The sequence below is a fragment of the Chanodichthys erythropterus genome, chromosome 9 (genome assembly GCF_024489055.1).
Source record: "Chanodichthys erythropterus isolate Z2021 chromosome 9, ASM2448905v1, whole genome shotgun sequence".
NCBI classification, from domain to species: Eukaryota; Metazoa; Chordata; class Actinopteri; order Cypriniformes; family Xenocyprididae; genus Chanodichthys; species Chanodichthys erythropterus.
Window position 1 is genome coordinate 7,798,291 of NC_090229.1, and position 123,940 is coordinate 7,922,230.

General features: G+C 36.3%; 4 protein-coding genes across 4 annotated transcripts in view; 3 read left to right on the forward strand and 1 right to left on the reverse strand.

Moving 5' to 3' along the window:
• The first annotated feature begins 21,597 nt into the window (after positions 1–21,597).
• grm6a (glutamate receptor, metabotropic 6a) lies at positions 21,598–83,553 on the forward strand. Its single transcript, XM_067393512.1, has 11 exons — positions 21,598–22,155; positions 46,552–46,768; positions 47,349–47,484; positions 53,399–53,553; positions 54,599–54,739; positions 54,921–55,121; positions 59,988–60,127; positions 60,949–61,572; positions 67,569–67,880; positions 71,940–72,185; positions 82,658–83,553. Exons 1-10 carry the CDS (start codon positions 21,598–21,600, stop codon positions 72,180–72,182), a joined length of 2,727 nt encoding a protein of 908 aa, XP_067249613.1. The 3' UTR covers positions 72,183–72,185; positions 82,658–83,553.
• A 7,948-nt stretch (positions 83,554–91,501) lies between these two features.
• On the forward strand, positions 91,502–116,847 carry usp11 (ubiquitin specific peptidase 11). Its single transcript, XM_067394425.1, has 21 exons — positions 91,502–91,666; positions 92,309–92,418; positions 93,502–93,632; positions 93,738–93,855; positions 95,235–95,380; positions 95,585–95,646; positions 97,579–97,675; positions 97,771–97,944; positions 99,180–99,338; positions 101,032–101,256; positions 101,590–101,673; positions 103,371–103,465; positions 104,108–104,314; positions 104,631–104,728; positions 107,018–107,491; positions 107,709–107,779; positions 109,076–109,188; positions 109,380–109,529; positions 110,108–110,223; positions 110,333–110,421; positions 112,638–116,847. Exons 1-21 carry the CDS (start codon positions 91,557–91,559, stop codon positions 112,800–112,802), a joined length of 2,994 nt encoding a protein of 997 aa, XP_067250526.1. The 5' UTR covers positions 91,502–91,556; the 3' UTR covers positions 112,803–116,847.
• Positions 116,848–117,084: 237 nt separating this feature from the next.
• On the reverse strand, positions 117,085–122,811 carry zgc:86609 (ER membrane protein complex subunit 3-like). Its single transcript, XM_067394426.1, has 8 exons — positions 122,468–122,811; positions 120,767–120,824; positions 120,577–120,670; positions 120,380–120,484; positions 119,614–119,695; positions 119,452–119,531; positions 118,306–118,388; positions 117,085–117,748 (listed from the first exon to the last, which is right to left on the reverse strand). The coding sequence occupies exons 1-8, from the start codon at positions 122,620–122,622 to the stop codon at positions 117,644–117,646; spliced, it is 762 nt and encodes a 253-aa protein (XP_067250527.1). The 5' UTR covers positions 122,623–122,811; the 3' UTR covers positions 117,085–117,643.
• A 487-nt stretch (positions 122,812–123,298) lies between these two features.
• The window catches only part of uxt (ubiquitously-expressed, prefoldin-like chaperone), a 3,208-nt gene continuing 2,566 nt past the window's right edge, over positions 123,299–123,940 (forward strand). The window contains exons 1-2 of the mRNA XM_067393513.1: positions 123,299–123,397; positions 123,492–123,605. Coding sequence (XP_067249614.1) covers positions 123,523–123,605 — 83 coding nt within the window. The 5' untranslated portion in view covers positions 123,299–123,397; positions 123,492–123,522. The remainder of the gene's footprint in view (positions 123,398–123,491; positions 123,606–123,940) is intronic.

The following is a 123,940-nucleotide window of genomic DNA, read 5'->3' on the forward strand; positions in this document are numbered from 1 at the left end:
TAGACACTGCTGAGTGTATTACTGCCCTCCACAGGTCAAAGTTTGAACTGAATTGTCATATACAATATGCTAGTGCAAGTATATAACAATTAGTTCAAACTTTAATCTACACTGCCAGAATTCTAATAGAGAAGAAGAGGAGAGCTAGTTCAAGATGGGCATTTATTGTTAAAACTTATATAATTTTTTTTTTTTTTTTAAGAAAATGAGTGATGGTTTCTCCAGATAAGACCCTTATTCCTCATCTGGGATTGTGTAGAACGTTTTGAAGCTGCACTGAAACTGTAATTTTGACCTTCAACCATTTGGGCTCCATTAAAGTCCACTATATGGAGAAAAATCCTGGAATGTTTTCATCAAAAACATTTCTTTTCGTCTGAAGAAAGAAAGACATGAACATCTTGGATGACATGGGGTGAGTAAATTATAAGGACATTTTAATTTGAAAGTGAACTAATCCTTTAATCTTTTAATACATTGGTTAGCATTTGCTTAGTAGTGCAGCGTGCTTCAGAAACCCTCCACCTTCCCTAGCTCCACCTGTATAGATCTGCTACGGGTTATTCATGTACGCTATATTGTACAGCAGCAGCGTGTCGTGTATGTATTGGCAGTAGCAAGTCCCGTATTTGCTCTGCAGCAACAGCAGCAGCATAGCAGATCTATTAATATATATATATATATATATATATATATATATATATATATATATATATATATATATATATATTATATATATATTATATATATATATTAGTGGTTATTTTTGTAGAAGCCTCAGTTTATGAAAAAAAAAGTACAAAAAATGTCACAAATTCCCCAGGTCCTCTACTAATTTATCTTTCAACCACAGCGGACTTCAAACCAATCATCAAAAATTCATTACTGCATAGCTGGTATAAATAAAGACCTGTTAAATAATGGCACCATGAAAATGGAGGGATGTTAGAAGCGTTCAAAAGAAGTAAAGACGCACTCGTCCACCGTTATATCCCCAGGAGTGTGTTTCTCCCTGCAGGGATGCTCTGCTCTAAGCGTGGCCATGTGCCCGTCACATGTGGGTTCCTGCATTATTGAAGAGGATGGCTTGGATTTACAGAGAGCTCTGCAGCAGTTCTGGCTCTGGCACATCTGTCTATTCACATTTAACCCAAAACACCAGGGCCACAGACTCAAGGGATTCATCAGAAATGGCATCTTCACTAAGCGAAGGAAGGAAGATGCAATCTCCTTCTTAAACAATACACTTCCTGCTTAAACTTTGATTCTGTGCCCACGGAGAGAGCTGTTGTTCCAAATGATGCAATATACACTATGCACTTATATGTACTCATCCATGTAGTGTATGAATTTTACATGTTTATTTTGTCATTAAACAATGGAGTCTGATCCCCCTCACCCTCTGCAATGTAATTAAAGCTGCGACAGTTGAGTGCATGAAGTGTCCAACTGTAACGAATAGTCACACGACGTGGGATCCATCAGCAGGCTTTATTAAACAGATCTCGTGGTCAAACAGGCAAGGGTCAAACAGTGGCAGACAGGTATAGCAGGAGATAGACAGGATCATAGTCGAATAACAGGCAGTAAGTCAGGGCAGGCAGATAACAGTCACAAGTCCAAGACAGAGCAAATAGTCCAAAGGGCAGGCAGTAGAGAATCGTTCATGGGAACAAACAGGGTCAACAACAGGCAGGCAAACACAATGACAAATGCTCAGAAATGCAAACCGTAGTAATGCAAGACCTCACAATGAGTGTGAGGATGTGAGGGGCTTCAATAGTCCAGGTAATGAGCTGCAGCTGGGTGTGGGTGATTGCTGATTGGTGGAGTGAGTGCAGGTGATTGGCAGGGAGGATTATGGGAAATGGAGTCCGGGAATGACTGAAACTGTGACACTAACATTCCACACTTTGTTTTTTCCATTAATTTAGTGCATCATCCAGGTATTTAAAGTGCACTTTTTCTTTTTGGAATTTGTGTGAACACACTACTCGCACCATTTTAAAAATGTTGTAGAATAGTGCACAAGTATGTGAATTGGGACACAACTAGTGTTTATTGTAGCTCATGTAATATGTGAGACCAGGGCTAGCTGTCACACAGGAAAGAATCCGCATTAGCTTTGAAAACTGATGCTGCAGTGTAGTCCGTAACTTTTGAGGCTCTAGCCCTAAAAAGTCTGTTCACTCCTATTAGTTATGAATGGGAGTGCAATGCACAATATTGCGGAATATGTCCCGCCTTCTAAATAAAAGAGCCAATCGCTGATGGATAAAGTCATTGCGTCACAACAGCTGCCGTTGGAAGCTTCGGTTCCCATAGAAACCTGACACTCGCGCTTAGGACTGCACATGCGCATTGGTTCATCTAGCCTGAAAAATAATCTTTTTTAACGCTATTTGAGCATAAGACACAACATGAATGGGACATATCATGTCAGGTTTTGTTGCTGATTTGAAATATGTTATTTAACTGTGAGTTCGCAAAGCAGTTTTTGAGATTTCAGGATTCCCCCATTCAAATAGATAGGACACATTAGTCTTGGATGACCGGAGGCGTTGCAAATATGGCGGCCGAGTGAAAGGACTTGACTACATGCATCTTGCAGAAGGACGTTGTAGCCACCTTGCCGGAGGTACTTCTCTCTGTTTATATCTACGACGAGTCACGCAGGTACCGTACTCCGCAGTGGTACAACCTAAACCAGTCTAAAATAGTCTGAATAGAGGGTATGCACGTGATGTCACCGTCGACCGTTATGACTGCGGTTACGCCCACTGAGTGGCAGCATTGGTTTTCAGCGTGAATGCCGTGAAAAACACACAAAATAAATACAAAGCGGTAAAGAGCTTTGCAACTGACTGTACAAATAGCTTTAACACAAAATCTGAGGTATATTTTTACAGACTGTTGAAAGCTACAGAAAAAAAAGCAAATAGATCAACAATTCACAGAAACAGCTGGACTTCAGGCAAAGAAACATGTTTTGCAGTTATCATTTTGTGTCAATATGTTGGATTGCTGGGGTAAAATCATACCCTATATATTGTATTATTATATATTGTGTCGACAACTCATAAATTATTTACCATCTTATATTCTGTATAATTGGGTGTTTTTAAATAAACACTGACAAAAACTATACAAGTTTTAGGGCTGGACGATATGACGAAATATATAACATTGATAAGTGATCACTCCGATTTAGACCTACCTATATTGTAGTTAAAGCATTCAAAAGCCGATTTGCTTTATGTATTTCCCCGGCGTCGAAATCAGGCACATATAAATGTAAGGAAACACGATTCTTGGCTGCATGTTAATATCCACACTCTAAAAAATGCTGGGTTAAAAAACCCCAAGCTGGGTAAAATATGGACAAACACAGCAGGTTGGGTTAAAAGGCACCTATTATGCCCTCTTTCACAAGATGTAATATAAGTCTCTGGTCTGGTCAAGTTTCAGCTTAAAATACCCCACAAATTTGCCCCTATTTGAGGGTGAGCAAAAACTCGCCTTTTACTATAGTACTATATTGCTGGCTAAAAAAAATAAATCCAAAATTTGTTGAAAAAAATGGCTGGGTGAAAACAACCCAATCCTTGGTTTTGTCCATATTTAACCCGTCAGTTTTAGCATGGATTAGGTTTCTTAGACATGTCATAAGGAACACATTCGAGACCAACCTTTAGTGTAATCGTTAGTTTTACTTGCGTTTTCACAGTTTTCCAGTCATGCAGCGGCTCTTTTGCCACTCAGTCCAGCTGAGGGAGCGCGTTCCGGTGGGAAAGTGACGTCTATGCATACCCTATAGTCTATATAAACACTTAATATTAGGTGTACCAGTGATTCAATATATGACAAAAAATTGGTTTGGAAAATGGATGCATGATGTTCTTACTAAATATATATTTTGTGCTCGCCAAGGCTGCATTTATTTGATCAAAAATACAGTAAAAACAGTAAAATTGTGAAATGTTATTACAATTTAAAATAAATGTATACTAATGGAATATATTGTAAAATGTTATTTATCCCTGTGATCAAAGATGAATTTTCAGCATCATTACTCCAGTCATCATTCTAATAAGCTGATTTGATGCTCAATTATTAATATTGGTTCTTAATATTATCAATGTGGAAACAGTTTTTGTTACTTAATAGTTTTGTGGAAACTGTGATACATTTTTTTTTTTTTTCAAAATTTTCTGATGAATATGAAGTTCAGAAGAATTTATTTGGAATAGAAATCATTTGTAGCATTATAAATGTCTGTTTACAGTCACTTTTGATCAATTTAATGCGTCCTTGATGAATTAAAGTATTAAAAAGCTTTAACACGAAAAATCTTTAACACCTTACTAACTATTAATAAGCCATAATTAGGAGTTTATTAAGGCAAAAGTCGTAGTTAATAGTGAGACTTGGCCAAAAACTTGATAAAAATACAAAGTAATATTCTGTGGAAAAAAAATATAATGTACACAAACATTAGAGTGCTTTGGCCATGCAGTATCTTATCTTACATTATCTTATCGAGCAATTGCACATGGAAATGATCACTGACAGTCTAGAGGAGATACATTAACAGAGGCGATGTGATACACATGGACTAAATAACCTAAACTGACATTTTTAAAACAAGTTTGATTTTATATGAGTCATCTTCATGGTCCATTTGGGTCCTGGCCAGTTGAAACTCAAAGAACAGCTTGACAGATGTGAAATCACTTGAGGACCATATTTGCGTGTGTTTGTTTTATGCAGAGTGTGACTGACAACTGAAGACACGTTTCTGACAGTACACTGTCCACCAAATTTATACGCACAACAAACGGCTCATGGTTCATGATGGTGTGGATAGATTGCGACAGGCAAATGTAACAAGGGTGCATAGCAGCAGAACAAAGAAATCTCCAGCTGATGTTATTTGAAGCTAAATCCCCTGCTGCATTTGTTTGATAAATCTTATATCAGCAAGAACAGACCGATTCTGTTGCATTATCTAGGCATCATGAAAAATATAACAAAAACTCTATTTGTCCAATTTGTCAAAACCATTTCATTTTGTAAATTATCCTCTTCTGATACAGTGTCTTGTTAATGTGCCCAAAGAAAACAAAACAAACCACATAATTTAATGGGAAGACTATGAGAGAGTAATGAAATGGGATTGCAAGATACGACTTTGTTACCGCAAACTTCAAACAGCATCCATAACTGCAGCCAGAACCAGAGAGAATAAAACACAGAGCCATCTGTCTAGACCCCTGTGACAACACTAGTTAGAGTCACACACACAAACACACACACACATACATGCCTGTTTTATGGGGACATTCCATAGACGTATATAGACATTATACTGTACAAACTGTATATTTTATCCCCTTACACTGAACCTACCCATCACAGAAGACTTTCTGCTATTTTAGATTTTCAAAAAAGATCATTCTGTATGATTTAAAAGCTTGTTGTCTCATGGGGACCAAAAAATGTCCCCACAAGGTCAAATTTTACTGGTATTACTAATTTGTGTGGGGACACTTGTGTTGGTCCCCATAACCCAGGGAATACCAGCACCACACACACACACACACACACACACACACACACACACACACAGGTTTGTTTTGCTATCTTAGTGAGGACATTCCATAGGCATAATGGTTTTTATACTGTACAAAATGTATATTCTATCCCCCTACACTAGCTCTACACCTAAACCTTCCCATCACAGAAAACATTCAGCATTTTTACATTTTTAATAAAACATTGTTTAGTATGTTTTTAAAGCTATTTTAAATATGAGGACTCATGAAATGTACTCATATGGGCTACATGTTTACGTCGTAATACCAGTGTAATTCCCATGTCATTATACAAATTTGTGTCCTCATAAATCACAAAAAGTGCATGCAGACACACACACACTAATCAAAGCACCTAGTGCATTTCACCTACCTCAAGGTGCATTGACCTTCTACACACACACTTACTCACACGCAAAGGTGAAGTCACAAATCAATACAAACACAAATGTGGACACTAACAACATCACTAAATGAACTCTCCACTACCTGAGGGGCTTCATACGTTAATGATTTATTTACACATTTTAAATATTTATCAGGTGGGGGGAAAGCAAATGTGCAATTGAACTGCAGGAGGTTCTGTTCACTCTGAGATAAATGCGAAATGTGCCACGACATGAGGTTTTGTCTCAGTGTGAGTCAAACTCACATGCTTTAAAAGGCTGCTGATTGCAGGCCAAACATGCTCTGCATTTGTAATAGGCACACATGATGTATACTAGTTGTAGCTTTATTGAATGCAATGGAAAGAAAATCAACAAATGCAGCATGATCTCATGCAGTGGTCAGTAGCCCGCAGGCTGCAACTGGTCATTCTTGTGGCTTTCATCTATTTCTCAACATTGGTCTGTGTTTTATTTAGTTCTTTACAGTGACTGGCAGGTCCACAGCAAACAAAAATATGTTTTAAGAATGTTTTGCTAAATGTTCTACAAAAGTTGAAAACTGGTTATGTGAACGTTAGAGAAAACATTAAGGAAATGTTTCCCTATTTTCTTATTTTGCAAGTATTATGGCAATGTTACTTTTGAATGTTCTATGAACCATCTGAAAAAAGTAAACAGTAACGTTTAAAAAACATTAGACAAACGTCTGACTAAAATGTTTCAGAAAAACGATCCATGAATGATGTATAAATAACATTTTTGTGCTAATGTTTTGATAACGTTATTAAAGACCAGATAACTGAACTAATGTTCTATTAATGTTACTGAAAGAACGTTTGTTCATAACTTTGAGAGAACCTTGTCAGAATGTTAGGGAAGTACTGAGAACGAGAAAGGGGAAAAAATATTAGTTTAGGTTTACATGAAATCTGAAATCTGTTTTAAAATGCTTACATTTTCAGGCTGCCAGAACGAAGTTGTCATGTACACTGTTAGCCCGGATAAGTTGAATTTACTTTTAAAAAAATTGAGGAAACTGGTTGCCCTAAAAAAATTAAGTAATGATTAAGTAATGTGAACTTAATAATTCGAGTTCATTTAACTTAAAATTTTTGTAATAGTAATTACTTTGTATTTATTACACATAGTATATTTAAGTTCAATGTACTAAGCAAGTTAACTTGCCACCAATCAAAATACATCCATGCCTCCCATCATGCATTGCTGCAGGAATAAATTATGAGCTGAATTGTCTTAGTAATTTTCTTTATCCTCACTATTTAAATTTTGCTGTTTTTCTGTGACTTTTTAGTAGCTTGTTTATCAGAATATGTTGCTTGTCATCGTTGTTGAGATTCATACGCTGATTCTTGATGTCTGTGTGTGCCTAAAATATATATATATTTTTTTTGTGATAAGGACAACTTAAAAAAAAAAAAATTGTATTGTAAAAGTTGATCTTCCGCTGTAGAATCACAGTGCTGCTGTAATCAATAATGTGAATCTAATTCAGAGATTGGGCTCTAAATGAGTTCAGTGATTCAGATCAAATAATGATTATGTGAAAACATAATCAACACCACCTGATCATCTTATAACTTTGCTTATCTGGTTTAATGCAGTTAAAACTGCCCAAACAAAATCTAATATTAAAAAGTCAAGGGTCAAGAGCTCAACTAAAACAAACCCTGACCTCGATGATGGTAACTTAAAAATTGTGATTTTCTCCTTTGGTGAAAAACTATAAAAAGGTAAATGTTTGGAAAAAATGTCTGTAGAACAGCCAAAACAAATGTTCCAACTGCTCATCAACAGCTCCTTGAATTCATACACACCACGACAAAATGGCGTCATTACCTGCCACAAACCAGTGTGTAGGAGGCGTGGTCAGGAGAAAAACTTCATAATTTAAGTGCATTTAACTTACATTTATTGACACATTCAAATACACCCACAAATTAGTAGAATATACTTATATTTTATAAGTAATGCAACCAAACTTAATTATTTTAAGTATATTGTAATTATATTTTTAAGTAAATATAAAATCTGGGCTAAGAGTGTAAATGAACGGCCAAAACCCATAACAATTTCACATTTTAGTTGAAAACAGTGTTGTGTAAATGGTCCCTCAGTAGCATCTCTACAAAAACAAGTCCAATTTTCGACAACACTCACAAACGACGCATTTACTAGAGCGCTTAACAGACTAAGTGCAAAAGAATGAAACAGTTTGAGAACTTAACAGCTTTTAACTTGACATGGCATATTTCAAATGGGACACTGTGTGCTAAACTCTGTTCTAGACAGGCCCTACAAAATTTGGTAATGTGTGTAACAAAAGTAGCCTGGGTAGGCTATCTATGCTGAACTCTAGTGCACACAGACACTCTCAAACATGTTCAACATCCTTATTAGCCTACTGTTTATTAAAAGTATATTCTAGGCAGGGTTGCCAGGTTTTCAGAACAAAACCTGCCCAATTGCTACTCAAAACTAGTGCCAATTCCGGGGGTAAAATTTGTGTTTTTGGAGGGATTCCTCTGGTCAAATTTGCATTCCTAAATATCATGTTATTTGGGGTCGCTTCAACCTGCGGACATAAAAAAAAACCCTGCGGCAACAGTGTTAATAGCCGGAAAACCGCAGACTTGGCAACTCTGATTCTTGGCCAGAAATGTCTCTGTGAAGCTATGATTAGGGTATACTTTCTCAAGAATTATGCTTGCTGGCCTCGTAGCTTTTAGTGGAATGATGCTCGATAGAATAAGCAGCAATTTTTAACATTTCAAGCACTGGTTATAAATGAAAATAAAGAGTGTGAACTGATCTGGATCTTTTCCAGTGCTGGTTTGGTGCTCTAATCAACACTGAATAATTCAGACTCTCTTAGCTGGCCTGTTCAGGGAGATGAAGGTAAAGGTCTTGAGCCCTAGTTTGAACCCATACTCACTGGCTATTTTCTGGAAGAGCCACATTTCAGAGTCAGGACATTTTAAAACATTTAATGTGCTCATTCAGTAGATCAGATGTACAGAAGCCCCTAAAAGTATCTGGACACTCAAGCCACACTTAAAAATGTAAAAATTTAAGTGTCATCTGCAATGCTGCTAGAGCTTTTCTCAGAAGAACTAACTTTCTTTTACTTTTGTATTAACTTTGTGGACGTATGAAGTCAGTTCTCCTCAAGTTCACATACTTTTTCTAGCAGAGGAACCACAGGTGTCATTCATTACTTTATCAAACACTTTATCAGTTGTTTCATTATCCAATTTATTATTATTTAGTTGAAATGTTTTGTTTGAAACATATTTGTGCTATATTATATAATCGTGATCAGCTGCTTTCGTGTTAAGCAGGTGGTTCCAGGTCTTGGAACATCCCCCTTGAGTTTATGCAACTTTAATGTCTTCAGACCCTGCACAGTTTCCCTATTGCACTAAAAATACAACACTGGAATTACTTATGCATGGTCTCACAAAAGAATGCTGATCCCTAAAATGCATTGGCGTTTTGCTATATTTTCCCCATGAAGTAAGTGTTCTTTTCATCATTAAGGTGTCTTTGGTCATGTATGAAATGATTGTTTTAATATTTGGTTTGCTATTTTATATTAAAAGCGATTTTGTATTAATCAGTTTTTGGGAAAGTTACTTTTAAAAGTAATGCATTACAATATTGCATTACTCCCTAAAAAAGTAACTAATTGCATTACTTAGTTATTTTTTATAGAAAGTAATGCATTACGTTATGTTTACATTACTTTTTTTTCAACTGGACTGGGCTTGATTGTTTGTTTTTTAATAACAAAAAAACTTAAAATTAAATTTTTTGCAAATATAAAGGCTCTTTCACACCAGAACTGAAATGAAGAATAAGCCTCAGGCTGAAGGAAATGCAAAGTCAATAAATAAATGGGAAAACAAAGTAATTTGCATTACTTATTCGTAAAGGTATATCAGATATTTTGTTGTAAATTTAAAATGAATGCGTTACTTTACTAGTTAATTGACAAAAAGTAATCTGCTCACATTATTGTAATGCGTTACCCCCAACACTGGTATTATACTCTTTTCCCCCATACTATGTGATTAAATATGTTTTTAATGTAATTCCCCATCTGTTGTCTCTATATGTCGTGTCATGGGCAATATAGGAAAGAAGATGCCATTAAGCATATGTTTTTTTTCTAAAAGATTTTGCAGTGGACTTATTATTGACAAGCTCCATGGAAGAGCCTGAGGTTACACACAATGTTTTTAGCTAAATGAGGGCATGTCATTGACTTAACAATACCTCAAATATATCTCAAAAGAAAACCTTTTGCATTTTTAAAGACTAGAGTAGCCTATTGTTAATAATTAATCATTTTCTGATCACCAAATGTCCCTTATGGAATTATTTGTCCCCAAACTAAGTACATCCAAAATCTCTAAAAGTATCTTAAATACAGTCAAACCAAAAATTATTCAGACATTTTTGATATATTTTTACTAGTTGTTGCAGGACACTATAGTTCATTTATGTAAGTGAGGATAGCAAAATCAAGTAAACTGTGACATAGTATACCCAATATTCTTCATACAGTAAAATTGATAAAAATTGGGAATCAAAAATTATTCAGACACTTTGACCTGACTATGTTTTGCTTAAGTGCTATCTGACATAATTAAAAATGTTTTCTGACACAGTTTGTCTCTGAGATCTTGTCATATTTTATTACCATTTTTTAAACTATAGTGAATAAACTGAATTAATGTATTAAATGTTCAAGGTGTCTGAATACATTTTGGTTTGACTGTATATATTTCATTGACAAACTTTATTATTATTATTATTATTATTTACACACAATATACATCAAATAATATCTCATGTCAGTTTTGTACCTATTCAGTTATGTGTTGATTTGTATCTCTTTATTCAGATTTTCCAGCCATTAGACCTCATATTAGCTTTTGGATGACAAAGTCACACTTTCTTGCTGATGATGCAGTGCAGTTGTTTTAAAGTGATCAATTCAACATTTACACAGAAAACAGATGGTTTTTATTTAGTCTGTGTATTAGCTCAAGCCGAAGCACTAGGTGAGAGATTTTTCGCCTTTTGACAGGATGTCACACCTGCAGCCTAAGGTTGAAGTCAACAGAAGGTGTTGTTAAAGGTACTGAATCACAAAACGAAAATCCCAAGGGAATACTAATGGAATTTTTATCATAATTTGGCAAGTCAAGTCAGTTTTATTAATGCTTTTCACAATACATATTCTTTCAAAGCAGCTTTACAGAGCCTAAATGACCCTAGTGAGCAAGTCAAAGGTGACAGTAGCAAAGAAAAATCTCAATGAGATGTTCAGGTGGAAGAGAGAGAGAAACCTTGAGAGGAACAGAGAGAAGTTTTCACCCCCGACTCTTAATGCATCGTTTTTCCTTCTGGAGCATCAGTGAATGTTTGAACCTTTTTTAATAGTTGAGTTTGAGTCCCTCAATTGTCCTCAGTGTGAAAAGATGAATCTCAAAATCATACAGTCACTGCTGGAAAGGGTTCAAATATGCAAAGATGCTTGAAAACTGATGAATCTGCAGGAGCTGGAGGATTTTTCTGAAGAACAGAGCTCAGTTTAACTGCTCAGGACAAACAAGAGACTCATGAACAACCATCAGTCGTGGATCATCAGGTAACCACACACAGTATTGAGAATCAATGCTTCACATACTTATGAATGGGGTTATTTTAATAAATTCAGCTATTGTTTTGTCTTGTGAACTAAATGCAAACGTCTTTTATGTAAAATATCTTACTCAGGACAGTACTAAACAAAAAATAACATGCATTTTTATTATCCCTCTTATTTTATTAAAACAATTCTCATTTTCACAGATTCTGCAAGGGGTTCACATACTTTTTCTTGCCACTGTATGTCAGATATTATCTACTCACATAACATGTAATAATAGCAGATGTTTACTGAATAAATTAATAAATAATTTAAAGTTATCCTACAGCAAGGTCTTATTTGATTCATAGAGGATTTAAGATTGGTTCCAAATTAAGATATAAATTTGACAGATTTTTGACAGATTTGAATCAAAAAATGTATTTTTTCATATCTGTTTCTTTCAATGAATAAATATTACAAATATGCAGCACTTTACATGCTCTGTTATGTTCTATTGAGATTGACTTTATGTTTTCATGCTTGCAGTCACAGTAATGTAGGCTTATGGATCAATATGATTTTTTTTCTGCATCTATAAATTTATTTAAACATGCATTAAGATGTGTATAGCATAGCCAAGATGCTGTAAGCCATTTTTAAAAGTAAAAATGTTAAAAGTAGTAACCATCAAAATAATAATAATAATAATATCCATGACAAAAAAACTTTTATTCTGTGTGTTTGTTTGTTTTAAATAATTAAGCTGTGTGTATTTTCAGTACCTTTTATTTGGTTACAATTAAAACATAGTCATCAAATCAATTTGTTTTTAAGATTTAAATTATATGTAGGAATGTAAAACTACATTTCTAAGACCTTAGCACGTTTTAAACGAGACTTTTTACCATTAAAATGATTTCAATAGGTTTGTCTGAGCTAATCAAAACCCAATAAACAAATATTAGCCTTTTTTTTTACCACAAAGTAGCTACACATGCATTTTTCAGAATGTGACTCCATTTTAATAACGAATTGTGCTTGAGGTCCCCAGCAAAATATATTGTGTAAAAGTACAACAAAAGAGATTAAAATAAACATCAACACTCCCCAAACTGAACATGAGGCGTAGAGTGACCAGCACAAACAGCATGACAGCGTGGAGTGAAAAGAGAGAGAGAGAAAGAGACACACACATTGAGAGAGCGATAGAGCGAGAGGAAGGGAGGGGAATCGAGCTTTTAAGAGATTTGACAGAGATTAGAAGCGGCACAGTGTTGAGAAATACTGTATGTTCGATATGAATCTCATTTCATGGTGAAAACGCAGCGCGAGGCGAGGACGCGGACAGAACTGAGGAACGCATCACTGAATGAATGAAACAATGGAAAAGAGCTCCGCGCTTTCTTTAAACAGGTCATAGGTGATGCCAATAGGTCATAGGTGAACTAAACAAATGCCAAAATCTGCAAGTGGTTTGTGTGAGGCGTAATGTCTTCGAGGTTTTGATGAGAAGTCGTGGATGTCTCGACAGACTCCTGGAGAAAGTTCAACATCAGGATGAACAGGTAAAAAAATCGGACAATAATGTTTATGTTGAAAATCTCAGTTTTTGTCGTTGTGTAATTTTTTTTTACACATGTCGTTCGCGCCCTCAAAGTTGATTCGGTTTTCAGTCAGTATTTTTAAGTATTCAAAACATAAAACAATGGACAGACAAAACGTACTACGGTATTATCATGTTCTTTTTTCCCTTTTCCTTTTCTTTTTGTGTTCATGTAACACAAGGTACTCCAAAATGGAGTACTAAATGAATTCTATGGTGAATGTCAATCATACAGTACCATGAACAAATCAAGGTACAATGTTATTACCAAGGTTTTGGACACTGCTATGATGATAATACTATAGTATACTATGAAGCGCCTTGGAGTACAATGTAAATTTCATGCTATTTGAATATACTTAGGATTTTATCCATTGTAGCATGGAAAATGTTTTTTTTGGGGGGGCAAAGAACCATGGTAATAACATTTTGGGGGCTATTACTGTGGTTAAATTATAGTATTCTTTGAAGTGCCTTGGAATACAATGTGCATACTGTGCCTTATGGTAAATGCATATGGTAATCTTGCTTTCAGTATCGTTATATATTATTTACCGTTATGTAATAACATCATGTATCATGTTACTTTTTTGTAAAGGTGAATAAGCAATCATAACAGATTAGTTCATAAAGTATAAGAATCAAAGTTTTATATTATTTCAAATGCTGCTGAAATTGCAGATACTTCACAATGTTTGCCTATAGTCCACACAGAGCAATCTCAAGATTTTGTGCAAACATAAAGGGAAGAAATGGACTGAGATTGAATATGTTTTGTTTTTTTCTCTGTTGGAAAATGCCATTCTAATCATTTTATCAATGCATCTTCAATCCTGTATGGCTTTTGTTTACTTGATGTGCCTCTATTATGCAAATTTAGTGTAGTGAGCACATGATGTGTAGCATTTGAAAGGGCATAGGTCTGCGTTAACATTAAAGCATGCATTATTTCATAATGTAGATAAATATATAGGCCTTGACGTGTCCATCATAATTACACTAAAGAGGAGTTAAGTAGCTCTTGACAACCATTGCAATATGGATGACTTTTGTGCTCTTTTGTGCATTTGTCTTGAAGCTCCTTTTATCTGCTTTCCATGTCCTGTAGGATGAATTCCTAGTTTCTTAATCCATGGTATAAAGTCTGTTGAGTCTCTTTGAATTATCAATGCAACAGTGAACCCCCTGTCGGCTGTGTCATGCTTCTGTGCATGAGAGGTCAGCATTTAAAAGTCTTCCATTTGTGTGAACACAATGTCATATGTCGTCAGAGATGTTTGCAAAAAGTGTTGTAGCTGCTCCCTGTGCCCTCTCGCATAATGTCAAGAATTCACAGTGTGTGATCTTTGTTTGATAACGTGTGTGCTCTGTGAGACTGCCCTAGAAAAATCAACAAGAGTTCATGTGAAATCCTTCACAACAGAGTGCACTCGTGGGCACAGTTTAATATGTAGGAGATTTTTTTTGCCAATCACCTGATTATGAAGCCCCTAAAGGTACATGACAAAGGAAAAATGGAGGAGATGGAGGAAAAATTGTGTCAATTTGTCTTTTGTGTTCTCTTGCAAATGTTTTGGGGGTAATGCAAAACGGTTTGCGAGCAAACAAAAAGTTTCTTGACGAAATGCAAACGTTTTACAAGCGAACGCAAAGTTTCTTGGCAAAATGCAAACGTTTTACAAGCGAACACAAAGTTTCTTGGCGAAATGCAAATGTTTTAGAAGCGAACGCAAAGTTTCTTGACGAAATGCAAACGTTTTACAAGCGAACGCAAAGTTTCTTGGCAAAATGCAAATGTTTTACAAGCGAACGCAAAGTTTTTTGGCGAAATGCAAACGTTTTACAAGTGAACGCAAAGTTTCTTGGCGAAATGCAAACATTTTACAAGCGAACACAAAGTTTCTTGGTGGAATGCAAACGTTTTACAAGCGAACGCAAAGTTTCTTGGCGAAATGCAAACGTTTTACAAGCGAACGCAAAGTTTCTTGGTGGAATGCAAACGTTTTACAAGCGAACGCAAAGTTTCTTGGCGAAATGCAAACGTTTTACAAGCGAACGCAAAGTTTCTTGGCAAAATGCAAACGTTTTACAAGCGAACGCAAAGTTTCTTGGTGAAATGCAAACGTTTTACAAGCGAACGCAAAGTTTCTTGGTGGAATGCAAACGTTTTACAAGCGAACACAAAGTTTCTTGGCGGAACGCAAACGTTTTACAAGTGAACGCAAAATGTTTTGTGAGCGAACACAAAGTTTCTCAAAAGAGCGCAAAACATTTTTTGAGAGAACGCAACATTTCTCGGGGGAACACAAAGTTTTTGCGAGCGAACACAAAGCTTCTCGGGGGAACGCAAGATGTTTTGTGAGCAAACGCAAAGTTTCTCAGTGGAACGCAAAAGTTTAGTGAGCAAACGCAAAGTTTCTTGGCGGAATGCCAAACGTTTTGTGAGCAAATGCAAAGTTTCTCCGCAGAACGCAAAAGTTTTGTGAGCAAATGCAAAATTTCTCGGGGGAACACAAAGGTTTTGCGAATGAACACAAAGTCTCTTAGCAGTACGCATAATGTTTTGTGAGCGAATGCAATTTTTTTCGGGGGAACACAAAGGTTTTCTGCAAACAAACTCAGAGTTTCTCAGGAGAACGCAAAATGTTTTGTGAGCGAACGCAAAGTTTCTCAGCGGAACGCAAATGTTTTGCGAACAAACACAAAGTTTCTCAGCGGAACACAAAACGTTTTGTGAGCGAACACCAATTTTTTTCAGGGGAACACAAAGGTTTTTGCAAATAAAAGAGTCTCAGGAGAACGCAAAATGTTTTGTGAGCAAACGCAAAGTTTCTGGGGGGAACACAATGGTTTTGCGAAAGACCACAAAGTTTCTCAGCGGAACGCAAAACATTTTGTGAGCGTACACAAATTTTTTCGGGGGAACACAAAGGTTTTTGCAAACAAAAGAGTCTCAAGAGAACGCAAAATGTTTTGTGAGCGAACGCAAAGTTTCTGGGGGGAACGCAAAGGTTTTGCGAGTGAACGCAAAGTTTCTCGGTGGAACCAAAACATTTGTGAGAGAATATAATAGCAAATAGCAAAATAGAAAAATAATAGCAAAATAAATAAACAAAATAAAACTAGTATTGTTTTGTGCCCAATGGTGTAGTAATGGCGTCTACCAGCAGGGCTAACTTGCTCATTCTAAGCAGTCAAACCTTGGCTGTAATATTTCAGTTTTTCTGACTAGGTAGAAATCAGAAAAGCCCAGATATGACTCGTCCTTACAAGATTATCATGGTTTTGGTAGTTAAAGAATGATGAAATTCAACAGAAAGTTACATTTTTCTGTAACCAAAAAGCTGTGCATGTAGCATTGGTTGCAAGACATAGGCCTTGTCCCAAATCACACACTTGATGTGCATTTCTTGTGATGGGCATCTGTTGTATGTGTCAGTGAATCCAACAAGCATCTCATTTGTCATTTTATGATTCATGAGGGATTTCTTTGAGTCCAAACAGCACCCTCGATTTGCCCTTTTGCCTGATGCGGACTATTACCTGTCATTTTATGCACCATTACATCACCAAAGTATGCACATGTTGGGTGGCATTTGTGACTGGGCCGCATTTTGTAGTGACTCTAGCTTGTTTTCTGCACAATGTAGAATTTGCTGAATTTCTTTTTGCCCATTATATCCTGAATGAACCCTCATATCCAGGTAACAAGAAGATGAATGGGTTTTCAAAATACCCCCAGTATCTGTTACAACTATTATGGACAGTCTATTGCAAAGACCCTCAGCTTATATCCGAACTGCTGACCTCATTATTGAAGAATGGTCCATCTTAATCCAGGTACAGTTCATGTACGTGACACCCTCTTTTGTGCTGGGTCACTTTGACTCCGTCTAGTCTATCATTTCAGAACGAGTTCTCTCAAACTTCTCTCCAACGGCTCCTAATGGATATCAGCTGCAAGATTTAGGTCTAATACGATGGAAAAAAGCCCCCAATGATTTGTTGTATTATCCATTATTCCAGCCCTTCATTTCTGAAGAGTGATCACATTATCTTGAGTAAGTATGTCACGCTGGGAATGACCTCACCATTTGTCAGCAGCCCAGACACCCGAATGGGCATTAATAGTTTCAGCTGATGAATTTTAAAAAGCATTAACAAGGCCTCTGTTCACAGACTACGAAATGAAATTGGGATTTTGGTTGAACATGAAAATATCAGAAATGTTTTTCGGCTGAGGGATTAAAGAAATTGTGATAAGAAATAAATGATTTTTTCTTTTTTCTTTGCAGAGGCCATTCCTAATAATTAGGTTTCTACTTTAATTCAAGTCCTTAGAGTCAAATAATACTTAAGTTAATTGCATATATTGAAGGAAAAGCTAAGAGGTTCACAGTGAAAGAAGAAATCTAGTATAATAGTCTGCTATTATTGACTGTCATACTAGCTGCCTCTGATGTGCAAATGATTTAGAAAGCGTTTTCCTCTCCCTTTGAAATGCCTCATAAACATGCTGCTTTTTATCATTCACTTGGGGCAGTCTTTTTCATGTTGGCTTTTATTGCTTGTTTACAGGTTGATTATTTTCTTTATATGCGATCAGCTTTGGGAGGTGTCCTGTGAAAACCGTTTGCCCTGTCTAAATGCACAAAGCGGTCTTGCGTTTATTTTGATGCCACATTACCGCATGTGTCCGCTGCGCCATGAGCGCCAAACATTCGAGGTCCTTCACAAACAGTGATTACTGTGATTAGATGATGCCACCATGGATTATTGAAACAGCCCATTATGTTTAACAGCTTCAAATGATGTTTTATCACCGTGAAAATGATATTTACCAGAGAGAGTGCAGGGAAAAGCTTGTCTCCTTCGATTACCGCCTGACGTTGTTCCTCTGCCACTTTAGTGCCAGCCTGGAATCAAATTACTTCTCACAAGGAAATGAACCCACTTTCATAACAATTAATTTGCAATATTAAATATGTCTTTTAATTTCCGAAGTAGCAATGGGGTACTCTGGCACTTTACACACACATCTCCAGCTCATATAAGGGCGATAACAGTAAGGGAGACATTTCTTTGCTTTAGATATTCAATCTGATTTGTGTTTGCTGAATGAATTTAAAGGGAAGGCAAGAGGAAAACCCTTTGGCAGTCAAGCCGAGAAGCTGGTGAAAAGAGTATGTGAAGAGTTTATGATTTGGTTAGGCTATTCGAAGCAAATGCAATATCCAGTTCCTACTGTAAATGCAATCAAAGCTCATAAGGATCTGGAACAGCAGCGTTCGATATCTGAAGTTGCTTGCTGAACACCTGTCACTGAGTAGATGTTGCAGTTCTGAGCAAACACAAAGCAACTGCAGCAAAAAGCAGATGCTGTCGCTACAGTGATGTGCTCTGGTGTACGATGTAAAATTTTCATCAAAATGTAATGCCTTTCTACTAAGAGGTTCTGAAAGCTGTCAGATGCAGCCCCAATGATCTATCCTTCCACTCTCGTACATAAACCATGGCTTGTGTTTGGAATGGAATTCTTGTGTACTGTTTACTGTCTACTGCTTTTGGTTGTGGCAGTCTGATTCAATCATTAGTATGGAAGGTGATGCTACAAAATCTTATATCTAGGTCATATTAAAGCTTTTTACCTTCATATTTTTTTTGCTACTTCTCAAATGCCTTTTTAGGGCCCGAGCACCAATGGTGCATTTATTATTATAACTTTTTTTAAATATTATTATTCTCAAAAAGTAGTTTATTTGGTTACCAATGGTTACCAAACAGATTTACTCAGATTTACTCAAATTAGCATGATATCTCAATTCCAAATGGCCAACGCAATCTACCAAGAGCAGCACAAATTAGCGTCTGGTTTACGACATTTTTTAAGACTTTTAAGACATTTTTGGGTGCTAAATTGGCGCAAATGCCAGTAAATTGACTAGCGCAAACCTTAGTAAATCACCTTGCATGATTCATTTAAATAGTCTCCTCCCATAAATTGTGCAGCTAAAAAGGAAACTCCTACTAACGCATATGCAATAAGGCAAAAATAACGGTGTTGCGCTAATTTTTCACCTTGTGTCTTTAGTAAATCCTGACAGTAGTTTTTTAAACGCCAAAAGAGGGTTTGCATTGCCGCACGCTGTTAGTAAATCTGACCCTTAATATTCAGCAATATTACTGATTTGACTGGACTGAGACTATTGGATGAAGAATGAATAATGATAAGCTGCTTTGTAGCAGAATTGAGCTTGTTTCATAATGAATCAACTTTACACAGTTATTGAACTGAACTGAATCAACTGACTTGAGTTGAATAATGACGCTGTTATCTGGTTACAGCATCTTTACAGTAGAATTTGAATTTGTCTCATATTTAATGAAGTTTGCATCATTAATTCGGTTACTTTCCTGTTTATTACTCTGAAGCTGCTTTCAGACAACTTCTATTCTATAAAGTGCTATAAAAATAAAAGTGACTTGACTTGACCAATAATACAACAAAAAAAGAATCAAACTATACCATATGTGTATGTCCAAGAAAAGCAAAGAAAAATTAAAAGTAAATATCACTTGTGAATAGAATATTTTATTGTCATTTCCAAGTCAAGTCAAGCTGTAATTGATATTGTTTTATAAAATATTATTATGTTATGAGAATAGTTTTATTGTGATTATATATATAAAATTGTGTATCTATCTATTTGGGATTTTCCTTAGTTGTCAGTTATAATCATCAAAATGAAAAGAAATAAACATTTGAAATATATCAGTCTGTGTGTAATGATTGAATATAATATACAAGTTTCACTTTTTGAATGGAATTAGTGAAATAAATCAACTTTTTGATGATATTCTAATTATATGACCAGCACCTGCATATGTATTTAGTGTGTATATATATATATATATATATATATATATATATATATATATATATATACACGCAATCCACAATTTTATATATATTATCATAATAAAGAAACTAAGACAGCCAGAAATATTAGTGTAATTTTACAGTTTGTAATGTAAAATAAAAATACTATTATAATTATAATTATTATTAAATACTTGATTTTTCAATAGTAATATTTCTTATTTTATTTTATATGTTTATTCAATAAATAATAATTAATAATAATTATTATTATTATTTAGGATGCATAAAATGCTTAGTATATGAAATTAATCTAAGCAAAGACATTTTTTCCAGTGACAGAAAAATGTAATTTCCATCACTGTAAGAATGCTACAGTATGAAACAAAATCATTAGAGACATGCAGGAGATGACATTTGTTGATTCAGGGAAATGACAAATGTGACAGAATTCTCCCATGATGCATGTATAAATAATCTAGTTATTTTATTTTCTGAATGTCTACAGGGACAAAATAGTCAAAATCATTGAAGAAGCAACATCTTGATTCATCCTCTCTTTTTATTCATATACAGGTCTGTTCCTCTTTCCCTGATGGATTTCTCTTTCTTGCATCTCTGAGTAACCTGTATGATCATCCTTTAGAGAAGAGCATTATTCTACACACTCTTGTCATCAGCAAAGTTAACTTTTCTTGTATTGAAGTTTTAGCTACTGGCTACATTCTCTTTTATTGTTAGCTCAATTACGTCTTTTCTCTCACTGCTTTCTGAACAAATTCAGTCTTTCATTGACCTTTGAACCCTTCGGAGAGGCACTCATTCCACAGCTGGTCTAACAATCAGTACACATCAGAGCAGTTGGGATCCATTCCCTGGAGCTTCACCACACGCCAGCCTATATCACTCTCCATTCACAGTGTTTCAATGCAATGCCGTTCCCAGCGGATGCTTTGAGAATGAAACCTGTCTTCTTTAAAGCATATTGTATCTACTCTTGTTTATGATGTGTTATACACTGTGCATGAATAGTTAGAGAGTGCTAGAAATTCAAATTACTCCTTTTTTCCCCCATAAAACACTATTGTAGAATCATTGTCATAAGAGAATGTTGTGATCTCCAGTGATTTCAATGGGAACTGTGCATTGTAAGAATGTAGAGTTAAAAAGATTTGGAAAAGTGACAGATTTAAAAAAGTTTAAAGTTTTGCTATAGCACGCTGTTTTTTATTTTTTTAGTGTGTTGCTGTTTGGTTGCTAGGGTAGTCTGGATGGTTGCTAGGTGGTTACTTACTGACCCAGGTCAAAAGGGTGTGCAAGACTTGCATGAGTTTAATATGTTAGAGGTATGGCTAAAAGATTAATTAAAAAGAAAATTGTGATATGGAAATATCCCTATTTTTCTTCATATTTTTGTTTTTCTCCAACAGGTTCCTCAGATAGTGGATGAACACTCACGTGTTTGATTCATCATGACGTCACACCCTCCTCCATTTTTACTGAACCATCAGGTCGGGATGTTCCGGGTTTTAAGCTGGAGCAGCTGTCAATCTACCACATGGCCACGCCTCTTGTGGATTCTGTGGGTGTGGCTAAGCCCGTGTTCATCGGTTCACCATCACTCGCACCCACATTCCATCAAAATCCCTGGGGACATCACCTTGGGAGGCCTTTTCCCAGTCCATTCCAGGGGTCCCGCAGGGGTCCCGTGTGGAGAAATAAAGAAAGAGAAAGGAATCCACCGGATGGAGGCCATGCTGTACGCACTGGACCAGATCAACAGTGACCCAGAACTACTGCCCAACATCACACTAGGGGCCCGGATTCTTGATACATGTTCCAGGGACACTTATGCTCTAGAGCAGTCTCTGACATTTGTCCAGGCTCTCATTCAGAAAGACACGTCTGATATTCGATGCTCCAATGGAGAACAACCAATCATACGCAAGCCTGAGCGTGTGGTGGGCGTGATAGGGGCATCAGGCAGCTCCGTGTCCATCATGGTGGCCAATGTCCTGCGGTTGTTTGAGGTGAGAACACATCTACATGTGTGTGAGTGAGAGAGTGAATATATTGTACCTACCAGGGTTATGCAAAATTCTGGATTGAAGTATTGGCTTCCTTTCAAGTCATTATCTATCTATCTATCTATCTATCTATCTATCTATCTATCTATCTATCTATCTATCTATCTATCTATCTATCTATCTATCTATCTATCTATCTATCTATCTATCTATCTATCTATCTATCTATCTATCTATCTGTCTATCTATCTGTCTGTCTGTCTGTCTGTCTGTCTGTCTATCTATCTATCTAATTTGTTCATTCTATCGTTCATTCTTTCTTTGTCATTTGTTCTGTTCGTTCGTTCTGTCCTTCTATCTATCATTCGTTTTATCGTTCGTTCTATCACAAGTTCTATCTATCGCTTGTTCTATCTATCATTTGTTCTAACATTCGTTCTGTCATTCTATCATTCATTCTGTCCTTCATTCTGTCGTTCTATCATTCGTTCTGTCATTCTATCATTCGTTCGTTCTATCAGTCTATCGTTTGTTCTGTCATTCTATAGTTAGTTCTATCATTTGTTTGTTCTATCTTTTGTTGTGTTCTATCGTTCATTCTGTCGTTCTATCGTTTGTTCTGTCATTCTATTGTTCATTTGTTCGCTCTATCGTTGGTTCTGTCATTTATCGTTTTTGATTCATTTTTGTTCTTTCTTTCGTTCTATCTATCATTTGTAAATTCTGTCATTCTGTCTATCATTCGTTCTGTTGTACTGTCTATTATTCATTCATTCTATCTGTCATTCGTTTTGTCGTTCGTTCTTCCTGTCTGTCTGTCTGTCTGTCTAATTTGTTCATTCTATCGTTCATTCTTTCTATCTATCATTTGTTTTATTGTTCGTTCTATCATAAGTTCTATCTATCGCTTGTTCTATCTATCATTTGTTCTAACATTCGTTCTGTCGTTCTATCATTCATTCTGTCCTTCATTCTGTCGTTCTATCATTCGTTCTGTCATTCTATCATTCGTTCGTTCTATCAGTCTATCGTTTGTTCTGTCATTCTATAGTTAGTTCTATCATTTGTTTGTTTTATCTTTTGTTGTGTTCTATCGTTCATTCTGTCGTTCTATTGTTTGTTCTGTCTTTCTATTGTTCATTTGTTCGCTCTATCGTTGGTTCTGTCATTTATCGTTTTTGATTCATTTTCGTTCTTTCTTTCTTTCGTTCTGTCTATCATTTGTAAATTCTGTCATTCTGTCTATCATTCGTTCTGTTGTACTGTCTATTATTCATTCTATCTGTCATTCGTTTTGTCGTTCATTCTTCCTATCTATAATATGCTCTATCTATCTTTTGTTCTATCTGTCATTCTCTCCATCCATAAGGCTTATTAAACCTTTAAACAAATTAAAATAAAAAATATAACTCTGGTATATATGTATATTTCGACATGTTCCTGGATCAGTATCTTTTTTGGTCCTGGAACTACAATCTGGAATTCTTGGAACGACAGCAAATCAGCCATTCTTATTTTACAAATAATTTTAGGTTTACATCAACAGTCATTTCCTTTTGATTTTAGGGGTAGTTTTAGGACTGTGTTTGATAGTATGATTGTCTGGTTTTCATGTTGACCCTATAGTTTTCATTCCTTTGTACAAACATACCTTAGTGTTTGGCCCATCCTGCTTCAAAATGGATGCTTGACAGGATCTTGATTCCTGCAGGCCAGGACCTGGCGTTAATTGACAAGGAGGATTAGAGAGACCAACTAATCATGTTGTCGGCCTCTAGCTTTCTGGTATCCCGCAGGCTTTTAAATATTAGTTCTGCTTTGTCTTAAATCCAGCAAGCATTTAGGCTGTTTTTTATTTTCTACAGCTCTAGATTCTGATTCTATGCAATTGTTTTTACCAAACTTTCAATCCTCAAATGACGTTGCAGTGGTAGTTTGTGCTGTTTGGTGCAGCAGTCATTAATATTGCGTTCTGCGCTCGTGGAATTTTAATGGGAAGGTTTGGAGAATTTGCGCCTGGACCGCATTAACACTGGGCTGACATTACAAAGCTCCTTGTGTTGAGGCGACAAATGTTTCATCTACATCTCAAAATGCCAACCTCCCATGATGCTTGCCATGGTGAGGAAACTATCATTGCATATTATATTCACTTTGAGCAGCAATCATATTTAGTGATCTTCATCCAAACACACAGAGCTTTAAAACCATGTGATATTTTATTTTGCATCATTGAACTAACTTTAATTTTAAACCACACATTGTTTGTGCATCACATTACCTCTTATCATCTCAGCCCAATAATAGTTGATAAAAATGTAAATCTTGCATATGCATGAGTGACCTTGTGACTCAGTGTGTCCAATTTGCTTGTCTGGAAAACTGCTGAGTGCATTGTTGTTGGATCAAGCTCAATTTGGACAAAGATTAGAGAGCACATTTGTGTAATCAGAGTTTTTTGTGTGTTTTCTACAACAAAAGCATGGAGAAACAACTACAGCGAGAACTGAACAGCTTGGCAGGGACTAGGTTGTGATTGGGCATTATTGGCAACCGCAAGCATTTATGATCAGAATTCTACCCACAACAAAGCACAAAACCCGTGCACATTGTTCAGGGGGTGGGGGAGGTTTAAACAAGTGTGAGCAACTCTTCTTTTTTTGTCCTGAAACGGCTCCAACTTCCTCCCAAGAAGGTCATTCTTGGTGGCTCCCTCATAGTGCAATATAAGGCTCGTCTGAGAACACATGGCTTCCTGGCATTGGACACCCTGCCTGAGAATGAGAGAATCTCTGTGACGAATGGTATGATTTGCTCCCCTGGTGTAAGCTTTTTTTGAGAGGGCTATCTCGCTCCCTATATCCTCGGGTTCCACAAGACTCAAATCCCATCCTACATGGTTCTTATGTTTGAAGCAAAATGAGAAGCGGACATATTGTTCTCAGTGCATGTAGAGGGTTTTTTTCTTTTTGTAAGGTGAAATGGGAAATTGATTTTATGAGAGTCGACCGAGTGACAGACTAATAAAGCTTTTTTTTTAGCTTTTCTCTAATGGAACAAGACAACAGAGTCAGAGGGATTCTATATGCCTTCTACGCTTCGGTATACTCTGGTTAAGACCTCAAGAGAAGCTGTTTTGAATGTCATAATACAATTTGAGCTCCCTTAGTCCATCTGTGGTGCATTATTGAGCTATAAAGAGCCTGTACTTCACTTGCGAACAAAGGGTGTGATGATCGCCGATTGATCTGTTTAGTCTTGCTTTGGCAAAACAAAAAAATGTTCAAGAGAGACCACTGGGAAAGAAAACCAAAAATGACATCTCTTTAATATCTCATCTGATTCTTCTAGGCAGCAACTAGAGCAAATTTCTGCTTTGCTTCTGCTTAGTAAGCATATCATTGAACCATTTCTCCAAATGATCTGAGCTGCTTTCTAATTTCATTTTACAACTCTGTACACTTGATATACTTAAAAATGGACTCCTTTGTGTCTATTTTTATCAAAGTCCCTTTAGAGGGGTACTTGATTATGATTTGACTTTTTTTCTTTAGTTAGTGTGTAATGTTGCTGTTTGAGCATAAACAATATCTGCAAAGTTTTGACGCTCAAAGTTCAATGCAAAGGGAGATTATGGACTACAACAAACTGATGGTAGGGACTACAACGAGCTTCTTTCCGGGTTGGTGACATCACAAACCCCAAAACTGACATAAACCCTGTCCCCGGGAACATGCAACAAAGGGAGTGAGGCCATGTTGGGCTGCTTTAGAGAAGAGGAAGAGTTGTTGTAGTAGAGTGTTGTTGTCATGCCGTCATTTTATGTCGGACTGCTTCACAAACGAGGGTCAATTCAACACTGGATTTGCAGAAAAAAGATTAACATGACGGCACATGCTAGTGGATGAGTTGAATCAACTCCACAGCAACTATATAAATTTATCCACTAACCAGTGGATAAACGTCCAGTTTCATTCTAAAAGTTGTAACTTCTTCCTGAGTCTCTCCATCAGTGTCGACTCCGTGTTCTCCAGCTTTGTTGTTGTTGAGCAACTGAAGCGTGAGCTGTTAAAGCCTTCGCCCTCTTCTGAAAAGTGTCCGGGAGCAGCAGCTCATTTGCATTTAAAGGGACACACAAAACAATTGTGTTTTTGCAAATTTGACAAGCTATAATAAATGATCTGTGGGGTATTTTAAGCTGAAACTTCACAGACACATTCTGGCGGCATCTTTAAAACACCTCTCGGGAAGCTATTTCAGTCATGCAAGTACAACTCCTATCTCTTTGTATGGGGAAACATAAATTTCTCCAAAGCGGTTTACCAAGCTTACGATTAAATTTCATATTTGAAATCACCAATGAAATCTGACAACGGTCTCATGAATTTGGTGCAGTTTTTCCAGGCTGGACCAGTCAGTGCGCATGTGTGGTCATATGCTTCCACCAAAATTATCCGGAACAATTTTTTCCCCTGAAACTAGCTGCGTAGAACGCTAGCTGCGTTTCCATTGCAGTCTAAAGTACAGTGAAGATAGTCCGGTGACGTAGGACTGCACATGACTTTCCAGTTCCCGCTGGATTTCGTCCTCTGCATATAAGCTTAATAAAGCCTGAACCTCATCGTCAGTCCATCGGTCATATTTTTTTAAAATTTTCCATTGTTGATTCGAATAGCAAACAACTCTCACTGCACACACTGCAACAGACGATGGTTGAAATAAAATGCTGCGTGGAGTCAACCAATCAAAATGCTGCGTGAACTCAACCAATCAGCATATTCAGTGCCCAAGTCCCACCCCTGAAAGTTCTGTAACTTTGAAAAACTACAACCTATCAAGCAGGTACTTTCAGAGGGGGAATTTTTTACCTTTAGACCCTGGTTCCTGCAGTCGAAATACACTGAGTACCACCCCAAAAGTTTCTAGTTCCTGGGGAAAGTTCCTGCGGTGGAAATGCGGCTATAAACGCGCATCTCAGAACACTGACTGTTTCTATAAGAACCGGAGCTTCTAACAGCAGCTGAAGTGACACAATGACCAATTGGCGATTGGTTCTTTTATTTAGAAGGTGGGACTATTCCGCCATTTCGCGTGTTGCCCTTTTTCCCATTCATAGCAATATGAGTGCACCGTCATTGTATATCTAAAGTCTTAGATTTTATTTCTCCAAATTAATTTTAGGGGAAGCATCTGAGATGAAGTTGAGTGGAGATGAAGTTGAGTGGGCATTTGGAACATGGTAGCAGACACAAATCTGTAATGTTAGATTACAGCAATCGCTTGAACACCAAGGCCTTGCATGTTTTTTTGTAATTGATCAAAGAGAAAATACAGCATTATTGTTCCTAAATCCAGAATTTCCAGTTCACAGTTGTCATGGAAATTCTGTAATCTCATTAACAGGGCCATTGCTAAGCCCCTAAGTTGATTTCTGCCCTTGTCAAATGCATATTTACATGTTTTAGGTGATCCCATAAGCTGGTTATGACAAGATATCAAAGTCATCTTTGTATATTCTCATATTTAACTATGTATGGTATACGAAACATGAACATGAAAGTCAGAAATGCCTTCAAATCAGAAAAAAAAATCACACTTACAGAAAATATAATAAATGAGGCACTGGTGAAACAGCCATAATAATGCTGTAGTTATGACATTGACATTTTTTGGACACAGTACAGTACATTATATGATAAGTATACACTAAAAATGGTTTAGGATTTACTTTAAAACAATTTTCACTCTCTCAAATTTCTCAAGTAATTACAAAGAAACAGCAAGTGAAGTAGAAAGACTTTTCCAATAATCTTTGTTTCATTTACAACTTTGAAAAAATCTTTTTTTACAGTATACAGATCAGGTCACGGTGTTTATATTCACAATGTGTCTCTATTGAATCTTTTCCAAATTGACTGAAATTCAAATTTCATTTAAAATATACAAAAACCATGAAGTGCATTTCAATTTCACAGGAAGTTATCCCATTGTGCTTTAGTGAATGACAGAAAGGTGTCAGACAATGGGCTATGTCTGTGGGGACAGCTGTCGGTAGCCAACCCTCTAATTAAACACATGTGGAATAAAGTCTGAAACGAATGTGGAACAAAAGCAGAGGTACAGTGGATCTTCATTAAACCGACCTTTTTGCGTCTGTATGATGAGGGGCACAGCACCACCGCGAGTGATTATTCCAGTCTACAGATTGCTTGTTGAAGCGTGGACAAAGGCTCGACAGCCACCTCTTTCCATTTATCATGTTTTTGTTGTTTAAATATGCTTGGGACAGTTTCAAACCGCCATTTAGCCCATGTTTTGCATACGAAAAGCCTGTTGTTTTGCTGATATTTTTACACAGTCGATCATTAAAATGTGTTTGATGTGTCAGAACATCATGAAAATATCATGAGACAGATTGTGAGCACAATGCTCGAGTTCTGGAAATTTCTTTGATGTTTGTGATGCCAAACACCTGTCATTTGTGGAGAGTCTTTATGTTTATTCAAGTCTTTATGTCAGGAATGAATGTGTCCCAATTCGCATACTTCTGCTACGCACTGAAAGTATGTACTTTGCTTATGATTGTAAATTGTAAATGTAGTTTAGGGAGATGATGGCTATGATTGCAATAGCATACTTAAATACTACTCTTGCCATTTCTGCAGTATATGCAATAGTATATCTATAATGCACATTATGCACATTTTCTGTATGCATTAAGTACCTGCATGGTCTATTTGTCAAAATGTGCTCAAACTAAAAACATTTTGACTCTTTGCACTGACAAACTTCAATATATTTTTACACAAACTTGTATTAATTATGCAAAACTATTGTTTTCATTTAAGGTCATGTGACAACATGGCGGGATGATTTCTTCCCCATTGAAATGAAATTGAAATGTTGGGACGTTTTTTTAAAATTTGAATAAAATGAAAACTAAAAGACTTTCAAATCTCACGAGCCAATATTTTATTCATAATAGATCATAGATAAACATAACAAATGTTTTAAACTGAGAAATTTTACAATTTTATGCACAAAATGAGCTCATTTCAAATTTGATGCCTGCTATAGGTCTCAAAATAGTTGGGACAGGGGCATGTTTACCATGGTGTAGCATCTCCTCTTCTTTTCAAAACAATGTGAAGATGTCTGGGCATCAAGGTAATGAGTTTCTGGAGTTTTTGTTTTTGAAATTTGGTCCCATTCTTGCCTGATATATGTTTCCAGCTGCTGAAGAGTTTGTGGTCATCTTTGACGTATTTTTCTCTATAGATGAAAGAGCAGGCAGGCCAATTCAGTACCCAGACTATTCTACGATGAAGCCATGCTGTTGTAATAGCTGCAGTATGTGGTTTTGCATTGTCCTGCTGAAATAAACAAGGCCTTCCCTGAAATAGATGTCGTCTGGAGGGGAGCATATGTTGCTCTAAAACCTTTACATACCTTTCAGCATTCATAGTGCCTTCCAAAACATGCAAGCTGCCCATACCGTATGCACCTATGCACCCCCATACCATCAGAGAAGCTGGCTTTTGAACTGAACACTGATAACACGCTGGCAGGTCTCCCTCCTCTTCAACCTGGAGGACACAGCATCTGTGATTTCCAACAAGAATGTCAAATTTGTCTGACCATAGAACACTTTTCCACTTTGAAACAGTCCATTTTAAATGAGTCTTGGCCCACAGGACACGATGGCGCTTCTGGACCATGTTCACATATGGCTTCCTTTTTGCATGATAGAGCTTTACTTGGCATCTGCAGATGGCACTGCGGATTGTGTTTACCAACAGTGGTTTCTGGAAGTATTCCTGGGCCCATTTAGTAATGTCATTGACACAATCATGCCGATGAGTGATGAAGTGTCGTCTGAGGGCCCGAAGACCACGGACATCCAATAAAGGTCTTCGCCCTTGTCCCTTAAATCTCTTCTCCAGTTTTCTGAATCTTGTGATGATTTTATGCACTGTAGATCATGAGATTTGCAAAGCCTTTGCAATTTGACATTGAGGAACATTGTTTTCCACAATCTTTTTACGCGCTCTTTCACAGCTCTGCCCATCTTTACTTCTGAGAGACTCTGCCTCTCTAAGACATCCCTTTTATAGCTAATCATGTTACAGACCTAATATCAGTTAACTTAATTAGCTTATATATGTTCTCCCAGATGAATCTTTTCAAAATTTCTTGTTTTTTCAGCCATTTGTTGCCCCTGTGCCTTTTTCTCATTTAGTGGATAAAAGTGTAAAATTTCTCAATTTATTCTCAAATTTCATTTGTTATTTTATCTATGTTCTATTGTGAAAAAATATTGGCTCATGTGATTTGAAAGTCTTTTAGTTTTCATTTTATTCAAATTTAAAAATTCGGGTTGTATATCTAAGAGTAGAGCAGGACTTGATTTTGTCCACCAGGAATTGATTGGATGGTTGGATGGTTGTAGTTTGCTATTGGTCGATCTTGTGTGAGTAACAGGTTGCCCCGCCCTTGCACCAGTAAACATGTCATCAAAGAAGTGATGTTGATGCAAGAGGGAGGGATATTTATTTTGATTAAAGACTTATGAGGCACATGAATTAAAAAAAGATGTGCATGGATTAAATATTTGTAATAAATATAGCAATATTATATTAAAAAGCAGGAATTGTCAGTTTTGATTTTATGATGACTTTAATAAACACAGTATTTTTAGTATGCATTACATTCCAAACTGTTAATATCTAGGTAAATCTATTACCTTAAAGGATTAGTCGACTTTCAAATGAAAATTAGCGCAAGCTTTACTCACCCTCAAGCCATCCTAGGTGTATATGACTTTCTTCTTTCTGATGAACACAATCAGAGTTATATTAATAAATATCCTGATGCATCCAAGCTTTATAATGGCAGTGAACATGGGTCAAGAGTATGAGCTGAAGAAAGTATGAGCTGCACTCTTCAAAGGCATTGATCTTCTTCTGCAGAGCCGTTCTATCTATGATGTAATAAATAGGCACATTCAACAACCAGTCGTAATCTGGGCTTGGTTTAAATAAAACCTGTTTTTGGACTAACAAAGAAGTTTTCAGTTCTACCAGAAAGACTCGGGAGGCAAGGAAACATTTAAATAAGATTTATTTAACAGTTTGTATGCAAATATCGAATAGATGGAATTATACAGTTCTTTGGCGTTGATCCGTCCATAGTACAATCTGGAGGGTAGCAGACTTCCGCTAAAGGTCCAGTACAGTATATTCTTTTAGTATGATGTCAAAAGCTCAGGGAAAATTTTATTCTTTTAATTATTAGATTTATACTGTACATTTAAAAACTGCTGTGACAGTATCATCTGTGCATTCATCACCATTTTTCTACAGCTGAAAAAATTAAAAATTGCACATTCACAAACTCTTTTTCTCATCCACAAGGGGTTGAGGCTTGTGTTAGCCAAACAAAGCATGCACGAATGCACACTTCGAAATCCATCCTAGCACCTTTGGCACATTGCTCAACAAACTATAATTTGGGATGCACTAATTCTAATCTCACATCCTGTTTAGGACAGATAGTATGTGAATTGGGATGCAGCATGTGTTATCATTTCTGTGTTTTTAGCTCTGTGTCCTGATGCAAGAGTCACAAGAGGGGGCATATCTTGTGCTTTCCACAGTCAGGGCGAACGCGATCACAGCCGAGTTAAATGAGCTTTTACTTCACCCTACGGTAATAACTCTCTCTGTCAGAGGCTCACTTTTAAGACAGCACGTCCTTCTCACTTAACAGACAGATCTATGAGCATGCACAGACCTTCAATGCAATGCAGTGCTTCAGAGAGCATGCTGGGAATCATACATGTACACAAAAATCTCACGTCTTTCTTGGACATCTTTTTCTCAGACGCGCACACACACACACACACACACACTCTCATTTGGATTACAGAGCGGTCACAGACCTTCCAATGAAAGAGCCACATAAGCCCCAACAGACCGCAGTAAAAATCAGCACTTCAACAGTGCAGCAGTTGCATAATTGTGAATGTCGTTTCTGTGGCCATTCTAGCTGGATGGGACACGGTAGCAAACCGCATGTTTTTTTAATGATAAGACTTAGTGCTTTGGCTCATGAAACAGCTCCAGGTACTCAATTTTTAACGGCTCATCTTTATGTGGCATAAAACTCTGCAGAGATCTGCTGCTGACTCTCAATTTTATGGGGCAGAGACCCAGATGCTTGTAGAACAGAGGAGTTTGATTGCCTCTCACCAAAACCAACTGATTATAAAACAATAGAACAGTGAAATTCACGGTATGTGGGATGGGGTACCTTTTTTTAACTCAACATGAGTATGTCGTTTTTTTTTATAGACAACAAATGTGTTTCTTTAAACCTCATGCCTAATTAGGTGAACAAGCAAGAAAATGTAGGAAATTCAAAGCATTAATATTTCAGGGTTTTTTTGGACCCCTGAACTCCCTTGAGATACATTTCTAGTCTGACTAAAACTCATTACAAATTATTTAAAGGGGGCCTATTATGCCCCTTTTTACAAGATGTAATATAAGTCTCTGGAGTCCCCAGAATGTGTCTGTGAAGTTTCAGCTCAAAATATCCCACAGATCATTTATTATACCAAGTTGTAAATGCCCATTTTTGAGTGGAATGAAAAACATGCTGTTTTCGTATATGCATCTTTAAATGCAAATGAGCTTCTGCTCCCTGCCTCACTTTCAGGAAGTGGGTGGATACTGTTCAAATCGTGCCTCGGATTCTCTGCTAAAAACAAAAAAAACAAAACAGGTTTTGATTATCATCTCTATTGTGGCCATGCTCACGAAACTTTACAGTTCTTCGTCATTGTGAAAGTTTTTTATTTGCATGCATTTTAAAGGTGCCGTAGAATGTCTTTTTAAAAGTTGATATAAAAGTCTAATGTGTCCCCTGAATGTGTCTGTGAAGTTTCAGCTCAAAATACCCCATAGATTTTTTTTTATTCATTTTTTTAATTGCCTATTTTGGAGCATCATTAAATATGCGCCGATTTAGGCTGCGCGGCCCCTTTAAATCTCGTGCTTCCCTCCCCCGGAGCTCGCACTTGCCTTAACCAGCATAAACAAAGTTCACACAGCTAATATAACCCTCAAAATGGATCTTTAAAAAAGTGTTCGTCATACATCGTCTAATCGCGAAAAGTATGGTATTTATTTGGATGTTTACATTTGATTCTGAATAAGTTTGATGGTGCTCCGTGGCTAAAGCAAACATTACACACTGTTGTGTTTGTGCATTATACAGACTGAAAGTGTTTAAACATGAAAATAGCGACGGCTCCGTGAATATAGTAATAAACAATGGTAACTTTAACCACATTTAACAGTACATTAGCAACATGCTAACGAAACATTTAGAAAGGCAATTTACAAATATCACTAAAAATATCATGATATCATGGATCATGTCAGTTATTATTGCTCCATCTGCCATTTTTCGCTAATGTTCTTGCTTGCTTACCTAGCCTGATGATTCAGCTGTGCACAGATCCAGACGTTAATACTGGCTGCCCTTGTCTAATGCATTGAACATGGGCTGGCATATGCAAATATTGGGGGTGTACATATCGATGATCCCGACTGTTACGTAACAGTCAGTGTTATATTGAGATTCGCCTGTTCTTCGGAGGTCTTTTAAACAAATGAGATTTATATAAGAAGGAGGAAACAATGGTGTTTGAGACTCACTGTATGTCATTTCCATGTACTGAACTCTTGTTATTTAACTATGCCAAGAAAAATTCAATTTTTAATTTTACAGCACCTTTAAAGCCATATCAGTTTAAACTGATGATAATATATGTTATTTTTTATTGAATAACTTAAAGCGCTTTGGGTTTAAGAAAAGCGCATTACAAATAAAATGTATTATTATTATTATTATTAAAGCTGCAGTCTGTAACTTTTTTTGCTTTAAAATTATCCAAAATCTATTTTTGAGCAAGTACATAACCAGCCAATGTTCAAAACTATCTCTTCACAATGGAAAAGCTTGTAATAATATTTTATAATTCAGGTGGTACTGGTGAGTTTCTGCGGGAAATTTGAGCATGTCACCGTTTGCATCATTACATCACGTCTGTTTACATAAAGAAGGAGTCCCAGCTAGTAGGCTATATCATGTGAGGATGCTGCAGGTGACGGATCATTTATAGTCTTTTCTCACAGCAGCTGGAATAATTAAACATCATTTTGATGGCGGATTGTATAGTATGACAAATTAACGTTAGAGATTAGACTGTACAGAAATTGACATCTACAGGTAACGCTAATACACACTAAATACAAGTAATCACGCAAGGCTGATGTTGTTAACATTAACAGTTTGAGAACAAATTATAACAATAATAATAATTTGTACAGTTTGATGTTATATGAGTTAAGCGATTGGTAAATTTAATCACCATTGGTAGCACAATTCGTTGTAATGTTTTTTCTCAGTTGGTCAGAACAAAATTGGTCATGTTACTTGACATGACATTTTCTGGTGAAAATTCTTATTTTGGTCATACTTCCAAGACTACAATCTGTGATTCCGAAGTACAGTATCCACCGATGTATTTACTGACAGCGACACATTCTCAAAACATTAGATTAATCTGCACTGAGGAGCCGTGCCGAGGCACAACCCACGTAAAGATGATAATTCCGCAAATAAATGCGATTGCAGGTTTCAAACAGAGATGGCGATAAAGAGGCAAAACTTACTGACTGCAGCTTTAAGTATATTTAATAAGAATACATTACTTGAATGCTGCTGTTATATGCTCTGGCGAGGAGATAAACGTGTACAGCTCACTCAGGGGAGGAGCTAAGTTGTGGGCGGGGCCTGTTCCAATGTGAGGTGACATTGGAGCACGTTCCTGAACGGGAAGACACTGTTTCAAATTTTTGGGGAAGATAACAAACAGAGTGGATGGAATTTTACCACAATAGGCTGGCTGTGTGCACACACTGCAGACACATAAATATGTTAAAAAAATATATAAAACTGAATTTTGCATAATAGGTCCCCTTTAAAGTGTTAAAAAAAATCTTTCTGAAATTCAAAAGCAGTCTTCTGAGAGCATGGTTTTGCTTAGACTTGAATGTGAAGATGTTCCACTGGAAACAACATAGGTCTGATATGTACTCTGTGCAGAAGCTCAATTGCATAATGCAATGCAAATACCAGTGTTATTTCAGTAGAGATACTGAAATATCTCCTCTTTGCATGCACTTCCAAAGAATGAAGACTTGCGCTGGAATTGATACGGAAAATACAGATGCCATCGTTTTTGTTCATATCACTTTATCAAGCAATAAGGAAGCCTCTGGAGCTGAAATTCAGATATGGTAATGGGCGCTTCATTTCCTACACGCACTGTAAGTGGTAGACATATCACAACAGACTGGGCCATCTGACCAATCAGAGCAGAGTAGGCTCCGACAAAGGAGGGGTTTAGACTCTTTGAAAAATGAGTGATGTTGCAATGTATATTATGACAAAATTAAAGTGTTTTTTGACCTTTGATGCATGCAAATCTATTGTAGGAGACCTCCAAAACAAAATTACAAACCTTTTAAAATATCATAATAGGGGCACTTTAAGTTTGCATCTGCATTTGCATACTTGCATAAAGTGTATTTAAGGCCTAAGGCACCAAGTCATGTACAACAGCCAAAAACATTCTCTACAAGTGTGCAGATGCATGCTTTTTGTACCTACTTAACTGCATGTTGCTATCAAATCACAAAATTTAAGGGGTGCTATAGCGTTCCCTTCAAATGCATGTGCCACATTTTATTATTTGGGTACACTAGCTGCTATAAACATGTCAAAATTGTATCTTTACAAACTTAATATACACTTTACAAACTTTCTCAGCATGATTTTCTTCAAACTATGACAGTTCAGCTGAAAGAGAAAACTGCAGAAGATGACAATTTAATGCAGTGGTTCTCAGTTGGCTTTGCTCCAGTATCCCATTTTTTATGTAGTCCCTTTCTTATACCTTGCATCACAACCTGTCCATGTTGCCAATATTACTAACTTATAGAAGTGATGAATGAATCTGCAGCAAATACAGCAGAGTTTGAACAACAAAATTTACTGTAAGCATTTCTCCTCTATTTAAAAGTTGATTTGTTTATTTTGCTATCCTAAATATGCACAATGGTTTTTCCTTTTCGGCTATCTGAACCCACCAGTTAAGAACCACTGGTTTGATGCATGTTTTTGCACCCCTTGCAGCACATTGTTCTTGTATTGTGGCATAAATTGTCTTCTGATGTGTAAAATTGAGCTTGCGTATTTAGAAGTGTTTGTGTTAAGTGTGTTTCTGGCCTTAATTACTCTGTCTTTGCTCTGAGCCATTAAACCGAGTCTGTGGGTCTAGAAAACACATCAAGCTCTTAGCTGCAAAATTAGAGGACCTTTTGGTACAATAAGCTGCTGGCTTCCATTCAGAAAACTCAAATTGAGTCTGTAAGAGAAAGTGAAAGCAAATCACAAGGGCAAATGTTTGACAGGAAGAGTTTTGAGGACTGAAATCTATTTGCAAGGTGCATGTGTGAGCATTAGTCATTTAGAAATTGCATGCAATGGGTCAATGGAGAGATTATATTTTGATTTAAGATTGCTACAGGTTTCTTTGTGAAAAAATAATCATCGCATTAGTTGTTCTAAAGAAACTGAAAAGTGTCTACAGGCACCTTGGCTTTCAGAGTTTCCTCTAATTGCCGTTATTGTGAGTTAAATGGTCAGTAATTGCACTGATGCCTGTGGCAGTTAATTCAAGTGAGAAAATTGTGGCTATTTTTTGTTGAACTTAAGGGAATGCTTTTGTGTGAACTTTTTTGTGTGTCAGTTGCTATTATTATGCATCGAGACACTAAATTATCAGGCTGTCAGCAGTACAATTTTCACTTGCCAGTTTAAAGTTCATTGGTTTCTCCTTATTGAATGATGTTTTTGTGTGAAATCACCCTTATATTAGTTGCTTATAGTTGCACAGCATGCACAATACACTATAGCATGCTTAAAGGGGTCATGAACTGAGTTGTTTTATTGTTTTATAATGTTTCCTGGGGTGCACTTATAATGTTAGTATGCTTTTTACATCCAAAATTGTCATCATTTATAAATAAAAGTAATTTTTCATACCCTGATTGTAGCCCTCTGGTTTTAACTCTCTGTTTTAAGGGGCATATCTGCTGTGAGACTTCAGTGTAAACGCCCACTGCTGTGATTGGCTAACGTCTTTTCATATGAAAATATCCAAGTATTACTCTCTCTTTTTGTGCGTTTTTACTATTACAGCTCTCAAGGTTAACTAGTCGTGAAAAGTGTTGCATTACATTTAGATCTATGGCGTTATATTTAGATCGCAGCATGAAAGGTTGCAGTAATGAACACTGTAGCCTGTCACATATGTTGAGCGCGTAAAAGCAGTGATCTCGTCATTGCAACTCAATTTCTGTACACTAACAAATGCTTTCATCTTTACTAACATTGCAAACGAGATATAGCTAAAAGATTTGTTGAATAAAATGGGAGTTTTGTGCGTCAATCACTGATAAACTTGCGCTGTTTGATTGACAGCTTCAGCGTGCGCTCCTCCAGCAATTGGAAAGGGAGCTTTCTTTGATCGCTTTCTTTATATAATTTAATCACCGTTAAATAACAGATTATTTTCATCATACTAAGAGAAACAAGGCAAGTTGACGTTTAGCCACGGGTTTGATTTACTGACACACAAACAAAGAACATCTGACTGTACATGATTCATTAATATCAGATCTGGCATTAGAATTAACACAGTTACTTACATGTTGTTACTGTCGAGTCCAGGCACTGCACAATATTTTGTAATCCTCAACGGCGTGTTTATTGCTTGGTAGCTCGAACCGGTTTAGCACCACGTAGGCCTATGTTACTTAGGCTATCTATTCTATTGCATGCCATGTGCAAATTGGTGGGCGGGGCTAAACAGGCAGGGATGAAGTAGGCGTTGATCTTCTTCTGCGGAGGCGGTGCTTGCTGCCCTTTGACATCATAGATCCCCACTTTGAAAATCCTGTCGTTTGCTGGGTCTGGTGTTAATTAAATCTTTTATTGGACTAAAAAGGAAGTTTTCATCTCTAAAACTTACAGGATATTCTTATAGTCTGATGACCTCTTATATGTCAAAAGCTCAAGGAAAATTTGATTTCTCAGTCCATCACCCCTTTAAAAGTGCTCCATGTAAGAATGACAGCTAGTGGTTGAAATGGGTACTGCAGTCCAAATTCAAAATATTGTTTGCCCAGCCCCCACCTCCTCAGACTCGACACTCTTGCGGGTTGCCAGTTTGAAGACATGCAACAGGAGTGAACTCAATTGACATTGGAAGGCGAGGAGAGTTACACACTGTAAGATAATTAGTTGATTAATTGATTTATGAGTTGATATCGTGTTTCAATCTGCTCCCGTTCATAGAGATTTTTAGATGAATGCTGAGGCTTTTTAGGTCGGGTAGAGTCTGCAATCTCTGACCCAGTTTGTTCGCTGGCTTCCATGGCTGCAATTCGCTGCATGTCCGACTGGCAACCCGGGGTGGTGAAATACTATTGGGTAAATTGACAATGTGTGGTCTTGCACAGACCAAAACAAAAACAGAAATTCTGACACGGACCGCAAATTTCAAAGTAAAATAACTGGCTGTAGCAATGGTTTTCAGAGAAACAAGTAAGTGAACTCAGCATGTTTCATAAATATCTGCAAACATATGGTATTTTTATGCTTAAGTACAGTCAAAAACTTACATAGAGCACCTTTAAAGGACGATTATGGATTCTGTGACATGCTGTTAGTTTTAACTTGTATCCGTTTATTAAAGGGGTCCTTGATTATGATTTAACTTTTTTAACTTTAGTTAGTGTGTAATGTTGCTGTTTGAGCATAAACATCATCTGCAAAGTTACGACACTCAAAGTTCAATATATTTTCTTTTACAGAAATCGCTTTTTAGGGACTACAACAAACGGCTGGTAGGGACTACAACAAGCTCGTAGTTGGTGACATCACAAACCTAAACATTTACATAAACCCCACCCCCGAGAACACGCAACATAGGATGTGAGGCCATGTTGGGTTGCTTTAGAAAAGAGGAAGAGTTGTTGTAGTAGAGTGTTGTTGACATACCGTCATTTTACGCCAGACTGCTTCACAAACGAGGGTCAATTCAATGCTGGATTTGCACAAAAGATGAACATGACGGCACATGCTAGTGGATGAGTTGAATCAACGTCCAGAAACGTCCAGTTTCATTCTAAAAGAAGTTGTAACTTCTTCTCCATCAGTGTCGACTCCGGTTTGAACAATGTAAGGCTGAACACCGTTACTGACAATCCTCATTTTGGCTGCGTGAGATTCTCCAGCTTTGTTGTTGTTGAGCTGTTAAAGCTCCACCCTCTTCTTGAAAGTGAGCTAGGAGCAGCAGCTCATTTGCATTTAAAGGGACACACACAAAAACGGCATGTTTATGCTCACACCCAAATAGGGGCAAATTTGACAAGCTATAATAAATGATCTGTGGGGTATTTTGATCTGAAACTTCACAGACACATTGTGGGTACACCAGAGACTTATATTACATCTTGTAAAAGGAGCATAATAGGTCCCCTTTAAAAGAAAAGAAAACAAAAGAAAAGTAATGCATTTACAGTGGAAGTCCATGTAAAGTAATATTCAGTATTTCAGTGCCTGTTAAGACCATGTGAAGCCATAAACACGTTAACCCTTCTGTTTAGACAGAGGAAAATCCAAACAAGGGCGTTATGTCAGAAAACACACCAGAAGTTCATCCACCTAGAGCAGTCCCACCTCTTAAAGGATTATTACAACTTTGCAGCTCAAAAAACACATTTTTGTATGGAAGAATTAGTATAAGCGCTTCAACAAAAAGCTGTATGTTTGTGCTTTTAAAACTTGAAAAATGCCCTCTTGACTTCCATTGAATGTTTATTTATAATAAATGTGGGTTGGATTATTTTTGCTTGTTTCTTCAAACTGAGGGATGAGTTGAAATTATTTCTGTGGTAAACGACAGCACAGAACAGATGCTGTTGAAAGAGCTGAATTTGTGCTGAACCTGGAACATTCGTTTAAGAAAAAAAGCTAAAAGTTCATCTTATTTCATGCTGGGGGAAAGCATTTGCTCAAATATTTTGGAATACTGTGTCAGATTTGGTAAACCTATATGGTAAATCTGCTTCCCTTCGTCAAGCGAGAGATTGATAACCGTCAGTATTGAGTCACGCTAGAAGAAGAACGTCAAAACATGGTGTATCCAGGGGACAGAAAGACATCACTATGATATCATAATTTGATATCATAAATTATGAAAATACTTTTTTGGTTTTATTTATAACAACTGATTAATTCAAGCAATTACTAACCATGGGACCTATTTTAACAATCTAAACGCAAAGTGTAAAGCGCATTTTTGAAATGGGTTGTCCCTATTCTCTTAATGAATAATGGGCGTAACGTTCAATAAACCAATCAGAGTGTCATCTCCCATTCCCTTTAAGAGCGAGATGCGCTCGCGCCATGGCGGATTGCTATGTACATGGCGGAATTTGTTGGCGGAAAAGCTAAACACTTTTCAAGCGAAGAAACCGATGTGCTCGTGCGCAAAGTTAAAGCGGGCTTGCAAATGCAGGCTTTCAAATAGCTCCGCGCGATGAGTCGGTTAATATATACGTGTGTGTATTGGCAAGATTGTTCAATTAATTAGCCAATTTCGTTCATCATTATAAGTAGTAATAGGCTGAATTGAAAATAGGTAGCCTAATTCTAATACACGCAATGACTATTCATCATTAAATTTTTATATTTATGTAGCCTACACAATAATATTCTTTTACACTGTAATCCATGTTTGTGTGATGCGCATCCCTGTGTGTAATAAGCAAAGTCAACGCGCACTGTGGACGCGCCCAGAGGCGCAGTTTCTACCAACGCGCTCTAACAAAAAAATATTGCGCCATTGACTTTAGACCAGGTTTGAGTTGGTCTATGGCCCAGTCTATTTTCAGCTCCTTAAAATAGCAATGCACCGGCAATGCGCCTGAACACACCTCTTTTTTAGACCAGCACGCCCATGGGCGCACTAACTGGCGCAAATGCATTTACTAATTTAAGGACGTGGCGCTGAACGGAAACGCGAACGGTGCCGGACGCAAACTAGCAAACACACTTGCGCTGCGCCTTGCGTCGCATTGCGCCGGGTGTATTATAGGGCCCCATGAGTTACACCATTTTTAATAAAATCGATAAATGAGTAGCAAGATGATGGCAGTTGCATGTTTATAAAACGATAATTTTTTTAAGATTATTTATAGCAATAAATGTATCAAGGTCTTATTAAACCTGAAACTTTTACATTTTAAATATCTTATGTAGTGTTGGTAAATTTCACAAGCTTGAAAAGTGAAGTTTTTGATAAACATGCTGAGCAGTTTCTTTATCAAATGTTTGTTTGGAGAGCAGAAGTCTTGGCTTAAAGCTTCTAATTAACTGCTGTGTCTAATTAATCAAGAGAATTGCAGCTCTAGGCTATAACCAATAATTCATAAATACGCTTTCAGCAAAGGATATTAAAGAGTCATCTCAAACTTTATATGAACTGTGTTCGGGTCATTTGAGGGAGACAAGTGGCGACATCCTGATGGATTGATTTGTTGTTGTAGAAAAAGACAGACAACAGATCAACTCCCTGAGGACAGTTGTGTTGCTCATAGTTTGCTTTTTCATAGTTCTTAGTTATGTATCCACTTTGTTTCTTTGTCTCCACTTTTTTCTTCTTTTCTGTTTAGCTTGTAATTTAACTAATCTAGCTTATTCTTCAGTTTAAGTGTGGCATTCTGCAGTATTAATGGATATTGGTTGATTTTTATGACAAATAAGTTGTGATGTTCCTCATTTGCATGTCACTTTGGATAAAAGCATTTGCTAAATGAATGCATTTAATGTCTCAGATGTTTCTCTTAAAATTCCTTAGTTAGAAGACAATTGTTGACATACAGTAAGAGTACAGAGGTGTAAAATGAATGTGGATAGCATTTCAGATTATTTGGTGTTGGAAGAATTTGATAGGAAAATGGTTATTTTGATATCTCTGACTTTGCAATTGTAGATTTTGTTGTTTTGGCAAACCTGAGCCAGATTTGTGATACCTTCTAGAGGAGATACATGAGATTATATGCTCTTTTTTTTTCAAAAGAAACATCTAAAAAGCAGAACACTTAATCAGAAGTCTCCATTTGAATGCCATTTGATTTTATAAACATGTTAAAATGTTAAAGATCACATGATATTGCTTTATGAGTGTGGTTTTCTGCCCTGTGCTGATTTATTTCCTATTGAAACAGAAATTAGGGACAGGACATATTGAGGAATTTCTTCTGTGGATTTTCTTGCAAATGGCGAACAGATTGACATGCTCACATAAATAAGCATTCACACATAAATACAAACATACACATATAGATATACTACATGCACATAATAGAAATTAGGGCTTTTGTTCAGTGCGTGGACACAGATCAGGGGCAGACAGCAGCCATTACTGTGATTAAAAGTTGGATTTGGATTGTGACGGCTCTGCTGAGAGGTGGTGAACATTGCTGTTATAGAGTCACTAGTGCAGAATATTAAATATACTTCTGTCTGAGCTAGGGATAGACATGATTAACCGGTAGAAATTTGTCAACCGGTAGAGATTTTGGACTCTTTTGGTCTCTATCACGGTTACGCTCACGTGATGTAGCTGTTCTGCGGTGTCATGAAAGCTTATCATGTGCATCAATTTTTAAAGGGTTTGTTCACCCAAAAATGAAAATTCTGTCATCATTTACTCACCCTCATGTTGTTCCAAAGCTGTAAGACTTTTTGATGAAATTCGAGAGCTTTTTGTTCCTCCATTGACAGCTACGAAACTACCACCATTTACGCTTCAAAAAGGTAACAAAAATAATGATATTATTCAACAATATCTTCTCTTCTGTGTCATTCTCGTACGCTGTTTGCATTCAGCGCTTCTAGGTTCTATGTCAGAATGCCAAGTATTGGCCGACGCTGTTTACGTGAGCAGCACAACGTATGCCTGTGATGCTGACGCAGGAGCGGACCATTGAGTCACTGTTTTGACGTAGAACCTGGAAGTGCTGAACATAAACAGCGTAGGAGAATGTCACAGAAGAGAAGACATTGTTGAATAAAGTCATTATTTTTGTTTTGTTTTTGCACAAAAAAATATTCTCGTCATTTCATAACATTAAGGTTGTACCATTGTAGTCACGTGGACTATTTTAACGATGTCTTTAGTACCTTTCTGGACCTTGAAAGAGTTGATTATATCGGTGTCTATGGATTTCAACAAAAATATCTTAATTTGTGTTCCGAAGATGAACGAGGGTCTTACGGGTGTGGAACAACATGAGGGTGAGTCATTAATGACATAATTTTCATTTTTGGGTGAACTAACCCTTTAAGTTCTACTAACATAATCTTTGAGTTAGTTAACTTAAAAAAATTGAGTTGGTTTACTTAAATGTTGAGGTAATCGGTGTCCACAAAAGTTTTGACTATTCTGAACTTCAGAGTGTGTATATATAATATAATATAATATAATATAATATAATATAATATAATATAATATAATATAATATAATATAATATAATATAATATAATATAATATAATATAATTTTCTTTTCTGTATTGAAATTACATTACTGTATTTGTTGTCAGACCACTGTGAATCCTGTCTAGTCCCTTGCAATCAATATCCCATGCATAGTAATGTGTCATTTTGCACTGTTGAAATTGATATTTGCCATACAGAAAGAAGTGCAGCCTTGTGCTTTTGTTTGGCATCAGAACCGTAATTTAGTTACATTGAGAACATCTCGTTTGTGAACAATAACGCAAGGACTGATGAATACTTACTTTTGAGAGATGAACTAAGGATTTTGAGAAAGTTATAGTCTTTTGCAAGTAATCCATTGTGTGGTGCTGTTTGTTTGAAATGTTTTCATAAATGTACTTAGATTTGCAAATGTTAAGGATGATTCAAGAAATGTTCCAAAGCGACTGAGAAAAACTGTATTAAGAGAGATTTTGACATGCACCTAAAATATTTTCAAAAGAATTGAATATAATTAACCGCTTGTGATTCAGATTGTGAAATCCTTGCCAGTACCCAGTCCACGTAACATGGTACCACCACAATACTTTTTGAAAAGGTCTGTTATCTAACACACCTGATTCATTTCATCGGTTCATCAGTGGAGTGCTCCATGACCTGAATTGGGTGTGTCAGATTTTTTAGACACCTGTAATGTGCAGGATTTTGAAACGCTGGGTTAAAGTCATATTCGCGGGGGCCGCCGCACATAATCAGTGTTAAATGAATTCTTCGCCTTCCCCCTCCTGATTTCTGTATCTCTCCTCCTGTGCTTAACTTAATTTGACTAAAACCCCTCTTATCCTCACAGATAATCTGTCAAATGGATCGTTCATTCATCCATCTACCTGTTGTAAGTCTGCCCCTATGGCTCACCCACATGCCGAGACCTCGCTTAACTTCTGTGCATTAGCTGACGAGACACAATCGTTGCTCCACTTTCACTGCTATAAAAAGCCGGAGTCGATGTAGGTTTATCAGTCACTGGGTGAACCGCGTTTGAGGCCGTGCAACCAATCATGATGAAACCAACAGCAGGCATCTGCGTTTGCTCAGACAAATGATGTAATAGTGCAGATAATTCACTACCACATTTTGTTGTCAAAGCTTGAGTGGTCTATGAAAGTATGCAGTACCATGCTAACACTCATTTGAGCCAAAGCAACAACTTTGTGAGACATTTTACTGGGAATTTCATATATATATATATATATATATATATATATATATGTATATATATATATTTATTTTTCATTTTCAGACTTTCCCAATTGAAAATAGGAGCATGACTAGAACACTGTAAAAATCTTAAAGGGATAGTTCACCCAAAAATGTAAATTACCCCATGGTTTACTCACTCTCAAGCCATCCTAGGTGTATATGATATCTTCAGACTAATACAATCGGAGTTATATTAAAAAATATCCTGGCTCGCTATGGCCATTTGTTGGAAGCTAGTTATTTTAGTTTAGTAGTTTTTAAATATGGATATTTTTCTTACACAAATGCATCACTTTGCTTCATAAGGCCTGGAGACATATGGATTATTTTTATGATGGATGGATATATTTTTTGGGGTTTAAAATCTGGCCACCCATTCACTTCCATTATAAAGCTGGGAAGAGCCAGGATATTTTTAAATATATCTCTGCTTGTATTTGTCTGAAAAAAGATAGTCATATACACCTAGGATGGCTTGAGGGTGAGTAAATCATGGGGTAATTTTCATTTTTGGGTGAACTATCCCTTTAAATCTTGTTTTCCATGCAAAATATCTTATTATATTTACTAGAGAAACTAAATTGTGTAAGATGATAAAATGTTTTTTAGTGAATATGAACTGCTGTTCAAAAGTTTTGGGTCAGTGTGAATTATTGTTATTATTATTTTTAAAGAAATTAATACTTTTATTCAGCAAGGTTGCATTAAATTGATCAAAAGTGACAGTAAAGATTTTGATAATGTTGTAAAATATTTCTATTTCAAATAAACACTGTTATTTTGATCTGTTTATCAAAGAATCAGGAAATAAATGTATCACGGCTTCCACAAAAATATTAAGCACCAAAACTGATTTCATCATTGATAATAAGAAATGTTTCTTGATCCTCAAATCAGTATATTAGATTGATTTCTGAAGGATCATAAGACAGTGAAGTCTGAAATTATGATGCTGAAAATTCAGCTTTGCATCACAGGAATAAATTACATTTTAAAATATATTAAAATAAAAAAGTTATTTTAAATCACAATAATATTTCACAAAAACACAGTTTTTACTTATCTAATCAATGCTTGTTAAGATTTGTTAATGTTTTTGAAAGAAGTCTCTTATGTTCACCAACTTTTGAACAGTTAATTTTTGAATTAAGATTATTTTTTGAGTTTTAAGCATACAATGTTGTGTGAGGCGTGTGCTTAAAACAAGAAATAATTGCCAGTAGGGTAAAAAAAAAAAAAAAACTTAATTCAAGAAATGCTCTTTGAAGTTAAGTCACAATCATCTCATATCTGTTTATCTTGTTTTAAGGATGTTTTGATATTTCTTCTAGAAATCAGGACAAAAACACAGATTAAGAAAATGCCCCCCTCCCCCCAGGGGAGTTAACAAGATGCTTGCTTAATTTAAATCTCCTCTCTTTTTTCTTTAAGATCCCCCAGATCAGTTACGCCTCCACAGCACCAGAGCTGAGCGACAATAACCGCTATGACTTCTTCTCTCGTGTGGTACCACCAGACTCCTACCAGGCCCAAGCTATGGTGGACATCGTGAAGGCCCTGGGCTGGAACTATGTGTCCACTTTAGCATCAGAGGGGAATTATGGTGAAAGTGGTGTAGATGCCTTCGTTCAGATCTCTCGAGAGGCAGGTACAGTATCCATACTGTCATCAAGCTTTGAATTCTGGGTACTTGAGAGTCTGTCGATGCAACATATAGACCTTATGTAGCCCCGCCCCTTTTCAGCGCTGCACTTGTTGTGTTCTGTCTTCCGGTTTGTATTTCCACAGCATGAAAGAAAGATCTTATAGATTTTTGAATGAAACACTCATTATGAAATCTTCCTGGTCTACTGACATTTGTTAAGACATTCGCTTCAAACATTACAATGCTCATAATAACTTTTGTTAACTCACCAGCTTCACCAGCTAATTACTCTTCAACAGAAATATACAGAGCTACCGCAAGTTCAAACACAAAATCCTAAAGATGGCTGCGCGCTTGTTTCTCTGGCGCATAAGGTCTATAGAATGATCCAGATTGGACTTTCCATTAATATGCAATCATTCAAAAAGTTCCAAAGAGGAGCATGACTGAGACAGCTGCATGCATTTGTACCCATCTGCTGCCAGAATTTCATGGCGGTCATTAATATAAATAGAAAGTGAGTCACATTTTAGGAGAGAAAAATTTCAGTATCGGTGTCTATCTCTCTCTCACTTTGACAAAGGAGGTCTGTGCATTGCTCAGTCCATGAAGATCCCACGAGAGCCCAAACCAGGAGAGTTTGACAAGATCATTAAGAGACTAATGGAGACCCCCAATGCTCGAGGAGTCATCATCTTTGCCCATGAGGACGACATCAAGTAAGTGAATCATATGCTTAATGTATGTTTGATCAGCAAGGCCTTAGAGGAATAATCTGGATTAAATACAGCTTGAATTCTATCAGCTGTATCTGTGGTATGCTGTTTATTGAAAATAATTTTTATTTTATTTTATTTTATACTTTTATGTAACTGGTAGAAAATGAAAATTCTGTCATTAATTACTCACCCTCGTGTCGATTAACACCCGTAAGACCTTCAATCATCTTCAGAACACAAATTAAGATATTTTTGATGAAATCCGAGAGGTATATTACTCGTCCATTGACAGCAATTTAACTGACACTTTCAAGGTCCAGAAAGGTACTAAAGATAATAGTTTCCGCAGTAAGCACAGTGAAAGCTTCCGTGTTTACATCCGAATGCCGGCTCAGTATTGGCCAAAGCTGATCATGTGAGCAGCACGACGCATGCATGTGATGCTGACGCAGGAGCCGGACAATAATGAGTCGGCGTTCTAACGTAGAACCTGGAAGCGCTGGACTTAAACAATGTATGAGAGTGACACAGAAGAGAAGAGATTGTTGAATAAAGTCATTATTTTTGTTTTGTACAAAAAGTATTCTCGTCGCTTCATAAAATTAAGGTTGAACCACTGCAGTCATGTCGACTGTTTTAACATTGTCTTTAGTGCCTTTCTGGACCTTGAAAGTGTCGGTTAATTTGCTGTCTATGGATGAATCATATGCCTCTCGGATTTCATCACATATATCTTCATTTGTGTTCTGAAGATGAACGAAGGTCTTACAGGTGTGAAACGACATGAGGGTGAGTACTTAATGACAGAATTTTTTGGGTGAACCAACATTTTTGGGTGAAGTAACACTTTAACTCTTGCCATGACATGACATGCCATTAAAATCTCAACTACCTACCTGTAACAAAAAACGTATGAATTAAATTTGATTTAATTCATTAAAAAAATAATTTTTATGTTTTTTAAAAGGAAAATATCTAATGCCGTTAGAATGGATGTTAGCGGGCACTGTGAATAAATGTTTAAAAACAGCAACTATCAAAAAAGTATTTAAAAGTATTTAAATCAACCATTTAAACTTGTTTAAATAGTGTGACACTGTGATAGACAAAAGGGAATCTGCTGATTTTATTTCTGCATTTTCTTTATTGGTTTTGAGAGAAGATCTGTGGTATGGATGTAAACATTAAATTAAGCTGAGAGTACTAAGAGTCTCTATAGCTAAGAGTACTACACTTTTATTTGTATCTTAAATTAGCCAAAGCATTTTGCAAACAAACATGCATCAATCTCAAAAGGAAGATTTCAACAACTTGAACTTACTGAAAATTTCATGTAAAGTAAGTGCTTTAAGTTTCTGCTTTTAAACTTAAACTTATTTAATTTTTTTACAACAGAGAAACGTCAAAGTGAAGCAACGTTAACAACCCATTGCAGTACTTTATTAAACGTTTTCACTGTTTGACAGGATGTTGGTAGGAAGGCGTGAAGAGATAAGAGAACTTGATGATGTCAGCTGGAAAATAAAAAGTCATTTGAGAAGCAGATTTTTGATTTTTATATATATATATATATATATATATATATATATATATATATATATATATATATATATATATATATACAGTATATATATTATTTTATTTTATTAATTTTTTCTACAATAATGTGCACTGATGACCAGGAAGGAGTGTTAAGAAAGTAAAGAGGGTCAATTCTGATTTCATGTTGTATTTAACCCTGATATTTGCCGTGTTTATGAGTGTTTACAAGCATTGTCGCATATTTATTTAGAATTTCTGGATATTTTGTTTTTAATAGATGCATAAGAGGAGTGTAACAGTGGCTTTTTCCGTAGTTTTTTTTAATGATTCTGTCTGGAACAAACTGTTCGTTCCATCTGTCGAGGTGCAGCAGACTAATGTTGTCACAGATTTGATAATGGTTGACTGGTAACAAGGGCACATGTGGATTATTTGATATGATTGAACTAACTTTTAGTATTTGTGACATTTAGGGGAGATTTGTAAAATAAACCAAATACTAAATGCAGAGTATGTGCAATGAGAGGAAATGTCCTTTGATGTACTGATAAGACAATATGGGTTACTTTGCTTTTGATATGCAATGCATCACACATGCTCCTGTATGCATGTAAATGGAGTTGGCTGCTGACCAACGAATCAGAGAAGCGAACAATGGCCACAGACTTAGGCCAGAAACATGCATGAATAGTCAACACATTACTAGTGCATGATCCTGATACATGGTACTGTACATTAACAAATCTCAATAGGAGGTGATAGAGTTCCCTTCAAATGTCTGGGCCATTAAATGTGTTTTGATTCAGATAGCTAGCTATAAACATGTCAACAGTTTAACTAAACATGCTTGCTCAGCGTGATTCTCTTCAAAGGGTTGAGATCTAAAGACAAGGGCTAATAGAGCTTGTGAAATGGCTGGCCCCACTCTTTGGAACAATCTCCTAATTTTATTAGAATGGCTTCCACTTTATCTGAGTTCAAATCTTGCCTTAAAACTCATCTTTTCTCTTTCGTTTCTTGCTTAATTTATGTGTATTCTTAATTTTTATTGTTGTACAGCACTTTAGTCGGCCTGTGGCCGTTTTTTTTAATGTGCTGTAGAAATAAACATAAAATGTAATGGCAGCAATTGACCTGAAAGAAAACAGTGCAGTAGAAGAAGACAGCTTTGGATGCATTTTAACACTGCGAATGCAAAATATACTTGCATTGTGTTACGAACTGCATCTTTAGACATTTCTGAAATGCATGTAAATGCACACTAATGTGAAATCAAAATTGCATTCAAATAGACCTTATGTAGCTCCGCCCCTTTTCAGTTATTTGTATTTCCACAGCATGAAGGAAAGATCTTATGGATTTATGAATGAAACACTCATTTAAAAAATTTCCCGGTCTATAGACATTTGTTTTGACATCCGCTTCAAACATTACAATGCTCATGATAACTTTCGTTAACTCTACAATAAGAAAATCCACTTGACCAGCTAATTACTCTTCAACAGCGTTGAACACAAAATTCTAAAGATTGCTGCCCGCTTGTTTCTGTGGCGCATAAAGTCTATTCAAATATGTTGAAGTTCTTAAAAATAAAGAATCTAATTAAAACCAGAAAAAGGTTCTATAGAATGATGTCATAATAGAACCTTTTTAATTTCCTCACAGAATGTTTATTCTTTTCTTATTATTCTTTTAACCTCTTAGGCCCCGTTTACACTAGTGCATTTTCATTTTAAAATGCTTAAGTTTTGCTACAGTTATGCCTGTCATTTACACTATGCTGGCTCTTTCGAACCTCAAAAACTAAGATTTTCGAAAACACTGCAGACCCCACGTTTTCTCTGCGTATCCTTGACGACCGTGTAAACAATAACGTGGTGACTGTACTGCAATCTTTGCTGGCTTTGTTGTCATTTTTAGCAGCCATTGTGCAGTTAAACTCTGCAGTTTTTTTAGCACCGCAGCTGCCTATATGCGCAAGGGGCAACTGTTTACACTTGTACGCGCATACCCAATGTGCATGAACAGTCATGTGACATGCGTTTTCGGCCGTGTAGTGTAGATGGAGACCATTTCTGAAATGCTGTGGAAACGGCAGTGTGGACGAGGTCTGTTAAACGCCGTTTTAAAACAAAAACGCACTAGTGTAAATGGGGCCTTATACTTGTTTTTTTTCTTTAATTCTTTAGAAAGTAATCTATTTATTGGTTATTTAAAGAACCCAGACACCAATACTCTGATCTGAAGAACCGATAATGAAACATCAAGAACATTTTAATTTACAAAGAACAATAATATTAACTTAAAGGTATAGTTTACCCAAAAAATTACACTGTCATCATTTATTCACCCTCATGTCATTCCAAACCTGTATGACTTTCTTTTTTCTCTGGAACGTAAAAGAAGATATTTTGATGAATGTTTCAGTTCCCATTGACTTCCATTGTATGGACAAAAAAATACAATGGAAGTCAATGGGAACCAGAACAGTTAAGTTACCAACATTCTTCAAAATATTTTTGTGATGTGTATCTGCTGTGATTTTATGTTGCTCTTTGGGCATCTCAGGAGTGTCAACCTTCAACCATGAAGTGCTAAAGCTGCCTGGCAAATATCATCTTAGAAGGTGCAATAGTGTCAAATCCAAAATAAGCTGTCTGTATCGTTTTATCTCTGAGCTTAGACAACCTTTTCATATATGATAATATGCAGTATTCAAGACATTGCATTCCTCCTTTTAGCTTTTTCCCATGTTTGACCGTGCAAATTCAGAAGTACCAAACAAACTTACCCAGTGAAATAAATACTTTGCTATCATTGTCAGCACTCACAAGTGACAGTTTGCCACTGTGTGTTTGGGTATCTCAGTCTCTAATCCATATGGCTCATTATTGATGCTTTTTGACAGGATTATGAGGTACAGAACATCAATGTAGATGAAGTTTCCCCCTCATTAAAGCACTCCCGTGAACACGAGCTGTCGCTCACTCTGCGTGAATTGTCAACCACGTTTTCAAATGCATAACCGAATAGCTTAATTCATAATAACTTAAATGGTTAAATGCCACTCTAACTAACAATTTGAGATATTTGAATTTCATGGTCTTTTCATTTAGAGACTTTTATACATTTATACGTTCTATTAAAGGGGACCTATAATGCTCCTTTTACAAGATGTAATATAAGTCTCTGGTGTCCCCAGAATGTGTCTGTGAAGTTTCAGCTCAAAATACCCCACAGATCATTTATTAAAGCTTGTTAAATTTGCCCCTACTTGGGTGTGAGCAAAAACACACCGTTTGTGTGTGTCCTTTAATTTGCAAATGAGCTGCTGCTCCCGCCCCCTTTCCAGAAGAGGGCGGAGCTTTAACAGCTCAACAACAACAGAGCTGGAGAATCTCACGCAGCCAAAATGAGGATTGTCAGTAACGGTGTTCAGCCTTACATTGTTCAAACCGGAGTCAGATACTGATGAAGAGACTCAGGAAGAAGTTACAACTTTTACAATGAAACTGGATGTTTCTGAATGGTTAGTGGATAAATGTATGTAGTTGATGCGGAGTTGATTCAACTCATCCACTAGCAGGTGCCGTCATGTTCATCTTTTGCTGCCCTTTAACATTTGTGTATGTATGCATGTAAGTTTGCTTTGAAATTTAAACAATACAATACATAAGCTCCCTAAATTTATTCCACATTTATGGACAAATTACATTTTGTGTGAAAATGTAATAATTTAAGAATTGGTCATTGGCAGTGGAGATGTTTAAGAGTTGCAGTCATCTCTTTGACAATTATTAATTTTATTGCATCAGTTCCAGTTTGGTTCTGGCCTTTGTAAAGATTTCAGATGACGCCAACACTTGCAAAGACTCCAAATGATGCAAACTTTGGATCAACATAAAATGCAAAATATTATCCTTATGTTGTAATCATTACAATCACAAGTTGCTGCCCAACATGTGCGTTGTGTCTGCTTAACTGAATACTTGATGTTAACTAACCACATAACATGTTATTTTTAAAAGCTGTGTATTACTGACATATGAACATTGCTTTGACACACTCATCTGAGGCTGATAACAGAATACTTCCTAATTGTAACATTAATACAAGCATTTTCTGTAAAGCTGCTTTGAAACCATATGTATTGTGAAAAGCGCTATACAAAGGCAATTCTGAGTAATGTTAGACATAGACAGGTTTTAAAAGTCTAATTTGACAACACACCGAAACACAAAAGAACACTTGTGTACATAACAGAAGTGCAGTGGGTTGTTAACATGTTTCATGTTGATGGTTCCCACATTTGCACTATATTTTGTAAATAATTTTCAGTATGAACAGTGTAGTTGTGCTGTTGCTTGTCCAGGCAGGTCCTGGAAGCCGCGAAGAAGTCCAATTTGACTGGTCATTTTAAGTTTGTGGGATCAGACAGCTGGGGTGCCAAGAGCTCTCCAATCCTGGATCAGGAGGAAGTGGCTGAGGGTGCCGTCACCATTCTGCCCAAGAGAGCATCTATTGAAGGTTTGAAATATAATATGCATCTTTTAAGTTGCCAAAATAATTGAATGTTACTGATTTTATTCTGAACAATTCATTCGTGCAATTTTTTTTATATATATAAGAACATTGCTCTTCCTGTGATATGCTCACTTGATTTCTGTGATGTATTTAAGGCCGAACTGCCTTTAATCCAATATGCAACGCTCACTTTTCACAATCCATTCAACAATTGAAGGATAAAATCAAGTCCCGTCCTACATTTCTTTATTGTTTGATAACTATTTCACCAGAATTATGTGTCACAATATGGTAGTAAAGTTGGTTGCAACTTCTTTTTCTGCCATATATGCTACCGTTCAAAAGTATGGGATCAGTAAGATTTATTCAGCAAGAATGCAGATCAAAGGTGACAGTACAGATATTTTACAAAAGATTTCCATTATAAATAAATGCTTTTAAAGGATTAGTTCACTTCAGAATTCAAATTCCCTGATAATTTACTCCCCCCTATGTCATCTAAGATGTCTTTCTTTCTTCAGTCAAACAGAAATTCGGGTTTTTGAGGAAAACATTCCAGGATTTTTCTCCATATAGTGGACTTCACCTTTCCAACATGATTACGTAATGCGTGGCACATCACAGAGCTAGTGCAAGATGAGCATTTGTTGTTAAAAATATATACATTTTTATTTTTTTAGAAAATTACAGATTGTTTCGCTAGATAGGACACTTATTCCTCGTCTGGGATCATGTAGAGCCCTTTGAAGCTGCACTGAAACTGCAATTTGGACCTCTAACCCATCCACTATATGGAGAAATATCCTGGAATGTTAACCTTAAAAACCTTAATTTTTTTTTTTTGACTGAAGAAAGAAAGACAAACATCTTGGATGACATGGGGGTGAGTAAATTATGAGGACATTTTAATTCTAAAGTGAACTAATCCTTTAATAAGAGAGACTTCTTTCAAAAACATTAAAAAAATCAACCCCTGACTTTTGAAAGGTAGTGTATCTTACAAATGTACTTAATTCTACTCTACTTAATTCTACTCCTTTTCAATCAGGGTTTGACCAGTACTTCGTCACTCGATCCCTGGAGAACAATCGCAGGAATATCTGGTTTGCTGAATTTTGGGAGGACGACTTTAGGTGCAAACTGACACGTCCAGGTATCAAGATCGACCCAGAAAAGAAGAAATGCACAGGTGAGAGCTCCTGATAGCCGTTTGTAAGTTGCAAACTGATGTTTGGAGCAATGAAAGGTGACCTTAAAATGTCTTTAATGTCTTCTGTCTTACTTATTGTTCACCTACTCTAACTCTTTTCATTCATCATGTTGCTGTCTCATTGTGTTCATTTGAATTTGCCTCTCTCTCTGTCTTTCAGGAGAAGAACGGATCAGCCGCGATTCTCATTACGAACAAGAGGGCAAAGTCCAGTTTGTAATCGATGCGGTATATGCCATGGCTCATGCTTTGCACAACATGCACCAGGATCTGTGTCCGGGAGCCACAGGTGTTTGTGATAAAATGGACCCAGTGGAGGGACGTTTGCTGCTTAGCTACATCCGCGCCGTCAACTTCAATGGTGAGTTGACACACTACATCAGAATTACTGAAGACGAGACTTGACTGGCATCAGAAATGCCATTAGGCTGAATGCCAAAAGATGTTCAAAGGTCCAAACTAAACCCCATAAAAAGCTTTAGTTTTTCCTCACAGGCTCATCTGGATTGAGCACAAGTGTTGTGCATATTGACATTGGTCTGCCTTTGGATATTTGAATGTTTTTACCCACAAATTAAAATTCTGTTATCATGTACTCATTGCCATGCTGTTCTAAACCTGTATAACTTTAATTATTGTGGAGAATTTCGTTGTTGTGTGCCTCATTCTGATTCATTTTGGATAAATATCTGCTAAATGGATAATATCTTCTAAATGAATAAATGTAAATGTTTAAATTTTAAAGAATCTTGGCTCTTTTCTACATAATTACAGTGTAGAGTAAGAGCACTTTCATGCTCAAAAAATTTATTGTGATGTATAAGTTTAAATTGCTATTTGCTAAAAATCACTGAAAATTTGTGGTCGCAAACATTCAGATATTTGAAATAAAATACAGTAAAAACAGTAGTATTGCGAAATATTACAATTAAAAATAACTGTTTTCTAGTTTAATATATTTTAAAATTAATTTATTCCTGTGATGTCAGAGCTGAATTTTCAGCATCATTACTCCAGTCTTTAGTGTCACATGAATAAAATATGCTGATTTGCTGCTCAAGAAACATTTTTTTATTATTAATGCTAAAAAAAGTTGCTTAATTTTTTTTGTGGAACCTGTTGCATATTATTCAGTATTTTTAGAGTCCAAAAAAACAACATTTATTTGAAATAGAAATATTTTGTAACATAGTTGCATTATGTTGAATTTACTGTCATTTAATGCTAATTAAAAGTATTTCTTTCTTTCAAAAAAACAAAGAAAAAAACTTACTGACCCCAGACTTTTGAACGGTAGTCTATATCGTTACAGACAACATTAAAATATTAACTCTTTTATGTATTTAATTAAGAAATATATTGTCTACAATTCATGAGTGCATGTTATCCTAAAGAAATTATTTTTCTAAATTGATTTTTCCACCCCTAAAATGACATTTATTTTCTATTGATGTAACCAAGGCCATGCAGTTGGGCAAAAAAAAAAAAAATATTAACCAGTAATATAATAGGTATTTCACAATCCAATCAAATCCTGAAAGATAAAATCAAGCCCCACCCTACATTATTATATGCAGAATATTTTATTTAATTTTGAAATATGTCACAATACTGATGTTAAATGTCTTGCGAATGACTTTTCTTGTTCCGATTAAATACAGAATGTGCTTAGTGCTTCACAGTACTGGTGTGGCCTCTTAGTTCAGTATACAAACCCGATTCCAAAAAAGTTGGGACACTGTACAAATTGTGAATAAAAAAGGAATGCAATAATTTACAAATCTCATAAACTTATATTTTATTCACAATAGAATATAGATAACGTATCAAATGTTGAAAGTGAGACATTTTGAAATGTCATGCCAAATATTGGCTCATTTTGGATTTCATGAGAGCTACACATTCCAAAAAACTTGGGACAGGTAGCAATAAAAGTTAAATGTACATATAAGAAACAGCTGGAGGACCAGTTTGCAACTTATTAGGTCAATTGGCAACATGATTGAGTATAAAAAGAGGCTCTCAGAGTGGCAGTGTCTCTCAGAAGTCAAGATGGGCAGAGGATCACCAATTCCCCCAATGCTGCGGCAAAAAATAGTGGAGCAATATCAGAAAGGAGTTTCTTAGAGAAAAATTGCAAAGAGTTTGAAGTTATCATCATCTACAGTGCATAATATCATCCAAAGATTCAGAGAATCAAAAAAGAAGCCATATCTAAACATGATCCAGAAGCGCAGGTGTTTTCTCTCGGCCAAGGCTCATTTAAAATGGACTGTGGCAAAGTGGAAAACTGTTCTGTGGTCAGACGAATCAAAATTTGAAGCTCTTTTTGGAAAACTGGGACGCCATGTCATCCGGACTAAAGAGGACAAGGACAAGTTGTTATCAGCGCTCAGTTCAGAAGCCTGCATCTCTGATGGTATGGGGTTGCATGAGTGCGTGTGGCATGGGCAGCTTACACATCTGGAAAGGCACCATCAATGCTGAAAGGTATATTCAAGTTCTAGAACAACATATGCTCCCATCCAGACGTCGTCTCTTTCAGGGAAGACCTTGCATTTTCCAACATGACAATGCCAGACCACATACTGCATCAATTACAACATCATGGCTGAGTAGAAGAAGGATCCAGGTACTGAAATGGCCAGCCTGCAGTCCAGATCTTTCACCCATAGAAAACATTTGGTGCATCACAAAGAGGAAGATACGACAAAAAAGACCTAAGACAGTTGAGCAACTAGAAGCCTGTATTAGACAAGAATGAGACAACATTCCTATTCCTAAACTTGAGCAACTTGTCTCCTCAGTCCCCAGATGTTTGCAGACTGTTATAAAAAGAAGAGTAAACATGGCCTTGTCCCAACTTTTTTGAGATGTGTTGATTCCATGAAATTTGAAATCAACTTATTTTTCCCTTAAAATGATACATTTTCTTAGTTTAAACATTTGATATGTCATCTATGTTGTATTCTGAATAAAATATTGAAATTTGAAACTTCCACATCATTGCATTCTGTTTTTATTCACAATTTGTACAGTGTCCCAACTTTTTTGGAATCGGGTTTGTAGTTTGAAAACAGAAGAAATTCTGCCAAGCAAATCTAACTTTGCTCTGGTGTTGTGAAGGAAGCTGTCCATAAATGAATTCCCATTAAACCACTTCCTCAAGAGTGACTGTCATCTTGCAAACATTTGGTTGAGAGCTTGCCTGGAGGGAACTGGCTGAACAAGCAATATGCATTATTGTGAGGGGAAAAAAATCGGTCCTTTAACACCAGAATTTCAAATTAAGCTGTCTTCCTCCTATACAGGAAAGAACAAACAAGGAAAAGACAAATCCTCATGCATCCAGGGCTAACAGAAACAGGTTATCAGTGGTTGAATGATGTGTTCTTGCTGAGCTGGAGGAAGGGATCTAATGACTGAACTAAAAAACACATATTCAGGTTGACAAAGATAGACTCAAAGCACTCACAATCACATGAAAGCAGCTGAATGTTTGTCCATAGTGCATTCCGAGTTTACCTTTTAAATATAATCATGGACTAAAAACAGATATTGCAGCATGTAATATGCAGCAGGATAAAGCATGCATGAATAGAGCATCTACATGACAGATGGTTGTAGAGCGAAGTGAAGATGTTTAGAGTCTCAGTGGAGAAGGAGTGACAGAAAGAGGAGCTATAGCTGGAACCTGATATCTCATTATGAAATATCTAGCTGTGATCATGCTCATCTTCTCAGCTATAATTTACTATCACCTCTGTAATGTATTTCTTTAAAGACCCAATGAAATCAGAATTGTTTTGTGGTGTTTAGTCGATGTCTATTAGCTTTGAGATCATCTTCTTCAAGGCTGACAAAAAAAATTACAATATGCATTTAAAATTTGCAATCTTTCTCTTTCAGGAATATCAGATTGCACAATAAAATGTTACAAAAAAAGGTCAAATAATGAGCACATTGATATGTCCTTCCCTAACTTCCTATATTTAAAGCTGCTGTCCATAACTTTTCTTGGTTAAAAATTATCCAAAATCAATTTTTGAGCAAGTACATAATCAGCCAGTGTTTGAAACTATCTCCTTACCTTAGCCCGATTCACAACGGTAAGCTTGTAATAATGTTTTATAATTCAGATGGTACTGGTGAGTTTCCGCTGGAAATTCGAGCATGTCACCGTTTGCATCATTACATCACGTCTGTTTACATAAAGGAGTCCCAGCTAGTAGGCTATATCATGTGAGGATGCTGCAGGTGACGGATCATTTATAGTCTTTTCTCACAGCAGCTGGAATAATTAAACTTATCAATTTCATAGCGGATTCTATGGTATGACAAATTAACATTAGAGATTAGACTGTACAGAAATTGAAATCTACAGGTAACGCTAATACACACTAAATACACAGTCATGCAATGCTGATGTTGTTAACATTAACAATTTGAGAACAAATTGTAACAATAATAATAATTTGTACGGTTTGATGTTATATGAGCTAAGCAATTCTCCTTAAAACATTAGATTCATCCGCGCTGAGGAGCCGTGCCGATGCACAACCCACATAAAGATGATAATTCTTCTTCTTGTCATTTCTGACTTATAACAAAAACAGGACAATGTCTAAAAGCTGCTATGTGACAAGGTGTACAGCAAACCAGCTAAAAAAAAACAGAACCGAAAACCCAGAAGTTTTTATAAGCTGTCAACCCAAAAAATGAGCGTTTAAGGTCTAAAAAGTGGATCCAGGCAATTGAGACAGAGCGCGACATATTATATTACTATGAGAACTACGCCCACTGGAGGGGAACGTAATCAGCGACAGGAAATATAATATATAAAAATAACATTTGGATATTTGACTTAACAGTGAAAAAATGTTTACTGCACACGTAGGCTTACTGAGGCATACTGAGTGTCAGGATCCCAAAATTCACCCATTCTTCCTGCTGATGCTTCACGTCTTATTGCCTGTATCCACTTTTGTCTCCTTAAAGGCTGGCTTTTATGGTTCGGTAGCTTATAAAAACTTAGTTCTGTTTTTTTTTTAGCTGGTTTGCTGTGCACCTTGTCACATAACAGTGTTTAGACATTGTTGGAAAAAAAGATGAAAGCAAAACAATAAAATAAATCAAGTTGAATTTGAATGTTTTTGGAAAATTTTGATTTTATGTTGTTTCTTGTTGTGTGATAACATTATATGAATGTTTCTTTTGTGATTCTCAGGTAGCGCTGGCACTGCCGTTCTGTTTAATGAAAATGGTGATGCTCCTGGACGCTATGACATCTTTCAGTACCAGATGACCAACACCAGTAGTCCAGGATACAGAGTCATCGGCCAGTGGACCAATAACCTGCGACTCAATGTAAATTGACTCCAAATGCACATTAGCATACAGTTTAATTATATACTGACACCTGAAGGATCCATTTAAGTCTGTACAGTTTTATTATTTTTTTGTTTTACATTTTTTTAATTCTGTCATTAATTACTCACCCTCATGTCGTCTCACACCTGTAAGACTTTCATTCATCTTTGAAACACAAATGAATCTGAGCGATTTCTGTCCCTCCATTGACAGCTACACAACTACCACTTTGACGCTTCAAAAAGAGATCCTAAAACTAATCCATATGAATTAATTGGTTTAGTCCAAATTTTCTGAAGAGACTCGATCACTTTATATGATGAACAGAATTAATTTAGGCTTTTATTCACATATAAACATTGATCAGCGAACATAAACAGAAGCTCAAATGAATCTGCTTGGCACGCGAGAACAAACTTGCTGCTTAACATGAGAATGAACCTCATTGGTTCTCGCAGGCCAAGCAAACATGCATGAGCTTCTGTTTACCACAACTGATGTGTGAGTTGATGAATGTTTATATGTGAATAAAAGTCTAAATTCAGTCTGTTCAGTGTCTAAAGTCAATCAATTCATATGGATTAGTTTTACGATCTCTTTATGAACTTTTGAAAGCCTCAAAGTGGTAGTTGCGTAGCTGTCAGTGGAGGGACAGAAATCACTCAGATTTCATCAAAAAGATCTTCATTACTGTTCTGAAGATGAACGAAAGTCTTATGGGTTTGGAACGACATAATGGTTTTCATTTTTGGGTAAACTAACCCTTTAATTCGTTATTTTTTAACAGTTAGTTGACCTAATTCTCTGCATTTCATCAGGTAGAAGAGATGCAGTGGACTGGTGGATCCCGTCAGATTCCGGACTCTGTTTGCAGTTTTCCGTGCCAATCGGGTGAGAGGAAGAAGATGGTGAAGGGTGTCCCATGCTGCTGGCACTGTGAGCTCTGTGACGGCTATCAGTTCCAAGCTGACGAGTTCAACTGCGAGATGTGCCCTTTCGACATGCGGCCGACCCTCAACCGCACGGCCTGCCGGCCAACTCCCATCATCAAGCTGGAGTGGCATTCTCCTTGGGCCGTTATCCCTCTATTCCTGGCCATTCTTGGCATTCTGGCCACCCTTTTCGTCATCGTCACCTTCATCCGCTTCAACGACACCCCCATCGTGAGGGCTGCGGGCCGCGAGCTCAGCTACGTTCTCCTGACGGGAATCTTCCTCATCTACTTCATCACCTTCCTCATGATCGCCGAGCCGGGAACGGTGGTGTGTGCTTTCCGCAGGCTACTGCTGGGTCTGGGTATGAGCATTACATACTCTGCCATGCTCACAAAGACCAACCGGATCTACCGGATCTTCGAGGAGGGCAAGAAGTCCGTCACACCACCAAAATTTATCAGCCCCACTTCACAACTTATGATAACCTTCGTTCTGATCTCAGTACAGGTGAGCGTGTTAAATCAGAGCTTGAAACCATTTACTGTAGTGATAATTATTTGATTGTTTTGCTCCCTGCAGGGTGCAACCCATGTACTATGTGTCCTAAATCTCATGGAATTGGTTACTGTGTTGGGCTGTTTTTAAATCGCTGTGATGCAAAGCATCATTACTCCAGTCTTCAGTGTCACATGATCCTTCAGAAATCATTCTAATATGAATATTTGCTGCTCAAGAATCATTTCTTATTATTTTGTAACTTTGTAAATGTCTTCACTGTAACTTTTGATTAATTTAAAGGGATAGTTCACCCAAAAAATTATCCCATGATTTGTCTTCTTTCAGACAAACACAATCTGAGTTATATTAAAAAATGGCTCTTCCAAGCTCTATAATGGTAGTGAATGTCGCTCAAGATTTTAAAGCCCAAAAAAGCGCATCCATCCATCCATCATAAAAGTAATCCACATGGCTCCAGGGGGTTAATAAAGGCCTTCTGAAGCAAAGCAATGGGTTTTTGTAAGAAAAATATCCATATTTTAAACTTAATAAACTACAATAACCAGCTTCGCAAACATCCGTATGCAAGTCGACTTAGTATCAAGTCGCAAGTCGACAGAAGCGTAACAAATAGGGCTCGGCAACAAGCTCCTCTTCTCTTATATCGAAATCCTCTGAAATTTCTCTTTAAAAAATCTTGTTTTTAGACTTCCAAATTCTGACCGGTGTATTATTATGCTCAATCCTCTGCGCTTCCGCATTCGCCAATACGTCATTGCGTCTCGTCAGAGGTTACGCTTCCTCCGTAAGTCGACTTGCGTACTGATGTTTGCCGGAAGCTGGTTATTATAGTTTATAAAGTTGTAAATATGGATATTTTTCTTACAAGAACACATCACTTCAGAAGGCCTTTATTAACCGCCTGGAGCCGTATGGATTACTTTTATGATGGATGGATGTGCTTTTTTGACCGCCATTCACTACCATTATAAAGCTTGGAAGAGCCAGGATATTTTTTAATATGACTCCTATTATGTTTGAGAGAATATAGTCATAGGATGGCTTGAGGGTGAGTGAAAGTATTAAAAAAAAAAAACCTTATGGCCACAAACTTTTGAACCTTTTAATAGACCCTGCCTATTAAGTTTGCACAGAAAAAAATATTTAACAAAAAATCACCTTTAACATTTAACTTTATACATTTATTAAAATCTGCAGCTTTGGTGAGGAATGCAAGGACAAATTAATGAATTAAAGAATTATTCATTGAATTAGTAAAGAAAACTGTCCAGTTTATCACACTGTCCAGAATTCGGTTGAGAGGCACTTTAGCGAGTCCTAATCTTACTGAGACATACATGAAGCTTTCTAGCCAAACACAGGTTCATGAGCGATACAGAGCCACTGTTTATGGTAACTAAAGCCCCTATACTGTATTCCATTCTCAATATGTCCCTGTGGATGAATTTTGAGGTTTTGTCAGTAGCAGTTTCGCAGCCAAGCAGATTCTCCTGTGTTTGTATACTCTGCCCAAGCTGATAAGCTGCCTGCAGACCTCATCATGTTGAGTGCTTGGGCTTCATTCTGCTTGTGCCAGCAAACGTGCTAGCCACGCTAATGTGCAAAAGCAACAGATTCAACATCAGTAAAGGCGAAAAAATGCTTTTGCGATTTACAGGTGACAATAAAGCTCTGCCGATGTCGATACACATCGTGTCTGCTGATAAACACCTCTCCGCCGATTAAAAACTGCTGATTGGAACTTTTACAAAAGAATATTTTAAAAGCTTTTGTAGTTCACGCTTAGCCCCAGAATTATGCGCATGACTCACTGGCAACAGCGCGGGGGAGACGAGATTAACAGGACGTTAGTGGGAGAATGATTGACAGCAGGACGTTTCTCAGCACCTCCTCCAGCTCATGTTGGCAGATGTGTCACCGATGCTGAGTGTGGAACGGAACTCCGCCGAGTGATTCTGACAGCAACATCTGTCTCCCCGGCAACACGCCGGCCGCCCGGCTGCTGCACTGTTCTCTTCCCAGCCGTAGAAGTTTCTCTGAAAGTTTTGCACGTTACCTGATGAGCACCTCAATCAGGATGAGTCACTTCCTAGTCGGAATGTTCTTGTTGAGAACAGATGCAAAGGACGCTCTCTAAATCACGCCCCTAACCAGCTGCTTTCATCCGGTGACCCTCCGCACTTTCATGGTGAATGACTTTGCTACATTATGATTTATGGTGATCATACGTCCCCTGTAGCCATTCTTAGAAAAGTCCTTGTTTCATATTTGGTGTTCAAAATGTAAAACTTCCCAGCTAACAGGGAACATTCTCTGAATTTTAGCTAATGTGTGGCATGTTCTTATAGTTATGAACAAACGTGCTTCCAGTAACGTTTAGAAAACATTTGTTCTGTTTTCTGGGGCCCTATCATACATCTGCTGCAATGTGACGCTAAGCACAGCGCAAGTGTTTTTTGCTAGTTTCAGCCCGACACAGTTATCATTTTCATGTCCAGCACCACATTGTTTAAATAGCAAATGCACTCGTGGATATCTGTTCACCCATGTTACCTGGTCTGAAAACGAGGTGTGTTCAGGTGCACTGTTGGCGTGTTGCTATTTTGAGGCAACTGAAAATGACTGTACCTTTGACCTACAAAAACCTGATCTAAAGTCAATGGTGCTGTATTTTTTTATTTTTTTGTTATTTAAACAAAAAACAACACTCTGCTTGTTACACACACAGGGACTCGTAGCAGCACACAAACATGACAAATATTAAAAATAAAAGCATTACATTGTAAAACATTATTATTGTGTACAAGATAAAAATGCCTCCATGTCATAATGGATAGTCATTGGATGTATCAGAATTACCCTTTCTTGCAGTAATGACGTATCTAATTATTTGAACAATCGTGGCAACACACACATGTATTTAAACTGATCAGTCAGGTTGAGGGTGTCTATATTCCACCATGTAAATAGCAATCTGCCATGGTTCAAGCCCACCTGGCTTTTAATGGGAATGGAAGATGACACTCTGATTGGATTATTGCACATTAAGCCCAAAACACACCCATGACTCATTAAGAGACTAGGTACCACTCTTTTTGAACCATGCACCTGGTGCACCAACCATTTTTTCCATTATTAAACTAGCAAAAGTGGATTCGGACACGCCCTAAATGCATCTGCGCCATGGGCTTCAGACCATATACCTAGATCATTAAAATAGGGCCCCTGGTCTTTAATAATGTTCTCAAAAAGTTAGCACAAAAACCATTATTTATACATCATTCATGGAACTTTTTTTTTTTTTTCAGAACATTCAAAAGTAACATTCCCATTATGTTTGAAGAATGATAAAACAGAATGTTCCCTTAAAATTTGTATGACCAATAAAAAAAAACATTTTTAAAACATTAAAAAAAAAAAGTTTTCATAACCCAATGGGAGCGTTATGTTCTTATAACATGTACAGTCAAACCAAAAATTATTCAGACACTAGATTTTTTATATTTTTTTACTAGTGGGTGCAGGACACTATAGTTCATTTATGTAAGTGAGGATAGCAAAATAAAGTAAACTGTGACATATTATACCCAAAAAATGTTCATACAGTGGACTACCAGTAAAATTGATAAACATTTGGAACCAAAAATTATTCAGACACTTTGACCTGACCATGTTTTGCTTAAGTGTTATCTGACATAATTAAGATACATTTTTTCTGACACAGTTTATCTCTGAAATCTTGTCATATTTTATTACCATTTTTTTCACCTACACTGTAAAAAAAATCCCAGTAAAATTTACGGTAAAAAACCGGCAGCTGTGGTTGCCAGAACTTTACCGTAAAAAATACAGTAGCAATGTAAAACAAATCTGTTACATTTACGGTAAAATAACGTATTTCATTAACTGATATAATGTTAATTTACCAACCTAATGAAGTACTAATATCTGTTTTGCACCTTTATAATACACTGACAGTCACCAAACACAGTGGTGATGAGAGTCACATGATGAATCAAAGTTCATCACAAGCAGATTTTCCACAAGCTGAGAAGGACAACACTAAGATATAGAAGTTGCACACAGTGTCATTCACACACACACACTAAACACCATCATGGTAACTGGTAAATTTTAAAAATGCAATAAACATTAATTTAACAACATTTGATGTAACATAAAACCCTAATGTAGATAACTGATTAGAAAAAAATGAGAAAAACTAAGAAGAAACAGAGTTATTGTTATTTTTCACTTTCAAAAACTGTGAATTTAACAGTATTTTACCTCTAAAATTACATTAAATGTACCGTTAGATCTATTACAGTTATTCACCGTATATAGTACGGAAACTTTCTGTAAACCAATTGACAGTTTTTCACCGCAGCATTTTTACAGTCTTTTACTGTTAAAATCACGGTCATTTTTTACAGTGTATAGTGAATAAACTGTATTAATGAATGAAATGTTCAAGGTGTCTGAATACATTTTGGTTTGACTGTATTTTTGTTAGCTGAGTTACAGTATGTGCTAGATATTGCACATTATTATATTTTAAAAAACATGTGATTTCAATTTCAGCTTTTTTTTTCAGTTTTAGCTAAAGGAATAAGAAACTCACATGACAGAAGTAATTTAAGATAATCAATGCTGTTCTTCCATGTCTGAAGTTCATTGAAATTGTCTGCCTGAATATTATGAGAAATATACTATAATATAATATGTTCATAGTGAGATCTCTCATTTTTGATTGCAGACTTCGACAAATTGGTGCACAGTTTTAGACATTGTAAATCTACAGGTGACACATGAGAGTCTTTAAGTCTCCATTTTGCTGTCTATTTTATCTCACTTGAGTCAAGGAAGGAAAAGATAGATTTCAAAGAGATTTTATTGTAATTTTTCTTTCCTATGGGCAGTCCTAACCTGAAATATCAGGGATGTTGTTGACCCAGGAGCATGTTTACTAATATTTATTTATATACTACATTGCATACAACAGGACATGGAAATAAAGTTAATAATTTTTTATAATTTAATAAAGTAATTTACTCAAATTGCATGCATGAATGTATGTACAAAAAGGTCTAAATGTACATTACCATTCAAAATTTTAAGATTTTTTTTTTTAGTTTTTGAAAGAAGACTGCATTTGTTTGATCAATATTACAGTAAAAAATATATGAAATCTTATTACAATTTAAAGCAACTGTTTTCTATTTGAATATATTTAAAGATGTAATTTGTAGTTGAATTTTCAGCATCATTACTCCAGTCTTCAGTGTCACATGATCCTCTAGAAATCATTCTAATATGCTGATTTGCTCAAGAAACATTTCTTTTCATTATCAGTGTTGAAAACAGTTGTGCTGCGTAATATTCTTATAAATAGAATATTAATATTCTTATAAATAGAAAATTAAAAACTGCATTTATTTGAAACTGAAATCTTTTATAATATTAAAAATGTCTTTACATCACTTTAGTGCATCTTTGTTAAATAAAAGTATTCATGTCTTTCAAAACAAAAACTGTAGTGTAATGTAGTTGTCTCTGACAGTCTACATTTATTATGGTCAAAATACACAAAACTTGAATTGTTCCCCTTTTTTATTTCAGAATTAAAATCATTCAGTTTTAAATACTATATTTCAGCTCAACTAGACGTATCCCCTTTTTTTCGTTTCAGAAATCTGGGCACGTTATTATAAAGCGAGGAGAGGATCTTAAAGTTTCTTTTGTGCCTTTAAAAAAGCACTTTAAAACCCATCATTAAGAGCAATCAGGCTGATAGGTGGCCTATTTTAACCAGTAATCTTGTGCAAAGTCGTGTCTGCTGAAGACTGACTAAAACAGCCTTTTTACATTTTATTCTACATCAATCTAACAGCAGCTCTTGACAAATGAGTCTGACCTTCTGGCTGACGCAGTCTCGCCGATAATGATAAGCTTTTGCTTCCTCCCGTCTCTTGCGCTCTCCGCAGGTTGTGGGTGTTTTCATCTGGTTTGGCGTGATGCCGCCACACACCACCGTGGACTACGAGGAGCAGCGGCCGCCCAATCCAGAGTTGGCACGTGGCATCTTGAAGTGTGACATGTCTGATCTGTCGCTCATCTGTTGCCTGAGCTACAGCATCGTGCTGATGGTCACATGCACTGTCTACGCGGTCAAGAGCAGAGGTGTGCCTGAGACTTTCAACGAAGCTAAACCCATCGGCTTCACCATGTATACCACCTGCATTGTCTGGCTGGCGTTTGTGCCTATTTTCTTTGGCACAGCACAGTCCACTGAGAAGGTGAGATGTGCGTTATAATGTGATTGATTATTCATGTTGTTAAACAAATGGTTCTCCCAAAAATGCAAATCATTTACTCACCATCATGTCGTTCCAATCCTGTATGTGGAACACAAAAGGAGATATTTGCAAGACTTTACATCCTACTGTTCCATAGTTTCAGGGTCAGTATTTTTATTTTATTATTATCAATAATTTGATAATCAGATCAATTATTTCATTAAATTGATCAAAAGTAACAGAAAAGACATTTATAATGTTAGAAAGATTTCTATTTCAAGTAAATAAAAAAGCTGTTCTTTTTACTCATCAAACAATCCTGAAAAAAATGTATCACCAATTCCATAAAAATATTAAGAAACACAATTAGAAATGTTTCTTGTGCAACAAATCAGCATATTAGAACGATTTCTGAAGGATCATGTGACACTGAAGACTGGAGTAAGACAGCTTTGTATGTCAGGAATTTGATAATATATTCAAATACAAAACATTTTAAATTTTAATAATATTTCACAATATTACTGTTTTACTGTATTTTTTGCATAAAATTCTTTCAAAAGCATTAAAAAAAATCTTACTGACCCCAAACTTTTAAACGGTAGTGTATAAAGTGACAAAATGCACCATAAAAGTGGTTCAACAGACTCATGCTCAATATTCCACATCTTCTGAAATACTATGAAAGCTTTTTGTGAGAAACAAACTGAAATTGAAGTTCCTCAAATGCTCAAATCATATGCACATATTCAAACTTAGCATGCCAATGCATCTTCCCAGTTTTATGTCACTGCCGTGTAACACCATACGGCAAGTTTGAACATGGAGAAGTGCAAATGAGACCTTTGGGATGGTTTGAGGTTGAATTTGACCTCATTTTCCATGTCCTGATGAAAAAGCCTCCTCAGAAGTGGATTCCAGTGGTGTTTTAGGAGAGGAGTAATCCTCCACTTTCCCATTTAAAGGATTAGTTCACTTCAGAATTAAAATTTCCTGCTAATTTGCTCACCCCCATGTCATCCAAGATGTTCATGTCTTGCTTTCTTCAGTCGAAAAGAAATTAAGGTTTTTGAGGAAAACATTCCAGGATTTTTCTCCATATTGTGGACTTCAACAGTTATGTAATTACGTAATCACGTTGGAAAGGTAACGCGTGACGTAGGCGGAAGTGCTGATCCAGTGTCTACAAAGTGAACGTGCAAAGACTAAGTCAAACCCCCTTTACAAAAAAAAGGTAAAACAACAATGTCGGATGAGTTTGAAGTTGGAGGAGAAAATGAGATGGAGTTTTTCACCCTGCGTCACGCTTGACCTTTCCAACATGATTACGTAATTCAAACCGCATCGCAGAGCAGTGCAATATGAGCATTTGTGGTTAAAATGTATATACATTTTTATTGTTTTTAGAAAATGACCGTTCATTTTGCTAGATATGAACGAATGTGCATCATCTGGGATTGAGTAGAGCCATTTGAAGCTGCACTGAAACTGCAGTTTGGACCTTCAACCTGGTTGGTAACTGTTGACGTCCACTATGAGAAAAATCCTGGAATATTTTCCTCAAAAACTTTAAATTCTTTTCTTTGACTGAAGAAAGAAAGACATGGGGGTGAGTAAATTTTCAGGACATTTTAACTGTGAAGTGAACTAATCCATTAATATACTATTTCATGGAAGAATATGTCATACTATGAAAACAAAATCTGTTGCAAATGCTGTTTTGTATGGAAGTGTTTTTCATCATTACCTGGTGGTGTTGCTAGTTGCTTCTGTGTTAATGTTCTTGTATAAAAAACTGTAATGCTTTTCTCATACATTTACAATGGGACAGAGAGCAATACTACGCATGAAAGATTCAGATGTTGCCTTTTCCATCTTCAAAACACAATTTATAGAAATGCAACACCATCTCTCTGTGAAACAAGTTCCAGTATTTACACCACAGTTCTGCTCCAACCCAGCAACAAAAGAGCGAAGCTTAGTTGCCATTTAAGTCCTTAAGTAGAAAATTATGTGAAATGAAGTCATTTCAATATGAAGGCATTGAAGTAAGCAACAACCTGCCAGGCTCACGATAACAAGTCCAAGTTGTATTGCTCACAGTTTCTCTTTTGAAGAGGCCTTTGATATGGCAGACATGGAAAGGGATGAGATGTGAAAAAAACAACATTTCATTTCTCCCCTTTATCTCCCAAAGACACACCATGACACAGAGACAAAGACTCTTCCACCCACCAATGAGGTTCCGGGGGTTTGACTGTGGGAGGAGGTTGATAACGGGAGTGTTTGGGAGCCTGAAAGACAATGTCGACCCATCTTAATAAAGCCAGAAGCCTCGTCAGCGGGAATTAGGAATTAGAGCATTATTTAATGCTGCATAGATTAAACGACCCAGGTAGCTTCCCACTGACATGCCGTTTAATGCACCGCACTAATACTATATGTGTCATTTCCTGGTGAGCACTCTTGGGTGGGCAGGTGCTCTTTTATTTGGCTTTGGCAGCCACATATGATGAACATTGTGAATGTTTATATTGATGCATTGCCATGGACTGTCCAAAGGAGGATTTTATTACTCAAAGGTTGTGTTTTCATAGCTCAGAAGGCCTTAAGGATGTTTAATTTAAGCATCACATTTGATGTTTCTTCTGTTAATTTTAGGAAACAAGAGCGATTAAAATGAATGTGTATACACCATTAATACACTACCATTCAACAGTTTGGAGTAAGAAAGGTTTTTAAAAACATTAAACATTAATACTTTTATTCAGCAAGGATTCTTAAGTTGATCAAAAGTGACAAAATATTATTCTGTTTATTCAAACTATCAATCTATTTCAAATAAATGCTTTTCTTTTGAACTTTCTATTCATAAAAATGCTGAAAAAAATGTATCACGGTTTCCAAAAAAATATTAGGTAGCAAAACTGTTTCTTGATCACCAAATTCAACTTTGAACAAGGAATAAATTACATTTTAAAGTGTATTCAGATAGAAAACTGTTGTAATAATATTTTACAATATTACTGTTTTAATGCATTTTTGATTAAATAAAATGCAGCCTTGGTAAGCGTAAGAGACTTAAAAAAAAAATTAAGAAAACAGACCCCAAACTTTTGAATGGTATTGAATAATATGTTTATATATATATAATATGTTTCTAATTTTATGTTAATACGAATGAATAATTATCTCTTTGTCTTTAAAAAATTGTACAAAATAAATAAATAAATAAGAAAGAAAGAAAGAAAGAAAGAAAGAAAGAAAGAAAGAAAGAAAGAAAGAAAGAAAGAAAGAAAGAAAGAAAGAAAGAAAGAAAGAAAGAAAGAAAGAAAGAAAATAATTTATATAATTACACATTTTTATAATTTGGTCTTGGAAGAATCTGATGAGAAATATTTGAGTTCATATTGAAATTACTTTGAGTTTTGCAAATTAGTTTAGCAAGTCTTTTTAGCATAGTTGAGATCTCTTCTGAAGCTCTGAGATTACTAGAATCTATCAAGAGAAAATAAAAAATAAACAGAAGACAAAACTCCCCATTTCTTCTCCATTTAGTCTCATGTCTATCTAGGAATAACTGAGATATTAAAGGGAGAGTTCACCCAAAAATTCTCTCATCATTTATTGAACCTCATGCGTTCCCCAATGTGTATGACTTTCTTTCTTTAGATAAAAACAAACAATATTTTTTAGGAAAATAATCAATTTCTGTGAGACCATATAAGGCAAGTGAATGGCTGCTGCTCGGTTGACGCTAGAAAAATCACACACACACCAATCCATATGACCCCAATGGGTGAATCAATGTCTGTGTGATAGAACTGTTTGTGTTTATCTGAAGAAAGAAAGTCATACACATTGGGGATGGCATGAGGGTGAGTAAATGATGAGAGAATTTTCATTTTTGGGTGAACTATCCCTTTAAAATGATCTCAGTTGTGATCTAATAGGGTCTTTCAAAAGATTTTTGCTTTAACGTATTCAGCATTCATCTGATCATTCAGATGACTCTGTCATATTTAACTCTTGACGTTCCGTTTCCTGTGTTTGATCTAGATGTTCATCCAGACAACGACACTGACCGTGTCCATGAGTCTGAGTGCCTCCGTGTCCCTGGGGATGCTCTACATACCGAAAGTCTACGTCATCGTCTTCCACCCGGAGCAGAACGTGCAGAAGCGCAAGCGCAGCTTCAAGGCTGTGGTGCAAGCCGCCACCATGTCCTCACGCCTCTCGCAGAAATCCATCAATGACAAGCAGAACGGAGAGACCAAGATCGAGCCAGACAGGTCACAGTAGCAGGTAACAGCCACGCTCAGATTCTTGGAAAAGTGAAAGGAGTCTGTTCTGAATATCCTGAGATGCCATTGAAGCCTGGAAGAGTGATACAAATAAAGCCGGGTACACACTGTACGATTTATAAAAGTCCTTTACGACTGTTGCTTGTCAGACTGTATGAACATGATCCTCGCTGTAAGCCATGTCACACTGTGGGATCTCAGTTGACGCACGTCCGGAGTTTTACATCATCAATCCGTGACACGTTCAGTGACGTGAGCTGCATTTACATGCGGGATAAAAATGGTGGCTAGCAGACAAAAACAATCTCTAGCATTAATTTTGATCACTGGAAAAAAGTTTTTATTAATATTTTACATTTATTCATTTGGCAGACGCTTTTATCCAAAGGGAGAAATGTTGTCTAAATGTTGTCTAAATGTTACTTTAAGTTTTCATTTTAAATTTAGTTAAATTTTTTAGAATTTTTTGTTATGTGCTTCTGTCATTTTTATTAGTTTTTTTTATATTACTATTTAGGTTTCATTTATTTTAATTTCAGTTTTAGTGTTTCCAGATAGTATTTTAGTGGCATTTAGACAACATTTCTAATTTTCGTTTAGCTTTTCATCTAATATTTACATTTTATTTCAGCTTTATTTCAATTAACAATAAATGTTTTAATAGTTTTAGTTTTAGTTAACAATAATAACCCTGCATATTATTGCTTTAAAAGATTAGTTCACTTTAAAATTAAAAGTACCCCATGATTCACTCGCGCTCAAGCCATCCTAGGTGTATATGACTTTCTTCTTTCTGATAAACACAATCGGAGATATATTAATAATCACCCTGATGCTCCAAAGCTTTATAATGACAGTGCACGCTCAAAAAAGTGCATCAATCATAAACGTACTCCACATGGCTCCGGGGGGTTAATAAAGGCCTCCTGAAGCATTTGTGTAAGAAAAATATCCATATTTAACAAGTTAAGAAGTAAAATATCTAGCTTCTGCCAGACCGCCTTCCATATTCAACTTACAAAGAAAGTGTAAAACTCATGGGGTAATTTTCATTTTAAAGTGAACTAATCCTTTAAGCGATCAGATTTCTCATTTTCATTAGACAATAAAATGGTTAAAAAACCCATAGACTTTAATCAGGGTAGCGCCATATTATATTTTTGACAGAAATGAAAATGAGTCTGTAAGGGATAGAACAGTGTGTTCAATAGATTGCACTGTTGTTTAACAAAATACAGATTGTTCAGCTGACGAAACGTCTTTCTGAGAAAACAACTTCAAAAACAAACAATCCATATAAAAGCAATAAGCCCCAAGAAGCCGTGGTTTACAGTGAATTTGTAACAGCTAAGGGGCGTTGTTAGGCACGATGTGGAGGGGAGTTTCTGTTATAAATTCACTGTAAACCACAGCTTCACTTATTGCTTTTATAAAATGGTTACCACACAATACAAATAATAAAGCCAAAAAATATGTATCAGTGAAACTTTCATGAAGTAAAATCATTTTTCCTTCCGCTGGAAAAAATAGTCCCTGACTGTGAACAGCAACAGAAGTTACATTTATTATGCCATTAGGTGGGAGCAAAGATTGTCTTTATGAGCGAGTCACTCAGTCGAAAAGACTTTTATAGTGAAACTTGTTGTGAACACGGAACAAGACGAAAATGACAAATGCTTTGACTAGCGCTGTCAGTGTCAGCAGGGCACGGAAAACCCATTAAATGTTAAAGGTGCCATTGAATGTTTTTTTACAAGATGTAATATAAGTCTAAGGTGTCCCCTGAATGTGTCTGTGAGGTTTCAGCTCAAAATACCCCATAGATTTTTTTTATTCATTTTTTTAACTGCCTATTTTGGGGCATAATTAGAAATGCGCCGATTCAGGCTGCGGCCCCTTTAATTGCTCGAGCTCTCGACTCTATCATTGCATAAACAAAGTTCACACAGCTAATATAACCCTCAAAATGGATCTTTACAAAGTGTTTGTCATGCATGCTGCATGCATACATCGGATCCTGTGAGTATAGTATTTATTTGTATGTTTACATTTGATTCTGAATGAGTTTGATAGTGCTCCGTGGCTAAAGCTAACATTACACACTGTTGGAGAGATTTATAAAGAATGAAGATGTGTTTATGAATTATACAGACTGCAAGTGTTTAATAATGAAAATAATGACAGTCTTGTCTCCGTGAATACAGTAAGAAACGATGGTAACTTTAAAAACATTTAACAGTACATTAGCAACATGCTAACGAAACAGTTTACAAATATCACTAAAAATATCATATCATGGATCATGTCAGTTATTATCGCTCCAACTGCCATTTTTCGCTATTGTTCTTGCTTGCTTACCTAGTCTGATGATTCAGCTGTGCACAGATCCAGACGTTAATACTGGCTGCCCTCGTCTAATGCCTTGAACATGGGCTGGCATATGCAAATATTGGGGGCGTACATATTAATGATCCCGACTGTTACGTAACAACTTACGTTGAGATTCGCCTGTTCTTCGGAGGTCTTTTAAACAAATGCGATTTATATAAGAAGGAGGAAACAATGGTGTTTGAGACTTACTGTATGTCATTTCCATGTACTGAACTCTTGTTATTTAACTATGCTGAGGTAAATTAAATTTTTAATTCTAGAGCACCTTTAAAAGGACAAGATCGCAGTGGACATTCAGGCTACGTCTACACTAATCCGGATATATTTGAAAACAGAGTTTTCGTCTAAAAACGCTCCGCGTCCACACTATCATTTTCAAATGTTTTCCAAAAGTTGCTCATCCACACTGAAACGTATGAAAACACTTACATCCCCCTACTGCGCATGAGTAAAGCTTCGACTTGCGTCATTCCCGCTAGGCGTTTATTTACTTTCCGGCTCTTTTAAACTTTGAGGCAATGTTGAGGAAAGGCACTGAGTTTTTTAAATGGACCGACAGTGAGGTGGAGTTGTTGCTGCGAGTAACACAGGAGTATAAAGTGGCCAAAGCAAGCGAGAATGTAGACTGGGAGACGTGTCTTGGCTGAATTGGTCATATGACTGCATCACATGACTAAAAATGCGTCATCGTATTCAAAAGCCTCCGTTTTCACAGTCCACACTACGACGCAAAGACGGCGTTTTCAAATTTATCCGCTTTGGAGAGCGTTTTCCAAAAGCTATATTTTCGTTGACTTAAAACGCTGTCTCAGTGTGGACGGAAGGCCAAAACAGAGAGAAAAATATACGTTTTCAAACGAAAACGTATTAGTGTGGACATGGCCTTAAACAGATTTTTTTATTATGAACATAGGACTGACCTGAAAGAAAATGCAAAATCTGAATGCAGGTAAAACACTCGGCCACTCGATATCACTCTCACAATACTCTTCTGCATAATGCAGTAAGCTTCAATGAACAAAATCAATTGAGAACAAACATATGTTTACCATGTTGCTAAGAGTGGTTGCTAAGACAGACTTAGCAACATACACACTCAGTGGTGCATCGATACTTATGTAATGCGGTCAATGCGGCTCAAAACGCGGCTCAACCAATTAGAATCAATCCCTCACAGCCTTGTTTTCATCCGCGTTAAATTCAATATGGCATCTAACCTGACTAAAATACTAAAATTGCTGGTTAATTCTAACCTGGCATCTATTGACAGAGAGAACCGTAATTTCTAGGATATTAAAGCGACTTGTCTGATCACCCTAGCATCCATCTATCAACACCACAACAACTAATCAACTGCGTAGGAATGCACTAAAAACATTCAGAACACCATAAAGCCCTGGCAACTACCCACGTAGCATTTTTATACTGTGTTTAGATTCTGCTGTGAATTCATATTTGCTGAAAAAAGAAAACTGGACTTTTATGGCTTTTGAATGACTTATACCAGGAGATCTGCTGAGAAATACTGCTCCATAATATATTTCATTGCAATAAACTATCCTCAAAGCTTCCAAGATGGGATTGTTAGGGAACTCGATGCTTTAAATCCAATATTTAAGGTGCCCTGAATCTTTTTACGTGAGTTGTATTGAGTGCCCCCTCACATTTTTATATCCATAACATCTCCCTCTCTCTCTCTTCCTCTTCCTCTTTTAAATTGCAGTGAAATGCTTTTGGGTTTATTTTCCACTTGTTCTCTATCTCTGCAAGCACACATTTGCTTCCTCAACACATGCAGTTTGAAGCAGCACATCTCATTACTTTCATATTACTGAGCTTTTGGACGCAAAAAAATCACTAAGCCTGCACAAAATTCTTGAAATGATGCTTGTTGATATGGATATTTCTCTGCATTGCAATATTTTGGTGCACAAGCGAAGAAACTGGAAGGAGAAAATTAATTATGAAAAGTATGTGGATAGAAGTGTATTGAATATGATTAATTTATGGTTTTTATGAATGCATTTATTAATAAAACAAATGCTAAATAATCTATTATATATTATGAGTTCTTTTTCTGTTCTCTCCCCTTATAATTTTGCCGTATGACAACTAGTCCGGTGTCCTTTTTTTACATTTTTGCCTTTATTTAATTTTATGTACTATAGTTCAAATGTTTGGGGTCAGTAAGATTTTTAAAATCTTTTTGAAAGAAGTCTATTTTTACCAAGGCTACAATTATTTGGTCAAAAATACATGAAAAAAATAACTGTTTTCTATTTGAAAATATTTTACAATGTAATTTTTTCCTGTGATTCAAAGCTGAATTTTCAGCATCATTACTCCAGTCTTCAGTGTCACATGATCCTTCAGAAATCATTCTAATATGCTGATTTGCTGCTCATGAAACATTTCTTATTATTATCAATGTTGAAACGGATTATTTTTTTTCCTTTTTTTTCAGGATTCTTTGATGAATAGAAAGTTCAAAAGAACAGCATTTTTTTTTTAAATTCAGTCCCTCCAGGATTTCACGATTTCGCAGAATTAATAGCATCGCTGTGAAATCTCATGAGAAGCATTCACATACATAGCAGAATTTTAAACCACAGATATCAGATCAAACAGTTTCCACGTTGGCACTGTTTGATCTGATATCTGTGGTTTAAAATTCTGCGATGAATGTGAATGCTTCTCACGAGATTTCACAGCGATGCTATTAATTCTGCGGTGAATTCAAGCACTTTCTTCTCAACGCTGTGTAATCTGGAAACCATGATAAACATTGTGCCACTAACATTAACATAAATAACTTGTGGCAGGAATGGTCTTGGTTTTCGAGTGCTTTTAAGTGCTTCACACAACTTTTCCCAGCACTTCAAAGCTTTAAATATTGCCCAATTTGAATGTTATTTTTAATGTGATGTCCAAAACATTATTTGTTCATCCTTCATAGTTTGTCCCCATGTGTAAAACAAAAAGGTGTCATGATGTAGGAAAGCAAACACTTATTTAGGAATAAAAAAGTAAAAATTACCACTGTACTAGATGCTGCAGAGGAGCACTTATTGGCTTATTAGCCATTTCCACTAGTATATATTTTTAATATTTATTAATAATAAAATAAAAGTTAATATCTGCATCTCAACTCAAGCTCAGTGCATGTCTGCCAAATCAAGGAGCTGGTGCCACCTTAGAACTTAAAGGGTTAGTTCACCCAAAAAGAAAATTCTGTCATAATTGTCAATTCCGTTCCACACCCGTAAGACCTTCGTTCATCTTCAGAACACAAATTAAGATATTTTTGATAAAATCCGATGGCTCAGTGAGGCCTGCATTGACAGCAAGTTAATTTACACTTTCAGATGCCCAGAAAGCTACTAAAGACATATTTAAAACAGTTCATGTGACTACAGTGGTTCAATCTTAATGTTGACAAAAATACTTTTTGTGCGCCTAAAAAAAAAGAAATAACGACTTCATTCAACAGTATCTAGGGATGGGCGATTTTAAAACACTGCTTTATGAAGCTTCGCAGCTTTACGAATCTTTTGTTTTGAATCAGTGGTTCGGAGCGTGTATCAAACTGCCAAAGTCACATGATTTCAGTAAACGAGGGTTTGTTACGTCATAAGCGTTTCGAAATTTCAATGGTTCACCACTGGGGGGTGATGATCTCTGTGAACCCATGAAAACATGCTGTAAATATTACCACAGCTTCGCAAATTCAGTCATTTTAGACCGCAAAAATCAGAAAAAAGTCCTGTGAAATCCTCGAAGAACTGAAAATTGAAATCTTTTGTAACATTATAAATGTCTTTACTGTCACTTTTGATCTAATGTATCCTTGCTGAATGAAAGTGTTAATGAGTGCTAATCTTAGATAGTATAGGCATTTTTAAAGCTGGTTAGTTAAAAGCCACCAGTTTGTACATATAATGCTATTTCTTTTGCAGAACAATAGCAGATAGCAGGTAACTTCACCGACCGCAAAACACTATATAGTGCTGAACTGTGCGGTTCAGTCATTGCAGAAACAAAAGCAAGCGCAAATCATCAGCTTGACAGTTGATTGACAGTCATAAGCAGTGATCTGTGTGCTGTTAGCTGCAGTGATCCCTGAAGAGGAGAGTTAGCGATGTCTCACAATTGCCCTATCGCTCCTGCGCCCTCAAACAAGGGATTTTACCCCCGGCTACTACAGACAGACAGTTTCTCATGTCAGTGCAGGTTAAATCACTGGACAAAAAGGCATCTGCTAAAGTAACTGCCCTCATTGTATAGACATTTACAGGCTCTTGCATCTTTTTTTGTTTGTTTTTGTTATTATTTTAAGCAATTGATAAGTTTTTTTCATAAAATGTCATTGTTGTTCATACTGAAGGTCAGTGTTGAGGAAAGTTACTTTTAAAAGTAATGCATTACTATATTGCGTTACGTTTGCGTCTTAGTTACTTTTTATGGAAAGGAATGTTTTATGTTACTTTGTGTTACTATAGCCTCTTTCACATAGAGATTCCGGAAAATGCACGAATAATGTGTCCCGGGATTTGTCCTGGTATCATTTGATTTTGGTTCATTCACACTGCCAGTGATTTTCTGGGCTGGACTTTCTTGTTTGTTTTTTAATAACAAAAAAAGTTCTGTTTTTGTCAAATTTAAAGGCCCTTTCACATCAAAAGAGTCTGTGAGTTTTGTATGGGCAAAATGGAAAATTCAGATTTGCCATTGTTATCCTACTACTACTATTGCAAATAATGGCATAAAAATGAATAACAGACATCATCTCTGAGAAAGATTTCTTCTGCCTGAAGCACAATTTTGAGAGTATTCCCTCACTGCTATCAAAAATGCCTATTATAACTGCCATCTATTGATGTAACCATGAGAAGGCTGTATTTGCCTCTACTAGAATATACTGCATTCATAGGAAATGTGACCGAAACCCTCCAGGACTTGAGTAATAAAGGAAAAACACCCACATATACCACAAGAAGCGTTCGTGTGTGTGTGTGTGTTTTTCTTTGTGTGTCAAAGGAGCATTCAGCAGCATGATATAAAAACATCACAGATCTATTCAGAGCAGACACACTAGATGTGATGGCACATCTTGTTTTTTCTCCCGATCTGTCATTCGTGGGTGTTGCTTACAAGAGGAAGTTAAGGGAGATAAACAACATGTCAGCAAGTCACACTTTTCATGTCCAGAAGCCATATCCTTTTCACTTTGTCATACAACATTTTAGTTGTTGCTTGACCTTTTTTGCCCAGACTTGTGCCACAAAAGTGCTCTGTTTGATTTGATCTATTTATCTATCTATCTATCTATCTGGGGTGTAACGGTACATTTCGGTACATAGTCAGACAATGAATAGTCAGTCAGTCACAGGCGTAGAAGAAAAAGAACAGACGATCTAGATATGCATGTAATCTCTGAACCAGTTTTTCAACTGCGGAATGACAACAATAAAACAGCTTGAGAATAATATCTCACATAGCATTACATTTACCTCAGGCAAGTCATTTAGTGTCCACAGCATGCTAGTTCACTAAATATATGCATTATATTAGCTTATATATTCATTATATTGAATATGTTTTAATTGATATTAGTAAATATATTCATTATATTTACTTTACCTGTTAGTAATGTCTTAATTATTAAATATGTTAAAATCAATTTTATTACAGTAACTGTGTAAATGATTAATAAATGAGTAATAATTTGATTGCAAAACCTGCCTTTTGTGTAATTTACATGTGCAATTATGTGCAATTTACTTTTTTTTTTATTTGACTGTTGATTATTAAATCTAAAAATAAATAGCAACTGAATTTAATAGTTTGGCCTATGTTAATTGTAACCTTTAATATTATAGTAGTGAAATAGATTTTTTATCCTTAAGAAAATGTTAATTATAACTGAATTTATTTAAAGAGAGAGACACAATTTGTTCAATAAACCAATGTTTAAATAAAAAAGAAAAAAGCAATTTTATATTTAGTGTCCTTCCCCCTGCTGTACTGAACTTGTACTGAACCGTGACCTCAATACCGAGGTATGTACCAAACCATCATGTTTGTTTACCATTACACCCCTAATATCTATCTATCTATCTATCTACACACACACACATAGAAAATGGTTATTTTAAATGGTAATATTTCTCAATAATACTGTTTTACAGTGTTTTTGATCAAATAAATGCAGCCTTGGTGAGCAGAAGAGACTTCTAATCTTACAGACCCCAAACGTTTGATCAGTAGCATATACAGTGGGTACGGAAAGTATTCAATTTTTCACTCTTTGTTATATTGCAGCCATTTGCTAAAATCATTTAAGTTCATTTTTTCCCTCATTAATGTACACACAGTACCCCGTATTGACAAAAAAACACAGAATTGTTGACATTTTTGCAGATTTATTAAAAAAGAAAAACTGAAATATCACATGGTCCTAAGTGTTCAGACCCTTTGCTCAGTATTTAGTAGAAGCACACTTTTGATCTATTACAGCCATGAGTCTTTTTGTAAAAGATGCAACAAGTTTTTCACACCTGGATTTGGGGATCCTCTGCCATTCCTCCTTGCAGATCCTCTCCAGTTCTGTCAGGTTGGATGGTAAACGTTGGTGGACAGCCATTTTTAGGTCTCTCCAGAGATGCTCAATTGGGTTTAAGTCAGGGCTCTGGCTGGGCCATTCAAGAACAGTCACGGAGTTGTTGTGAAGCCACTCCTTCATTATTTTAGCTGTGTGCTTAGGGTCATTGTCTTTTTGGAAGGTAAACCTTCGGCCCAGTCTGAGGTCCTGAGCACTCTGGAGAAGGTTTTCGTCCAGGATATCCCTGTACTTGGCCGCATTCATCTTTCCCACGATTGCAACCAGTCGTCCTGTCCCAGCAGCTGAAAAACACCCCCACAGCATGATGCTGCCACCACCATGCTTCACTGTTGGGACTGTATTGGACAGGTGATGAGCAGTGCCTGGTTTTCTCAACACATACCGCTTAGAATTAAGGCCAAAAAGTTCTATCTTGGTCTCATCAGACCAGAATCTTATTTCTCACCACCTTGGCAAACTCCATGCGGGCTTTCATGTGTCTTGCACTGAGGAGAGGCTTCCGTAGGCTTCCACTCTGCCATAAAGCCCTGACTGGTGGAGGTCTGCAGTGATGGTTGACTTTCTACAACTTTCTCCCATCTCCCGACTGCATCTCTGGAGCACAGCCACAGTGATCTTTGGGTTCTTCTTTACCTCTCTCACCAAGGCTCTTCTCCCCCGATAGCTCAGTTTGGCCGGATGGCCAGCTCTAGGAAGGGTTCTGGTCGTCCCAAACGTCTTCCATTTAAGGATTATGGAGGCCACTGTGCTCTTAGGAACCTTAAGTGCAGCAGAATTTTTTTTGTAACCATGGCCAGATCTGTGCCTTGCCACAATACGGTCTCTGAGCTCTTCAGGCAGTTCATTTGACCTCATGATTCTCATTTGCTCTAACATGCACTGTGAGCTGTAAGGTCTTATATAGACAGGTGTGTGGCTTTAATCAAGTCCAATCAGTATAATCAAACACAGCTGGACTCAAATGAAGGTGTAGAACCATCTCAAGGATGATCAGAAGAAATGGACAGCACCTGAGTTAAATATATGAGTGTCACAGCAAAGGGTCTGAATACTTAGGACCATGTGATATTTGAGTTTTTCTTTTTTAATAAATCTGCAAAAATGTCAATAATTCTGTGTTTTTTTTGTCAATACGGGGTGCTGTGTGTACATTAATGAGGAAAAAAATGAACTTAAATGATTTTAGCAAATGGCTGCAATATAACAAAGAGTGAAAAATTTAAGGGGGTCTAAATACTTTCTGTACCCACTGTATATAAGATGCTTTTTTTTCCAGAATCATGCTAACCAGGCAATCCTTGCTGCCTGGTTTGAGGCTATTTTACATTTTTAGCAGACAGTTTGTCTCTACTTTGATGCAATCTTTGTAGGAACCCTTTAAAAAGCGCAAACCCAGCCTACTTTTTTTGCTGAGTGTTGCTGAGTTTCTCTTATTCACAGATCTGTCTTTGCACTTACAGGTGACCCTTGGAACAGCTGTGTGGATCTCAAATCACTGAGGAAGAGTCTAAGGGAGAGTTTTGCTGTGTTGTATTTTGTGATGCCAGGTGAGGACGTTAATAAAGCCGATGTTACTGACTGTGAAGCACAAACTGCTAACACTGCGAACAGAAAATACTTTATTGAGCATCTTTGTCGAACACTTGAAATGCTTCATAGATAGAATGTGTCCAAGAGCCTTCCTCATCCAGAAGATTTGCAGATAGCACAATGCGATTTGGAAAAATCTCTTGTTGTCCCATTTTTACCTCAGAATGTGTTTATTGTGTGGTTATTGTGTTAAGGTTTTAGCATGAGATGTTTACAGTGGTGCAACTTTGGACATGCACACACTGGCCAAGTAAAAACCCAATGAAAGACCACCAGATTTGATAAAAATACGGAAGAAAAACTCTCCTCACCTTTAACCGTACAGCAAAGTCACTGCTTTATCATCTCCGACTGTGTCATAATACACAATTTTATTTTAGATTATAAGCTCAAAGAATGAATTAGACACTATTTTGAGCCAGTTGTGTATTTGATAGCTTTGTGCATCTTCTATATCTGATATTTATTTAAACGATTCTAACTAGATGTTAATTAGATTCTCATTTTATTTCATTTTTATTTTCATATAATGTATGTATTTATTTAATGATTGATCTCCTTGGCCAAAGACATGTTGGTGCTTTTATAAAGAGATGTATAGGAAAGAAAAAGATTTCAGAACTGAATATCGACAGAGCATCCAGAATGCACCATGTTAAAGAATAATGTACAGTTCAACTTGTTAAACAATGTAAATAGAGGAATCTGGAGTTTTAATGGATGTATGTATTATTTTGTGTGTTCTGAGGCGGTTATTTTGTGTTTGACTGACAACATGCATGGGAAACTCTATCTGAAAAGTCTTATTGTGTTACATGAGTAACATGACTGCTGTGTGTTTTTTCCACATCACATTAAAGAAATGTCAGTTTACGTCTTTCTGTTTTTTACCTCGGTGTTTTTGGATGTTCATATATTCTGCTGATGCTCTACATTGCTTAAAGGGTAGGCAATTTCGAATAGCAATAGCCCGAGCGCTCTGCAAAGCGAGAGATGCCGTTAAATTACCTCATGTCTCAAAGAAAGCACATAACATTACAATAATAATGAACATAAACAACTTACAGAGCTCTTACTTGTACCACCTGACTGCTGCAGAATCATTTCGCCGTTGATAGTGTTGACATAGAAATGCATAAATCTGAGTCTGAGGATGTGAACAGCACAGGTTGCCATCTAGTAATTACGGTTACGGCATGGCGTGAATGCAGCACAAGCTGTTGTTTTGGTTCAGGAGGAGCTGTAAAAGATGACTGCTGTTTGTTTTTGGCTCTCGGTGACTGTCTGTCTTCAAGGTTTTCACAACAAAACCATCCCAATTGCTACTCAAAACTAGCCTAATCACATTTTCAGTGGGGTCCCCTGGTAAAAATTGCGTTCCTGGGGGTAAAATCTGCATTTTTGGTGGGCTTTCCCTGGTAAAATTTGCATTCCAGGAGATAAATATCATGTTATTTGGGGTCGCTTCCACCTGCAGACATGAAAAACAGTGTTAAAGGAGCCCAATTCCACGGGAAAACCGCAGACTTGGCAACACTGCTCTGCATAGCCTTACGGAACGCGCTGATGACGCGTGATGTCTGGGTGCGCGGAGGTATGGAAATACATATGTTGACAGGCAGGTAGGACATCATATATCATCATATCATATTTTTTCGTCTTCCACAGAAGATATATGTACATGATTTAATATCTAGACCACTTCTATTATTGATTGCTATCAGGATGTGAAGAGAGTTTCAACCAGTATAACAAAAAAATTGCCTACCCTACCTTTAAGTACATGCAACACTACAACACTGGCAGTGTCTATATAAAGATGTCATATTTAAAGCAGTATTGATGTTGAATGGTACAATCCATAACAGAAAGAGCGAAGCAATCAATTATAATTAAAATTAATGCTGATGTCAGAAAGCCACAAGAATTCCTTTATGAAATAACAACAGTGGTTCGCTTCTGGGAATAAAACTCATTGTTTTCTGAATCGTTCTTAGTTCAGTGTTTCTGTTGACAAGAAAAGCTTCAATAAAGCCCTACAGCAAGATGTTTGATACATAGAAAATAATGTGATCACTGTGTGCTTTCACACGCACGCCTGAGAACAAAATAAATGTTTTAATATTGTTTTCTTTGCTACTATCGATGTTTTAAGGATCTATAATGTGTTTTTCGGTTTATTTCAGTGCACGCAACATCCTAATTTGCACACTTTCTATAAATTATATTTTTCCAAAGCTCTCTGACTTATTTCATATAAATATTATTTTATAGACAAATATTACATATTTCACCCAGAATGAACATTGTGTCATTATTTACTCACCCTCATGTTTTTTTCCAAACCCATATGCTATATGTTATAGTTTCATGGAAAACAACAGGAGAATCCTTACTCAATCAATCTAGATCACAAAACCATGAAGTCTGAATGATTTGTTCAGGAATCAGATTCACTCACAAACTCAATGACAGTTTACAATAAATAATAGCTTATTGTATGACTTAGAATATAGTGCACAAATCATATGGACTATCTTTCTGATATTTTATGATGCTTGGAGCTTGAAAGTGTAAAGGGTTAGTTCACCCAAAAATTAAAATTCTGCCATTAATTACTCACCCTCATGTCGTTCTAAACCCGTAAGACCTTCATTCATCTTCAGAACACAAATTAAGATATTTTTGATGAAATCCAAGAGGTTTCTGACTCCTGACACATTTAAACACTTTCAAGGTACTAAAGATTTTGTTAAAATAGTCCATGTGACTACAGCGGTTCAACCTTAATTTTATGAAGAGACGAGAATACTTTTTGTGCGCAAAAACAAAACAAAAATAATGACATTATTCAACAATATCTTCTCTTCTGTGTCATTCTCATACACTGTTTATGTTCAGCGCTTCCAGGTTCTACGTCAGAACGCCAACTCATTAGGGACTTTAAAGTGTTAGTTCACCCAAAAATGAAAATTATGTCATTAACGACTCACCCTCATGTCGTTTCAAACCCGTAAGACCTCCGTTCATCTTCGGAACACAGTTTAAGATATTTTAGATTTAGTCTGAGAGCTTTCAGTCCCTCCATTGAAAATGTATGTACGGTAGACTGTCCATGTCCAGAAAGGTAATAAAAACATCATCAAAGTAGTCCATGTGACATCAGTGGGTTAGTTAGAAGTTTTTGAAGCATCGAAAATACATTTTGGTCCAAAAATAACAAAAACTACGACTTTATTCAGCATTGTCTTCTCTTCCGGAATCCTTTCCATTGAATTGATTCCATTGAATCCTTTCATCTGTCGGGACATGGACAGTATACCGTCCATACATTTTCAATGGAGGGACAGAAAGCATTCGGACTAAATCTAAAATATCTCAAACTGTGTTCCGAAGATGAACGGAGGTCTACGGGTTTGGAACGACATGAGGGTGAGTCATTAATGACATCATTGTCATTTTTGGGGGAACTAACCCTTTAAGTTCCCATTCATTTTGATTGCATGGAAAAGAGAGACTTTTCACTATTTGGGTGAACTGTTCCTTTAATGATATCCCAGCTAACAAAAATATGTTCTAAGAACGCTTTGCTAATGTTCATATTAAGTTATGAAAATGTTATTTTTGATTGTTCTCTGAACATTCAGACAGTCCAGTTTTTTTTTTTTTTATGTTTTAAAAACTTTTTTTTCTTGGTTATGCGGATGTTAAGGGAACATTCCATTTTAGAATTTTGCAAACATTATAGGAATGTTACTTTTGAATGTTTCTGAACATTCTGAAAAAATGTTAGGCAAACTAAAACATTAAAAAAAAACTTCCATGAAAATTGTATAGGAACGTTTTTGTGCTATAAAAAAAAAAAAAAAAAAAAAAAAAAAGACAACATTAAGCAAACATTCTATTAACATTACTGGAAGAATGTTTGCTCATAACTTTGAGAGAAACTTGCCAGAACAATAGCCAAAGTTTTGAGAACATTCCCTGTTAGCTGGGATCAAGTTAGAACTTAAAATTTCACTTATAATAATGCATGCTCACACATAAGAGTCCAAGTTCTCATGCATTTTGCATGCACTACTATTGCTTTGTCACATGCAATGCACAAACCACTTTACTTGGGCATAAATATTAATGTGTGTTAAAGAGAATCATTCTGCCCTATTTACATAAGTGCTCAAATCATGTGTGACAGTATGTAGGTGAAAAAAACACCTAATGGTCCAGTAAAGATGGTGGATCTTGTTCTCTTTTACCACAAATGATCTCTCTTTCTCTATGTTGACGAGGAACCATTATGCTATTGCCAGCACAGTTACTCAGTCTGAGTGCCTTAACACTAAACCTAGATGACAGACATGTGCGCTGGAGGTGAAGAAATGATGACATCTGATGATGGGGCAATAGAGGACTAAACACAGACTGCTACCGAGAGACTGAAAGGCACTACAGAGTGAACATTCAGCACCAAATTATCAGCTGCTCTCAAATCAATCAGCCGTCAGTCAGAAATATGGAATTATGACAATGAGACATTTGCTGGCCTAAAGATTCAGGGGCAATGAGAAGTTCATGTTCTTTTTGTGCCAGGAGAATAGAATAAAAGAACAGAAATGACGTATTTTCATAGTGTTAACCCTTTCGCACGTAAGTTTCAAATATTCTGGCTGACCCCCCAGCGTGAGTTTTTTGAAGCGACCGTTATTTAGAACGTATCACTTTATGGTTTCCATGGTGACGCGTCATTGCTTGTTATGTGGCACACCGCAGCACTGTATGAATGATGATCTGCTTTCATTTCATTTTTCCTTTTTTATTCAAAATATTCACAAATTTGTTAACTATAGCATGAAATATCTAATATTCCGATTGCCAAATATGTGAAAGTGGATGTGTTTTGCTGCTTAAACACCTTTATAACGATCGCGTTAGTTGAGCCATATGAGCGATGGGTGCCGCCATGTTAGTTTGCACCGCGCAGAGAATCGGATCTGTTGGATTTACAACCCGTGAATTTATCCACTTCTCCCGAAATACATGAAAGTAAGTGTGCCGGTGAACTGGGGAAGAATAGAGTAAGCTTTTAAGTTACTTTCACAATCTGTATCTGATATGAATAAAACGTGTTGTCAAGTTAGAATGGAAAGGGTTGTTATTTCCGCTTCTATAGACATCATTGTGTATTTTACAAACTCTAAATATATTGTTTTGTTAGTACTCATGTGTATTTAAATGTCTGAAACCTGAAATGAACATTATTTGGTTGAAAACACTGCATATATGTGATATATGAAAAGCGCTGCGTGTGTCCGTCTCTGGTTTAGCGCCAGTTAAAGCGCGCACGCACATTTGAATTTGGCAGTTGATCACGTAATGCACTGAACGTTCTAATCACACCGGTGTGATCGTACGCTCCTGGGGCCAGCCAAGACTGATCACACCGGTGTGATCGTACGCGTCAAAGGGTTAAATAAGTGTTCTCAAAGTCCAGTCTGCACATCAGCTTTACTGTCAACACGACCTCAGGACCTACTGTATCACTTTAAAATCATCATCATCAGGAAGAAAACAACCAGTTTCCAAGCACTTGCAGCCTTGAGAACATCAGCTTAGGTCATTTTAGTTTTTATTAAATGGCATTTCTTAGAAAATCTCTAAAGTGTTCAAGGCAAATTTGAATAGTTTAACCATTTTAATCAGATTAAAAGGCCCTTAACTGATCAATAAAACAATCCATATCTGGGTTATTTGAGTATATTCGTTCTGTGACACGAGTCACCGATGGCCGTGTATTTTTGACAAACACTGCCACCTTGTGCCATATGCATCGTCCTACAGCCAAAACTTTAGGTTACTTACGTCGTCCCGGTTCTCTGACAGGAATTAAGTCATATTATTATTCAATATGTATATGTATTGTATTTTTGACTGTACATTAACTTTGTTGTTCTTTTGAAGTTCTAATATATATTTATATGTCATATTATTATTCGGCCGATACTGTCCAATTGTGAAGGATTCTGTGTTGGAATATTATAATTAGATCGTGATAAATAGGTTACAGTGTTGGGTAAGTTACTCTAAAAAAAAAAAAGTAATTAAAGCTGCTGTCCGTAACTTTTGTGTGTTCAAAATTTACAAAAATTATAAATTAGTGAATACACCATGAATTCATTTTCCAAACCGTGTTTTTGTATTATCCTAAATCACTACGGTACACCTATAATAACTGTTTATATTCGGACTATTTTAGAGTGGTTCGGATCGTGCCACTGCGGAGTAGCACAGTACCTGCGTGACTCGTCATTGACATAAACAGAGAGAAGTAGCTCCGGCTACAATGTTCTTCCGCAAGACGCACGCAGTTCTGTTTATTAACCGCTAGCGCCATAAGTTATGGACCGCAGCTAGAAAGGGTTAGTTCACCCAAAAATGAAAATAATGTCATTAATTACTCAACTTCATGTCGTTCCACAGCTGTAAGACCTTCGTTCATCTTCGGAACATAAAATAAGATATTTTTGTTGAAATCCAATGGCTCAGCGAGGCCTGCATAGACAGCAATGGTACTTCCTTTCTCAAGATCCATAAAGGACTAAAAACATATTTAAATCAGTTCATGTGAGTACATTGGTTCTACCTTAATATTATAAAGCAATGATAATATTTTTTGTGCACCAAAAAAACTGAAATAACGACTTTTTAACAATATCTAGTAATGGCCAATTTCATAACACTGCTTCTTGAAGCTTCGAAGCTTTACGAGTCAAATCAGTGAATCGGAGCGCAAAAGTCACGTGATTTCAGCAGTTTGGCGGTTTGATTCGCGATCCGAATAACTGATTCGACTCAAAAGATTCATAACGCTCTGAAGCAGTGTTTTGAAATAGGCCATCACTAGATATTGTTATAAAGTCGTTTTTGTGTGTGTGTTTTTTGGCGCACAAAAATAACATTTATAATATTAAGATAGAACCACTGAACTCACATGAACCGATTTAAATAGGTTTTTAGTACCTTTATGGATCTTGAAAGAGGAAGTACAATTGCTGTCAATGGAGGCCTCACTGAGCCATCGGATTTTATCAAAAATATCTTAATTTGTGTTCCGAAGATGAACGAAGGTCTTACGGGTGTAAAACGACATGAGGGTGAGTAATTAATGGCATTATTTTCATATTTGGGTGAACTAACCCTTTAATTACTAGCTACTAATTACATCTTCAACAGTGCAATTAGATTGCTGTAACAATTACTCTTTCTAAAAAGTATTGGATTACTTGTTACTGATTACTTTACAAATCCCATATCAACCTCAGTCAGTTGAACAATTCAAGGATAGACACTTTTAATTCTTTCAAATAAACATTATACAATTGCATTAATTATTCTTGAACTGACCAAAGTGTGTAAAGAGAGAAGGTTACATTAAAAACATACATTTTAACATTAGGTTTTGACTATTGTTTATATAGAATTGTTGTATACACCAGAAGTAACTGTAATTAAGAGTAATCCCTTACTTTACTTTTTCAATTAAGGGAAAAATAATTAAATGACAGTAATAAGATTACTTAGTAATTAATTACACCCAACACTTGGTATAATAATAATAATCAGTTTTAGATAATTTATTATGGGGACATAAATAATAGTTAAATGTTTCAGCAATATTTAATGAATGATAAAGGATTATTAATAAAATGATTAAATGTGGAATTTATTTTTAATGCACAGAAATGTGTAAATAAATTGTGTACATTACAAATTGAAGAATTAAATAAAGGACAAAATTAATATGAAAACATAAGTTCAGGGTAGATTTTATGAAAATGGCAAGATATTTATTGCATATTTATTTATTTAGTCAGTTATTTATCAGATTTTATCTTTTTTTTTTTGCTAATTCTTTTTTTTTTTTTTTTTATTAATGTCATAAATCAACTATACAATGAGATATATCATTGAAGTAAAAAAAAAAAATACAGCAACTAAAATAAAATGAAATAACAATGCCAGAGGACAAGAACAAAATAATAACAAACAAAAGGAAAAGGGTGCTCCTTTATACATCATATCTGCTTACAACATTATAAGCTCGAATTGCCTTTTTACTTTTACAATTATGCAAAACAAAACAATACAGTTTGAAATCATTTTTAAAGCAAACAAAATTTGGCTTGGAGTCAAACCATTTCATCTTATGAATGTGAAACTTTCCCATTAATATTAACAATTGTATGAAGTATGCCTTCTCTTTCTCGATCCCATGATCATTAAAGTGTATCATTATATATATATATATATATATATATATATATATATATATATATATATATATATATATATATATATATATATGGACTTATAAGTCCGCTCAACTGCAATTCAATGTTAATTTTTTCTTAATTAAATGCTCCACATCAATCCAAAATATTTTTGTATGTATACAAGGGAAAAATAAATGAAAAATAGTTTCCTTTTCACCTTTACAGTAATTACAAGAGTAATCAAGATTTAAACCGTTCCAGCACATGTTTTACTGGGTATATTCTATGCATTATTTTAAGAGAGACTTTTTTATTAACAATTTTTTTGTCTAACAAAATATGTTCAAACTAAACTCTCTCTTACATCACACACGCCCTCGAGATCCGCCCCCTTTCGCAAGGCGGAAGTTGTCATTCTAACCGCTTCCTACTTCCTGCGTCAAAACATTCCGGTCTGTCTATGCGGCTCTAACGCTCTTTTCGGATTTTATGAGTGATTATGGCTGCGAACTGCAGCACCGGTTCGGCTACGGAGCCTCCGGGACTAGAGACCCAGTGGAGGGAGATCGACAACCTGAACCAGCAACAGCTCCGGGCCGGAGACAGCTGGTAAGAGAAACTTCAGCCTAAAAATAACAAACAAACAAACATTCAATAAACAACCACAACAACACAGATAAAGCGCTAACAGAACTCTATAAAGCTGATAATATGTTTGAGTTGAGGTTCTTGAGGGCTTTCAGATTCAGTAGTAGATATGCCAATGTGATTGAGAGAGTTAAAAATGATTTAAAGATCACATAAGAGAGCGAAACTAACATACAGGTGGGGTTTCAGGCCTGATAGATCTGTTTATCTGGTTAACAGCTTCCTAAGAACCATTAAGGTTTGACATGTTGGTTGTCTTACGACATTCCCAACTCTGCCTGCTTTAAATTGTTTCATTTCATTTTCAAATGCATTATCACACTTGCTTTAAGTTTCACTTCCATCTGTGGAAGGTGTGTCGGTCTGTTATGGGAAAGTTACTTTCGATTTCTTCCAGTTCCTTGGACAGGAAAGCCAGATCTGCCATAGTTCATTCTCGTCCTTAGAGGCAGATGACAAGCGTTTGGTGTCTTAATCCGTGTCTGACACTGGCGCCCTGTGCAGTTTACATTAAACAGATTTGTCCTAAAGCTCATTAAATGATGTTGGACTGATGTAACCAAGCAGTGCTGAATGTGACAGGTTCAAGTATCTGTTTTCCAGGTATTTGCTGGACAAGAGATGGTTTGATCAGTGGAAAGAGTATGTGCACACCAGGGACCAAAATTCGTCCTCTTATCCTGGAAAGATTGATAACACAGAGCTCTTTGAAGGTAAGTTTGGTATTCTGTGATCTTAAAGTCACCATGAAATCAAGATTGTCAATTCTTCATTTTTTTATGGAGTAAAATCCCTAGTAATCTTTAATCAAATTAGCTTTCCCTTCCTCTTGCAATGACATCTCTTCTCTGATGACGTGTTTACTGGCGTGAGGGCGGGGCAACCTGTCACTCACATGAGATCCACCAATAGCAAGCCACAATCATTCAATGTACCACTGAAGGACAAAATCAAGTCCTGTCCTACTTTTTTTTTCTCATTCGAGAAGCTGTTTCGATGTCAGAAAAGACTATCGCAGCTTCCTTTTCATGCTTACTTTAAAGGATTAATCCACTTTTAAATAAACTTTTCCTGATAATTAACTCACCCCCATGTCATCCAAGATGTTCATGTCTTTCTTTCTTCAGTCGAAAAGAAATTAAGGTTTTTGATGAAAACATTCCAGGATTATTTTCCTTATAGTGGACTTCGATGGACTCCAAACAGTTGAAGGTCAAAATGACAGTTTCAGTGCAGCTTTAAAGGGCTTTAAACGATACCAGACGAGGAATAAGGGTCTTATCTAGCGAAACTGGCGGCGCGTTCGTTCCGTAAGTAGAATAGGGAAGGCGTAGGACATACAGCGTAAGCTTTTTGAACAATATGGAAAGCGGAAGCACATGCAAGATGATATTGTGTTTATAAAGCATATACAGTTGTATTTTTTTTTTTAAATGACAGATCGTTTCACTAGATAAGACCCTTATTCCTCGTCTGGTATCATTTAAAGCTCTTTGAAGCTGCACTGAAACTGTCATATTGACTTTCAACTGTCTGGAGGCAATGAAATCCACTATAAGGAGAATAATCCTGGAATGTTTTCATCAAAAACATTAATTTATTTGCGAATGATGAAAGAAAGACATGAACATCTTGGATGACATGGGGGTGAGTAAATGATCAGGAAAAGTTTATTTAAAAGTGGACTAATCCTATAAGAACAAGATCTCATAGTAGCCCCATAAAAATGTTTAATGTCTCATTCTCTGTTCCCTTAACAACTGTGGATGAAGAATATGTTTGTATGCTTTCCGTAGATTTGGATTCATACCACCTGAAAGAGAGGCTGTCTGAGAATGAGGATTTCATCCTGGTCCCGGCAGAAGCCTGGCATAAACTCTTGTCGTGGTATGACTTGATGGACGATCAGCCTCCTCTGGAAAGAAAGGTAGTGTTAACCAGACTGTTGACTTTTCTTTGTACTGGAGCCAGTCAAATGAGATGTTCAGAATAGGCAGTGTTTGTCAATAAGTCTTCATCTTTCTCTTTCCAGGTTGTTGATCTTCCCAGCACTGTTAAAGTGGAGGTCTACCCTGTGGAGATCTACCTCTGTCTCTCCAGCAACTTGGAGAGTACTGTAACTGCACGTTTCAGTCGAGCAGACAAGATACGTGAGTAAAGGCTGTTAATGTAGAGACTGGTTTCAAAAAGAATTTGTGCATTTAAAAATGTATGGTTTAAGATGATGTCTCACTATGCTTTTGGTATGTAAAATCACTGCAATGAGGGCTACTGTTTTTAATAAGATTCAGTCCACTTTATTCTTTGTATTGAGGTCAATTTGTGATTTTTAGATCCTCTACTGGTGTATATATGTTTTGTTCGCTATACAAATTCACAGATTTCATCAAACTTAAAAAAGAAGAAACTTCTTTGCATGTGTTTTTTACTCTCTTTTGCATTCACATGCATATAAATGACACGAATCTAGTGTTTTATAATCCATTGTTTTATCATTTAAAACAACTTTTTGTCGTTAAATGTTCTGCTTGCAAAGCGGCTTTAGATATGATCTTTCTTTAATTTAACTGTTTAGATTTTATTTTTTATTTAATCACATTCATACAGTACTGTTCAAATGTTTGGGGTCAGTTTATAAGGAAAAGTCAGAATTGCATTATATTAAGTCAGAATTGTGAGATATAAACTCATAATTGTGTGTTATAATGTCCAATTGTGAGGGGAAAAATTACGTTTTTTCTCAGAATTGTGAGTTCATATCTTAGAATTCTGACTTTATAACTTATTAGTGCATGTTATTAAGTCACAATTCACAATTCTGAGAGAAAAAAGTCAGAATTGCAAATTTATATCTCGCAATTCTGAATTTATAAGATGCAATTGTTTATATCATGCAATTATGAGAAAAAAGTCAGAATTGCATATTAAAAACTCACAATTGCGAGAAAAAAATCTTTATATCATAATTTTGACTTTATAACTCACTATTGCAATTCTGAGAGAAAAAGTCAGAATTGTGAGATAAAAAGTCGCAAATTACCTTTTTTTTTTGTGGCGGAAACATATTACATATAAACCATATTACTGTCATTTTTGCTCAATTTAATGCATCTTTGCTGAATAAATCATTAATTTATTTCAATTAAAAAAAACGTACAAACCTTAAACTTTTGAACATTAGTGGATGTCGTTAAGTGTATCAAGCTAGACGAGAGTAGCCTCAATACCTTATCATTTCTGTTTATATAATACGTATAGCTATAAACAATAAATTGTGCCTGATAAGCAGCTTCTGAATGTCTTCTTTAAAGCATCAAAGGTTTTGCTCAAGCTCTGGATTGCTACTAATTTTACAGAATGTTATCTTGCACATCTGTTTTATATTTGGCATGTAATTACATTTTGTAAACCGATGTGTGAAACCCCTCAGGAGTTTGGCAGCCTGGTGTATCTGAGCTACAGATCTCTGAGTGCTTGTTTTCCTCAGGTATGCGTGTTAATCTCTAATGTGTGTATCTGTGTTTCATAGACGCTATACATCAAAAGATACGGCAGCATTTTAATGTGTCAGAGACTGCCGAGAGCCGACTGTGGATGAGGAGTACGGATACAAGCTCAGAAAGGCTACGCAACCTTAACATGACTGTCCTAGATGCCTGCCTCAGCTCTGGCATGGTAAAATATACGCCTATCGTTTACACTCCTTAACTCTGATCATCTGTCTTATTACATTAACGATTACAGTAATAAGCACTTCCGGCAGCCTCGCCCAGCGGGTTTGTCGTATAGACAAACTCTGCTACTAGTACTTAAAATGAATGCTTTGTCATGGGCCACCCTGCATGTGTTGTGTCCTAACATGCTCTATTCAATCCACAGACAGTGATTATGGAGATCAGGAATGCGGATGGTACGTGGCCCACATCTAGGCCTCAGATCATGTGAGTTTGAAGACGCTAGCTTCCTTCTCTCATGCACTAGCGCAAGTTTCCTTTCTGCTTTGTTTAGGTAAATGGAAAGTCACGTGTCTAAAGCACAAAACACATAAACATCCACACAGGTTTCATCAGCCTCATTCATTTAAATCTGTTACTAGTTGTAGCAGGTTAGACACTTCAAAATGACAAGGCAAATGGGATCGGTATAGCACAACTAAAGTTTACAAAATCAATCCTGTGGTTTGGAGAAAACATGTCCTTTCTGAAAATGGCTGGGATCATGCTTTCCAATAGATCACTCCAGAGTAACTCACAAGTTTTTGTTAATGGGTGAAAAAAATCTTCTTTTATTCCCCTTATGCCAGAATCCAGTGTCTCTGAAGCATATTTTTATGGACTGTGATGGTTTTAACTCCTCTAGGGCTCTTTATTTTTCATTTGATTCTTATGAAAAGGTAATGTTGTGAGGCCAGGGTTAGTTGTTTTTTTTTGTTGTTGTTTATATATAGTTTAGTTATTTTTGTTTTACTTTTTCAATTTTTCACTTGTTTCTCACTATGAATATAGCCATTGTACTTGCTATGGCGCTAAATTATAAACAAACAAACAATTGTAGTAGGTTAAAAAGGAGAATTTGCCCTATACAAATCAGTTTAAAAAGATATGGGACATCTTTTAACCCTCTAATGCTCTTCGGCCATTTTTGACTGAAAAATTTTACGTTTTGTTTTTTTAGAATTGTTTACTTCATCTGAATGGTAAGAAACTTGGTAAAGGATTTAGCACTTGCTATGTGAACACACACACAAAAAATCATGGACATGATTCAAAAAGGTTAAATGGTCCAAAAAAAAAAATTCACACTTGTGCTCCTTGTGGTCAAAAATGGCTGCATTGGAAATTAATGCGAGACGAATTTCTTCTAGTGAAAATTTTTGGTACTGTGGCCAAACAAAATCTTACTGAAAGCTAATTTTTTGAGATATCAAGCTCAGATTTGGAACACAACTTGTTTAGATTTATGGCTTTGATTTTTCTTGAAGATTTGAAAATATATATTTCAAATAAAAATTGAAAATAGTATTTTTGTGCATTTTTCTTAACAGTAAACATAAAATTCTGTAACTTTAAAACATTTCACTTCAGCAATAATTTGCACAGTGTCATCTTTAAAAAGAGAACAAAATTAAGTCTGTGCTCTAAAGCATTCAAAATTTAAGAGAGTTTAAGTTAACAATTTCATTGTCAGGTCTATCCTTAAACAGTGAATAAATGGATTATAACTACAGTGTAAATATAATTTAGTACCATAAAAACCCCTAAATATATTAAAAAATATTAAATAAAAAACATTATCAAACTAAAATATAGTACATTCATGTCATTGAAATAATAAAAAAAATTCTGTCATTTTTGACTGATATGCAAAGAGCACCAGATGGTCAAATCATGAGAAATCCAATTTTATATGATTTTTTTGGAATAAAGGAGCTTAATGTGCTATTCATCCCCAGTTCAAAAAGATTTATTTAAAAATCATTGCATGTATTATAGTCATGGATTGTGTGTTGAGCCAGTCATATAATATAACAATAATAATAATAATATAATGCATAGTATAAATTTAGATCACCTAAAAGTAAAGCAGAAATATTTACATTGAATTCTTAAAGGTAACCAAACCTAGCCTATTCTAGTCATCAACGAGAGAGATGGAAATGGTCATATAAAAATAAATATGATTGTTTTCTATGCAAAAAGCTTTAAAAAAAGACCTTAAATATAATTAAAAACTAGCAAGCTACCTACCTGCCAGCATTTTCATAGAGAACTTTCAAATCAAAAGTTGGTATGTGGCTATCATAGCCAGAAATGCTGTTTAAAATTGTGATTTTATTGAATATTTGGAATGAATATGGAATTTTGTGTCTCCAGGCGGAACTCTGCTGACGAGGACTCGTATCGAGGGCCTCCTGGAGTGTGTGGCCTCACGAACCTGGGCAACACCTGCTTCATGAACTCAGCTTTACAGGTCAGAGGTCATGAACTGCTGAACACAGTCATATATCTGTTACAAAAAGATCTATAAGGCTCTTCTTAAAGTGAAATGTGCATTTTGTTCCATAGTGTCTGAGTAACACACCGCCACTGACTGAGTACTTCTTGATGAATTTGTATCTGGAGGAGCTGAACTTTACCAACCCTCTGGGCATGAAGGGTGAAATTGCAGAAGCGTATGCAGATGTCATCAAACAGATGTGGTCAGGGAGGCACTATTCTGTGGTTCCTCGGGTATTTAAGGTAAGGTTATTGTAGTGATCACTCTGCATTAGCATTTTTTAGTGCAAAAACTTGTTTGTGGATGAACACCAGCAGAGCTGAAATAATTTTGCCCATTTTGAATCTGGTTTGCAACAATTCCCAGTCCGTTTTCCCCCTTCTTTCATATAAAGAGTCTCTTATGCTCACCAAGGCTGCATTTATTTGATCAAAAATACAGTAAAAAAACTAATTGTTTTCTATTTGAATGTATTTTAAAATGTAATTTATTCCTGTGATTTGAAAGCTGAATTTTCAGCATCATTACTCCAGTCTTAAAGGGATAGTTCACCCAAAAATGAAAATTTGATGTTTATCTGCTTACCCCCAGCGCATCCAAGATGTAGGTGTCTTTGTTTCTTCAGTAGAACACAAATTATGATTTTTAACTCCAACCGTTGCTGTCTGTCAGTCAAATAATGCTAGTGGATGGGAACTTCTACAATAACAGTAAATAAAACTTGCTTAGACAAGTCCAAATTAAACCCTGCAGCTCATGACGACACATTGATGTCTTAAGACACGAAACGATCGGTTTGTGTGAAAAACCGAACAGTATTTATATCATTTTTTACCTCTAATACAACACTATGTCCAACTGCATTCATCACTCGATTTGTTTGGTCTGATCGCACTCTGACAGCGGCAGTGATGTCTCGTGCATATACTTCAATGAGTGTCAGACATCACTGCCGCTGTCAGAGTGCGATCAGACCAAACGATTCGAGTGATGAATGCCGTTGGACATAGTGGTGTATTAGAGGTAAAAAAATGATATAAATACTGTTCGGTTTCTCGCACAAACCGATCGTTTCGTGTCTTAGGACATCAATGTGTCGTCACGAGCCGCAGGGTTTAATTTGGATTTGTCTGTCATGTTTTATTTACTCTTATATTCCAAGTTCCCGCTGACTTGCATTATACCACTGACAGACCGCAAAGGTTGCAGTTAAAAATCATCATTTATGTTCTACTGAAGAAACAAAGACACTTACATCTTGGATGCTCTGGGGGTAAGCAGATAAACATAAAATTGAACTATCCCTTTAACTCTCACATGATCCTTCAGAAATCATTCTAATATACTGATTTGCTGCTCAAGAATCATTTATAGGCTGTAAATACTGTAATTCTGTTTGATTGAGTTATGTTTTTTTAGTTAATGCTCCATTAGTAGTGCAGAAATTAACCAGCATTGCTCTTGTTTGTCTGTGTAGACGAAGGTCGGCCACTTTGCATCGCAGTTTCTGGGCTACCAGCAACACGACTCTCAGGAGCTGCTGTCTTTCCTGTTGGACGGTCTACATGAAGACCTTAACCGGGTCAAAAAGAAGGAGTATATTGAACTCAAGGATGCTGATGGCAGACCTGACCAGGTGCTTTTTTACACATGAACACTATAGTACACGAAGAATACCTCATGTACCTCATGCCATATATTAGTTATGCAACACATGTTTCCACCTGGTATTAAGATGCGCTTTGGTCGATCAGATTACAAGTGGACGACGCTAAAAGCATGTGTAAACAGGGTGTAAAACGTTTTGAGCTTGTTTACTTACGACCACTTCCGGAGGTTGTCGAAAATGCATTTGACCGGATTTCTTTCCTAGTGGAAACTCTCATGTGGTCGAATGTGTTCAAACAGCCGCAAAAGTCCACCTACTCTCCGCCTACTGATCTAATGCGTAAACATTATGGCAAGAGTGCTAGCAAGACAGGACTTAAAGGTGCCCTAGAATTAAAAAATTGAATTTATCTTGGCATAGTTAAATAACAAGAGTTCAGTACATGGAAATGACATACAGTGAGTCTCAAACTCCATTGCTTCCTCCTTCTTATATAAATCTCATTTGTTTAAAAGACCTCCAGAAGAACAGGTGAATCTCAACATAACACCGACTGTTACGCATGGCAAGCGCAAGCTCCGGGGGCGGGGAGCACAAGAATTTAAAGGGGCCGCAGCATGTATCGGCTCATAGTTAATGATGCCCCAAAATAGGCAGTTAAAAAAATTTATTTAAAAAAATCTATGGGGTATTTTGAGCTGAAACTTCAGACACATTCAGGGGACACCTTATACTTATATTACATCTTGTAAAGTTGTTAACGTTGTAAAACGTTCGATGGTACCTTTAAACTTTGTCAGCTGATGACCCAAGTTTGGTTTGAAGACGAAAATCACAATGTTCTCTCACCATTCTCATCATTTCACAGCGCTCGCCGTGGTCTTGTGGCTGTCAGAGCAGAAATGAAAGCTGCTGCCCTCCATATGTTTTTCTATTGTCTCTGGGCGTGTTCATTAGATCAAAACATCTGAAAAAAAAACATACATTTACCCGGCCATAGACCCTCCCCTCCAAGAAATCAGGACAGAAATTGTTGAAAGTGGACAAAAGAGACGGATTAAAATACCAGGTTATGCGTCTTCCTCCTCCACTTGTGATCCGATCAACCAAAACGCATCTTAATACCAGGTGGAAATAAGGCCTCGATTCAGTTTGTTTATGGAATGCCTTTGTCATTCTTGTTTATAACCGTAAACTGTTAATGCTGTGTGGAAAATAAAAGTAATTACATTTTTCACTAGTGAAGTCACTAGTGAAGCATACCTATTTTTATTGATTTTATATAATTTAATTATTTAGCATATTATTTAATAAAAGCATTTTCATGGTTAATTAGTTACTCTAAAATTCTTGTAATAAAAAGACTTTATTTGATGGTCCCCTTTAGACAATCTGTTGACTATAAGTAACATTGCATCTACATGCCATGCCGACTGCTCTTAGTATATCTGCTTACACTTTATTTTGATGCTCCCCCAACAGACATTCTACTGACTATAAATATCTTTGCAAAGTACATGTCAATTTATTCTACTAACACTAACCCTAAAAGACTCTTAAAACAATTTTAAAAACCATTGTTATTGGCCAGTTTTCCAGCTTAGTTAGCAATATTTGTAAAATCCACTATTGGTTGACTTTTTAACGCAACCATGTTTAGAACTCCACAAACAAAACAAAGTGTTACTATGGGAATCACATATCTATTTGTGTGTTACAGGAAGTGGCTGAGGAAGCATGGCGCAACCATCTGCGGCGGAACGATTCAGTTATTGTCGACACATTCCACGGGTTGTTTAAGTCGACATTGGTGTGCCCCGAGTGCAACAAAGTCTCTGTGACCTTTGACCCCTTCTGCTACTTGAGTGTGCCCTTACCAGTGAGTAAGGAGAGGGTCATGGAGGTGTTCTATGTCTCACTGGATCCCATGGCCAAACCAACACAGGTGTGTATTATGTCATATACACAACAAAAACAGCAAAATACCATAATGCTCAGTCATTTCTGGCAGGAAACGCAGCATATGTGCTACTCATTATGAGTGAGCCCATTCTATGAGTTTGGCAGATGTGAATGATGTAGCGCTGCATGTCTGTAAACAGGAATACAGCTGGTGGTGTGTGATGATGTCATCAGAACCGGTCTTGCTAAGGGCAAAATAGTCTGAGAGTTCTGTTGAACAGCACTTAATAAGCAAGATGCACTAGTAAGAACACTGCTTTACATTGAGTTTTGTTCGTCCTGATGACTGATGAATGTGTCTGTCTTCCCTCTGCAGTATCGTCTGATTGTCCCTAAAGCTGGCCGAGTGATTGACTTGTGCACTGCTCTCTCTCAGGCAACAGACGTCCCACCCAGCCAGGTTCAAAAACTTTTTTCAACTATAAACATTGTCAAATTGTTGTGACAATTCACAGGGTTTCCGCGGGGTCTTAAAAAGTCTAAAATTCTGAACTTTAAATTTAAGGCCTTAAAAAGTCTTAAAAACGGCCAGATTTTCATCAGAGGTCTTAAATTTCATTTAGTCACGTCTTAAATTTTTTTACCCATTTCCAGAAACGCTACCTGCTGAAAGTTATTACAAAGTAGCAAAAAAGTAGCGAGTCGTAGTTCTTTCTGGGGTATATTGGTGTTGGTATACGCGGTGATAAAACTACAAATCCCGTGATAAATACAATACCTGCCCGCGAAATACGTCTGCGTCTCCTCAGAGTTTGTTAAAGTTCGGCTACGTGTGGATGGTGAAATGGGAAAGTGTACTTTCAACGAGACATGGCTAGATCACAGCGATTTCTGCTGTTGGTTACAAGCGGTACCCAGCTCCAGGTACGAGGCTCACTGCAAACTTTGAAGAAAAAAAGAAAAAAAAATCAGCTAGAGAGTCTGGGTGTGAAGCGGTGTAAAGGCGCTGGAGTCACACGCCAGAGCGGAGAAACACAAGCTAGCCGCAAAATCCCTTCAGCGGACTCGGCCAATTAGCCTCACCACTGCCGTCGTCCTCCTCAATGCCTGGTCCCTCCGGTCTCCAGCGCAATAGCATCACAGCTCCGTCGAACAACCTTTTGGGTACTTTTTGAGCGACTGACACATCGAAAGCAGAGGTGATTTGTATACTACACACGGTGACTAAACAAACACCACTCATTTAATAGCAACAGTGAGATTAGCGATCTCTTCCAAGTGATGTTCCCTGATTCAGTAATCGCGAAGTCGTTCTCTTGCGGGCCCAACAAGATCGCTTACGGCGAGATTTGGATTGGGGGAGTTTATAAAGAGGGAATTGATTCGTACTCTTACCGGGCCGTATGTCGTAACGTTCAGTGAAAGCCAAAATCAGACCAACAGGACCATTGTTCTGGAACAATGAAATAGTTTAGTCGATGTACCTGGGCTCACAGTTCATGGGACAGTGCGGGACACACACACACACATACACATACACATACATACATATATCAGATAATCCATGTTAGATAGATACTCTAATTATCCCGAGGTAAGTATCTATCTATCTAAAATGGATTATCTGGTGTGTGTGTGTGTGTGCTACATTGGTTGTTACATGGGTTGGAGTAGCCTGTTCAATCTTTATTAGGCTATTAATATGCTGTTTTGTAATGTAAATAAATAATGAGATGAAATCTATTCTATTTGAGGGCAAGTTTGTTTTAGCCTATTTTCATTTTGGGCCTAAGGTTTTTAAGGCATTTGGCACATTGATGTGTGTGGAAGGTTACTAATGTGATTGCTTTATCTGTAAATTAAATAAATGCTTTTTCAATGACTGAATTCATTGAAATAAAATGATTTTTTCAGAATTTCTTTGATTTTAATATTTTTTGGTAATGCGTCGTGTAGGTCTTAAATTTCAGTCTTTATGGTCTTAAAATGTCTTAAAAAGGTCTTAAATTTGACTTACTGAAACCTGCATAAACCCTGATTCAGTTATGGATATAATCTGTGTCCATGGTGTCAAGAATCCAAATTGATTTTAGCTTTGATTTACTGCTGACAAATGTTGTATTTGTTTTGAGCTAATAATTGATCTGCTCTGCACAGATGGCTGTGGCTGACGTGTTCAATCATCGCTTCTATAGGATTTACCAAGCTGACGAGTCCTTAAGCTGTATACTGGACCGTGACGATATATTTGTGTAAGAAAGGACTGAGTAAACGGCTTTATATATATATATATATATATATATAATGTGTGTGTGTGTGTGTTTACATAAATATTTATTTACACAACAGTTCAAAAATTTGATTTGCTAATTTTCTTATACTCACCCAGACTACATTTATTTTATCAAAAAATACTGTAAAAACAATAATATTGTTAAATATTATAACAATTTAAATAGCTGTTTTCTATTTTAATATATTTAAAAATGTCTTCAGTGTTAGTGATCATTCTAATATGCTGATTTGCTGCTCAAGAAACATTTCACATTTATCATCAATGTTAAAAACAGTTGTGCTGCTTAATATTTTTGTGGAACCCGTGATATTTTCAGGATTCTTTGAATAGAATTTATTCTGATATTCTTTTATATTGAACAGTTTTAGAATTACATCTTAAACTGGCAATTTATATAGTATTATTATATATATATATTTGTTGTTAGTGTCTTTAAAAAAACTTAAAAATAAAGAATTAAGAATTTTATTTTGAAAGGAAATAGTTTTAATTAACTAAGTTTTGCTTTTACGGAAATAAAACTAAAATAATATGTATCAGAGTTGCATCTCGAGACAGTCTGCTGTGTCTGACTGTGTTTTGTGGTGTGTTACTGCAGGTATCAGCTGAACAGTGGCTGTATGGATCAGACTGATGAGGAGGTGATTCTGGCCGTCTACATGCGTGAACGCTCTCATTACAGAGATTACGGCTCGGGCAGCAACAGCTACAGCACATCACTGTTCGGTCACCCGCTGCTGATGTCTGTGCCACGCACCCAGTGCACACGGGAAGATCTCTACCAGCTCCTCCTTAAAAGACTGGTGTAAGTTGAACCGGTCATATAGGGTTTGTCACAAGCTAGTTTTTAACCTCAATCGAGATCATTTAGTTTTCAATAAATATTTTTAGATTTTTTTTTTTTTGTTGTTGTTGTCTGTATATGCATTCTATTATAAGCTTCTTTGCATCTGATCAATAACTACTTCCTGTTACTTCTGTGATCATATGGTGTTATTTTGAATGTTTGGTTCGGTATTACTGTTTTTTAAGTGCTTAAAGTTGTTGTGACCTGTTTGTTTGTTTTTTAATGCTAAGGTTAGTTTGCCATTCATATGTGTAATGATTGTGTCCCTGCACAGGCGTTATGTCCGTCCCCTAGACCCCTCAGAAGAAGTAGAAGAGGAAGAAGATGAGGATGAAGAGTTGTACAAGGCACAGACCAATGGAGTTAGTGATGGTATGACTGCATTTTCTTAAAGTTTAAAAATTTGGGGTCAGTAAAAATTATTTTTTTCTGAAAGAAATTAAGAATATTAAGAATTAATTATTCAGCAAGGACGCATTAAATTGATCAAAAGTGACAGCAAATACATTTATAATTTTACAAACGTTTTCTATTTCAAATAAATGCTGTTCTTTTGAACTTTATATTCCTGAAAGAAAGAATCCTGAAAAAAATGTATCACGGATTCCACAAAAATATTAAGCAGCACAGCAGTTTTCAACATTAATAATAATTAGAAATATTTTTAGAGAATAATAGAGAAGCAAATCAGCATATTAGAATCATTTCTGAAGGATCATGTGACACTGAAGACTGGAGTAATGATGCTGAAAATTCAGCTTTGATCACAGGAATAAATTACATTTTAAAATATATTCAAATAGTTATTTTAAATTGCAATAATATTTCACAGTATTACAGTTTTTTACTGTATATCTGATCAAATAAATGCAGCCTTAGTGAGCAAAATAGACTTTGGTAACTTTACTTAAAGCCTTTATGTATAATGCATTATAAAGATATTCATAATGTACATTATAATGCATTATATACTTTCATAAATAATTGTAACCAATGTTAAAATGCATTATAACACTTGCAGTTTCCTTTTCATCTAAAAATAGGTTGTTTGTCATGTGTTTATGTATTATACTTTCTAAAGGTGTAACAATGAATAGATAAGTATTCTAATGTATTATTCAGTGCACAGCATAAATGAGTACACCTCCTCTGAACAAATACAAAAGATGTATTTTCTTTATGAACACTAATACAATTCATGGCCAAACTAAAATGTATTAAACATATACATAATAAAAACTATGTGAAATATGTGTCATTAATTGCCATAAAATAAGTAAATTAGGTGTGCACAGAAGGTTTTTCACTTTGGGAGAATGCATATCCTCATTATCATGTTGAAAAAAATTCCCAACAATGTAGGGAATGAGGAAAGGGTAACATCTTCTGTTTCAAGTTTGTGTATTAAATTACACAGTGGTTTGGGAATTCATGACAGCATTGATAAAGCACAACTCCCTCACACCTTTTACACTCGTACTTATACATCCCTAGCTTTACTACCACTGAACTTTACTGGGGGAACCAGGCACTTCTCACTGTACTCCTCCTCTAGCAACACCATAACATTTTGGATGCTGTTAGAATCAAAATGTTTGATTTGGTCTGATGAGACCAGAGTATTGATTCCCAGAATCTATATTTTGTAAATATGGGCTTTGGAAATAGCTAACTGACTTTATTGTGCTTTGGCTACAGTATGTAGTTCCAGTGAGAACAACAACATTCACATGTCATTTCTGCAGGCTGCAGAAACATTCACTCTTTTCATAGCTTTTGCTGGCTCTAAGACATTTGCTTGGTATTTCTCCTGCTCTTTGTCTAACAAAAAAAAAAATCCCTCATCACTAAATGAAAGCTTAAAATGAAGGTCTGATTATTTCAGGGGCCTTGTCACAAGTCCATTGTTTTTTTTTTTTATTTCTGTGTTACTTTTGCTATATTTTCACACTTAAAACAATGATTTGGTAATCCTCTTGTATCACTGTCATCTTTTGTGCTAAGAAATAAGTCTCCTGACAGTTCTCTCCCAAGTGCTTCCATTGTTGTCAGCATTAAGTCTGAGAATGATTCAATGGGCTATATAACACTTTTAATTGTCAAGAAATGACTTATCTTTAAATGTTTTGGTTCAACATACTTACCTGTTGATCAAACATTGCCTTAACCTTACACAAATTTTTTTTATTTAGTTTTATTTAGTTAACTTTTAGGAGGGTGTACTCATTTTTGATACACAACATTTTATCACCTTGATAAGAAAATCTTATTTTCCTGAATAATTTTGACATGCTTCTTTGGTAATTGATTAAGCAGACTTGCTGGAACATTATATCTCTAAATAACCATAACATGTCTTCTAAGTAATTGAGTAATTGCTGACTCAGTGAAGTTTCACTTCTCATGAACTACTGAGACGTTTCAGAGGGGGTGTACTCATTTACGCTATGCACTGTAACTGTGGTTACAATTATTCATGATATGCATTATAACTATAAGGTTCATAATTAATGTATTAAAATTACTTATAATGCATTATATATATATATATAAAGGCTTTAAGTAAAGTGTTACCGAGACATCTTTTAAAAACATTAAGAAATTGTACCTTCCCCAAACTTTTCAACAGTAGTGTACTGATAAAGATGAATTTCTGAACAGATGAGGGTGATGAAGACTCTGAGGAGGCGGGGCCATCTAAGAAAGAGGAAGAGACTCAACAGAGCAATCAGGCTGATGGGCAGAACAACGGCCCATTAGAAGCCAGTCCGAGCAGCGAGGGGGAGGAGCGAGCCGAGGAGGGGGAGTCGAGCAGTGAACCGGACCGAGGCAGCAGTACAGAGGAGGGCCAATCAGCGTGCGGCAGCACCGACACCAACTCCCAAGATGCAACTGATGGGGACCAAAGTGCTGGCGTAGAACCTTCGGGAAAGGAGGAAGAGGATGACGAAGAAGAGGAGGAGGAGGAAGACGGGGAAGAGGCCGCAACTTGTGCGCAGGCAAATAAGAGAGTTCCGGGCAGACGGCACTACACTGAGCGACGGAAAAAAGCCCTCTTCACCATTCAGGCAGTGAACTCTAATGGCACCACCGAGCGAGGGATGGCAGAGGCGGGCGGCAGCTTGTCTTTCAGCTGTGAGTACGCTCTAATGACAAACCTCTCTACTTCTGATACCTTTGTACAACTTCAGGGTCATGCGCGCACAAGCGAGGGTCATAACAAAGTGAGATTTCATGTCTTTTATTTCTCCGGCTGCTCAATTCACACCTTTTCAAAGAGTCTATTAAACAAGAACATTCATAAGAGTAAATGTTCCTGCTCCAAATGACGTGACTCACTGTTTCTGTTTAGCTCAGCCATACATTGCCATTGACTGGGACCCTGACATGAAGAAGAAGTATTACAATGAGAATGAAGCCGAGGTAAGATTGCTAATGAGCTCTTTGATCCTTAAGATATGCTTTGCGTCTGTTGTTGCACTAGGAAATGAATATAACCTCTCATACAAGGCTCAATACAATCTATTCTATTAGAGGTTTTGTGTCATGCTCATTTTAAAGTATAGCTACTAATGCATCTGAATTGCGTCACTGCTATAAATATGAAAACCTCATCCGATGTTACATGCATTACCTAGTTTTTCTTAAAGGGTTCATTCACTTCAGAATGTCATCCAATGTGTTTGTCTTTCTTTCTTCAGTCGAAAAGAAATTATGGTTTTTGAGGAAAACATTCCAGGATTTTTCTCCATATAGTGGACTTCACCGGGGTTCAATGGGTTGAAGGTCCAAATTCAGTGCAGCTTCAAAGAGCTCTACATGATCCCAACCCACACACACACACACACACACATATATATATAATCTTTTAACCATAAATGCTTGTCTTTGACTTAGTCTTTGCACATTCGCTCTGTAAACACTTGCTTGGTACTTCAACTTACGTCATGCATGACCTTTCCAACGTGATTACGTAATGCATGGCGCATCGCAGAGCAGTGCAAGATGAGCATTTGTGGTTAAAAAGTATATAATATTTATTTTTATTTTAGAAAATGACTGATCATTTCACTAGATAAGACTTGTATTCGTCAGCTGGGATCGTGTAGAGCCCTTTGAAGCTGCAATGAAAACTGAAACTGCAATTTGGACCTTCAACCTGTTGAACCCCAGTGAAGTCCACTATATGGAGAAAAATCCTGTAATGTTTTCCTCAAAAAACTTAACTTCTTTTTGACTGAAGAAAGAAAGACATAAACATCTTGGATGATATGGGGGTGAGTGAATTATCAGGAAATTTTAATTCTGAAGTAAACTAATACTTTAAAATATTTGTCAAGAACAGGTTCTCAACTGGTTTTGAAACCCAAAACAGCACCAAAGATTATTATGTACACAAAATAAAATAAAATGATCTCCTTTCCCCTAGGTAATAGCTTAGTTATTTTGCAATCCTAAAAATGTATTAATTACATTTTTTATTTGCATTTATCATTGTTTTTCTCGAAAGCTGTGATCAAACCTTTACTCCACCAGTCAACCACTTTTTGATATGCTAAATTTGCCTAAATGCAGTATTAAATTGATTGTTTGATTAAATATAAATCAAAATCTTTTATTTTCAATGACCTTTTGTTTCAGTCTTGGTGGTTGAACCTTTTCGAGCTATGTAAACGCCATCATCTCTGTTGCAAACAAATGTTGTTTGTGTTTATGCAGAAATACATAAAGCATCAGAGCATGGACGTCCCTCACCAGCAAACGACAGTGCAGCTGCAGGAATGTATAGAGCTCTTTACCACAGTAGAGACACTGGAAGAAGAAAATCCCTGGTAATCTACTTCTTAGACCTATCACAGATTCTAGGCTTTCATTCCAGTCTTTCTTTCTTTTCTTTCTTTATAAAGAAAAGGGAACATCTTGTGTTGTTTGTTGCAGAATTTAGAACCATAATTTCTTGAGATGTATTTAAAGAACAGAACTGAAACCTCCACACATGTAACTTTGTTTATGTGCTCTGTAGGTATTGTCCGACATGTAAAAGGCATCAGCTTGCTACTAAGAAACTGGATCTGTGGTCTTTGCCAGAAGTTCTGATCATCCATTTAAAGCGTTTCTCCTACACAAAATACTCTCGAGAGAAACTGGATACTATCGTGGAGTTCCCCCTGCGGTAAGATGAAGTACTGTTTTGTCAGATTAAGATGTAAATACACTACTTTTGGGTAGTTTGGGGCCATTGCTCCAGTTTTCAGTGTCATATGATCCTTCAGAAATCGTTCTAATATGCTAATTTGCTGCTCAAGAAACATTTGTTATTATTATCAATGTTGAAAACAGTTGTGCTTTTTTTTTTTTGTTGAAACCATGATACATTTTTTTCAGGATTCGACTAGTAAGTTCAAACGGACAGCATTTATTTGAAATATATATTTTTTGAGACATTATAAATGTCTTTACTGTTACTTTAGATCAATTTAATGCGTTAGTTGCAAATAAAAGCATTTATTTCTATAAAAAAAGGAAAAAAAAAATTGTACTGGCCCCAAATTTTTTAACCGAAAGTGCACATTTATAAATATTCTTGTTTTTTAATGGTGCCGATACTTCATAGCTATAGTGGAGATAAATACATACTGGGTAATAAATGTTCCTTCACATCCTCTTAATATTTATATTTTTTCAATAGTTTATTCTTAGGTTATTGCATTTGTTTCCATTTGGTTCATATGTCTCATTCTCTGTCTGCAGGAATTTGGACTTCTCAGGTTTCCTCCTAAAGAAGACCACTAACAGTACTGAACCTCCCTGTAGATACGACCTGATCGCTGTGTCAAACCACTACGGCGGACTCCGAGATGGACACTGTATGCATTGGTCTTCTTAGCTTTTATTTTCTGGAAAACATGGTATCTGTGCATTATATAATGTAATAACTTACATTAATATTTCCCTCTTTTTTTTTCCCCCTTCTAGATACTAGTTATGCCCAGAACAAGGACAATGGCCAGTGGTATTACTTTGACGACAGCAAGGTGACCTATGCAAGGGAGGAACAGATTGTGGTGAGATTAATGCCCCTGTGTGGTCAACATGAAATCAAAATAGACCCGTTTTACTTTTTAATACATTTTCTCGGCCTTGCTGTGCGTGACTCATCAGTGCATTCTCTTCTGAACAAAATGAAATGTTTGTTTTTCTTCAAAATACAATAACTTTCTCTGCCTCTTGGCTGCACGTGTCCAAAAAGACAGATCTGTTAATATAGAATTCTCATTTATTTTACAAGAAATGGTCATATCAGGGGACTAGAGCTGGCTTTTTCTACATAATAAACTCATGGTGGCCTCCAGATTGAGATCACATGATGTCCAGCCACAACTTGGGTTGACTAATAATAATATAATTAAAAATATAATTCGTAAGTTTACAATACGCGTTTACAGGGTTATGGTGATTTATGAAAGTGCATCTAAACAAAACAAACAAACCAAATGATATAAGCACAGAACGACTTACAGTACCATTTACATTTTTTAAAAAGTAATTAAAGCTGGCATAAAATGGAAATTGCGATAGTCTTTTCTTCCTTATTGTGATGAATATCCGAGTGAAATGGCTTCTCAGAAATGTAGGGCAGAAAAAATGTCCCGGTCCCAAATGGCACCCAAAACCCTCACAGTCTTCCTCTGAGTCCCCTTTTGTGACATAATGCCTGTGACTGCCTAATGCCTTTGACTGCCGGGTAAAATCCTCTGCTTAGCTCGCAGACTCAGCTGAAGTGCGCATCGAGGGCGCATAGCGGCCGCAAAGGGGGGTGCTTTTGATGAATGGGACACCTTACGGACATGCATATGCAGCAGACGTTGTTAAAGGGTTAGTTCACCCAAAAAAGTAAATTATGTCATTAATGACTCACCCTCATGTCATTCCAAACCCGTAAGACCTCCGTTCATCTTAAGAACACAGTTTAAGATATTTTAGATTTAGTCGGAGACCTTTCAGTCCCTCCATTGAAGATGTATGTACAGTATACTGTCCATGTCCAGAAAGGTAATAGAAACATCATCAAAGTAGTCTATGTGACATCAGTGGGTTAGTTAGAAGTTTTTGAAGCATCAAAAATACATTTTGGTCCAAAAATAACAAAAACTACGACTTTATTCAGCATTGTCTTCTCTTCTGGGTCTGTTGTCAATCCGGGTTTACGACTCCGCAGTGACGCTGCTGACGTGTTATCCGGTGCGCCCGAGCTTCGTTTACAGTCTGAGGGAGACGCACGCTGTATTCAAGCTACTCTACATTGTTTATATTTTGGTATTGCTATATTTTTTTAAATGGTGCGTAAGTGTGCAGGTCGTGGATGTCCTAATCGCTCAAAACAACCACGTAAAAGTGCATTACCAACGCCGACAGATGAAAGAATTCAATGGAATCAGTTCATTGGAATCAATTCAATGGAATCATTTCACTGAAAAGGATTCCGGAATTTTTGGGTGAATTAACCTTTTAAGTCCACAAGACCGAAAGTGCATAGAAGTGTGCCATTTGGGATTCAGCCAAAAATTCTTGAACAAGCAAAAATGTTTGTCCATTGGGAATTAATTGGATGATTGTGGATTGATATTAGTGTGATCTTAGTGTGAGTGACAGGTTGTCCTGCCCTCGCGCCAGTAAACGTCATCAGAAAAGAGAAGAGATGAAGTTATTTTGATTAAAGATTACGAGGGCATGTGAATAAAAAAAAAAAAAAAAAGATGTGAGCAGATAAAATTTTATAATAAATACCGCAATATTCCTTAAAATAAAAATTGTCCGTTTTGAATTCATGGTGATTTTACTACTTTTATTCAGCAAGGATGCGTTAAATTGATCAAAAGTTACAGTAAAGGCATTTATTACAAAAAAGGTAAAGGCATTTGTCACAAAAGATATAAATGCTGTTCTTTTGAACTTTCTATTCATCAAACAATTTTGAAAAAATTGATCATGGTTTCCACAAAAATATTAAGCAGCACAACTATTTTCAACATAGATAAGTTTAATTGATAATAAATGTTTCTTGAGCAGCAAATCAGCGTTATTAGAATGATTTCTGAGTGATCACGTGACACTGGAATAATGATGCTGAAAATTCAGCTTCAGTTACATTTTTTAAACACATTAAAATAGAAACACTTATTTTAAATTGTCGCAATATTTCACAGTATTCCTGTATTTTTGATCAAATATTGTTTGAAAAGCAGTCACTGAAATATTCAATCTTCATCTAATCTTGCAGACCAGCGCCGCCTACCTCCTATTCTACCAGCGCCAAGACAAGATCCGCCAGCCCACCGTCCCTCCACCCGTACCCTCCTCCACCCAGCCAGAGAATCACATCACATCCCAGACCAACGATGGCGTGGACGGAGCCTCTTCCTGCGTCAGCATGGAGACGGACTGATTTCTCTCTTTCTGTCTTTTTCCTACTCCACTTCATTCTTTCTCACTCTTATCACTTCCAACTTTACTCTTTAATCTACAGAAACTTGAACCTCGGCCTCTGCTCTGACTCCGACAGGAAGCGCGAGGCAGGGGCTACTCTCTCAGGCTGGTGCACGAGCATCATGGGGTGGGAATGCAGATTTTTGTGTCGTTTTTCTTAATGACGAACTCAAGCAAACGGGTTAGGCTGGTGGCGGCGGATTCAGAGATGCCATACCGATTTGTCTACATCGCTTCAACGATGATAAGAATTTGGAGAATGTGGTTTGCGCTGTTCATCATCACCGAATGTGTTCTTTATTTTTTCCTAAGCTTGCTTTCCTGAGCTAGCTAAGCTGCTGTCCACAATGGTGATGTTTGAACGCCCGACCTTGGGTAAAGCTGCACTGTTTAACATCACGAATCAGGCCTCCTGTTTATTCCATCAGACGCTTTTAGCAGGGATGGTTAAGATGGTTTCTCATATCAGGGACGTCATGATCAGAAATCCTGTTTCACTGTGATTTCTGAGATCTTCTAGTAAAAAGGTGGTCTGTCCACTCACTCGTGATCTATTTATTTTCGTATTTGCCAGATGCTAATGTGGAGTGAGAAATAGAGATGGTTATAATTGTAAAGAGCGGCTTCTAAAGATCTTCCATTTTTATTTTCATTCTTGTGATGCTTTTTTTCATCTTTCGTAAGGTCTGGGAAAAGCCCCTCTGTTGCAGGACAAAAACGGAGGCCTGTTTTTCAGCAAGAATTTGCTTTTTTTTATCTTAAATGAAAGGAAAATACACAGCGAGATTTAAATATTACATTCTTTTTGACTAATTGTGTTAAATTTATAAGAACTCTTTGGAGCAATGAGAATATTTCAGCAAAGTGCTTTCTGGATAGAGCTCTTTACATGATGATTTTTAAGGCACCTCTGTACAGTATTTTTGTATTGTAATAAATGTTGTATTATCTTTGATCATTTGGATCAGATGCTGGGGATGGGGCGCTTTCATTTTATTTTGTTAATAATTATAGATTGAATATATAATTGTATACACATCTTTTGATATGAATAAATGATGACTATAAAGTCGAGAGGTTAGATTGGACACATTTGGCTTCCATTTACGTTGTTTTACCTCTGAATAAAAGGATGCGTAGATCCTTTGGTAATGGGAAATGCGTTCATTTGGTTTGTACTGACTGCATATTAACACTTTTCAGCTGTTCAGTGTTGTAATTAATTTAGCCCACAGTGTAACAACCTTGAAAATGCTTTTTCATTTGCACTTCCCTTTAAAGATGCAATGGGTGATTCTCTACAGAAACATTTTTTTGTTATACTGGTTGAAAGTCTTCTCATATCCTGATAGCAATAATCACCATGTTAAATGTATTTTTATAAACATGTCTCGTCTGTGGAAGGTGTAGGACCATAAAATGTTTATCCAATTATTATTTTCGGTCCGAGTGAAATGATACGATGCACTACCTGCCTGTCAACATATGTTTTACATACTCTCGCGCAGACATCATACGTCATCAGCGAGTTTAGTCCATGGTTTAGTCACGGAGCACCGCAAACAAACAGCAGCCACCTTTTACAGATCCTACCGAAACAAAACACCGAACTTATGCTGCGTTAACGCCATAACTACCGTAATTAAGAGATGGCAACTCGTGACGTGTCACTCGTATTGTTTTGAATGGGAGAAAGTGTAACGCGCAATATCGCGGAATAAGTCCCCCCCCCTTCTAGATAAGAGCCAATCGCCGACTGGTAAAGTCATCGCGTCACTTCAGCGGCCGTTAGAATCACCGAGAAGCGTTTCAAAGATGGCCGCCGAGTGAAATGACTTGTCTTAAAGGGACTTTGGTTCTAAGTCTATAGCTGCGTTCCATTCGACAGGGTCCCTACGCAGTGTTCACTGCTCCCTACTCCCGGAGCACGGTATATCAGTTGAAGTGGACTTCGCTGACGATAATCGTTCATTTGGAACGCCCTGCAAACGTCATCAAAGAAAGTCGACAGTGTCGCGGAGATTGATGACATAAATAAATAGATATTTTAATTTACTTTCGAATTTAAAATCTACTCTTAACAGATTTGAAGCTGTAACTGTCATGCCATATGAAAATAAATTCTCATTTGGTTAACTGTAAATGTATTCTTAATCCATGGTCTCATGCGCTTTTCCATGCGCAGCCGCATAAACACTCCTGAGGTAACATTAAATAAAATAAAATAAATGATACAGCCTTAGCTGCTTTTCAACACTTTTACTTTGTCATGCCTATTCATACAATAAAATATACAAATGTAACACTCATCGCCATAACCATTCATACTTTTGTTCGTATAAAATGTATGAATACTCAAAACCAGAGAGCCGTTAAACTCTTTCAACAGCTCTGCTTCGTCGTAGTTCTGAATGGTGACGTGGTGCGCAATGACAGTTGGGTAACTTTACCTCTCTACTCCCTGTGAAGTGATGTATCGATGTTCCCTTATTCCCTATGCCGTTCGCAGTGCCCTTCGAACGGAACATGTTCGTTCCCTTCGGAATGGAATCTCACTTAAGATGGCGAAATACCGTGTGAAGTCCACTTCGCAGTCCACTTACGGTCGAATGGAACGCACCTATGTTCAGTCAGACTCGGAATAATGCATTTCCATGTCAACAGTATCAACGTCGGAATGAATCTGCAGCAGTCAGGTACAAGCTCTCTAAGTTGTTTACGTTCATTATTATTGTAATATGTGCTTTGAGACATGAGGTAGTTTTACACCGCTGAGAGCAGCTGTGTTTGTGTGTGCGCGCATTCATGTGTTTTGGAGGAGGCGTGGCTTTGGACCGTGATTTGCCCAAATACAGGTCTCTGCAGGACATTAATGATTGATGGGCGAAGGCCATAAACAGAGGGGCGTTTTTGAGAGTATTACCTGATTTGCCCACGTCAGAGTGTGGGTAGGGTTTAGGGGTGGGGTCGGGGATCATTTTCAATGCATGATAAACACCAACCAGTTTAAAACACCCACAAATACAGAAACGCCCACTTTTGTTCCGCAGAGACCTCATACTCCGATTTGCAGTAGGGTGGGGTCGTATGCTTTAAATTCTAGCACTGCAGGCTAACGTAAGCATTTCCCAGATCACCTACTGCATCTTTAAGTGACTGCTTTATCGCATCCCTCAGATTGTAATGTACACAGTTCACTGTTCTTATCTCAGAATGAGAGTTCTATAAATATATCACTGTATGTGACAGGAGCACTTAATACATTCAGGATGTTCTAATATCTAATATAATATCACATGTGAATCTCACAAAACCTGTATAGAACAAAAGAAATCAAAATCAAATGTGAAATTATATTTTTTATATAATCATTATATATCAATTTTTCATTTATACATCATGGTAGTATTTGTTTACTCCTTTTAATTTATGTATATTTAATAATAAAAAAATGGCCTGGATATGTTCTTGACTGGATTTGTGAGATTTACAAATGAAGAACTGGTGAGAATTTTTTTATAGTCTGCTTTTAAAATAATTCCTCAAATTTTCCTCAAAGATTCAGCTAATTTTTTCCCTATAGTCTTCCATTTTGTATGAGGTTTACTAAATGCAACAATACATTTAAAAATATTTTGTGTTACTATTTTATAGTAATTAAATGGCTTAATTCTACTGTTTCTAAAATAATTTGCTAGTGCTGTAAACACCAGCTCCGAAAAGTCACATACAGCCTAATTTTTTAATGCAAGTGTTTCAAATGTTTATTAGAACTACTTTGTGACCTGCAGTGGTTTCATTTTTTTTGTGAAATCAATGAGATGGTCGGCTGTGTATGAACAATTGAAATGTTAGAACGATTCAATTGGTTTGATTTCAGAATTAGTCTTTTTCTGTCAATGCAATATTCTAAAGCCCATTTCATAGTATATTGCACCATACAGTCACCAAACTTCATATTTATGATTTTGCATTGTGGAGGCATTTTCTGTATAGAAATTAAACAAGTGGTCAAATAAAAGCTTATTTGAATTGAGTACATGTAGTGTTTTCTCCACTTACAGCATGAGAATGTGATCATTTCAAACAAGTTTCTGACTGAAATGTGGAGTTGTGTAAGTGTTAAACATGTGATTCACCTCTGTGTGATTCACAAATATTAGACAAACTATCTTCCTGCTTTATCGTTTCCTCTCATCTGATTCAATCAGAGACGAGCACAAAGTGATTTCCTCCTCACCTTAGGGTTCCATATAATGTTTATTAAATTACTACATTCCTCTTGCACAGAGACCATAATAGTGTTTTTACATTCAATTTGCTGTTATAATATCTCTGTGACTGAAACAATGGCTTGTCAATAAGGAACTGTGTGATGATCACCAACCACAAGCGAGAAAAACTGGTTAACAACAAACTGACTGACATTTTTTTTTTTTTTTTCAAAGGCACCATTTCACACATATACTATTAAGACATAAAACATGAGAAACTCTGTATTAATTTCTTTGGCAAAAATGTATAGAATTTAGAACTTTACTGTGCCTGTATCAAATGAAATGTTCATGTGCAGTGCTCAGAGATCTCAAAAACTTCATTTCAAACACATTGTAGATTCTTTGCATGTTAAGACATTCAAAACAAACTCAACACTATCAGGATCACGGCAGTCAACCAGTACCAACAACTGAATAATGATAAGAAATAACAGCTGATTGTAAAATATACAGCACTGTTTCATATCAAAAGGTGGTTTGCAATCAGACAGACGTCAGAACATGGTTGTTTTTACTGTAGTTCTTAGCTAAAGAGTCCTCTGAAGTTCAGATCCTGACACATGAGTTCCTCTTCAACATTCTCCAGGGCCCATTTGTGCTCCACAATCTCCAGGGCTTCCCACTCACTCTGAAATAACCAGAAAGAAGACATTTAGAGCACTGCAGAGAGCAGCGTGAACATCCTGCTAAACATCTCCTTTTGTTTTCCACAGCAAAAATAAGCCATACGGGACTCGGATTACAACGGCATGAGGGTGAGTAAATTTTGTGTATGATATATATTGTGTATTGGGACTTATTGCACCTAATACAATCTGCATTCCTCAAGAAACATGTTTCAGTAGTTCTGTAATTATGAGAGCTTCAAAACGGCAAAGTTTAAAGTTTCACAATTATCTTAAGATGATGAGGTTATGAAATTAAAGCGAGCACGTTTCCACATTGGGGCTGCTGTTGCATACATCAATGCATCCACTGGGGGCGTAGGCGATGATTTCCCAAGAAAAATTACATTTAACTAAATTTGTGCTAAGCACAAATAACTGCTGCTGGCATTTTTTTTTTTTTTTTTTTTAGAAAGTTTTTATGTGTGCATGTTTGTCCTGGAAAAAAATCCATATTGCTAAGAAACATAAATCACATAAATATAACATGTTTGCTTGATGCAAATCATGATCTACTCACCTTAAATGCTTTATTAGGATCAGGGGGCATCGCCATCGCAGCCCCCGTCATTTGATCCTGCATAATTCTCGACTGATCTGCAGCTAAAAATGAACAACTTTTAGTTTAAATATCTAAAATCTCTCATCTCGTGTCATAGCTAAGATTAAATTGCAAATAAATGTATGCATGTGTGTGTGTGTGTATATACATATATTATATACACACACACACTGCCCTCCAAAAGTTTGGAAACGCCCTAGAAATTGGGGTTTTGGACAATATTGGCATGAATCCTTTTTAATTTGTGATAATTCTGCACTGATAAGGGACAACACAATCTACGAAAACATATTTCAAAAACTTAAACTTTCGATTCATCAAAATATCCAGCATTAGCAGATGGTTCATTGTATTCTAAACTTATTTGGCAATCAATTGTTGAAGCTATTAAGGTGTGCTGACCCAAAAAACTTTTACAAACCTGGGCCAAGTTTAAACCAGTAACCAGGCATCGCAGCTGGCAAAGGGGCATGTCTGACTTTGACATGATTATGTTGCCATTATTATGTAATCAAAATGAAAATTATTATTGCTGGTCTTCAATGATAATGTCAAGTTACTTTAATGTATTTGCACCAAAAAATGATAAGGATTTATGCTGAAATCATCCAAAACCCCACTTTGCCAGGGGTGTTTACATAAAATATATATATATATATAAAAAAAATATATATATTATATAATATATATATATATATATATATATATATATATATATATATATATATATATATATATACATATATATATATACATATATATATGTGAAATATATATATATATACATTATATAATGTGTGTGTATGTGAAATATATATATATATATATATATTTTTCACATACACACACATTATATAATGTATAAAAGTTTAATATAAAATTTTTTTTTATAAATTGTATATATGTATATAAAATATTATATATACACACACATGTATTTTACATACATACATAAATACATGCATATGTATATATAGTATGGTTTTAAATTGTATTGCTTTTATTGTATTAAATTAATTTAATTAATAATAAATTATATTATTAATATAATACAATAATGTTGTTGTCATAAAAAGGGCTTAATATCAAGCAAAAACAACCAACCATTGTCTTGTCCAAGGATGAGGGTGTACATGCTTCTGAGCCCAAAGACATTGAGAAAATACCATGACGCTGAACTGACCCTATAAGAGCAACAAATTCAGATTTTATGCACAGTTTTCAGCTTCTGTCAACAAATCAAAAAGCATCACATAAATACTGTACCAGGAGGCGTCCAGAGAGAGCAGCTCTATTCCTCTCTGTAACATGGGCTTGAATCTCAGAGTCAGAGGAAACGGAACCTTAGCTGAAGGGAAATGAGCAGCACAAAATTAGGACAACATTGAGGCTGCATTTATTTGATCAAAAATACAGCAAAAACAGCATCAATTTAATGATTCCATTTAAAAATCTTACTCACCCCAAACCTTTGAATGGTAGTGTATCACAGTTTACACCAAAATATTAAGCAGCAAAAAATGTTTCTTGATAAATAAAATTCACTTGTGGTTTAATCAGAGGCATAACTGCCACTATAATTACGTATAATTAGCGTCATCCCCTTCTGCCTCTTGGAAAATAGTCAAATTTTAAAAGTTTTGTTTCGCATGGTAACGCTGAGAAAAAGCAAACTGTAGCCACTTTAAAAACAAAAGCCTCCGCCAACCGCTTGCATCAGCAGCGGACTGAACGGGCACATATTCTGTAATCCTACTATGGTTAGTGCCCACTTACCAACGTCTGGCTTTCAGAAAAGGAGTTATGAATGTACTGGCCAAACGTTACATCACCCAATTAAAATTCATGAGCCGGCTGTTAAGGTTTAGAATGACTTTCTTCACATTTCAGATCCTTCCTACACCCCTAAATTCGATCACATTTACAAATGATTGTTTTAGAAATAAGACCACATTCCCATTTCCCATATGGTCATTTGATTCTTCTCTTTTAGTTCTGAATTTTAATTCTAGCAAGTAACAAAAGCTCATACTTGTGACAAATCCAGAAAAGGCCCAGTTGATCCATCCTCCTATCACAATCATTGGCAGCACATTGGTCAGATTCCCTTTCATCATGTCCGTCAACATGCTGGTGTCTGGGACCGAAAAAGGGACAGGTTTTCAGACATAGCGATGAAGCATAGTAGGTCATTTCCTCTAAGTCTAGGATGTTAAAGTAACCTCTTACCGGTCATAGGATTTTTGGGGATCACCTTTCTTTTGACCGTCTTGAAGAATCCAGTCTCAGGGTCGTTGAAATAGTGTTTTCGCATGGCAAATGACTGCAATGGGACAGCATTGTTGATCAGTGACACATTAAATAGTTAAACATTAAATGCAAATATGCTGGGAACTGTTATTCATAAAGTAATCAGTACCTGTTTGGGAAGATATTTTCCATTTTCTCTCAAAATGCGGCTGCGCAGTAACACCTGGCTGTGGATTAAACCAACAAATGAATTCAAATCTGAAACACCTCCTGTTGTAAGATTAGACTAGATTAAAAAGTTTGTCAAACAAACTTTATGTTAGCGTGAGAAAACCTAGCCAGAAAGTTTGAAGCAGTTGGAAGTTTGAAATAGTTTTAAAGTTTGAAGGTTTTACATTTTAAGCAGTTTAGTATAAATTTTCTGAAGAGACACGATCACTTTATATGATAAACAGGTCGAATTTAGGCTTTTATTCACAGGTAAGTTTCAGATTAGTTTTAGGTACCATGAAAGTGACTTGACTTTTAGCAGTGTTCATCACCATACTAACTTACGCTCCACGGCAAACTTGCTCGAGGGCAGGTTATGTTCTGGTTCAGAGATCTCAAACCGAAATTGGGCCAATCGGATGTGAGCTAAATGAATTGACACATCCAACGCAATAAAGTCATGCCCATAGTTTCTCATCCTCCAAATTAATGTTAAAAGCCTAAATTCAAACTGTTCATCATATAAAGTGATCGAGTTTCTTCAGAAAATTTGGACTAAACCGCTCAGAAATCTCTTGGATTTCATCAAAAATATCTCAATTTGTGTTCTGAAGATGAAAAAAAGTCTTACAGGTGTGGAATAACTTGACGGTGAGTAAATGATGACAGAATTTACATTTTTGGGTGAACTAACCCTTTAAAGAAGGATTTCTCTAGGATTTAAAGGGTTAGTTCACCCAAAAATTAAAATTCTGTCATTTATTACTCACCCTCATGCCGTTCCACACCCGTATGACCGTTCATCTTCAGAACACAAATGAAGATATTTTTGTTGAAATCCAATGGCTCCGTGAGGCCTCCATAGGGAGCAATGACACTTCCTCTCTCAAGATCCATAAAGGTACCAAAAACATATTTGAATCAGTTCATGTGAGTACAGTGGTTCAATATTAATATTATAAAGCGACAAGAATATATTTGGTAATTATTTTTAAAACACTGCTTCAGGAAGATTCGGAGCACAAATGAATCAGTGTATCGAATCATGATTCAGATCGTGTGTCAAACTGCTGAAATCACGTGACTTTGGTGCTCCGAACAGCAGATTCGACACACTGATTCATCTGTGCTCCGAATCTTCCTAAAGCAGTGTTTTGAAATTGGCCATCACTAAATAAGTCGTTATTTAGTTTTTTTGGCGCTTCAAAAATATTCTCGTCACTTTATAATATTAATATTGAACCACTGTACTCACATGAACCGATTTAAATAAGTTTTTAGTACATTAATGTATCTTGAGAGAGGAAGTGTCATTGCTCCCTATGGAGGCCTCACGGAGCCATCGGATTTCAACTAAAATATCTTAATTTGTGTTCCGAAGATGAACGAAGTTTCATACGGGTGTGGAACGGCATGAGGGTGAGTAATAAATGACAGAATTTTCATTTTTGGGTGAACTAACCCTTTAACAATAAAAACTTATTTTAATTTTACCAAGATAACTTTATAAAGATAGATACTGACATTTTTTAACGTTCATTAAATTCTAATTTACATATAACATTATTCATGCTTTTACTATCTATTTTAATGTAAATATTCTCTATGGTGTGAGTCTGATAACATGTTAATGGCTAAACATTTGTGTCAGTTATCTCACCTGTCAGACACCTGCTGCAAATCCACTTTCTTCTCATTATGAATCAGTTGAGTGACGTAATGCCGCAGAACTCCGACGAAGAATGTGATGAAGACTATGGGCAAAACCACCCACAGGCGAATACTGGAGTCTAGCAGCAGCTCTGGACCTGCCATTCCAAAAACTATCTTTTACAACTGTCTGAACTCAAAACACTGACACTTTTAAGTTTATTATAATGCTTGGAATTAAAACACGCTGAAAATTCAAACTAGGTTAAAACGATTTCACTTTTATTCGACAGAAACGGCACATTGCTGCATGAACATGCGCCATCTGCACTGTTGCTGTTTGACCTTTGAACTAGTAGCTACGGGCGATTCATGAACGAGTTCTATTGAGTCGGATTTTGAACATGTTGATTCGATTCACAAAGCAGTGCGCTTCTCGAGTCCTCATTGAACCGAGTCTATTTTGACGAACCGAGTCTCTTTTGAATGTGACAGTTTAATTAGGAAACAGAGATGATTTTAATAAATAGTAATGTGTGCACGGATATATAGCTTTACTGACGTTTTGTGTATGTAATATACCACGTGGGGATGTTAGATATCATATCATGACATAAAACGCTTTTTAACCCGTTCTGTTTCCAAGAACCGATTCGCACAAATGAGTCGGACGATTACTTTGAGCTATGACATATTTACATATGCGTTAATGTTTTATTATTGGGTTATTTTATATCACTAACAGATAGGTAAAACATGCCTTATATATTAAAAATTATTTGTATATTTTTAAGAAGAAAAAGAAAAAGTTAGCTAACGCCATTTCCGGTTTCGAAGACGTTTCCGTGTATCTTGTAAACAAGTGGAGAGCCACGTGACAGACAGAAGGACGGGATAGCTTCACACAGACGAGTATTTTCACGCTAAAACAAAATAATCTGTAAGCTTTTAATCGCTGCGTCGGACCCGATGTTTAATGTAGATTAATAACAGAAACTTTAATTACTGTTAAATAAAGTATCTCTGTATTATAGTCGATCTGCAGCCATCTTTATTTCTCATATCATGACTTCTGGGACGCCAGGTATTAATGAAAAAGTCTTGCAGTATGAGACATTTATCAATGAAGTGTTGAGACAGGACTTACAGTAAGTATTATCATTTTTATTTATTAGAGCTTTGATGAAACACATATTGCACGTACAAAAACTGCCATAGTATTAGGCTGCCATGTTTGTACCATGGTAATAGCATGGTATTCTTTGTAGTACCATATAAATACCTGCTATAGTGATCAATTATGTATATTATTATTGAAGTATTATATGTATATATTAATCTATGTATATAGTAATTATAATGTCATAGGGGCGGTTTCCAGGACAGAGATTAAGCCTAGTCCTAGAATAAAATGGCCCCTTTAAGCCTGAATAACAAAAAATCATATTTGTCTGTCATGGTTTAAAATAGTCCTAGACTTCGT

Bases quoted from the DNA above. Each gene is read 5' to 3' on its own strand.
- zgc:86609 (XM_067394426.1), bottom strand. From the start codon at position 122,622: ATGGCAGGTCCAGAGCTGCTGCTAGACTCCAGTATTCGCCTGTGGGTG. The intron at 119,532-119,613 runs GTACAGTATTTA...TTGCTCTTATAG, and splicing joins CTCTCTCTGGACGCCTCCTG to GGTCAGTTCAGCGTCATGGT. The intron at 117,749-118,305 runs GTGAGTAGATCA...TGGTTATTTCAG, and splicing joins ATCCTAATAAAGCATTTAAG to AGTGAGTGGGAAGCCCTGGA.
- usp11 (XM_067394425.1), top strand. From the start codon at position 91,557: ATGGCTGCGAACTGCAGCACCGGTTCGGCTACGGAGCCTCCGGGACTA. The intron at 92,419-93,501 runs GTAAGTTTGGTA...TGCTTTCCGTAG, and splicing joins TAACACAGAGCTCTTTGAAG to ATTTGGATTCATACCACCTG. The intron at 93,633-93,737 runs GTAGTGTTAACC...TTCTCTTTCCAG, and splicing joins AGCCTCCTCTGGAAAGAAAG to GTTGTTGATCTTCCCAGCAC.
- grm6a (XM_067393512.1), top strand. From the start codon at position 21,598: ATGACGTCACACCCTCCTCCATTTTTACTGAACCATCAGGTCGGGATG. The intron at 22,156-46,551 runs GTGAGAACACAT...TTTTTCTTTAAG, and splicing joins ATGTCCTGCGGTTGTTTGAG to ATCCCCCAGATCAGTTACGC. The intron at 60,128-60,948 runs GTAAATTGACTC...GCATTTCATCAG, and splicing joins CCAATAACCTGCGACTCAAT to GTAGAAGAGATGCAGTGGAC.